At 43.0% G+C, this 144,179-nt stretch overlaps 3 protein-coding genes across 4 annotated transcripts in view; 1 reads left to right on the top strand and 2 right to left on the bottom strand.

Moving 5' to 3' along the window:
* Positions 1–17,532, bottom strand: part of usf3 (upstream transcription factor family member 3) — an 18,016-nt gene extending 484 nt beyond the window's left edge. Inside the window, exons 1-4 of the mRNA XM_080198048.1 lie at positions 17,505–17,532; positions 14,438–14,520; positions 11,766–11,862; positions 1–8,074 (exon numbers count right to left, since the gene is read on the bottom strand). The exon at positions 1–8,074 is cut by the window's left edge and continues 484 nt beyond it. Of these exons, the coding sequence (XP_080054174.1) occupies positions 1,395–8,074; positions 11,766–11,853 (6,768 nt within the window). The 5' untranslated portion in view covers positions 11,854–11,862; positions 14,438–14,520; positions 17,505–17,532 and the 3' untranslated portion in view covers positions 1–1,394. The remainder of the gene's footprint in view (positions 8,075–11,765; positions 11,863–14,437; positions 14,521–17,504) is intronic.
* A 28,451-nt stretch (positions 17,533–45,983) lies between these two features.
* naa50 (N-alpha-acetyltransferase 50, NatE catalytic subunit) lies at positions 45,984–74,567 on the bottom strand. 2 transcript variants are annotated; one of them, XM_080198047.1, is made up of 5 exons: positions 74,391–74,567; positions 58,122–58,255; positions 53,772–53,891; positions 47,952–48,018; positions 45,984–46,644 (listed from the first exon to the last, which is right to left on the bottom strand). In XM_080198047.1, exons 1-5 carry the CDS (start codon positions 74,396–74,398, stop codon positions 46,473–46,475), a joined length of 501 nt encoding a protein of 166 aa, XP_080054173.1. In that variant the 5' UTR covers positions 74,399–74,567; the 3' UTR covers positions 45,984–46,472. The 2 variants fall into 2 exon arrangements, with proteins under 2 accessions (XP_080054173.1, XP_080054172.1); XM_080198046.1 differs by having other exon boundaries at positions 58,122–58,258; positions 74,391–74,565.
* A 1,309-nt stretch (positions 74,568–75,876) lies between these two features.
* Positions 75,877–111,081, top strand: atp6v1ab (ATPase H+ transporting V1 subunit Ab). The gene is made up of 15 exons (XM_080198045.1): positions 75,877–75,949; positions 86,258–86,349; positions 87,722–87,850; positions 89,472–89,686; positions 92,188–92,325; positions 93,875–94,026; positions 95,070–95,232; positions 96,740–96,848; positions 99,154–99,276; positions 100,475–100,589; positions 102,186–102,249; positions 105,078–105,281; positions 107,343–107,437; positions 108,934–109,105; positions 110,554–111,081. The coding sequence occupies exons 2-15, from the start codon at positions 86,268–86,270 to the stop codon at positions 110,644–110,646; spliced, it is 1,854 nt and encodes a 617-aa protein (XP_080054171.1). The 5' UTR covers positions 75,877–75,949; positions 86,258–86,267; the 3' UTR covers positions 110,647–111,081.
* The last annotated feature ends 33,098 nt before the right edge of the window (positions 111,082–144,179 follow it).

Here is a 144,179-nt window from a genome sequence, read left to right as displayed (position 1 = left end):
GATCATCGGAGGTTCCAGCCTGGAAGTGAAAATGCCGTCTTACTACAAGAGTCAGTCCTTGATTAAAATTCAAGGTCAGAGGTGTGCGAGATACCAGAAACACCTGAATAGGAAGGTACAAGTAACCAGCCAGCTGTGGAGGTTAACACTGCCCTCTGCCGGTAATGCAGCATGGTGCAATCCATTTATATCAATCCGTCAAGTGTCACTCAGATAAAAACCAAACCTGTGATGAACTGGAGTCTATGGTCGGATGCTGGTTGCAAAAGTCGTAACTTTATCGCCTGGAGGCAGATTTCAGACAGGTTCCTGCGGCGAGGGGCGAGGGTCACGTCCCATTTAAACACAGAAGGTATTCAAAGCACCTTCACCACACGTAATAACTCAGATTGAAATACATTTATATAGAAATTAACTAGAAGTTTTATTTTAAATATTTTATACAACACATTATTCAGCACCTCATCCACAAAATAAAATTTAAATGCCTCCCTTCTATCTATCTTTTACCTTAAGTTGAGTTAATGGCAGCTGTAATTGGACTGAAGAATCTGGGTGGGGGCATGTGGGGCAGGAGGAGATCGATTGTCAGGTTAACTTAGGCAAATTTGATTGAATGGGCATTATTCATTAAGAGATTTATCCTATCAGGAAAGTGATTGTACTTCAAAAACTAACAACATGACTTAGCTTTAGATCATTCAAATAAAAAGGCCAAAAAGTTCATGTAAATCCCAATTCCTCCTCCTACAGTTTGCTCTGTCACACAGGCAAAGCAACAAGCCAGGCTGCCAGTCACAAAAATAATTATCATAGTACTGTGTGCTCAAAATAATGATTAAAATCAGACCCAACAAATATTTGCCGCGGTGATGGTGTCATTATTTTCCCCACATATTTACATTTTAATGCTTAGTCAATCCTATGAATGTCTTGAATTAATATATTGCAAACCTATATACTAATACACTATATACAAGACATTTAATTCTGCCTGCAGTTTTGGAAAATTGTGTCCTTGCCAACAGCATGTTATGTGGCAGGTGTATAGTTTTTGCATCAATGATGGTGGGTGGCCACGAGGCAACAGTTGTATTCACACACGCCATTGTTCTCCCTAGTGTCCAATTCACTCACCTCAACGACCCCACTGAGATCTCTCTGCAAATGGTACTAAACAGAAAGCATCTTGTACATGTCAAAGTAAAGTCTGTTTAAGGAGATAAACTAAAGATGATTTGTGAGGGTGGGTGGCTAGGAAGGGTAGTGCTGATTTATAGGTGGGCAATTCATATCCAAACAAGAAGCAGATCCATAAATTCACTTTTGACCTTTCACTTCACACATGCAGCTGGAGCAGTCTCTTAGAAATAAAGATCCTGCAGTGTCTAATCCTACACAGTGGAGCTGCCATCATGACCCAGTATGTGGCTTATATTGTGAGCAGATCGGTTTGAGTGTTGCTTGGAGACATCAGAAAGAGCAGGGTTGGTTAAAGGCAACAAAGGTGACATGGGCATGGCAGTAGTCTCGGGGGCCAGGGGAGCAGCAGCAATTTCAGGAAAGAGAGTGGTCAGGTTGAAGTTGGAGAGGTGGGGGGTGATGCTGGAAGTGTTGGCCATGGGTCTGGTTGGCATGTCTGGAAGAAGGGGAAAGTTTGGCTGTGGGAAGCCCACTGGCCGAGGGGGGGACAGAATGGACCCAAATGGGTTGTTGAGTCCCCCAGCATTGGCCTTCTCTGTGCTTGGGCTGCTGAAGATCTGATTGGAAAAGTAGGGGATAGAGAGGTCATTGGAAAGGTTGGGGTGAGCTGGAGAGTACGGAGGGTAAAACGATGACAAAGGATTCTGTGGTTCCACTGGTATGAGAGCCGGGGTACGGTTTGCACCTGGCTGGGTTACAGGAGGGATGAACGAGGGATTAGCATTAATCGGAGGGTTCATGCTACTTTCGGGAATGAAAGGGAATCCAAAGTTCTGAGACAGTGAGTGTTGGTCAGGGGCTAAATTATCATTCGGTAATTGTTGCCCCTCGGTCATGAACCGCACAATGCTTCCTGTCCGAGCACTCACTGGCTGCTGGCGGCCAAGGATCATACTGCTACTGGATGCCAGGGGTAACTGTAGGCCATGCTCAAAAACATTTCCACTTCTGTGGTTCCCGGAGCGAGACCGATCAGTCTGCCGCATCTTAGAAGTTGATCCCTCTTGGGCTGGATGACGCCCTCGCTGGCTAATGCCTGAGGAACTGGGTTGCTGAATAGGATGTCCCTGTTCATTCCCGCTGTGGGAAACTGCAGCATGAGACATCACTGGTCTAACCGCTCCATGCACATTGGGAGAAACCTGTGAGTTTGGGTGGCACTTATTTCCTTGACTTTCATTCATTCTGAGAGAGTTCTTTTGTGCTGACACATTCGGACTGGTGTTTCGGCCCTGGCTATCTGCTACAGAGGAAGGATTGGTGTAGGAGATGTTTAAAGAATTGTTTCTGGAACTGAGTGCACCTAAAGTCATGTCACAACTTTCACGACTTTGCACCTCTCCATCCCTTCTCACGTGAACGCCCTCTCTAACAGACGGACAACTGTATTCAATGCTGGCTGGAGGAACACACTGTGTGTTTCTTGGATGTTCCGACACAGACCTTTGGTTTGCACTGATCTGCTCACTGAGTGAAGGGGCCAGTAAGCTTTGCATAAAGCTCTGATGGCAGGAACCATCATTCTCCCTTAAAGGAACTCCACTTCCTGACGGGATCCCTTGCATCGGCAAATAAGGCAGCCTGGCCTGCCTTTCAGCCCCTGTACCCTGGCCTAGCCTGAAGCCGTGTGACTGCATCCCTCTGTGTGTCGGCATACTGTTGACCATTTCATTGCCTCTCGATGACTGAACTTCAAAAGTGCCAACCCCCTGAGTTGTTACGCTCACTTTAAAAGGGGGACAGTCAGGAAGACCTTGAACATCGGAATTTATGCAATGGTCTAGTGACAACTTAGCCTGCAAACTATGCACAGGCAGGTTTTTGTTCATTGATAGATCAAGGTAAGTTCGCATTTCAGATTGCTCCAGATTATTTCTGGTGCTCTGCATTGCTATCCCCATTCGGGATTCTACATTTGAAGGTGCTTTCCGAATTAAAGCTTCTGCTGAGTAACTGGAAATTCTGTTCCTCTCCTGCCTCTGGGAGGTAAACTGCATGTCTGAAGGCCGTGAAACCGAGTTGGATTTAGAAGCCATTTGCTGATCCAATGACCTTGAGGTCATCAGCCTCTGGATGCGAGACTGGCCAGACTGTTCTGTAGGGACACCAGCTCCTTGTTGCCCACTTCTGGCATTCTCCTGTTGCTGTTGGTGTATGAGATCTTGGCTGTGGAGATTCTGCGTGTGGCTGTTGTGATGGTTTCTGCTGGTCACAGAATTGTCACACCTTTTATCTTGCTGTGAATTTCCAAAGTGCGAGTGTGGCATTTGCTGCTGCTGGAGCTGTTGCTGATGATGGTGATGCTGATGATGATGGTGATGGTGATGGTGATGCCCTTTCTGTCGTCCTTGGCCATTTCCACTTGGGTGCTGCTTTTGCTGCAGTGACAGCTGGGGGGTTTGACTCCCTCGCATCAGCCCTCGTTTCTTCTGCATTTGGATTTCTTGCTGTGCAGCACGGGGCTGCTGGACACCTTGAGCCTGCGCTTGCACTGGACTCTCATTGTGCGGAAGGTGATGCTGAAGGTGATATAAATGCCTCTCTCGCATCTGCCCCTGATGGTGTTTGTAATACATGTGGCTATGGTGGACATTAAGCCCTGCTTGAGAGGAGACAGTCTGCTGGGGCATCACATGCTGCTGCAGTTGCTGGCTGCCTTGCTGTCCTTCTCCCTCTTGGATCTGAGGCTGAGTGTTGCAATGAGCTTCAGCTGGCCTTAGAGTCTCAGCGGAATTAGAAGTCAGGAAGTTTGTTGATGGGAATAAGGTGCTGAGACTATCTGTGTGTCCTGGATTGCTGCCCGAGACTAATAAACTCGAAGAATTTGTTGGCAACTGACCAATAAATGTTTGGCCACATTCAGAAATATGTTCAGGTACAGTACTTATTGTGGACTTCCCTTCAAGCCTCATGGTTGCGTTCTGGCACTGTTTCTGTCGCTTTGCTGTCGAGATTAACTGGTCATCTGGCCCTGTTCGCTTTGTTGCATCTTTTCGGCTCTCGCTGTTTGGCTTCAAATGTGTCTCCAAAACTACGGGAGTCTGTGAGTTACCTTTCCTTGTGTCCAGCTGATCATGAGAAAATTCTGTCAGTAAGGCGGGTTGGGGAGGTGGTTCTGTATATGTAACGGGCCCACCAGATAGATCTGCTGTAGCACAAACTGGAAGTTGCTGCACAAGTTGGGTCTGACCTGGTGAACAGGCGGGTATTTGATTAGCTTCACTATGGCAAGCATGGTTAATTACACTCAGGTTAGCAGAGGCAGAAGATGGGCAAATCAGTGGCAAGTTTGATATTTCTTTTACAACAGAATTTGAAGTTTTATTTACAGACATTCCTATTGAGTTTGTATCCATTGGTAACGAACGCTGCATTTGATCCTCAGCTGCACTAGTCTCCATCAGGTTCGGACTGTTCGCTTTAACACCAAGGTTTTTAACTGATGGTTGGCTTGGACATTCTTCTTTATCTGCAAAAGGAATTTTCTGAGATTTAGATCGAACATCACAGACAGTAACATCCGAGGCTAAACTTTTCCCTGGGCTTCCATGTTCAAATATTGCTCTGGCAGCAAGGGCAACAATGTCATTCTGCTCGGACAAACTGTAGTTATTAAAAGTGCTGGTCATTGTACTGATGCAGGAAGCATCTTCCCGCGTGGTGTCCGGCAGCATGGAGGCAACGGAAAAGCCCCGGCTACTCCCGGAGCTGGAGGACATGGGAGACTCAGTCTGCCGGTGGACAATCAAAGGGCCTCCCATGCTGTCCTGATCTGGGCTGCACAGTTGCTGCTGCACGCCACTTTCGGCCTCTGAGCTCACTAACAAAACGTCTTTCTGAGATTCACCCTTTTCATAAAACAATATGCCAGTCGAGGTCTCTCTGGAACTGCTGACACACAACTCATTATCGGCACAGGAGACCTTCACAAATGACAGCAGGGAGCTCTTCTCGCTTGATGATCCATTCTCACCTTGTGTGATTCCATGCATCACGCTACTGCCATCTTGATTACCAATTTCTTTCGTTGTTGCAAACTTGTCCATTTCTAATTTCCCTTTGTGCCACTCTTGGGTCCTTTCTTTATTGCCTGCACTGCATTGGAGCTGTGCAGCTGCGAGAGATTCCAACTGTGCAGAAACGCTGGTTATCCCAGGGGTGTTGCAAACATTTGCTACAGCTGTTTGCAACTCAACTAAGTCACCGTCCTTGTCAACTGAAAACGTTCCAGAAACTTGAAGAGCTGCGTTCGAACAATACGGTGATGATGGAGGAACTGATGTTGTTACATCTGTGATTACACATGGGGGAGAAGGTACACACAAAACATTCTTCATCAAATCACCCCGACATGATGAGGGTGGCAATGAAGCAACTAAAGCTGATGAGGCTGAAATCACTGCCAGTATGTCGGGCTGCTCTTGGGAGACTGATTCAGCCAGTGCCGGTTCTGTTAAACATGGTGCAAGCATGTGTTGAGACAATCTGGGTGCTGCCTGCTGCCTGTCTGTTCCCTCCTGTGAAGTGACACAAGTGGTCACTGTGGCAGCCGCTAGCGTTGAGATTTGATGTGCTGATGACTGCTGTGATACGGTCAACCCCTGCGATGGTGAAACTTGATCATCACTGGTTAGAGACTGCAATGGATTATCTTTGTTAGATTTGGTATATTCAACACAACTGGCATCCACCTTCGATTTGTTCCCAGTACATGTGGCCTTCCTCAGGGCTCCCTGCTTCATAGAGAGGGGTTTCTTCTGCAGCTTTTTAGTTTTGCAGCTAGAGGGTGGCCCAGGGGGAAGTTTCAGGGAGGCTGAACTGCTTGTGTGCCACACCAATGCCTTTGAAATATCTATGCTTGTGCTGCTCACTGTGGCTTCAGGCGCTGAGACACTGGCTGAAGAACTGGCTGCATGGCCACTGGTCAGCTGTAAGCCCCCCTGCCCTGCCATCTGAGAGATACTTTGGCTGAGGTTCGTCAATGCACCAAAAGTATTAAGGGCCACGTTGGTGTTTGGATCGGCGCTGGTTGTCGGCTGAATGATCTGCATGGTATTCTGGTTGGAAGCCCCCGACTGCTTTACCGGCTGCAGAGCAAACAGCTGGCCATTGACGGAGATGGTCTGCTGCTGTTGACCTGATCCCGCGGCAGTTAAGGACTGGGAGTTTGTGGAAGTGGATGAAGAAACTGGCCTTGGCAATATGTGAACTAGGTGCTTGCCCCCCACTGTTTGTACAGTGGGAGTGCACTGTGAGTTACTGTTGCTGCACACCAACTGATTGGAGTCCAGGGCTGGTAACCTATTACTAGTTTGAGCTGGGACGACAGAGACTGCGTTCTGACTGGCTGCTTGTATGATCACAATTTGTTGACCTGGTGCCTGGCTGTTGATGGCACCTCTCACTACAGCGGGTGAGGTGGGGTTAGCTGGCTGGAGGATGATCAGATTCTGATTGTTAGGAGCGGAGGAGACAGACGATCCCGCAGGGCGGGCCATCTGAATCACTTGCACAGGAGGAAGCAACGAGACCACCTTGGCTGCTGGCTGGGCTGGAACCGTCTGCAAGGGGGACTGCACAGTAACTGCCACCTGCTGCTTGAGTTGCCCATAAGCAGAGCAGAAGGAAACCCCTGGAAACACTGCTGAAGCTGAGGAAACCACAGTCACATTATTAAATGGCTGGCCACTTTCAGAAATGGAGAAAGTATTTCTGGCGCTCAGATTTCCATTTAGTGGCATTGGCAAGCTATTACAGCCCCCCTGACTGACAGGGTGCACGGTGTTGCCCGCGAGCTGTAATGTAGTCCATGTTGTCTGTGTATTACCTGCAGAACTCATGCGTGAAAAAGTACTGACACTGTTTGAGTCTGAAGTGCCCGTGTATGCAGAGGCTGGACAGACTGTCCATGAGCTGGCTATTGGACAGGATGACATCAGACCTCCACCAGACATTGCCCCAAGTTTGAAAGATGGCGATGCAACAACAAGGCCACCAACTGATACAGGAACATTTTGACAGAAGTTTGACGCCAATGTGTTTTGTGAGCATTCAGTAATGGAAAGCCTTGTTGATCTCAACTCAGGCCTCTGGCCACACACAGACGACGATCCCAAAACCAACTGTGCTGTCATCCCACTGGGACTCTCCACACCTGTGCATGGCGTACTAATCTGCTGTGAGTGCACCGGCAAAGCAAAGCAAGTACTCGTAGCAACGTCGAGAACATTCTGTGTCGGACAAGTGCTGGTGGTTTCCGAGATGCTCTGTGCTAATGTGCCCGTGGAACATTCCAGTACAATTTGTGTGGAGGCGCTTGTGGGACAAGGTAAAGTTGATGCACAATTGTTGAGGGGACACTGAAGAACTAGCTGTCCAGAGCTGTTAGCTGAAACATTTAACACACTGTGTACAGCGCTGCTGCTCGTGATACTGGGACAGTGAGCAGCTTTCAGCAATGGTCTGGTTGTAGGAAGACATTCAGGAACTTCCTGCTGAGAGCCCTGTGTCTGAAGTTGAGCACCATTTGCTAACTGGCATATGTCAGGCATTGCAACGGGCACCATTAGATCAAGACACGTTTCTGGTGTATTACTGCTCAGAGTATTCAGGGACTGTTCTGGTGAACTCTGAACTGCAGTCTGCCGGCAATTCCCATTCAATTGGTTTCCATTTGTGTAGACCAGAATATCATCTTGCATTTGGTTGGAAGGAACCACCATTGTAACTTTTGTGCTCTTGAGTTTCCTCTTCCAGTGAACTGTAGGGTCATCATGCAAGCAGATGTCGTTGGCTTTCAGTAATTCCGCAAATCTGTCGTTTTCTTTCTGCAGCTCATTCAATTGCTTCCGTAGTCTTACAATCTCTTCACCTGCCAGACAAAACACATATTTAATCAGAAGTAAATCAGAACTTAAATCTATTAAAGCCTGGTCTCGGATACCTGATGGTATTCAAACTAAAGAACAATTTTGTCCTTTCTTCCAAGGTTACTATTCCTATACCTTAAAACTAAGGATGTGGCATAATCCAAGCATTGGACCTTGACAAAAACCTTCATAACTGACATTCTTATAAAAAGATGTTAGGTGTTAACTTTCGCAATGGTTAATCATGTTTAAATTCTCAATATACCATGGGTGGATTGTACATCCACCACTGTAAAAATAGCACTATGCCTGTCACTGCAAACATTTCCCATTCTTCACAATGGTGCCTTTATTCTTTACCACGTTAACATGGCGCAGCAGGCGGTAAAGAAGGCAAATGGCATGTTGGCCTTCATTGAGAAAGGCTTCAAGTACAGGAACAGGGATGTGTTGTTGCAATTATACAGGATCTTGGTGAGGCCACAGCTGAGATATTGTGTGCAGTTTTGGTTTCCTTTTCTGAGAAAGGATGTGTTTAATCTCGAATTACAGCAATTGATTCCAGGGATGGCGGGACTGATGTATGAGGAGAGATTGACTAGCTTAGGATTGTTTTCACTGGCGTTCAGACGAAAGAGGGGAGGGGGATCTCATAGAGACTTATAAAATTCTAATAGGACTAGGCAGGGTAGATGCAGGGAAGATGTTCCCGATGCTGGGGGAGTCCAGAACCAAGTGTCACAGTTGGAAGTGTCAAGATAGACCATTTAAGATGTAGGTGAGGAGACATTTCTTCACCCAAAGAGTGGTGGGCCTGTGGAATTCATTAGCACAGGAAGTAGTTGATGAAAAAACACTGAATGCAATCAAGAGGCAGCTGGATATAGCACTTGGGGCAAAAGGGATCAAAGGTTATGGGGAAAAAGCAGGATTAGGCTATTGAGTTGGATGACCAGCGATGATTGTGATGAATAGCAGAACAGGCTCAAAAGGCCAAGTAGCCTCCTCCTCCTGTCCCTATCTTCTATGTTTCTGTGACAGATGTTCTCCAACCCCCTATGGCAGTCCTATAGATTTCATAGGTTTAAAGGACCAAGTGTTAACTGCATGTTTTGAATGAAATAGTTAAACAAAATAAAGGTCACTGCTCTGCAAATTAATGAGCTAAAATTCCAGCAGAATAAAAATCCAGTCATACAAAGCTGCCCTTTCCAACATTCCCTGGAACTAAGACATCTCCAGAGAGGACACACACTTCACCATTGCACTGCTTCTTGCCTAATCAGCGGAGAAGTGCACAAGACTGTCTTCATGGCAATGGCATCACAGAGTAACTAGTGTTTATTTAGCATATTTAATATAACTTCCCAAAAGCTCGGCAGAGGATTATAAAACTAAATTTGACACTGAGCCACATAAGGAGATATTAGGGCAGATGGCTTAAAGCTTGGTCAAAGGGGTAGGTTTTAGGCAGCCTCTTACACAGGAGAGAGAGACAGAAGGGTTTAGAGATGGAATTAGGGTATTGGCAGCTGAAGCCGGAGCTACCTTTAGTGCAGCAAAATAGTGGGGTGCTCAAGTTCCAAGAGGCCACACTTAGAGGAACAGGGATCTCAAAGGGTTGTGGGACTGGAGAAGATTGCAGAGATGCAGAGAGGCCAGGTCGCAGAAGGATTTGAAAAGAGGATAAGAACTTTAATATCAAGGTATTGCTAACTGGGGGCCAGCGTAGATTAGCAAGCACAGGGATGATGGGTGAAAGTGATAGTGAGTGATGACAAGGATACTAGAACACAAGTTTATGAAGGGTAGAATGCGGGCAGCCAGTCAAGGGTACGTTGGAATAGTCACGTCTGAAGGTAACAAAGGCACAGATGATAGTTTCAGCAGCAGAACTGAGGCAGCAGCGGAATCTGGTGGTGTTACAGAGTTGAAGCAGATTGTGAGATCAGAAACTCATCTTTGGATCAAATATGACACCAAGGTTGCAAACTGTCTTGTTCAAACTTAGATTGTTGTTTGGAAAAGAGACGGAAGTTTGTGGAAGGAAATGAAAAAAACTGGCTGTAGCAATATGTGAACAAGGTGCTTGCCTCCCACTGCAATGATACCACCTTGGCTGCTGGCTGAGGACAGGAATTTGTAGTGGGGACTGAAGACATCGACTTCAGTCTTCCCAGTATTTAGCTGGAGAATATTTCTGCTCATTCAGTACTGGATATCAGACAAACAGTGGGATAATATAGAGAGAGTGCAGCAGTGAAGGGAGGTAACAGCGCCAGTCACATTGGATATCATTTGTGCAAATGAGCTGCACAGGCAGTGGAATGGCTCACAAAACCCATATTGCGACAATCCAAAAACTATTATTTCTCATCTAGTACCAGGTTCCTCTATCTGTGAGTGACTTCATGTATACGAGAAAACAAAAGGAAAGCCGGTATATTCATGATGACCATGATGTGGAGATGCCACGTTGGACTGGGGTAAGCACATTAAGAAGTCTCACAACACCAGGTTAAAGTCCAATCATTATCTTGCAAATTGAGTTTGTGTCTTCATATGCCCTGTTTGTGAATACAAGTCTTCACTCACCTGAAGAAGGAGCTTGAGGCTCCGAAAACTAGTGCTGTCAAATAAACCTGTTGGACTTTAATATGGTGTTGTGAGACTTCTTACTACATTCATGGTGGAGAGGGGATAATTCTGGTTCTTGTAAAGACTATTGTTACTCTTCTGTGGAGTCAAGATTTGTTCTGTATTTTCTAACAGCCTCGTTGTTTATTCAGTCCTGTTACTAGCAGCTGAGCTTTAGAACTGCCAGTCCATAATACCTGAGATACTGTCAAACCTGACCAGCTTGTCAACTAGCTCACACTGCTTCTGTTGCACACACTGTCCCCAGTCTCTCTCCAATCCAGAGTCCCACTTCCTATTAGTTGTGGTCTCTGTGTCCCACCTATCAAGTCAGATCTCTCACCACTCTGTCCACAGGATTACACTGAATGGAAACAGGCTATTTGGCCCAACTGGTCTATGCTGGTGTTTATGCTCCAAACAAGCCTTCCCCCATCCTACTTCTCATCATGCAATCTACATATCTTTCCTATTCCTTTCACCGTCGTGTGTTTATTTAACCTCCCTTAACTATGTCTACATTAGTCACCTGAATTGCTTCATATGGTCCAAGCTCCAGATTCTCTATATAAGGAAGTTTCTGTTGAATTCCCCATAGGATTTTACTAGCGATTATTTTATACCATGGATCCTTTAAGTAAACAGTATTTTGGAAGCTAATCTCGCAAAACATTTCTGGACAATTCCACTCGTTAAAGACAATCTCAGTTTTTCTTGTGAGAGGCACTCTAATTATGGGGTTGCCTCTGTTGATTGTGTCCTTGCTCTGAGCACAAGGGACTGTGAGGCTCTTGTGATATCAGTAAAGTACAGGACGTAGGCACAGATTCAACTTTGCACCTATGTACTTAACGATGATGATATTCTGTCTAAATGTTCACCATGCTGTTGCATTTAAAGTAAGAAGAACGTAGTAGAATGGAGAGTGATTTGGTGGGAAGGGAAAAAGAAAACAAATTGTTGAAGGTAACTGAAACTTATATTGGGATAAGTTATCATCTCTTATCTTAAAGAAATGGAAGTGATTACACAATGATTGCCTCATCGTACACTTACCTTGCTCTTTGGTTCCTCCATTCAATAGAATTTCATTATTCTGGCTCTTGAGTTCAGAGATGTACTTGTAGGCTTGATCTAGTATCATGTTCTTACTCTGCAGAAAACAGAAATAGTAGGTTAATATAAACTAGTCCAGCATTTTTGAGAGGAGTGTAGGGGAAAACTGGGCTATAGTTCAAAGAAAGGTGCTGTCATGTTGGCACAAGTAAATAGCGAGGATCTAAGAACTATAGTGGAACAAAGCTATGGGAGTCAAAATATAGCAATTATTTGAAGCTGGGTCACAATTAAAAAATCAAAAAGCAATCGGAACGTTGATCTTTATCTCAAGAAAGCTGGAAAACAAAGGCGAGGATGTTATCCTTCAGTTAGAGTGTTTCGGTCAGATGGGAGTACTGTATTATGATTCAGGGCACTTGACCTTGGGAAAGATGTATTGGCCTTGGACAGAGATCAAAAACCAGGCTAATAGATATACAAAGAAAGAAGCACGTGTATTTTTAAACTGCAGGGTAGCAGAAATCAAGAATCCCCTTCCTGAAACGGCGTGGAGCTTTCCAGACTGAGAGTGATAGGTTTTTGTTAAGTAAGGGTAATGAGACGATAAGGAACAAAAGACAGGAGGTACAGACCAATCCTGATCAAACTGAATAGCGAACTTGAGGGATTGAACATCTTTGGCTCTCTTTCTTCATCTACATTTTTCCACAATCCGTCATAAACCTTCTACTGTCTCTCTGCTATCAGGCTTTTTAAAAAATTTATTCCAAGGACGTGGGGATTGTTGACTAGGTCAGCATTTATTGCCCATCCCTAATTGCCCTCGGGAAGGTGCTGGTGAGCTGCCTTCTTGAACCATTGCAGCTCAACCACAGTTCTGTTAGGGAGTTGCAGGATTTTGAGCCAGCGACTGTGAAGAAGCGGCAATATATTTCCACGTCCGAGAGCGAGTGGCTTGGAGGAGAACTTCCGGTTGGTGCTGCTTGTCCAACACCCAGTCCTAGATCAGCCCCAGCTTCCTCTGGTCAAACATGAGGGAAACTGAAGCAACAGCTTTCAGCCCTGACCATGAACTCCATGCCCTAACTACTGATTTCCTGTCCATCATCTCGACTGTCTGCTCATAAGCTCAGTGTACAATTCAAATCACAGTTGGCTTGTTTAGGAACACTTTCACTAGAGGCAGCCCCTGCTTCTGCACTTGGCATTTCAATTTAGCACTGTGGGAAAGTTGCATTGTTAGAGCTACAGCAGCAAAAATATTTTTAAACTAAATTTTAATCATATTACAGTAATGGCCAAATGCTTCATACAACACTGAGAAGCTGAGGAATAAATATCGGTCAAGTTATCAGGAGAACTCTACTGCTCCACACTGGATATTTTAACCTGAACAGACAAAGCCTCAGATTAATAGTTCATTCGGAAGACGACATATAGAAAAATACCTCAATATCGTATAAGCAGAGAAATGTAATGAGTCCCCAACAAAATCTACTGAGAGGAAATGACGTGCAACAGTTAACTTGGACTACTTTGCATCCTGAACTCTTGCTTCCAAGTGGTCAACATAGATACACAAACATGCACACACACAAGAGCGCACACACATGACCAGCACTAGACACCAAGCAGATCAACCACAAATTTATTGGAATGGCAGGAATCATAGAATCCCTACAGGGAAGAAAGAGGCCATTCGGCCCATCAAGTCTGCACCGACCTCAATCCCACCCAGGGCCTATTCCTGCACATATTTACTCTGCTACTAGGTTCAATTTAGCATGGTCAATCAACCTAACCCGCACATCTTTGGACTGTGGGAGGAAACTGGAGCACCCAGAGGAAACCCCTGCAAACACGGGGAGAACGTGTAAACTCCACACAGACAATGGCCCGAGGCCAGCATTGAACCCAGTCCCTGGCACTATGAGGCAGCCGCGCTAACCACCGTGCTACTGTGCCACCAAAGATTCAGAAAGCTGAATGGCTTATTCCAATTCCTTTGTTGCTGCCAACAGTATCGCCAAATTTTGTAACTATGGTAATGAACCACATCTGATAAGAAACCACTAATATTTCCCTTCTCTTAATAAAAGAACTCCTTTCTTTGGAATGTAGTAGATCGGTGGCATTCTGCAATTCAACAGTGATCAGCTAGATTTTCAAGGTGCACAAATTGACAACGAAATACTCCTCAGTTCTGGCTCTGAATACATCCATTCTTAGAAAGCTGAGGTACAGAGCCCTGTGGCTTCAGCTGCACCACTGGATTGCAGCAGTTCAAGTAGGCAATTCACCACCACCATCTCAAGAGCAATTTAGGAATGGACAATAAATACCCGGCCTAGCCAGCAGCACCTACATCCTTAAATGATTTTTTTAAATGATAGCAGGTCAGGGTGTCCAGTTAGTTGTTCCACACCCCAACTTCAATGATTAAGGTCTTTTTTATAGACTGGGAATGAATCACAATAGAAATCTGGGGAATATAACAAAGTATTTCGATTACCCCACAGAGATAAAAAGACACAGAACAGGTCTGCAGCATTTAATGCAACCAGCACTCTTGTTTGTTAACTCTCAGTTAACTATCTTCAGTAGATGCATGTTCTTGTCTGTTTCTCTGTACTAATGATTTTCAAATATAATATTGAAAATAGTTTTACCTGCTTCAAGGCGGGAGAGCATGGAATAAGTTCTCCAATTTTGTTTATTCCAGAGTTAATCTTTTTCTTTCGATGTCTTTCCACTAGGAACAACAGAACTTGTTTTAAAAAAATACCAAGTTAGCACAATTACTTTCTGTTTTTCTTCCCTTTCCCTCAAGGTCTCTTCAGTTGCCCTTGGGACAGCTGGCAATTAGTGTTATCATTATGTAGGGTGAACTGTATTGCTATCATTCTGCATCACAGCCCAAAGAAATTAATTTATGCAGCACATCAACTAGATATTTGAAAACAGGTATATATGCTACTGAATCATAGAATCATACAGTGCAGAAGAGACCCTTCAGCCCATTGAGTCCACAATGACACATTAGAAACACCCGAACTCCCATCTAATCCTATCTTGTTAAATAGATGATAACCACTCACCCACCTTACATAATTATTCAGTCAACATTCCTTCCAACATAAACCTAGCAATCATCAATTTTCAAATTCAGTTTATACCTAATGCTTACCGAATCTCAAATGATCAGATTTCTTGGTTGAATGTCTGCTTCTTTTAGGCACATGCTTTATTATTCCAACCCAACACTGCACCTGTCAGCTTTCCTTCCCACACCAGAATTGCAGGGGAAAGTTATGTTGTAACTCTTGTACTCACTATGAACACCGGACCCCTGCTCTATTTTCTAAAGAGGAGCAGCAGGCACATATTTCTGCATCATTTATTTTTAAAATGTCATTAAAAGATCAAATCACCTGATAATTAAAAAAGTTAATGTGTATTGCTGTATTAAGCATGGCAATTTCTGTAACAATACAATGGACATTGCTGTAACAGTATAACACGTTAAATTTGACCATTACTGAAAAAATACATTAGCCATCACTATTGTTTTAACAGGATGTTAGTGCAACTAGCCACTGCTGTAATTGTAATTTACAGTGGAATTAGAAAATGCTGTAACAGTATAGTAGAGTGGAATTCACCATTGCTGTAATGATACAATACAATTTATTTGCTGATTGTAATACAATGAATACGCCCAAAGCTGTGGACCCATTACTTCAACAGGACAATACAACATATCAGCTTCTCTCCTAGGTTAGCTGTATTAACTCTTCCTATCTGCTGTCTACAAAAAATACATATTCTCTCATGGCCCCGGGAAAAAGAGCGAGAAAGTTGGTGGGAAGGAAACAATCTCAGCTAATGACAGATTAAGTCTTATTGCATCTACTTTCCTTTTCTGTTATAGATAGGAGATAACCTGAGGGACATCATATAGACCAGCAAAGCACTGCCATTTGGCACATGGGCTTTCCCTGAAACAATCTCGAGCTTTGTTAAAAATACTATCTTTTCTTAATTCATTCTGAGGACAAGGCATCATTGCCAAGGTCAACATTTCTGACCCATTTCTACAACCAAGATGCAGCAACTCATAATGGTGTGGGAATGAAGTCACATACTGGGCCCAGACAAGAAGGGGAAGTTTCCTTTCCTAAAGAACACTAGTCAACCTATTGGGGTTTCACAACAATGTGAAAGTAACTTTTACCTGATAAGTTTTTATTTATAGATCTTTTTAAACCGAATTCAAATTCTAATGCTAGGATTTGAACTCTCATTCCTATAATTCATCTCCATGTTCCATGCTCTGAAGAAGAGTTGCACGGACTCCACATGATAATACTGTCTCTCTCATCACAAATGCTGCCACACCGGAGTTTTTCCAGCTTTTTCTGCTAAATTTTATAACTGCCCATGTAAATTAAAATATTGTTGTCGAATAATTGGAAAAGTAGACAAAGTAGAGAAGACATTTTTTGAACTCCAGAACTTGGTTTTTTGTTGATCACCAGCGATTTAACCCAAGATCCTATCAACAACATTCATTTCTTGAAGACAAATTGGTAGTCTGTTATCCCAATTTGATATCACACACATTTAACAACAGTTTATATATAAACAAACACTTTTAAGATATATTGCATATTTCCATTTTCTACTGGTAGCAGTAAACACAATTATTCTATTTCAATAGGCTACTTTAGTGCTTTGAAAGCCCGTTGATGTGGGCCAAATGAAGACTCAAAGTCAGCAGTGAACACCTCTAGAATTCACCACTGATGAGAACTTGCTACCATCACAATGATTCAATGGTTTTGCTGCTTCTTTCTGGAGTTGAATCTTGCTTTCTTTCTCTCCTTCCCCTGGGAGGAAATCATACGAAGATGTACGAGAATAGCCTATGCAAGTCCTTCCACATTTCCATTCCTTTTCTGTGAGACGAGTAGCTTGGTTTCTCCAACTTTACTTCAAGAATTCACCAAGTGCAAAGCCACATGCTGCCCTCTGTACTATCATCCATAACAGCTTCTCTTAAAACAAACCGTTAGACAGAAGTCAAAGCAAAGTTTCTGTATTAGTTATGGGCCAACTGTAGGGTAACACAGGTAACAAATTCTGAGCTGAATACTTTATAAAACCACTGACTATGGCAAAGTGAATAAACAAGTAGCCCTTTTGACTTTCTTCTCTTCTCCCAACACTTCTTTGTCCTTTATTTCTAATAAAGATGTCTTCTTTACTGGTTCCAGATTATTTGGAACTGAACAGTAAGAAGTCTCATAATACCAGGTTAAAGTCCACCAGATTTATTTGGTAGCACAAGCCACAAGCTTTACAAGCGCTCTTCCTTCATCAGGTGAGTGTCTCTCCACATTTGGAACTGGCCCCACCTGGTACTTTAGCTGTCTTACTCTTCCCTTATTTGGATACCAATGAACACTGAATAGGTAGACTTGCGCTTAGAACGATTAGCACTAATGAGATTGGTGGGCCTAGAGCTGAAGTGCAGCATAGAAGCTGGAAATATATTTATCACATGCAAAACAAGGGGAGAGAAACCAACACTGAACATTAGTGGTGACATTAGCTCAGCTTTACCAGAAAATTATGAGTGACATGCTTTCTCACACTCCCATTACATGGTACAAAACTAAAACTAGGATTCTGAAGGATTGCATCATTCAAACAGTAACAGTTGCAAACACTTACCTGCGTTGTGCGTTTCCCGGTTTTTCTTCCTATGTATAAAACAAAACAAATAAGACACTGCACGTCACACACAATTACATAGAATTTACAACAGAATGAGACCATTCAACCCTATTGTCTTATACAGTGTACAATCCCCCTCCCTTCGTACTTCATTCCACCCTATCAGCATACCCTTTTATTCCTTTCTCCCTTGTGTGTTTATCCAGCTTCCTCTTTAACGTATCTATATTATCACCTTCACACATCACTGTAGAATCAAGTTCCACATACTTTTCACTCTCTGGATAAAGAGGTTTCTCCCAAATTCCCTTTGGATTTATTAATGACTATTTGATATTGATAGTCCAGAGTTTTTGACTCTTGTCACATTTGAAAACATTTTCTCAAGTGCACTCTATCAGCATAATTTTAAAGACCCCTATTAGGTCACCCATCAGCTTTCTCTTTTTTTAGAGAACTGATAGTCATCTTATTCAAGCATTCCTGATACAGATAACTTTTATCTGTAACTTTTGCTGCAAATTATAATTTTGAATATTTTGTCATACATGTTTACTGTGATGGCATTTCCCTCTCCTGTGCTCACTGCCAAAAACAGCAAGAGCAGCATCACTGAGGGAACTGCAACTCCTTAAGACTCCCCTCCAAGTCACACTCTACTCTGAATGGCCACTCCTTCACTGTTACTGATGTAATATTCTGGAATGCTCTGTATCCAGTCAATCACCTCTTGGGCCCAGTGGATCAAGGAATCAGCTCATAATCACTTTCTCGACGTAACACTCAGCTATGCCATATATAAAAATTATACTATTAGAAAGAAAGCAATTTGATTAACTCCACACAAGTCACTGGACTATTTCAATATATTTCTAGTATTATAGCATGGTTTGTGCTGAACTTGGCTAAATTTTAAATATATGCTCACTGGGGTACCATATATGCCAGATCTCAGGACATCAGTTTGTGTCAGATAATTCCTGCTTCATATGAAAAATTAGCGATTCCAGGGGATTGGGGTGACCAATGTCAATCAGATTCATTACAAGGTTCCATTCTGGTCTCCGTAAGCCATAATTACGGAATCACAACATCCAAGTAGCTTCCTATCTCGCTGTCCATCACTTCCATAACTTAATAAGCAAGATATATCATCTACATCTTTATCCATACAATAGAGATCATTGAACATAGAACAGTACAGCACAGGAACAGGCTCTTCGCCCCACCATGTTGTGCCAAGCATGACGCCAAATTAAACTAATCCCTTCTGCCTTGATCCATATCCTTCTATTCCTTGCATATTCATGTGCTTATCTAAAAACCCCTTCAACACTTCTATTGTATTTGCCTACATCACCACTCCTGACAGCACGTTCCAAGCACCTAACATTCTCTGTCTAAAAAAACTTGCCCCTCACATCTTTTGTTTGTTCAGTTAGCCAGATGGCTCATTTATAATGCAGAGCAATGCCAACAGTGTGGGTTCAGTTCCCATATTGGATGAGATTATTCATAAAGGCCTGCCTTCTCAACGTTGCCCTTCACTTGAGGTGTGTTGACCTTCAGGTTAAATCACCACCAGTCAGCTCTCCCCTTTGAGGACTATGTTCGTTTGGGTCTGTGGCTATCTTACCTTTACAATATCCATACACCAATACCATTAACATAGTGCAACATATTTACAAGGTGCAAAAAAAAATTTCAGACAGACAAGCATGTTCAAGTGTGAAGTTGTATACAATACCTACATGTATTCTAAAGGCAAATCAGAACCATTTATGAATGGATTGGAAGGTTGGATGTGAGCACACTCTAAATAATTGAAATATGAAACAGGAGAAACCTCTGGGGATCTGGTCATTTTGGCAGAAGGTGATGATAATTGAATGTGGCCCCAAAGAGGTACTTTACCTAGGCCTGTCCAGTGCAAACTGGATTCAGGATATGAAAAGCAGTCCTGTTTATTCTGGATTCTTGGTACATGAAAATGCGCACTTTGTAAAATTGTCAATCACAAATCTGCTTTCGGAAAATTGCTCCACACTTGCCTGTGAGTTCTACGCAAGGGTGTCTGATTCTCTGTCATCTCTGGCATTATGACTGTAGACTCCCCTCCACTGCCTTCTACTGTAATAAATAGATAAACAAAATACATTAATGGCATAAATCTATCAAGGTCAGTCCACTGGAAAGAATGCAAGACAGGATTTGGACATGTTCACAGCTGTTGGCAATATTCCCTGTGGTGAAACAGCTTGCAAACATTCACTATTAAAATTCTCAAATGCAAAACTATATTTGAGTGAGATGCTGGACACTGTTAGGCTTAAGTGAAACTGCTCCCAGACAAGCTGACAATGTTTCCCCACTCAAACCAAGTGTGAACTGAAAGCCTGCAGCCTAAACACTCCTGGCCAGAAACTGCTGATGGAATAACTGTGGGTTAATTGATGTGTAAACTGTCCCTCCAGCAACACGTAGCGATGAAGAGATTACCTGTAAACTGTGAGTTGCCACAAGTTACTGAATGATTTGCTCCTGTCATTAATCTCATCAAAACAGCGATTTACTCTTAACCTCCCCATGAGTTTCAAGGAATTGTTGCATTTGCACATTAATTACTGTAAATTCCAGTGTATTCAAACTGGTGCACTCAGTGCATAGGTTGGTCCCTTTTTCCGTGCAGACATATTAGGAGTTGGCCTCAATTTTTCACCTCACAAATGCAAATGTTTTACACACTTGTAAGTCGGCTCAAGGGATCAAGAGATGGTGCAATCATGATACAAAGATGATGTATGCGAGTTTAAGAAATGCCCACTCAGAAGAGTCCACACATGACAAATAAACAGAAATGGATCCCTGGCAAAAAGAATGAACAGTAAGAAGTCTCACAACACCAGGTTAAAGTCCAACAGGTTTATTTGGCAGCACAAACTTTCGGAGCGCTGCTCCTTCATCAGGTGAGTGAGGACTTGTGTTCACAAACAGGGCACATATAGACACAAACTCAATTTGCAAGATAATGGTTGGAACCATTCCACAAGTGTTGTCCACTTGTGTTTATGGTTCCAACCATTACAAGATAATGGTTGGAACCATAAATACAAGTCCTCATTCACCTGATGAAGGAGCAGTGCTCCGAAAGCTTGTGCTGCCAAATAAACCAGGTGGACTTTAATCTGGTGTTGACAGACTTCTTACTGTGCTTACCCCAGTCCAACACCAGCGTCTCCACATCAAAAAGGATGAAGTCAGAAGCTGGTTTCAAGTTCAAAGTTGTAACTTTTGCTAACTGGAAGTCGGCTGATTTGGCATCAAGCCTCTGAGTGACCTTGGTCTCCTACCACAACACTAGGCATTTTAGTCCCATAAAGTGGCTAAGCCCACTAGCTGGGGTTTACACTTCATTTTTGTTTTTGGAAGGATTTTCCGAGGTTCCAAAGGTCAACTCCTCTGCTATGGTCCTTGGTGCCCATTAAACTTACTGCAGAAAGTTAGAGCCGATATCTTTTTAATGATGAGTTTATGCTCCTAAAATGCCATTTAACCTCTCAAGCCCAGAAATTGAATCACCTCATTCATGCCACCAGCAAATTGTTCTTGGAGTTTTTACATTTTAATTTGTTTTCCCTCATTTTTTCCTCTGGTTCTCCTTTTCTCTCTTGGTTAATTTAATCTCTCTGTTACTTTCTGCATCTGATTTGATTCTATTTCACCAGATTTCCTTCTCTTTCATTCTTGTGTTTTTTCCCCTCAACCCTTAAATCTTAAGGAAGTAGATTGTTGGCCCTGTTGTACGTCGTTCGTTCCAGATTGTGTTTTGTCCTCTCCGCATTGCTAGTAACTCTCACTCCCTGGATGACATGGCTTTGAGCTGAAAGTTGAGGAGTAAAATCTAACTAATGGTACATGCTGTCAGATGACCTACTCCAGTAAATGCTGGAGCACTATTGAGAAAATTAGCTTGGAGGAACTCTTTCAAAACAAGAGGATATTCTTCATTCACTTTCATGTCTTGTTTTTAAAACATAATTCACTGAACAACAGCACACATACACGATGCAAGATACTTACTCTATCTAAAATTAAGATACATCATTGGTGACAAGGAGACTATGCATTTAGAAAGAATTTTGAGAGCTGTACAAAGAGACAGTGATGAAAGTGTGAAAATGTGTTTAAGAATACTCAGAAGCCAGCCCAAAAAACGTGGCAGCTAGTGTGTTTTAAGGACTTGTATAAGGACGCTGTGCATCACAGAGAATGCTATTCTTGTATCCCAGGTTGATTTTTGTGCAGTGCCTATCACAGTGGAGCCCCTGCCTCAGTTCAGCTGCTGAAACCCTCATCCATGTGTTTACCATTAGACTCAACAATTCCAATTCTCTCCTAGACAGCCTCCAACTGTTCATCTTCAGTGAACTCAAACTCATCCAAAACTGCAATCAGCATCCTAACTGCACATACAGCACCCACCCAACACACTGTGTGCACCGACCTGTATTACCTCCCTATTCAGCAACAGCTTAACTTAAAAGTTCTCATCCTAGTTTGCAAAATCCCCATGTCCTTTCCTATTTCTGTAACCTCATCCAGTCCTCAAACTCTCCTGAGAATGCGCTACTCACTCAACTCTAGCTTTGAGCATACAAGATTTCTAATCGTTCCACCATTTAAAGGCATGCCTTCAGCTACCAAGGTCTGAACTTCTCTCTCTCTCTCTGCTCCCTTAAGACGCTCCTATGACCGAGTTTTTGATCACCTGTCCCAATATTTCATGTGGCTCGGCGTCAAATGATCAAACAAAATTTGAAAAGAAACAATGCGCAGGTGTGCAGGAAAAAGGCAGAGAAATGGCACTACGTCATAATGCTTGGTTGGAGAGCCAATGCAAACATAATGGGCCAAATGGCCGCCATCTGCACCCTAACAATTTTGTGAATCACTCCTATAAAGTGCCCAGTGCATTCTGCTACATTAATGGCATTATACAAATAAAAGTTGTTGTTGTTTAGACTATGACTGCTTCACCCTTGTCGGGCAGCTCTCCAGCTATTAACAGAGATTGCCAGAGGGTGCTGAGCACGACAGTGAACAGCTGCATTTTAGGACATGGCATGAACACAGGAGAGAGAACAGGAGATGTAAGAGGCATTTATCGAACGTTACATGAGCAAAACTTAATCATTAACCTTTCTGCTTTCAGCAGATGATGTTGTAATCATTAAAAACACCAATGCTTAAATCATATCCAAGGTTCCCCAACAACTACAAAGTTAAAGAACTGATAGTTCAAAATTATTCATTTTAATCTAATTTTGGGAAAAGTTGTGGATCAGAATGCACAAATCAAGCGTGGAGAGCGTGCAAGTTGTTGACATGCAATTCAGTGCTGCATTTTCAGTAACTTCCGTATCTTCATCACTGTCAACACAAAGTCAAGATCTGACTTTGCACAACCATTTTAATTCATATGATTTACTAAGGAAAGAGAGAGAGTGAGAGAGAGAAAATGTGTAGTTTCTGTGACCCATATGAAAACAATTGTGCAAAAATTAAAAAGAGAGCTCTTACTCTGATGTGCATCACTTGTTGGGTAGAGATGGAACTAAATCTAACCCAGGAGTGTTTATTACTGGTCCTGGGTACAAATGCAATAAATAATTTAATTTGCCTTTCTGGACACACAAATCTGCCTGAAAATCAAAAAGTCAGTTTTCCTGGTTTACTGGGGAATTTCAATCGGCACCTTTGTTCCAGACAACAATAAAGTGCTGGCAACAGTGTGAATTAGAGAGTTGTCCTACTCCAAGTGATGCAGCTGCTATCACACTTGGCGTGAGCCATATTCTCAACAGACACCAATTTGTACGCCAAAAACCACAAATAATAGCGATATCTGGGCTATCTCGAAAATGTGACTGCCAATTAATCACAATGTGTACTGGAAGTGCCATAATGGCCGTGGTCCTGAAGAGGTTCCTAGAGGTCACTTGTTTGAACTCCATCATGTGCAAGGTGTAGAAATGAACTCCCAACTAGCTCCAGAAAATGGCCCCTGTTAGTAGTTGTGTGCGTCACCATATTGTGATAGTTCCAGATTGTTAAGGTATTTATTTAGGAAACAGGTTGATATTTAATCAGTGTAACAAAATAATTCACTGCTAATCTTAGTGATTTTTCAGGAGTTGACAAACTGCAAGCATTTCTGGTCACCTTTCTCTTGCTATCACTTTCTTACCAGCACTCTTGATGTTGGCAATAAATTAAGACTGGGCTAAGAGGGAAATTTTTCTCTCATAGGATCGTTAGTCTTTGGAATTCTCTTCCTCAGAAAGCACAGTAAGGTTACAACACCGGGTTAAAATCCAATAGGTTTATTTTGTAGCACAAGCTTTCAGAGTACTGCTCCTTCATCAGGTGAGTGGGAGTTGGGTTTATAAACAGGGCATATATAGACACAAATTCAATTACAAGATAGTGGCTGGAATGCAATGTGGAAAGAAAGCAATGGAGGCAAAGCATTGAGTATATTCAAGGTTAAGTTAGATTCTTGATCAACAAAATGGTTGTGGGGCACAGACAGGAAAATGGAGTAAAGATCACAATCAGTTCAGCCATGATCTTATCAAATGGCAGAGCAAACTCGAGGGGCTGAATGACATCTTCCTGCTCCTAACTCTCATGTTCTTATTATCAGAGAACATTATTTAATGCATGTGAATTGTTCATTGCTCCTCCGATGCCAATGGAGTTCTCTGCATTACTGTTTCGACTATTATTCCCAAGTCAGTTATCCCAACTGTCCTCCATAGATCAAATTGGTGAGGTAGTCAATATAGCCCCAAAACATTATCTAATTTATTTTGTGGACTAGAATCTACTAGTAAATGGGTTCAGATTATCCAAGTTCAGTCCATGCAGTTTCTGAAAGCTGTGAAGGGAGATTTCCACCCTTCCCCTGCTGTTCTTTGGAAAGTACCATGGCATTTTTTACACATGATTTACTGCCCCATCCAATAAACAATACCTCTGCGCATGTCAGGCTGAATTATGGGCTCATGTTTCCAGAGTAATAGCACCGAATCAAGGCAGACATTGGGGCAACTAAGTAACCTGAACCAGTCACCTTTTACACCATTAATTACACTATAAACACAAGCTAGGATGAAACCACACCACTACATGGATACACATTCACTGCTACAAAACATCATCAATTTAAAACATTAAAAACAGAAAGTGTTGGAAATACACAGTAGGTCTGGTAGCACCAGTGAAGAGAAAGAGAGTTAACATTTTGAAATCAAGATAAGTCTCTTTCTGAATAGTCCCTATTTGACTTGAATCATTAACTCTGTTTCTCTCTCCAGATGCTACTTGACCAGAGTTATTCCAGCACTTTCCAATTCATCTGTAATCTCCAATATTTTGCTGTCAATTTAAGGGGCTGCTTTAATACTCTACAACTATCCTGTCCGAGTCATCATCTGGCATTTGTTCGATGATGTGGCTTCTCACACAATCCAGCCACTTTGTTGATCAAATGGAGCATCAAAGTGACAATCAGAATCACGCGCAGTCTCACAAGAATACCTCTTCCTGCAGCTGCGTGCCATTAAATCTCTGAACTGCAAACAAAAGCATGTTCATATATACTGCTTAGGCAAGCATAAATCATGCCACACAACGAGCATACAATCTATACACTGTGAGAGAGAGAGAGAGCTGGTTTCATGATGCAAATCAAGAGGAAAGCCAGGTCCCATTTCAGTTGAGTTGTTGGGAATGTGTCTGGGACCTAAGTGTTTCTCCGCTGTGAGGAGAGGGAAAATTATACAGCAGAGTGACCTCCAGTGATTTTCAAAAGCTGCAGGATCGACGCTGTCTGAAAGATACTGCAGTAACTTGGGAAAGTAGTAAAGCGCCAAACAAAGTGACATGAAAGAGAGAAAAGTCAGTTTTATGTTGCACTTTCCTAAAGACATACTGGAAAAACAATATCAATATCAAGCTGCATATCCATTCTCTGACTAGGATTGGTGCTTTCTGGCCAACGCATATAATTGCTCATCTGGCATCTGATGTGCCGCAATGCAAAATCATCCAAGCATTAAAATATCCATATATGAACCTAAGCTAAAAAAACTAATTTCCTCACTGCCAGCATTTACAAGACCAATTCTTAGAAAGTTTCTAAAGACTGTACATTTGAATTAGTACACACCCAAAGATCTAATAAGGTGGGATCATTTCATACATTAACCTGTCCTGTCCATCTGTCTTTCGTCCATCCGCACTCTGAGGGGCGGTCACACTTTGAACAATCTTTCTCCACCAACTTAACATAAGAACATAAGAAATAGGAGCAGGAGTAGGCCATCTAGCCCTTCGAGCCTGCCCCGCCATTCAATAAGATCATGGCTGATCTGTCGCTGCTCAGTTCCACTTTCCCGCCCTCTCCCCATAACCCTTAATCCCCTCTCTTATCAAAAACCCATCAACCCGCGTCTTAAAAATATTTAGCGAGGCAGCCTCCACCACTTCAACGGGCAGAGAATTCCAGAGATTCACCACCCTTTGAGTGAAGAAGTTCCTCCTCAACTCCGTTCTAAACCGCCCCCCTTTCATCTTGAGGCTGTGCCCCCTAGTCCTACTGTCTTTCTGTCTTCTACTCTCTCTGCTGCACTCGCTGCTTTTCCTACAGCGAGGCTAGTAAACAACTTTTATTTTTTAAATTAGCTCAGTGAAATTGTGATTCTTTTAAAGCTTACCATTTGTTCCAGGATCATGCTACAGTTTTACCTGAAAAGCCTGAAATGGACCATTCTGTGAGGCTCGAAATGTGTCAAAGCTGCATTAAAATACAATGTGTTAACTGATATCGTCAGGAACACATCACCTCACATCCTTACTCTTGTCCAATATTTATCCAATTTCTGTAACAATAATTTGACCATTTACAGCACCAAATGAAATAGATAATTCAAACAAACTATGTTTATATAATCCTTTTCACACAGTCTGATGTATCAACACAATGATCACAGGAAAAGCTTATGAACATGGATGAATTATTAAAAGTGATAAACTAGAGATTGAATTATAATAATAACTTGTATTAATATAGTGCCTTTAACATAATGAAATGTCTAAAGGTACTTCACAGGAGTGCTATGAATTAGATTTTGACAGCTAGCCACTCTAGGCGATCTGAGGGCAAATGGCCAAAAAACTTGGTCAAAGAGGTAGTTGCAAGGAGGATCTCAAAGGGCAATAGAAAGGTGGGAAGTTTCATAGAAGGGAATTTCAGAGCATAGCCCCCAGGCAACTGGAAGCACAGCCATCGTGGTCTATCAATTAAACTCGGGAATGCTCCAGAGGCTGTAAGTAGAGGAATACAGGGTTGTGGAACTAGAGATTACAGAGGTCAGGTGCAGTGAGAACATGGAGGGATTTACAAACAAGGATGAGAATTCTAAAAGCAAGGCATTGTTTGACTGGGAGCATGTATGGGTCAGCAAGAACAGAATGAAAGTAAAGAGAGGGGCAGCAGAGTCTTGGATGAGTTTAGGTTTACAGAAGATAGAATGTGGAAGGCCAGCCAGGAGTGCATAGTGACAGTCAAATCTAGAGGCAGGATAGGCATGGAAGAGCTGAGGCAGGTGTGCAGATGGACAATGATACAGAGGTAGAAACAGGCAATCTTAGTGATGGCACAGATATGTGTTTGAAAGCTCATTTCAGGGTCAATCATGATTCTGAGATTAAGCCTTAGACTGTTGCCAGGGAGAGGGATGGAGTTGGTAGCTAGGGAATGGAGTTTATAGAGAGAAGATAAAATGACACTTCATTTTCTAGCAGTAACAACAAATTATAACCATAACTCTCAGCTGCTGCACACTGCATACGCTGAGTGAAGGAATATACAACACAGATTGTGCATGCAGTCCCAATTTGCAAGAGGCCAAGGAACACTAGCAGGCCTGAGCTGTTACCAGCCAACGCTCCAACAATGGAAACAATGCTTTGTCACTCTCTATTGTTTGAGAAAACTGCAAGCTACAAGTCCCCTATCAATGGACATAAAACAGTTGAAGTGGGATTCCATGTACACTTACCAGTATTAAAAGCTTTCAATTCTCTGACCACAATTTCACACACTTGCAAGTAAATCCCTCGTGGGATTGACTTAATAAAGATCTGAATTACAAAATTCAGAAAAATAAGTTGTGTGATGAACCTTTCAATAATAATCCTCTCTGAAGGCCCTGAGGGGATACTGAGATGATGATTTCCCCGTGGGAGATATTGGAACTAGGAGACACATTGTAAGAAAAAGGGGTCTCCCATTTAAGATGGTGATGAGGATTATTTCCTCTCTGAGTTTAAGTTTATTTATTTGTGTCACAAATAGGCTTATATTAACACTGCAATTAAGTTACTGTGAAAAATCCCCTAATCGCTACACTCCGGTGCCTGTTCAGGTACACTGAGGGTGAATTTAGCATGGCCAATGCACTAACCAGCATGTCTTTCAGCCTGGGGGAGGAAACTGGAGCACCCGGAGGAAACCCACACAGACATGGGGAGAACGTGAGAAAATGACCTAAGGTGGGAATCGAACTCATGTCCCTGACGCTGTGAGGCAGCAGTGCTAATCACTGTGCGACCTTGCTGTTCAATTAGAGAGCAGTAGGGGGTGGGTCATTGAATATAGTTAAAGCTGAGGTAGACATATTTTTGACAGTCCAATTGTCAAGGATGACAGGACCCAAGGCCAAAAGGTCTACTCCAGCTCCCAAGTCCTCTGTTCCTAAACCAAGAGCGGAAAAGGCTAAGAGGTGATTCAATGGAGGTGTTCAAAATGTCAAGGGGTTAAATACAAGAAGCTGTTTCCACTGCGGGAACGGAGATTTAAGATAACTGGCAAAAGGACCAGCTGAGAGAGTAGACTTGTCCAACACAGCGAGTTGTTGTGATCTGGAAGGCACTGCCTGAAAGGGCGGTGGAAGCAGATTCACAAGGAACTTTCAAAAGGCATTTGGATTTCTACGGTGTGTGCCAAACTTTGACTGCCAATCAAATGCCAGCAAGGAATCTGGAGTCAGACTGTTGACACTGGGAGCTATAAAAAGCATCGGACAAACAGTGTTCAAAGGCAAGCATACAGAGGGAGAGCAGCTCAGATTAATTGAAGCGTTATCTGTGGCCCAAAAATATCCAGCAAATAGTTTATCAAGTTCCTATCTCTATTTCTTGCTGGTGGTTATGACACAGTGGTAATACCAAGAGGCCTATGATTTGCAGGGTTAGCAGCTGAATTAATGCTGTTTCCAGACTAAACCATTTATAGAGAATGCTACTGTGCAGAATTAGCTCATTCGGCCCATTCAGCATGTGCCAGTATTCTGAAAGAGCTAGCAAATTATTCCCACGCCCTACTTCTCCACAGCCCTGCAAACATTCTCCCCTCCTTTTATCCAACTCCTCTGATTCCATCACCTTTCCAGGCAGTGCACATCACATCGCACTCATTTTAAAAATTCTCATCCCTCCTGGATGTAATGATCTGATTACGAAGCCTCCTGCCAATTTCTCCCATTTGCTTGATCAAAACCATTTATAATTTTGACATTGTTTATTCACTCGGTCACCTGAACATAGGATTATTGCAATGAAAACCCATACCCAAAAAGTTAGGGGTCAAGAATTCAATATCTAAAATATTGGAATTATACTTCAGAAAGCATAGAGGAAAACATGCCCTTGTCTACATCAACAGGGGTGAAGTAGAAAGGGTCAAGAGCTTCAAGTTTTTAGGTTTCCAGATCACCAACAACCTGTCCTGGACCTGACTCCCCTGCAATGCCGACACTATAGTTAAGAAAGCACATCAATGCCTCTACTTTGGCACATCAGTTACAGCTCTCGCCAACTTTTACAAATGCACGATAGAAAGCATTCTTTCTGGTTCTTTCGCAGCTTGGTATGGGCTCCTGCTCAGTCCAAGACTGCAAAAAACTACAAAAGATTGTGAATGTCGCCCAATCCATCACACAAACCAGCCTCCCATCCATTGACTCTGTCTGCACTTCCCTGTCTTGGAAAAGCAGCCAGCATAATCAAGGACTCCACACCATGGACATTCTCTCTTCCACCTTCTTCAGTCGGGAAAAAGATACAAAAACCTGAGGTCACATATCAACCAACACAAAAATGACTTCTTCCCTGCTGCCATCAGACATTTGAATAGACCTACACTGCACTACGCTGATCTTTCTCTACACCCTAGCTATGACTGTAACACTACATTCTGCATTTTCTCATTTCCTTCTCTATGAACATAAGAACATAAGAAATAGGAGCAGGAGTAGGCCATATAGCCCTTCGAGCCTGCTCTGCCATTCAATAAGATCATGGCTGACCTGAAGTGGATCAGTTCCACTTTCCCGCTTTCTCCCCATAGCCCTTAATTCCCTTGCCTACCAAAAACCTATTTACCCGTGACTTAAATATATTTAGCGAGGTAGCCTCCACCACTTCAACGGGCAGAGAATTCCAGAGATTCACCACCCTTTGAGTGAAGAAGTTCCTCCTCAACTCCGATATAAACTGCACCCCCCCTTATCTTGAGGCTGTGCCCTCTAGTCCTGCTGTCCTTTCTAAGCGGGAAGAATCTCTCTACCTCTACCCTATCCATCCCCTTCATTATCTTATACGTCTCGATAAGATCCCCCCTCATCCTTCTAAACTCCAACGGGTACAGACCCGTTCTATTTAGTCTCTCGTCATAGTCCAACCGCCTCATCTCCGGTATCAGCCTAGTGAACCTCCTCTGCACTCCCTCCAAGGCCAAAATATCCTTGCGCAAGTGTGGCGACCAAAACTGCACACAGTACTCCAGCTGCGGCCTCACCAGTACCCTGTACAGTTGCAGCAAGACCTCCCTGCTTTTATATTCTATCCCCCTCGCTATAAAGGCCAGCATTCCATCGCCTTCTTGATCACCTGCTGCACCTGCAGACTGGGTTTTTGCGACTCATGCACAAGGACCCCCAGGTCCCTCTGCGCCGTAGCATGCTGCAGCTTTTCGCCCTTTAAATAGTAATCCCTACTACTATTATTTCTGCCAAAGTGGATAACCTCACACTTGCTAACATTATACTCCATCTGCCAGGTCCTTGCCTACTCGCTCAGCCTATCCAGATCTCTCTGCAGACTTTCCACACCCTCCACGCAATTTGCTTTACCACTCATCTTCGTGTCATCAGCAAATTTCGTCACCCTACACTCAGCCCCCTCCAGATCATCTATATAAATGGTAAATAGCTGAGGCCCCAGCACCAATCCCTGCGGCACTCCACTAGTCACCAACCGTCAATCAGAATAGCACCCATTGATACCAACTCTCTACTTCCTATTAGGCAACCAATCCTCTATCCATGCTAACACCTTATCCCCAACTCCATGCACCCTAACCTTCTGTAGCAACCTTTTGTGAGGCACCTTATCAAAAGCCTTTTGAAAATCTAGAAACACCACATCCACCGGTTCCCCTCTGTCTACCGCACTAGTCACATCCTCATAGAAATCTGATAAATTTGTCAAACACGACTTCCCCTTAACGAATCCTGCATCTGCTCTATCAAACCATTCCTTTCTAGGTGTCTCGCTATTTCTTCTAACAATGAACAATGTGCTTTGTCTGTATAGTACGCAAGAAACAATACTTTTAAATGAATGCTAATACATGTGACAATAATAAATCAAATCAAATATTGGGACAAATATAGCAAGCTTCTTTTTAAATCATAGACTCATCCTTGCACAAAGTTACCATGGAAGGAAAAGTCCTTGGAGTGGACTTCCAGCCTGTCATGGGAGCCTAGACTTTCTGCCCACAGCCTGCGCATTTTTCAGGGCTCTGTGGGAGGCAACGTGGAAATAGTGGAGGATCCGTAACATTTCTCTCCAATTTGCCAGTGTGGGGGATCTGAATGCTGAATATGCTGAGAGCAAACACAGACTGCTGTGTTGAAACACAAACTGTATTTCAACATTAAAGAGTCAAGAGAGGGTTGGGAAGAGCAGCAAGGGCATGTGCTGGAGCAATCTTTCAGGTTAATTTTTACTTGCAGCTCGGGAGTTTCCCACACTCTGACTGCTGTTCTCAATTTCCATTCTCATTCTTATGGGATTCTGTTGGGTTACCACTCCCATCAGCAGGAAATTCCTGGCAGTGTCACAGGATTACTGATACCTTACAACAGGATAAATTTCCCCAAGGAGCTGTTGAGGCTGGGGATCAATTGTAAATTTCTAAAATACAGATGGATAGATCCTTTCAGGTCAGATAACTTTTTTGATATTTATGTGGCTGGGGAAGCAGTTATAGTTCAGTGCCAGGGTTAAACAGTCAGTTCAACTGCTTCAGCTGAAGTAGCGTGAATGGTTGTAATGCCACCAGGAATGGATCTCTCAGGGTAGTGGTTCAATGCGGGGCCGACGGTCTGAGCTGGATGGTCAGTGCGGGGCCGACGGTCTGAGCTGGATGGTCAGTGCGGGGCCGACGGTCTGAGCTGGATGGTCAGTGCGGGGCCGACGGTCTGAGCTGGATGGTCAGTGCGGGGCCGACGGTCTGAGCTGGATGGTCAGTGCGGGGCCGACGGTCTGAGCTGGATGGTCAGTGCGGGGCCGACGGTCTGAGCTGGATGGTCAGTGCGGGGCCGACGGTCTGAGCTGGATGGTCAGTGCGGGGCCGACGGTCTGAGCTGGATGGTCAGTGCGGGGCCGACGGTCTGAGCTGGATGGTCAGTGCGGGGCCGACGGTCTGAGCTGGATGGTCAGTGCGGGGCCGACGGTCTGAGCTGGATGGTCAGTGCGGGGCCGACGGTCTGAGCTGGATGGTCAGTTACAATTTGAGCTGCTCCTTATGTGGAACAAGAATCCACATCTTCCCCGGCCTGTCCTCAAGTGTTGATGGTTCCAGAGTTTCTGAGGAAGTTTGGAAGCTGGGAGTTACACCCAGACCAGTTACCGGGCTGTGGTTGGTGATGTTTGCAGTCAACCCAGAAATTCACCATCGACAGATGAAGCTGTCATCAGTTTGTCAGGTGTGGGGTGTCCTCCAATCAGGTCAATGACATTTCAAATGGGTGTGTCAAGTTTTACTTTGAGGTCCTGTTTCAGTAGGAGAGCTTCCTTAGCTGTCAGCTGATGGTGTTCTTTGAAGAGGATGTTATTCTTGTAGACATCAGGGGGTTCAATGTGCGTTAGCACAGGAAGCCACTCGAGCAGTATTATTCTTGACGCCCAAGAAATAATCCTCATGACTTCCCAGAGGTAGATATCTGTCAGGTTTCTGTGGCAGCTCCTGAATCAGTTTCAGCAGCAGCACGGTGCTGTTAGGTGGACCAGGATGCGTGAAGCAGCATACAATGTGTTGACTCTTCTGCCCCAGGCGCAGCCAGTTTCTGTACAGGATCCACTCTCCTTGGGTCCAGTGATCCTGAGGTGTTGCCGGTAGCTCAATGCACAGACGACAAGCGATCCAGAGTATTCTGGCATTGAGCACTGGCTGAGTAGTTGGTCACAGAGCTTAGACATGAAGGTCTTCCCTGGCTTCAGGTTGTTCAGGTCAAAGATTGAAATTACAACTTTGGTCGTGTTTAGCTGAAATTTCCATTTTCTGAAGGAGGCTTCCAGAGACTGTATAATTTTCACTGTGTGTTTTCTCAATATCCTGAAGTTCAGGTGGTTGGAGTTCAAATAGAGATCAGTCACGACCTCAATGAATAACTGCACTGGGGCTAAATAACCTCCTTCTGTTCTTAGATGCAATTCCACAGTGGAAAATCCAGAAAGAAAAATTTAGCAGTTACACCAAGTGTCCATTTCCCAATTGTCTATTTATGATGTACCTGGATCCACCTGCCCAGGCCAGAATCTCCAGAATTCCCACCCTCAACCTCTCCACCTCAGTCTCCTCCTTTATAATGTCCTTAAACTCCTCACCTGTGTGATCAAGCTTTTAGTCACTTATTCTAATATCTCATTGGTTTGTGTCAAGTTTTATTTCATAACATACTTGCACATTGAACCTTTAAATGTAGTAAAATGGCTTGGGACATTTTACTACATTAAAAAACAAAATACGGCAGATACTGGAATCTGAAATAATGGAATATGCTAGAAAATCTCAGCAGGTCTGGCAGCATCTGTGGAAAGAGAACAGACCTAAACATTTCAAGTCAGAGCTCTGATGAAGAGTCATCCAGACTTGAAACGTTACCTCTATTCTTACCACAGATGTGTCAGACCTGCTGTGATTTTCCAGCATTTTCTGTTGTTGCTGTGGGAATGCTGGTGTTTATGTTTCACACAATCCATCTTCTGTCCCTCTGCATCTCACTATCAGTATAACCTGGTTTCTTCCCCCCTACCCCCCCCCCCCCCCCCCCATATCATTTGTCAAGATTGCCATTAAATACCTCAAGTAGATTGGAAGCGTAAAAGCAAGGATCCAGGTGGGGGACGCAACTGGTACATGCCGGGAGAAAGCGGGTGTGTATTGTGTTCCTTGTTGGAACACAATAAAGAGAGCAGCAATAAATAAACTGAAAATCCACGAGCCCATAATTCTGAAGATCAACAGAGCATGCACTTATATCGTACCTGCAACATAGTAAAATGTCCCAGGTTATTTTGTGGGACTTGATTTAACAAAATCTGATACTGAGCATGCAAGATGATATTAGATGACCAAAAGCTTGATCAAACAGTTGGGTTTTAAGAAGTGTCTCACAGGAAGAGAGAGCGACAGAGAAGTTTAGCAAGGAAATTCCCAAGCTCAGGGACCAGGCAGCTGGAGACACGGCTGCCAACCATGAGCCCTGGGAATCAGGTAAATCAAGAGAAAACAGATCGAAAAGAAAAGCTTGCATTTAGACAGAGTGTTTCAGGTTTTCCTAAGTACTTTGCAAACAATTAAGCACTTTTGAAGTATGATCACTAATGCAATAATTCTAGTCCATCACACAAACCAGCCTCCCATCCATTGATTCCTTCAACACTTTCAGCTGCCTTGGAAAGGCAGCCAGCATAATCAAGGATCCCATGCACCCTGGACATAGTCTTCCATCTTCCATTGGGAAAAAGATACAAAAGTTTGCCATCAGACTTTTGAATGGACATACCATATTTTAAGTTGATCTTTCTCTGCACTCTAGCTATGACTGTAACACGATATTCTGCACCCTCTCCTTTTGCTCTGTGTGAACAGTATGCTTTTCTCTGTATAGCACGCAAAAACAATACTTTTCACTGTATCTCAATACATGCGACAATAATAAATCAAATTGTACACAAAGCAGCACCCCAGTCCCACTAACAACAATGTGATAGTAACCAGATAATGTTTGTTACAATGATGTTGAAACACAGATGTTGATCATGGCAATAATCCTCTGCTTTTTGTCCAATTGTGTCATAGGATCTTTTACAGCCACCCAAGAGAGCAGCCAAAGTTCAATTTGATGAATTGGTTGAAAGACAGCTTCTCTGACACTGCAGCACTCCTTCATTATGGCACTGGTAGCACCAATCTGGATTCTGAGCTCACATTTTGAGAGTGGGATCTGAACCCTTGACTTTATAACTCACCCACTGAAACTTGCCTGGCACTTGTTAACATTTCAGGTAGGTAATCGAGAAACAGACGCCAATGCGCCAGTGCCGGCACAGGGAGCCAGGGGAGGGCATCTCGACTTCACAACTGCATAAACTCTCGACAAACACCACCCACGTCACCCAGCCATCCCACCCAAAGGCCCGGCCTTACCTCAGGGTCTGGTCAGGAAGGAATCCACAGCTGTGCCCTCCTGCACAGTGCTGGCAGTCGGTGCCCACATTGCCCACCCCTCTGCATCCCTCACTCACATCCTTTGGGGGAGGGGAAGAGGCTGTGGGGGTGGAGGGATTAGGGCTGGGGTAAAGTGGGGTTTAGTGTGTAGGGGGGGGCTGGGCCAGGATCCTGGGCTCTCAGCTTCCAGCAAACCATCAGCTGGGGGTGAAGAGCAGGCCCAATCCCCCAGTCTCTGCCTCCCTCCACAAAGGCAGTGCAGGCCTCAGGGCCTGGGGGTTAGGCTGAGGAGGGGGTTTGGGGTTAGACCCCTTGCTCTCTCCCCTCAGGCTCCCAAACTGCGGGAACTTTCTCTGTGGGCCTGTCTCAGTCTCGGGGGGGTTCAGGCCTCTCTCTCCCCCCGAACCCCCTGACCCAACCCCCCCCAAGAAACTCAGCTCCCGGTGCAGCCGGACCTGCTGCCCACCGTTGTCATGGCGATCGGCCTGTCGGCGCGCCGGCCGTGACGTCACCGGACCAATGGCTCGGAGCCGGAAGTGTCGACGGGGGCGGGGTCTGCCGCCTGTGACGTAATTGATTGACAGTTGGTCCTGGCGGAGGGGGCGCAGCTTAATGGTCCGTTCCGTCACGATGAAGGGCGGGCTTATTTGCCAGTTACGTCAGCGTGAGGGGCGGGGCTTGCGTGCTCCCATAAGGGGGCGTTTCTCCCGGTCCGACGCCAGTCTGCGTGTTGGGGCGGGGTCTGCTTCGATCTCCCCGCCCCTGTGGCGGATGAGTGACAGCTCAGCTGGGTCCTTCCTTCCCGGCCCCTGGCCCCGCCCGCGACAGGAGTCAGAGTGTGGTGAGTTCGAGTCCCACTTCTGGAAAATTGGACACTCGGTTGATACCAAAGCAAAATACGATGGATGCTTGAAATGTGAAATAAAAACAGATTAAATTGTGCTCCTTGGAACAGAGCAGGCTGAGGGGAGATTTGAATCAGATGTGTAAAACAATGCGGGGCTTGGATAGAGTGGTTAGGAGAGGTCAGTGACTATTGGGTGTAGAGTGACTGGTATAAGAACTAGAGAGAAGATGAGGAAAGTGCAACAAAAATTCACCCGAGAAGCTGTGACGAACAGTCATCTAGACTCTAAATGCTTAGAATCACTACAGTGCAGGAGGAGGTGACTCAGCCCATCTAGCCTGCACCACCAACAACAATCCCACCCAGACTCGATCCCCACATATTTACCCTGCTAGTGCCCTGATACTAAGGGAGAATTTAACATGGCCAATGAACCTAACCTGCACGTCTTTCCGATTGTGGGAGGAAACCAGAGCATCTGGAGAAAACCCACGCAGACATGGGGAGAACACACAGTCACCCAAGGCCAGAATTGAACCCACCTCCCTCAGGCTGTGAGGCAGCTGTGTTAACCAATGTGCCACCATGCCTTAGCTCTGCTCTCACGCCACAGGCGCTGTCAGGTCTGCTGAGATTTTCCAGCATTTTCTGTTTTTGTTACAAAGATTCACCAGACTTGTTCTGGGAATGGCAGAAATATCTTATGAAGAAAGATTGGGCATGCTGTATCTGTATTCTGTAAAGTTTGGAAGAATGCGGTAATCTCATTGAAATCTACAAAACTAAGGAACAGACTCGGTGGATGCGGAAAAGATCTTTCCCCTGGTTGGGGTGTCTAGAACCTAAGGGTGCAATTTTGAAATAAGGGGGACACCCCTTAGGATGGAGATGAGAGAAATATCTTTGCACAGAAGGTTGTGAACCTTTGGAATTCTCATCCCAGAGGGCTGTGGAAGGTCAGTCGTTGAGTATGTTTAAAGCAGAGATTGATAGATTTCTGAATAACTATACTGTAAACAGTTATGGGGATTGGGTAAAAAGCATTGAAGTGTCCAATCAGCCATGATTGTATTAAATGGTGAAGCAGGCTCAACAGGTTGAATGGTCTACTCCTGTTCCTAGATGTCTTCACCCATTGGGTTGTGAGGTTCTGGAATCTACTGCCTGAAAGCCTCAACTCATTTAAAAGGGGTCTGGATATGTATCTCAAGGCTGGGGATCAAATGCTGATAAGTATGATTAGGCTGGGTGGCATTTTTTGGTTTGGCACAGAAACGACGGTTAAGTGGCCTGTTTCTGCGCTGTAAACTTTCTGTGATCCCATTCTCTGATTCTAAAGTATTGGAAATTTCAAGTGTCACCAAGGAAGAAGTACTGCACAGGACTGGTCAGAGTCGCCCCCTGGGAGCGTGCCCTGCCAGAGCGGCAGTAGAATGGACACCACCAGAAAGAAGAATATGGGGCTGGCCTGAAGGAAGAGCTTCATGAGCAGGCTGTCACCTAGGCTGAAGCAAAAGAGATTGTGATTGAGCGGAGCCAGTGATACAGTCTTGCTGCTGGTTGTCCTGCATTGGACTAGACACACAAATATTTAGCAGCGATTTTTTTTATTTATAAGGGAGTTGAGAGTTATGGAGAGACAAGCAGGAAAGCAGCACTCCAAGTCATAATCAGGTCAGCCATGATCTTACTGAATGGCAGAGCAGGCTCAAGGGGGCAAATAACCTACTCCAGCTCCTATATCTTATAGAAACAAAGAAAATAGGAGCCCCTCAAGCATGCTCAGTCATTCAACATGATCATGACTGATTCTCTATTTCAACACCATACTCCTGTGCTTCCCCTTGATGCCTTGAAATCTATTTCTTCTTAAATATGTTCAGTGACTTGGCTTCCACAGCTTTCCTTCGTAGAGAATTCCACAGGTTCACCAGCCTCTGAGTGAAGCCTTTCCTCATCTCAGTCCTAAATGGCTGTCTCCATATCGTGAGACTGTGACCCCTTATTCAAGATGGCACCCCAGCCAGAGAAATCTTCATCCCCATCTGTCCAGCCCTGACAGAACTGTATACATTTCAATAAGATCCCCTCATAATTCTAAATGCCAATCTCTCCTCATACAACAATCCTGCCATCCCTGGAAGTTGATGGCCTAGTGGTATTATCACTCGATTATTAATCCAGAAACTCAGCTAATGTTCTGGGGACCGGGTTCAAATTCCACCACGGCAAACGATGGAACTTGAATTAAAAGCAAAAAATCTGGAATTAAGAATCAACTGCTGATCATGAAACCATTTGTTGATTGTTGGGAAAACCGATCTTGTTCACTAAGGTCCTTTAGGGAAGGAAACTTGCCTTCTTTACTTGGTCTGGCCTACATGTGACACAATAAGAAGACTGGCAACACCAGGTTTAAGTCCAACTGATTTATTTGATAGTAAACTCGCAAGCTTTCAGGGTTTGCCCCTTCGTCAGGCGAATCCCCAGTCCAACGCCGGCATCTCCACATCATGACTACATGTGACACCAGAGCCACAGTAACTTGGTTGACTCTCAACTGCCCTTGAGAACCAAGGATGGGGAGTAAATGCTGGCCAGTCAGCGATGCCCATGTCCCATGTCCCATGAATGAATAAAAAAATCAGTTTGGCGAACTTTCACTGCACTCCGTCTATGGCAGGTATAGGCTCTCTTAGGCAAGACCAAAACTGCACACAAAAGTGCTCTTGTGTGGTTAGACAACACCTGTCATGAGAGAGAGAGAGAGAGAGAGAGAGTGGAAGTTTCTGGCCAATGACCTTGCATCAAAACTGGAAGTTAAAAAGTCTGATAGGTTTTAAGTAAGTGAAGAGGATGGGAAAAAGCAAAGGGGAAGGTCTTCGATAGACTAGAAAACGGGGGAGGCATTATAACACAAAAAATGGTGGTGCTTAACTCAGGATAACTTGGGTAAACACTGAAGTTCATCAGTTCTGGAATTTCTTTTTAAGAAATCCTTAACAATGCACTTAGAAAATCAGAGAAGTCAATATAGTTTTAAAAAAAGGAAGTTGGATTCTGTTTTTTTTGAGGATGTAACTCATAGGGTAAAGAGGAACCTGTAGATGTAGCTACTTGGGATTTCTAAAACACATTCGATAAAGTGCCACACAAAACATTAGTACACAAAATAAGAGGTCTTGGAGCTGAGGGTCATATATCAGCATGGATAGAGGATTGAGTAAATAAGGAGAAGGCATTAATGGGACAAAGTTGGCATGCTGTGACAAGTGGAGTTCCACAAGGACCTCAGTTATTTGCAATCTATTAATGACCTTGAAGAGACAGAGTAATGATTTAATTTTGCTGAATATACAAAGCACACAGGAATGCAAGCTACGGGAAGGACACAAAGAGGCAGCAAAGAGATATACAGGTTAGGTAAGTGGGCAACAAGATGACAGAATGAATATAAATGTAGGGAAGTGAAAGATTATTCACTTTGTTCATAAGAATAGTAAAGATTTTTTTCTAAGTAAGTGAAACTTGTAAATGATAATGTTCAAAGAGACATAGGTATTCTTATAAGGAATGCAGGAATAGTAAACAGTTAAGAAATTGCATGTTAGTCTTTATTGCAAGGGAATTGGAGTACAGGAATAAGAAGGTTTTGCTGCAATTTTATTGGACCTTGGTGAGGCCACACCTGGAATAGTGTGTGCAGTTTTGGTCTCCATATTTAAGGAAGGAGATATTTACATTGGGGGCAGTAAAGCAACAGTTCAAGATTGATTGCTGTAATGAGGGGAATAAACTGGCACTGGAGTTAAAAAGAATGAAAGGTGATGAAAGAATGAAACATACCATATTCTGGAAGGGGTTGGCTGGATAGACCCAAAAAGTTGTTTCCCCTGGCTGGGGAATCTGAAAGTTGGAGACACAGTCTCAGGACAAGGGAACAATCATTTAGGGCTGAGGTAAGGATAGATTTCTTCACTTAAGTGGTTGTGAATCTTTGAAATTTGCTTTGCCAGAGGGAGGTAAATACTCAATCATTGAACATATATTTATAGAGATTTTTGTTCTCTGGGAGAATAAAGGGATATGGGGAGTGGGCAAATAAATAGAGTTGGAGCCCAAGATTATATTGAACTTTGAAGCAGGTTTGACAGGCCATATGATCTACTCCTGCTCCTCTTTCTTATGTACATTCCAAGCTGAAGAACACATCAATACTCACTCAATTTCAACAAGAACTTATCTTTATTCATACACAGATGTGGACATCAGCGGTATGTATTACCCATCCCTAATTGCCCTTGAGAAGTTTGTGTTGAGTTGCCTCGAACTGCTGCAGTCCACCGTGCTATTAGGGAGGGAGTTCCAGAATTTTGACCCAGCAACAGTGAAGGCAACATATTTCCAAGTGTGGCTTGGAGGAGAACTTGCAGGTGATGGTGTTCCCATCTATCTGCTTCCTTTGTCTAGGAACAACCTGCCCTGGTTCCCCCCCCCCCACCCCCCCCCCCCCCCCCGCCCCATAAGAACATAAGAAATAGGAGCAGGAGTAGGCCATCTAGCCCTTCGAGCCTGCCCCGCCATTCAATAAGATCATGGCTGATCTGTCGTGGCTCAGTTCCACATTCCCGCCCTCTCCCCATAACCCTTAATCCCCTCGCTTATCAAAAACCCATCAACCCGCGTCTTAAAAATATTTAGCGAGGCAGCCTCCACCACTTCAACGGGCAGAGAATTCCAGAGATTCACCACCCTTTGAGTGAAGAAGTTCCTCCTCAACTCCGTTCTAAACCGCCCCCCCTTTATCTTGAGGCTGTGCCCCCTAGTCCTACTGTCTTTTTTGAGCGGGAAGAGTCTCTCCACCTCTATCCTATCCATCCCATTCATCATCTTATACGTCTCAATGAGATCTCCCCTCATTCTTCTAAACTCTAACGAGTACAAGCCTAATTTATTCAGCCTCTCCTCATAGCTCAACCCCCTCAACTCCGGCATCAGTCTAGTAAACCTCCTCTGCACTCCCTCCAAGGCCAAAATATCCTTGCGTAAGTACGGCGCCCAAAACTGCACACAGTACTCCAGCTGCGGCCTCACCAATGCCCTATACAGCTGCAGCAAGACCTCCCTACTTTTATATTCAATCCCCCTCGCTATGAAGGCCAGCATCCCATTCGCCTTCCTGACCACCTGCTGCACCTGCAAGCTGGGTTTTTGCGACTCATGCACAAGGACCCCGAGGTCCCTCTGCACCATCGCCTGCTGCAGTTTTTCTCCACGTAAGTAATAATCCTTCCTACCATTATTCCTACCAAAGTGGACCACCTCGCACTTGCCAACATTAAATTCCATTTGCCATTTCCTGGCCCATTCGCCCAGCCTATCTAGATCCTTCTGTAGACTCTCATCACCCTCCGCACAATTTGCCTTTCCACCAATTTTGGTGTCATCAGCAAATTTCGACACCCTACACTCGGTTCCCTCCTCCAGATCATCTACAGAAATGGTAAATAGCTGAGGCCCCATGCTGACACTATAGTTAAGAAAGCCCTCAAATGTCTCTACTTTCTCAGAAGACTAAGGAAATTTGACATGTCATCTACGACTCTCATCAATGTTTACAGATGCATCATGAAAAGCATACTTTTTGGTTGTATCACAGCATGGTATAACCCCTGCTTGGCCCAAGACCGCACAAAACTACAAAGGGTCGTGAATGTAGCCCAATCCATCATGCAAACCAGCTTCCCATCCATCGACTCTGTATACATTTCCCACTGCCTTGGCGAAGCACCAGCATAATTAAGGACCCCACACACCCCAGACATTCTTTCTTCTACCTTCTTCCATCAGGAAAAAGATACAAAAGTCTGAGGTCACACACCAACCAACTCAAGAACAGCTTCTTCCCTGCTGCCATCAGACTTATGAATGGACTTACCTTGCATTAAGTTGATCTTTCTCTCAACTCTATCTACGACTGCAACCACTACATTCTACACTCTCGTTTCTTTCTCTATGAACAGAATACTTTGTCTGTATAGCGTGCAAGAAACAAAACTTTTCACTATATACTAACATATGCGAGAATAATAAATTAAATCGAGGTAGATCACAGGTTGAGGGTGTCAAAGATGTTGAATTTTTTTAATTCATTCGTGGGACATATGCATCACTGGCTGGCCAGCATTTATTACCCATCCCTAGTTGCCCTTGAGGCGGTGGTGGTGGTGGTGAGCTGCCTTCTTGAATCACTGCAGTCCATGTGCTGTGGGTTGACCCACAATGCCGTTATGAAGGGAATTCCAGGATTTTGACTCAGTGACCCTGAAGGAACAGTGATATATTTCCAGGTCAGAATGATGAGATGGAGGGGAACTTGCAGGTGGTGGTGTTCCCATTTATCTGCTACCCTCGTCCTTCTAGATGGAAGCGGTCGTGGGTTTGGAAGATGCTGTCTAAGGACCTTTGATGAATTGCTGCAATACATCTTGTAGATAGTACACACTGCTGCTACTGCATGTCGGTGATGGAGGGATTGAATGTTTGTAGATGTGATGCCAATCAAATGGGCTGCTTTGTCCTGGATCATGTCAAGCTTCTTGAGTGTTGTTGGAGCTGAAAACCATCCAGGCAAGTGGGGAGTATTCCATCACACTCCTGACTTGTGCTTGTAGATGGTGGATTAGCTCTGGGGAGTCAGGAGGTGAGTTACTCGCCACAGTATTCCTAACCTCTGACCTGCTCTTGTAGCCACTGTGTTTATGTGGTGAGTTTCTGTTCGATGTAATTCAAGTGGAGGATTCAGAGATGGTTACACCATTGAATGCCAAGGGGCAGTGGTTAGAGTGTCTCTTATTGGTCTTGGTCATTGCCTGGCATTTGTGTGGCATGAATGTTACTTGCCACAGCCCAAGTCTGGATATTGTCAGATCTTGTTGCATTTGAACATGGACTGCTTCAGTATGAGGAGTAGCAAATGGTGCTGAACATTGCGCAATCATTGGCAAACATCCCCACTTCTGACCTTACAATGGAGGCAAGGTCATGATGAAGCAGCTGAAGATTGTTGGGCCTAGGACACTACCAAGGGACTCCGGCAGAGATGTCCTGGAGCTGAGATGACTGACCCTCCACAGCCATCTTCCTATGTACCAGATATGACTCCAACCAGCAGAGAGTTTGCCCCCTGATACCCATTGATTCCAGTTTCACAAGGGCTCCTTGATACCACACTTGGTCGAATGAGGCCTTGATATTAAGGGCTGTCACTCTCACCTCACATCTGGAATTCAGCTCTTTTGTCCATGTTTGAACCAAGGCTGTAATGAGGTCAGGAGCCAAGTGACCCTGGCAAAACCCAAACTGAGCGTCACTGAGCAGGTTACTGCTGAGCAGGTGTTGCTTGATGGCGCTGTCGATGACCCTTTCCATTACTTTACTGATAATCGAGAGTAGACTGATTGGGTGGTAATTGTACAGGTTGGATTTGTCCTGCATACACAGGCAATTTTCCACATTGTTGGGTAGGTGCCAGTGTTGAAACTCTTCTGAAATATCCCAATCCTGTTTCTTTGGCTGCTCCCTGATGTGCACTGTCCATTTTCTCAGGAGGAAACAGTGGTCATGTCATTGGGCTTGTAATTCAGAGGCAAAAGCTAATACTCTGAGGACACAGGTTCAAACCAAGAGAGATAAAGCTATTAGACTTGATCCTCACCAATCTGTCTGTTCTGGATGCATCTGTCCATGGCATTATAGGTAGCAGTGGTCTTCTGAAGATCAAGTCCCACTTCCCACTGAGCATACACTTATGCTGCTGTGTGGCACCACCATCATAAATTCAGAACAGACCCCAATAGCTCAAAACTGGGCATCCATGAGATGATCAGCAGCAGAATTGTATCCAACCACAATCTGTAACCTCACGGCTTAAAATATCCCTCATTCTATCATAGCACCAAACCAAGGGATCAACCCTGGTTCAAAGAAGAGTGCAGGAGGGCATGCATCAAGCCTACCCAGAAGAAGCATCAACCTGGTGAAGCTACAACACAGGACTATCTGCATGACCACCAGCAGAAGCGGTATGCAATAGACAGAGCTATGGAGCTAAGGATTCCAATATAGCTACAACTTTGACATCCACGCAACAATATAAAAAATTGCCCAGGCATATCCTGTCTGCAAAAAGTGGGACAAATCCAATCCTGCCAGACCTTCTCTCAATCAGTGATGGAAGGTGTCGTCGACAGTGCTGTGAAATGGCACTCACACAGCAATAACCTGCTCACTGATGCTCAGCTCAGGTTCTGCTACAACCACTCAGTTCCAGGCCTTGCCCTGTTCCAAATGTGGACAAAAGGACAGAATTTCAGAGGTGAGGTGAGGATGACTGCCCTTATCATCATATCAGCATTGGACAGTGTGGCATGAAGGAGCTTTGACAAAATTGAAGTCAATGGGAATCGGGGAAAACTCTCCACTAATTAGTCATGCCTAGCACAGAGGAAGATAGTTCAAGTTGTTTGAAGCGAATTATCTCAATCACAGCACTTTGCTTCAAAGTTCCTCACAATAGTGTCCTAGATCCAACCATTTTCAGTTGCTTCATTAATGACCTTCCTACCGCCATAACGGATGATTGCTGATGACTGCAGAATGTTCAGCACCATTCACAACTCCTCAGATACTGAAGCAGTCTGTGTCCATCTGCAGCAAGGCCAGGACAACATTCAGGTTTGGGCTGGCAAGTAACATTGTGTCACACAAATGCTGGGCAATGGCCATCACGAACAAGAGAGAATCTAACCATTTCCCCATGACATTCAATGGTATTATCATCACTGAATCCCCTACCATCAACATCCTGGGGATTGGTATTGACCAGAAACTGAACTGGACCAGTCATATAAATGCTATGGTTACAAGAGCAAAGGCTGGGAACTCTGAAGTAACTCACCTCCCAATTCCCCAAAGCCTGTCCGCAATCTACAAGGGTCAAGTCAGGAGTGTGATGGACGAGAGAACCGTCTATGACAGAGAAACCTCCATGATCAGCACTGCATCAACAAAGCTAAGTATCCACTCTCTCCACCAATGACACATAGTGGTAGCAGTGTATACTACATACAAGATGCACTGTAGAAACTCCCCAAGGCTCCTCTGACAGAACGTTCCAAACCCTCAATCACCACCACCTAGAAGGACAAAGGCAACAGACACATGGGAACGCCACCACTTGCAAGCTCCCTTCTGAGCCACACACAATCTTGAACTGGAAATATAATTGACCTTTCTTCACTGTAGCCAGATCGAAACCCTGCAGCTCTCTCACAGCACAATGGGTGTACCTACACCACATGGACTGCAGAAGTTCAACGCAGTGACTCGCCACCACCTTCTCAAGGGCAACTAATAATGGACAACGAATGTTATGAGAGGAGACGATGCCCACATATCATGAAAGAATTTTTAAAAATACATTAGATTGGTATTAATTTACCCAAGGCCCCATTGCTTCACCTCAAGCCCCAACAGCTGACCCTTTGTGTTCCTGCCACAACCGAGGTTTCATCCAATCCTTGTGACACAGGCTTGGCTTGAGAAACCTGACAACCCAAGGCTGGGCTACACATTAAATAGGAGCAAACACTGGAATTGAGACCACTGTGTGGACACACCAATAGCTCCAGCAGGACAAAGGAAAGGACGTGGTTCCAGCTGGCAAAATGAATCAGTGAGCACACCAGACTATCCAATATCACCTTTAAAATTGAAATATTTATTCCATGAAATGAAAAGTGGGAGATATAACTCCAATAGGCACAAATAAGTTTGTAGGACAATTAGTTCTTGAAAGTACTAATTCAACTTTTATGGAAAAAAATGAACTATGCATGAATAGGTCTGAATTTCTTTTTAAATACAAAATCAGATCACTTCTTTGCACGTTTGAATTGGAAAACAAAAAAAAAAATCCCATTTAGAACTTGGTAAAGTAATAAAAACATGCCTAAACCCCCATGCTTTGATTACAGTTCTGGCAGATGGGTTGTTTGTCTCAGATACATTAATTCTAACTGGTGAAGATACAGAATGCTTTATGCGAGAATAATTTTGAGTGGTTTCAGGTTAATGTGGTAAGAATATTGCCACAACGCGTTGTAGAGAACAGGTTCCTCTCGACGCTCGCCCCCCAACCGTCTGTACAGACTTTTTTGGCAACAAACGTGCACACACAGCCACAATTTCACTTCTGATTTTCCACACTCTGGCATGGAGAAATGTATTTGAGGGTTTTCTGCAAAACATGTGCGTCAGCTGGCTCTATCCTCTTGTAGTAGTTCTTTTTAGTTTCTATTATTCCAAAGCCAAATTTTCTGTAGAATTCAATAGCTGATTCATTGCTGATTTGAACGTGCCTGCAAAGATAAACACAGTGTTAATGTATACAGCACCTTTGGAAATTCACCATTTACCTCAGGATGCATTTACAGTACACCTGCAGCACTGGGGTGAAATGCTTTTGTTACATTAGTAAGTGGGAATTCAATCTGGAACCTGCACTTAACCAGATACCAAAAGGAAATGAAGCAAGGGTTCCCTGGGGAAGGGGATCGTGCTTTGCTTTGGACTCAATTTACAGGTCGAGTTCAGCACGTGATCTTGATTTTGCACCAATGTTAAACTTTGACACACGAACACCCTGCTATTCTGGCACACAATGGCTGAATGTCATTCACTGGTGCCTGCTTTGGATTGGCAGACACAGAATTTGGAGAGCTCAACAGCTTTCATCATCATAAGTTCCCTCAGCGTAGGTTAAAGCCAGCAAAGTTCAACATCCACACTTAGCCAAGAGTATAATTATGTAAGCCCAAAGGGTCAAATTTATAAGAACAGTCTGTGTTTATATTGCTGGCAGCTCCAAAAGCTGTCCAGAATACAACACCATGCACTTCCTAATCAATAACCCACTTGCTGCTGCTTAGGTGGCTTGTTATATGTGAGTTTTTAGAAAGGGCAAGAGTTATTTATGCTTGCTGTGCACGCAGGCGGTTGAAAAGATACATAGACACCTCTGTCAAAGCTCAAAAGGAAAAATCATAGCAGTTTCCCCCGCCCCCACCTCCTCATCATAACTTATCCCCCCAAAGCCAACAATTGCTGCAGTAAGTTCTAAATTTTAAAATGAGATTGAAGCATAAAGCTACTTACCAACACTGTTGTGTTTTAGAACACACAAACCTCAGAACAAAATAGTATGGATGGATATTTAAGCAAGAAATTTGATTATAACGCAGGAAGGTTACATGCTGATGCCGCCACTTTCTCTGTTGCGTTTGTATGATCCCAGAAGCAAGGAGGACCTTTATGAGTAGTTTTGGCAGCTGCATACAGGGCGTTTCACTGCTTTCACCTTTTGCTAGAGTCCACACTACATTGCCATTGTGCCACATCTGCCAAGATTACCAACTACCCCATAACACTTCATGCCACCACCAAACCTTGATGGATACAAGGAGTATCTGAGTGCTAATTGCTGTGATTAAGATTGCTTGCAGACTGTGCAGGCAAAAGCTCCGGTCATTTATACTGAATGTACAGAAATTGTGTTTGCTAAACAAGCAACTTCCCTGTACAATCTTATCCAACAACCATTTCCAAATTTGTGTTTAACAAATCTGTTGAGGGAAGAACTGATTTGAAGAAAGCAGTGCATACTCACAGATAAATATTGTCAAAAGTTCCATCCTTTTCACAAATGTTTAACACATGATTCAGCATTTTAGTTCCTAAATAACAAAAAGAAAAATCATTCAATGCTGGTAGTCAGAGATCATATTCTCTGAAAAAAATTGCCTGTGCATCACAAGTAGGCAGTAACCCAAAATGTTACATACATATTATCCAATATCGGGCATGATGAGGAGCAACGATGGTGTCAGGCTGTGCTCCAGAAAACAGACCATGACCATAAAAGCTCTCAGAATTTTGCCACAGATGTGATGCCTTTATACAACTGTGACAAAACATCAGCTCTGACTACTGAGTTTCTGTTCTGACCTTTAAACTGGGCTTTTACATTGACTTTACTTCATTAATGCATATATTTGGAGCTGGATATTAGTGCAGAGGCCGCCATTTGGCTCATCAAGTCTGCACCGACTCTCTGACAGAGCATCTTACCCAGGCCATCTCCCCACCCTATACCCGTAACCTCACACATTTTCCAGCTAACCTACACATCTTTGGAGTGAGGGAGAGGAACCAGAGCACCTGGAGGAAACTTGTGCAGAGACAGGGAGAACATGCAAGCTCCCAAGACAATCACCCAAGGCCGGAATCGAACCTGGATCCCTGGAGCTGAGGGGCAGCAAATAATGTCAGCCTTCCAGTTTTCCTCAGTTTTAAAGTCACAAAAATGCTTTTCTTGTGAGGTTGCACTTACCAAAAGGTGCTTCTAGTGGTTACATCCAGCAACAAAAAGTCACCAATGGCATTTTGTCCCATGACAACAGCCCAATTTGAAGTGGAGATCCACTGGATCAAGAAGTAAATTACAAGCCCAGATTTTTTTTTTAAATGTAGGCAGCTGATAACAGCACTGACTTTAAAGTACTGCACTTTTATACATAACCTTTAACCGGTCAACTTTTGACTCAAGCTCTCTAGCGCTGGCAAATTGTCAGAGAAGCAAGGATATAAATTCCATCCAGGAGTTACTGTTGTGTCACACATCTAATCAGTCAACTACTGTATTTTTGTCTAGTTGGAGAATGTATGTTGAGCGGTGTGAACTCTTCATCAGCACTTTAAACAGATACATCCCAAAGTCAAATTAGGAACAGGTCTAAAAGGCCTGTTAAATGAAGCAGCTTGGTGGGCTGTCAGTTGGTGTTGCAATCCATTCAACAAGCTCCACTGCCAAGTATTGGACAAGACTTATGGAATTAGATGCCATTAAGCAGAACGAACTGTTCTGAAAGGTCATCAGTTTGAAATGTTAACTCGGTTTCTCATTTCAGAAACGCTGCAAAACCTCCTGAATTTTTCCACCATTTTGTGTTCCTGATTTTGATGTTGCACAGTCTGATCAGACACAGGCCTGTCCAGTTAGCTGTATATATCTGTGTATAATAGATAAAGCAAAAATACTGATCCAAAATGGTGATTTTTTTTAAAAAATGAGTCCAGATATTTTGAATTGCAATCCATGCAAAGTGAGAATCCACTACAGCAGCTTTTGCCTGCTTACCTATCCAGTCTCGTGCAGAAACCTTCTGATATGCTCAGAGTTCATTCCCAATGTTTCAATCACAATTTCATTCCAGCAACAAGCATTTGGCACATTCCCTGCATTCAGCTGTTAAACAGGTTTAACTTTGGGGCAAATTTCATGCCCATTAACCATGAACGGGCAGTAATCGCAAATTGTTAATGCTTGCACTTCATTACTAAACTGCACACTGAAATGGACAGCCTTTACATTTCAATCACAAACGTACAAGAATATGGAACTCGCTACCTCAGGGATTTGATGAGATAAACAGATGGAATGGTCTGCTTCTGCGATGCAGGTGTTATTTAAGGACAGTTTTTTTTTACAGTCCTCTGAATGTCCACTCCACCTTGGAATATCTAGCCCTTCCGTTTCATTTTTAGCCCTACTGGAATTACTATTTTCCTCGTGCATTCAAGTTTTCCTTTTTCCAATATCTATCCACTATCCTTTAAAACCACCAGCCAAGTGTTTGAAAATAGGATTAGGATAGTTGGGTGGTTTGTCTTTGACTGGTACAGAGTCGATGGATTGAAGAGCCTTTTTCTGTGTTGTCGACCTCTATGACTCTACAACCACAGATTTTGCTATCATCACTGTTTCTGGTAGGGCATGCCATGAGTTACAAACAGAGATGAGAATGGAAACTCCTGTCCTCTTCCCTTGCTGTCCTTAATCAGTCTGTCTTTTGAAAAGGAAGATGTGTATGTTTCTTAACTTTTAGCGTATGGTCAATTTGAATAATCAGCAGCAAACTTTCATGAGTTTAAATAACAAGGGTTATTTATTCATGGATTCACCTTGCAAAATCTAATAGTATATCATTCACTAACCGCCTCTCTCACACACACTTGAAAAAAATACGGTTAAAGAGAATAGCGCACTTTTACACGTTATAAACAAAGGGATAGTTCATAAGTCACACAATTAGTTGATCTCAATGTAGGCCTGGTGAAGAATAGGTTCTTTCCAACATTACAAATGTAGCGAGGCGAATCCAATAACTGAAGTCATATATCAAAGTCACTGCACGATTCCCTCAAAGAGATGGATTTTTCTGCAGGTCACAAAGTTAGTTGCTTGTTGTTTATTACTAGGTCAGTTTTCTGTGCCAGTGGATTTGAAAAGAATAAGCTTAGAGACCTTAAGTTGTTGCAGTCTCTAGTTTTAGATGTTGCTTCTGCTGATGTTTTTTGCTGTGCTGTTTGCAGAATAACTGATTTCTTTTGGAGTAAGTAGGACAGTCACGTTCAATACTTCTGTTGTCCACCCAGAATAATTTGGAGTTTGAAGCCATTGTTACACAGTGGGACTGGATGATGGCCATTGACACTTAACTTACGATTTGACTGGTTTCTTTGCAGCTCTCTTTGATAAGTTACAATTTCTGAGATAGGAAGTCTAGGCACACAACCTTATCGGCCGTTCACACCATGTGCCTGCTGCAGTGAGGTCGGAGAATTTGGCACCCAGCCTTATCTCTGTTCACTACAGTGGGACGGGAAAATTCTGCTGCTGTGAATGGCAGTAACAGTCTGGCCTAGGATTCCACAGATGAGAGTTTTGGGTAAGTCCACAGACAATAAGTATGAATTCTACAGGGGGTTTCAACTTAGTACTTCCATTCAAGAAGGGACTTCATCCATGGTCTTTCAATTAGGAAGTCTCCAGAGTTTTGAGATATTTCTGAATCTATGCAGAAATTGTAAAAGTCACCTGACCCTCAGTCAATTTAGCAGCCTTTTAATGTCAATTTTTAAATTAAAAGGCAGTTTCAGAAAATTCTATACTGAATATAGTCCATTTATAATGTTATGACTAAGACATGCCTTTACAGGGCATGACATCCAACTTAACCTCCTTAGATTTCATCTTAATATCTCCCTACTAAAGTTGATGACCTCTACTCACCAACAAGTACAACAAGACTTTCGGAATTTCTCAGATCAAAATCTCAACTTCTGAACACATTCTCACAGTTAGCGAACCAAAATTAAGTGTCAGCATCCTCACCTCAGACTCAGAAGATGGGGATTTGGAGAATCGAAATTTTTGAATGTAGTGGAACAGGTTAACAAAGCAGTCAGTAAAACATATGGGATTCTTGGCTTTGTAGAGGCACAGAGAACAAAAGCAGGAAGTTACATTAAACCTTTCTAGACCCCAGCTGGAGTGTTAAATCCAATTCTGCCCGCTACACTTCAGTGAAGATGTAAAGGATTTGAAGAGATTTACTAGATTGGTTCAAGGGTTGGGGGATTATGGTTCTGTGGAGAAGCTGGGACTGTTCTTCTTGGAGCAGAAAAGGTTAAGAGAAGATTTAACAGCAATGCTCAAAATGTTAAAAAGGTTTAGACAGAGTAAATGAAGGGAAACTGTTTTCAATGGCTGAAGAGTCGAGAGCACAGATCTAAGGTGATTGGACAAAGCAAAAATAGACAACATGAGGAAAAGCTGCTTTACAAACAAGTGGTTATGATTTGAAACGTACTGCCTGATTAGGTGATGTAAACAGATTCAGTAGACAGTTTCAAAAGGGAATCGTAAAACTGCAGGAATATGGGGAAGGAGTTAGTTAGCAAGTGGGACTATCTTCAAAAAAAAAACCACTGTAGGTTCAATAGGCCAAATGGCCATGATCTAAACTGTGCTATTCTATGATTTCACAAACTCAAGCACATAATCCAGTCCGACACACTCTGGGGCACTGAGGGAGTGCTGCATCAGTGGAGGTGCCCTCTTTCATATATGCCACTAAACGAAGCCCTCATCTGTCCCCTCAAATGGACTAAAAAGATACCATTACACTAACTCGAAAAGCAGCACAGGAGTTACGCCCTGATACTTGGCGTGGATATCTATTTCTCAAGCAATATTAAAAAAGATGATAGAACAATTGTCACTTCTACTTGTGGGATCTTGCTGTATGTAAATTGGCTGCTGTGCTTCCTATACCACAGTGACCACACTTCAGAAGTACTTCATTGGCTGTGAAGAACTTTGGTATTACTGGAGGTTGATAAAGGTGGTACAGAAATTCACCTAATTAGTAAGCAGTTTCCCCAACATTCAACCAATCTTATATTTCTCAAAACAGGTCAGGTCTTGCTGGTCAGAGATCCTAAGAGCAAAAAGGAACCATCTTCTGGACAAGGATGGACCATGACAAGTGGCACATTGTGAAGTGAAGTAGGGAATAATTTTCCCAAAAAGAATTTCCACATTTCTGAAAGTGTGACATTATGAAGGTATGTGCCTATATGCCCACTAGGTGGCGGTGGTAGGAGATGTGGTCATTTGACCAAAGCTAAATTCTTCTCTTTTGATCCCAAACGGATTCAATTCGCACAAGGAGCTCATTTCTTCCAGCACTATTCCCCAGGATTGCTTTGAGGTTTCACCAGAGCTTCAAAAATATTACTTCTGCAGTTTGTTTCACAAAGACGATATTTCATTCAAGAGAAAAATTAGATCGAATTGTCTTCAGTGAGCCCTGCCATATAAAGCCACACATCTGTTGCAGATTCTATAAAAGCAACTCAGGCTTCCTATTTGCTCAGCAATATAGTTTATCTAGTATGCTTGGTGTCCAGCCATCCCCATCACAGCCTTAAAACATGGACTTGAGCATCGGGGTTCAAGGAGGGGTGTTGAGCACCAAGTGCAGCTAACTCTATACTCACCAACATCTCGTGTAAAGAACAATTCGAGGCAACGTAGGAAACAAAAACATTTCAGATGGTTTCATATTGGATGGGAGAATTGGAGTTCTACCCAGAGTTCTGCACTAGCCTAGGAGTGTCATCATCACTCCACACAGCAGAGAAGTCATCAATGGTATCCCTGTAAAGCATCTCTGCTTTATTCATGTCCAGTAGGCTTGAGCAAAGCTAACCGGCAAATGATGATCAGAACAATCACTCAATGTTGTATTGCTCATAATAATGCTCAAGGAACATTATTATGAGCAAGGATAAACAGAACCAGACAGTAAAAATCAAAGCCAAAGATGAGAACAGGCTATTTAGTGCCTTGAAGTTCATCACTTGACTATCATTTAGCATAGCATCCAACTCTAGTTTGGATGTTCCACGCTAACTCTGTCTATCTAACATCAACTTGAATCATCTTAAATCCCCTAATAAGATCAGCCTTTAAGCTTCTATGCTCAAAGAAATACAAGGAAAGTTGAAGCGAGAGTAAGAAATTTTAAGTTTATAAAGGCACAGAGGGAACTTAATTTTGTAATCCTCTTATTCAACTTACCTATTCCTAGCCTGCGGTACGGTGCCAGGCATCCCAGGGTCATGATGTACAATCGCTTTTGGTTTTGCGAATGATCCACCCTACAACACACTGCACCCACTGCAATGTCATTGAAATAAGCTGAAAATAAAACAGATAAAACAATTCTTTAATATCACCATTTAGCACTAAACATAAAAACATTTCCAACTAAAACAGAAGCCTAACAAAAATTATTACACAATAAGCTGCATTTCCTCAATGCTACATCATTTTCTGATGATACACCTTTCTTTAAAAAGATTAAACTTTGTGTAAAGTATTTTCCACATCTTTTACAATTAGTCACTTTTTTTGAGAAGTATCCTAAATTTTATAGTTTAATTTGACCCTATTATTCGCCTCACAGCTCTCCCTTCAGCTTCTCCAGTGATGCAGGTTAGGGTGACTGCCACTGGGGATCCCAATCATTTCAAATTTAATCCTCAGAACCGTGCAAAACCTCCTTCCAGGCAATTGATGTTGCTTACTCAGCCTTGCAGGAAGGAACCAGTTGTAAACCAACTCCAAGGCTGGTAAAAATCCACATAAAAAGAGTGAATCAGATGCTGATGAGGCAGTGACATTGCAAAGGGAAGTAATAAGGTGCCAGTATTTCATTGTTAGTCTTGTGAAGGTTATGGTAGCGTTTTGATTGGATAGACAGGGAGAAACCAGCTCAAGAACAGCTTCTTCCCTGTTGCCGTCAGACTTTTGAATGGACCCACCTCACACTAAGTTGATCTTTCTCTACACTCTAGCCATGACCGTAACGCTACATTCTGCACTCTCTCCTTTCCTTCTCTATGAATGGTGTGCTTTGTCTTTATTGTGTGCAAGAAACAATACTTTTCACTGCGTACTAATACATGTGACAATACTAAATCAAATCAAACTGTTTCCATAGGCTGGAGACAAGTAACCAGAGGGTTTTTTATAAATCACAGTGAATTGTTGAGATTTGGAATGCACTGCCAGGAAAGGTGATGGAAGCAGATTCAATAGGAACTTTCAAAAGGGACCTGGAAAAATGCTCAAAGGAAAATAAATCTCACTTTAGGAATGGTTTTAATTAGCTAGCTCTTTTGGAGAGCCAGCACAGACACAATGGGCTGTAAGGCCTCCGGCTATGCTGAATGATTTTATAAAGCTATAAAACACAGGAAATATTAAATATTAGGATGTTTCTTTTTACTTCCAGGCTTTATTTCCCCTTGAACACAATACCAAAAAAACTAACAGAACTGTTCAAATCTCATACCATCCACTGTTGTTAAATGCCAAGAGAAGCTGCTGAAACACAGATGGTCTGTGATCAGTAATGCACGCGTGCTCTTGCAGGTTTGAATGGCCCCTTCTGTTAACATTTCAATATGCAGTGAGGATAGGCTTGCCTTTGGATTCAATTAGTAAAACTGCTACAGATTTCTGTTGTACAGTCATGGGATTCATTCTTGTATATCCCATTTAACTTTTCTATAAAAATTGTACAAGTTCCTTTTAGAACAGTAGCGTAGAAACAGTGACGATCTGTAACCGCGCTTGCATGTAGGGCATTCTTGCTACTTTAACCAGCAGGACAAGGATTTGGTCATTTCAAACCAAAAGTTCAGGGTAGTCAGACATACAAAATGTCAACATTGCCTGTCCGCCTATTCTATCTGCCTGGGATTTTCTTCCTTTAAACTAGACTAAACCAATATGGGTTCATCTCCAGATTGAGGCAGTACCAGAGAGGATAACCATGACCCCATTCCTAATCAGGCTGGGTCCATGTCTTAAAAGATTCAATGAAGAAAGGCGGCTGGCATCTCAGAACCAGAATTCATAACTGATGCCAATGGAGAACTGAAGGAGTGCCGCATTAGCAGGAATGCCTCATATGAAAAAAAAGTACCAGCCACCCGTGGCATGAACACAAAGTCATGGACTTCTCAGGAGATTGAGCTTTCAAGCTTCCCTGACATAAAACGATTTATTGATGTAAGATTTGCACTGAAAAGCTAGGTTCCAATGTGATACAGGATTGCCAACAGCTAGATCAAGGGCAACATCAAACTCACTCCACGACACAAGAACATGTTCCAATCTGCACAAACCTACACACAGACATACACCCCCCAACCCCCTACGCACACACACAAGGAATTAGATAATTTGGTACTGTACAATAGAAACTAGGGCCATTCCAGACCTTTCAACGTATGAGCCTCTAGTACCTGCAATTTTAAATGTGCCCAAGCTCTGGTTACAGATCTTGCTCATGCCTTTAGTTACATAGAATTTGCAGTACAGAAATAGGCCATTCAGCCCAACTGGTCAATGCTGTTCAGGTCTGTGACATGAAGCTTTTTAAAAAAAAGCAGTGAATTATTGTGATCTGGAATGCGCTGTCTGAAAGGATGTTGGAAGCAGATTAAATAGTAATTTTCAAATGGGAAAATAAATTATCGAGCAGTTGAAGAGCAGCAATGTAGTGCGATTAATCAAATAGTCCTATCAAAGGACTGGCACAGGGCCGAATGGCCTCCTCCTGTACTGTATCACTATGATTCAATAAGCCTCCTCCCACACTTTCAGTGTGGGAAAGGAGAAGCTGTTCCCCCTTTAGCTTGCAGCTGTAGTCACATTCCATGGTCACTTGCCATTCTTTGTAACAAGCAATAATTTACCTACCGAAGTAGAAATCTTGACTTTCTGAAAGCATGAGTTAAGTGCCAAGAGAAGCAGAAACCCTGTACCGACCTACACAATCCAATCTGGATTTCATCTGCAGCATATACGTAACAGAACTGCTGGGTGGCATGGCATTCAAAAGCTAAAATTTCAATATTCCCTTTGGGAGAAACTTAGGTAGAAGCTACCCTGCTGCATGGTCTCAACATGCAAGCAGTTAGATTCCAAAAAGCATTCAGGACACACACCAGTCCAAAGCTCGACTGAATGCATGGCAGTAACACTATTATTTTACTTTGGTTATTGGGCTCGAAAGAAAATCAAAAGATATATCACACTTTTGTGAAGCTAGATTCAGATCCCAAGCAGGAAGAGGGATTTTTTTGGTGGTTTCATATACACAAAACCTTTCGATGAATCCGTCTGCTTTGCATCACCTTCAATAAATGGTTGCTTGTCACGGCATGAATGTATGCGTACAAAGTTGCAGGTGATACAAAGTTGGGTGGAAGGGTAAGCTATGAGGAGGATGCAGAGATATTTCAGTGTGATTTGGGCAAGTTGAGTGTGTGCATATCTGCATGGCAGATGCAGTGTAATGTGGATAAATGAGAGGTTATCTACTTTGGTAGCAACAGATTATTACTTGAATGGCTGTCAATTGAGAGATGGATATTCATCGAGACCTTGGAGTCCTTGTGCATCAGTCAATGAAAGTAAGCATGCAGCAGTCACTGAAAATAAGCATGCAGATACAGCAGGCAGTAAAGAAGGCAAATGGTATGCTGGCCTTCATAGCGAAAGGATTGCACGTAGGGATAGAAATGTTTTGTTGCAATTGTTTAGGGCATTGATGAGGCCACATCTGGAATATTGTGCGTAGTTTTGGTGTCCTTATCTGAGGAAGGATGTCCTTGCTATAGAGGGAGTACAGCAAAGGTTTACCAGGCTGATTCCTGGGATGGCAGATCTGTCATGAGGACAGACTAAGTTGATTAGGACTATATTGACTGGAGTTAAGAATAAGAGGGGATCTGATAGAAACTTACAAAATTCAAACAGTTAGACAGGGTAGATTCAGAAAGAAGGTTCCTAATAGTGGGAGTGCCCAGAACTTGGGGTCATAGTCTGATGATAAGGGGTAAGCCTTTTAGAACTGAGGTGAGGAGAAATTTCTTCATCCAGAGGGTGGTGAATGCATGAAATTCACTACCAAAGAATGTAGTCGAGGCCAAAATGTTGTCTGATTTCAAGAAGAAATTAGATATAGTTCTTGGGGCTAAAGGGATCAAAGGATATGGGGATCAGGATATTGAATTTGATGCTCAGCCATGATCAAAATGAATGGTGGAGCAGGATCAAAGGGCCAAATGGCCTATGCCTACTTCTAATTTCTATATTTCAGTGAATGGTGGAGCAGACTCAATGGCTGAAAGGCCTATTCCTGCTCTATGTTCCTAAATGCTGGCCTGATGATGGCCACATCCCATGAATAGTAAAAAAAAATTGGATTCTCATATTAATTTAGCTAAATATTTGATTATGGTGCCAGCACAGTTTCAATCATGGCAAAATACTACCAAACAAAACACTGACAATTTATTTTAAAATCAATTTAAAATTAAATACATGTACATGCAAAAATACAAATTTTACCTAATTTTGCAAGTTCTCCAACCTCCAGCACATCCTTGTAGAATTTGTCGTTGTAACTGACAGGGAAGATGACTTGGTTTAACCGTTTCAGCTGTTTGATGTTATGTGGAGTAACATCTCCAAGCTCAATCCGGCTACTGAAACAAAACAAAGATGTTTCATATAACTGTGCCTAGACAAATACTTCAATTTGAATCACAGAAATTTACGGCAGACGAACATTCAACCTGTCATGCTCATGCGGACTCTCTGAAAGAATCGTCTCCGCCTTTTGTCCACAACCCTGCAAGTTCCTCAACCACAAGCATCTATCAACTTACTTTTATTATTCATGGAATAAGCTTCTGTCACCTTTTCAGGTAGAGTTCCAGCACCTGACAATGCAAAGTGAAAACATTTGCTCTTGCTCTCGATATTTGGCTAATGATTTTAAACCTCTGATCTCTAGTTATTAACCCATTTACCTAATGGAACAGTTTCTTTATTTACTCGGTGAGAACCACCTTAAAAATCGTGATTAGATCATTTTTAGCCTTCCCTACTTTAACCAGAACTCTCCTAACTTTTCCAATCTCTCCTCAGAACAGTGAGATAAACTTCCTCTGTACCCTCTAAGACCTTTACCTTTATCCTATTGTGTCCAGAATTGCCACCATACTCCAGCTGTGATCTAACTAATGACATACAAACAGAATTCCATACCAATGTTTGAATGCAGAAGCCATGCCTGAACTCAGTGATAACATCATTCAGTAATGCAGTTTTGAATAGTACAAATCAGAACATTCAGCCCACTAAGTCTGCCAGTTCTTTAGAAGGGCAATCTAGTTAGCCCCATTCCCCTGTTATTTCTCCAAATCCTGCAATTCTTTCTCCTCCTAGTACTTATCCAATTTCTTTGTGAAGGCTATGATTGAATGTTATCCACTACACTATTCCAAATCCTAACCACTCATCATTTAACAATTCTTGGCTCATGGTGCCTCTGCTTCTTTCACCAATACTCTTAAATCTGTGCCCTCTGCTTGCCAACCCTTCAGGTTTGAAAAATGTTTTTTGTTACTTACTCTAACTAACCTCTTCATACTTATAGAGTCAGAGGTTTACAGCATGGAAACAGGCCCTTCAGCCCAACTTGTCCATGCTGCCTTTTTTGTTAAAAGGCCAAGCTAATCCCAATTGCCCACATTTGGCCCATATCCCTCTATATCCATCTTGCCCTTCTCCCAATTAAGGAGAACATCCCTAACTCTTCCACTCCAACAACTGTAACCCCTCATCCCTGGAACCATTCAAGTAAATCTCCTTTTTACCCTCTCCAAAGCTTTCACCAAAATTCTTAGTTGATCATCCTGCGTTTACTGATATGAAAGTCCATAGCTGGTTATTTAGAATATCGTCTACTTCCTTCAGTTCTTAGGTTTTTCATTTGAATTATCCTTTCAAACAATTTTAAAACCCTGTTTTAATTATAAGAATGGGAAGTTTTTTTATTTCTATAGCATACTTCATAAACTTAGGATATCCCAAGTGCTTTACAGTTAATTTACACACACAAATTCCCACAAACAGAGACATGGTATTGACCCAATAGCCTATTTTACTAACACTGATTGAGAGATAAACACTGGCCACGGTGTTAGGGAAACTCCCTGCTCCTCCTTCAATAGTGGTCATGAGATCTTTTACATCCCCAAGGGCAGCTGCTGCCTCAGTTCATCAGAAAATCAGCACTTCTAACAGTGTAGTACTCCCACAGTGCTGCACTGAAGTTGCAACTCCAGGCTGAGACTTAAGTCTCTGCTGAGGGAATGGAATCAGCAGCCACCTGACTTCAAAGTCTGCATACAGTGCCAAGTGTATCAAAACTCATTAGGTTTCTTGCATGGAGCACTGACTGCAAGGAACTGCAGCTGAATATGTACAAATCATTGACTAGGCCACTGCATTGCATGGCATCCTGGGCATTCTATTATGCATAGGAAGGATATCAGGGCTATGGATTGGATAGTGTAAGTTCAATGGAATGAAAACAAGAAGAGGTTAATAGCGAAATGCTTAAACAAAGGGAAACAAATCAGTAAGAGTATCAAAATAGGATTATGCTATTTAGTTTCAGTTAAAGATCCAGCACTGACACGTTGGGCTGAATGGTCTCTTCAAAGCAATGAAAAAATAGAAAACAACATTTGTTCAGTGAGTATTGGAGTTAACTCACACAAGTAAACAGAGAATGCTAGCACACAGATATAGCAAGCAATTAGGAAGGCAAATGGCAGATATTGGACTTTACCGCAAGAGGATTGAAATACAAGAAGAATGTCTTACTACCATCGGATAGGGTTTTTGTGAAGCCTCATCTGGAACAGTGTGCACAATTTTGGTGTCCGCATTTAAGAACGGATATAGTTACACTACAGGTTCGCTAGATTAGTTCCTTCGATGAGAGGGTGGTCCCATGGCAAAAGGCTCAGCTAACTGGGTCTATGCTCTTTGGATTTCAGCAGACAGGTGATTTCATTAAAACATACAAGATTCTGAAAGGATTGGACAGTGCAATTGTTTCTGTTAGCTAACGAATCTAGAACACAGGGTCACAATCTCAGGATACGGGGCCAATCATTTAGGACTGGGATGAAGAGAAAAGAATTTCACTTAAAGTTTTTAGGTATTCTCTACCACAGAAGGGTGTGGATGGTCTATCATAGAGTATATTTAACATTGATGTGGAGATGCTGGTGTTGGACTGGGGTAGGCACAGTAAGTCTCATAACACCAGGTTCAAGTCCAACAGGTTTATTTGGTAGCACGAGCTTTTGGAGCACTGCTCCTTCATCAGGTGAGTGAGAGTTGGGTTCGCAAACAGGGCATATATAGACAGAGTCAATTACAAGATAATGGTTGGAATGCAAATTTCAACAGGTAATCAAGTCTTTACAGGTGCAGACAATGCAGTTGCCATTGAGATAGACAAATATTTGGCTGTCCAAGGAATTAGGATCCACTTTCCAGGCAGCAGGTGGGAAAGTGGAGTTAAGGCAGAAGATCAGCTGTGATCATACATCTGTCCAATTGTCTCATGTATCTACCACCCATTACTTGCTTCAATCGAGACAGAAATGGCAGTGGAAAATGGACCCTAACACTATCAAAAATCTATCTAACTCTTAAATATATTCAATGACCATTGGCCCCATGGCTCTCTAAAGAGAATTCCAAAGACCAACGACCCTCAGTCAGTAAAAAAAACCTTCTCATCACAATCTCAAATAGAAGACCCCTTATTTTTCCGTTGCCTAGTTCTAGATTCTCCCATGAGGTAAATCATCATCTCCATATGTAATCTGTCAAGCCCCCTCAGAATTGTATGTTTCAATAAGATTGCCTCTCATTCCTCTAAGATCCAAAGAGCAGAGGCCCAACCCGCTCAACCTTTCCTCAAGACAAACCTCTCTATCCTGGAATCAGCCTTGATGACAGTCCACCTTTTATTAACAAATTTTTAGAATCCTATTTTTATACTAAGATAAAAGCAAACTGGAATCTAAAACAAAAGCAGAAAATGCTGGAAAATCTCAACAGGTCTGACAGCATCTGTGGAGAGGGAAAAGAGCCAACGTTTCAAGTCGGGAGCTCTGACAAAGGATCACCCAGACTCGAAACGTTGGCTCTGTTCTCTCCCCACAGATGCTGTCAGACCTACTGAGATTTTCCAGCATTTTCCATTATTGTTTCTATTTTTATACGTTGGTTTATTCAGAATGTGAAAAATCCACTTCTGTACTTTTCCATTTTTTCTGAATTTTTGTATCTACATTTATGAACACTTCTTATTTTGACCTTAAATTGATCAATGCTGAACAGAATACACACATCTAACAGTTCTAAACGTCAGGCTTACGAGCCTACCTAGGACTTTGTAAATAAAATTAGCTGTTATATGTTAGAATGATTTGCTATGCTTGCAGTGACAGCTGTTAAAGGACACTGCTTAGACTGTCTGAACAGGTGTTAGTGTTAAAATAGTATCGTGCTATGGGATTTCAATTTCTTTACTCATCATTGCTGACAGGAATAGGGTTTCCTTATTCTCCATCTGACTGTACTCAAACTTGAAGCAAATGAACAACTAAAGCACCTTGGAATCAATTCAGGACATTAGATGGATTGGTTCCTATGCGGTCATTGTTAATTGATTAACCTCTATGCATGATGGAATCTAGCACCTAAAAAGGAAAACAACTCCACAGGAGTTTGGTACAATACAGAAGCCATTTGTGGCAGGTAATTTTCCCAAAACTCATGGTGTATACTATGTCAGAGGAGTGCAGGGGAGAACAGATACGTCCACTATCAATCCCATCCCACAACTACCTGGAACAGAGCATGAAAGACCCACAACAAAACTGTTCCATACACACCAACGCTGCGATCAGACTAAGAAGTTTCTTAAAAGTTGTTGTTAATGCTCAACAATAGTCTAAAGCAACCTCAGACCCAATGAGTAGCAAGGGATACAACACTACATGTGGCAAACTGCAGATGGTGATGATGCCAAAGGCAAATATCAACACTTCAACTCAATTAAAAATACTGGAAAAATGAGGTAGCAGCAGAACGAACGGACATTATAATGCTCATCAAGGCAAGATGTTAGTTGTGGCTCAGTAGATAACAATCTCCCCTCTATAAGACCATAACATATAGGAGCAGAATTAGGCCATTCAGTCCATCGAGTCTGCTCCACCATTCAATCTGGGAAGATAGGTTTCTCAACCCCATTCTCCCACTTTTTCTTTGCAAGCTTTGATCCCCTTACCAATCAAGAACCTATCTCCTCCGTCTTAAATATACTCAACGACCTAGCCGCCACAGCCCTTTGTGGCAATGAATTCCATAGATTCACCACCCTCTGACTGAAGAAATTCCTCCTCATCTCAGTTCTAAACAGTCGTCCCTTTACTCCTGAGGTTCTGCTCTCGGATCCTAGTCTCTCCCACTAGTAGAAACACCTTTCCCACGTCAGAAGATCATGAGTTCCAAGTCTCACTCCAGTGTCCAGAGCATAATATCCAGACTGGCAATAATGAGAAGTGCAGCACTTTTGGAGGTGTCATCTTTAAACTAAGGCCCTGCCTGCTCCCACACTGAAGTAGAGCCATGGAATCTCATACATCAAAGATGATGCTCTGGGCCAAAATTTATCCAGCAAGCGACATCACTTTCAAGATATCTGGTCATTATCAAATTGGCTGCCATTCTGTCTATCTCGGTGTTTCCATCATAAAACACTGAGATGACCTGTGGGGGCTACATAAATGCACATTCTTTCCCTTTTGACCAAGTCAAGCACTCATTAACCAGATCCACAAGGAAGATCTTTCTGCTCCATATCTTAGCCTTGACTTCAACACAGCATCCCCTTAATGAACAATGTTAAAAAGATCATCATTCTCAGTTGCCACAGTCTGGTATCTGTGTGTTGTTGGCGTGGTACACAGTGATGATTGGGTTTAGTGCTGTTGGTTTGGAAGGTATCTTACTGTTCAGTCTCAACAGCTAAATTGTTTGTGCCCCCAGGTTGGGTCTTTATTTTCCTAATTCACACTGGAGTAAAGAGCAACCTGCCACCATCTGAATGGGCCTGCAATTAGGTGGAAACCAAGAATTTCCAAGGGAACCCTGATGGGCATGGCTCAATCATCTGCTTGGTTAATGTTTTGAAATCCCACAAAATGCTCTCCCACGCAGCCAGGCTGGAATAGGGGTATAGATTTGCGGCTAATGTGGCTTCAGGATGTCCCAAAACTCTTTAAAGCCAGAAGAGAATTTTCTGAACTGCGATCATCACTGTAAAATAGGAAAGAGAGCAGCCACACAACTAGCAGTCACAAACAACAGGGTGGTTATTACTGGACCATCAGTTTTTCACTTGAACACTGCAGTCATTAGGTGTCTGCAGGGTTTCCCGAAGCCCAGAACACACCAGCTTCCTGGAAAGTGCAACCAACGTAGCTCATCTTTAAACTCAAAACAGGAAGCTTGCTCCCTTTCGAATTCCAACACCACGCCAACTGTATTAACTTGTCCTGACTTTTGGTCAGTTTAATCTACATATCTACACAGGAAACAAACTTACGAAAACAGATTCTCATAGCAATGTCTCATCACCAACAGCAACAAGGTCAGCAGCACAGTGATTAGCACTGCTGCTTCACAGCACCAGGGACACAGGTTCGATTCCATCCTTGGATGACTGTCTGTGTGGAGTTTGCACACCCACCCCATGTGGATGTGCAATGGGTTTCCTCGGGTGCTCTGGTTTCCTCCCAGTCTAAAGATGCGAAGCTTAGGTGGATTGGCCATGCTAAATTGCCACTTAGTGTCCAAATATATGTAGGTTAGGTGGATCAGCTATGGTAAATGCGCAGGGTTATGGGGGCAGGGTGGGAGCTGGGTAAGGTACTCTTTTGGAGTTGATGCAGACTTGATGGGCACTGCGGGGATTCTATGAAGGTGAATCATTAATGGCTGCTTTGAAAAGCCTTACCTGAGATTTAATTGTCATGCATTGTTTAGGTAATGAGTGCTTTGGCTGGAGAAGAAAACTAATAAGGAAATATGCATCCTTTCCAAGGACGACACCAGAAAGGAGAGGATATAGCTATCAGGAAGGCTGAATGGGCAGTCATTTTATTCCTCTGGCAAAGAGAACGTGCTATGGGGAGAGCTGCTAAAGATCATTACCATTATCAGGGAGCTCGATATGGCAGTCACAGAGAAAATGCTTCCACTCGTGTGGGAGACCAGAACAAGGAGCCTTAAGTAGACGATAGTCAGTAAGAACTAATACTGGAGAAACCTCTTATCCCAGAGAGCAGTGAGAACAGAGGTTGCAAGAAGGTTCGTGTGGAGCATGAATAACTTCATATTGTGATCCACTGAACAGTTTGTTTCAATGCTTAATACACTATCCAATTCTATGCGATAAAAGAACATACAACAATGTTTAAGTCTGATTAGTCATTTCCTTGGAACTGCTCATGGTAAGAAGCCTTCATAGCAACCCTGAAAACCTTGGAAGGTTGTTCTTTATTGGTAGGAGATGGAAAAATCATGCATTGAGATGGCATACTGCTCTTCAGAGGCAAGAAGTTAAACAAAGTTTCATTGCAGCATTTACAGAACAGATGAAAAACAAATGCATTCTCCAAGGCCGCCTTCATGACACACGACAACACAGAAACGCCGAGCACAGACTGATAGCCAAGTTCCACACACGAAGGCGGTCTCAACCAGGATCTTCGGTTCATGTCACACTATCTGTAACTCCCATGACTTGCCTGGGCTTGCAAAATCTCACTAATTATCCTGGCTGGAGATAATACACACCTCTTTAACCTGTGCTTAACCCCCTCTTCACTCACACTGTCTGTACCTTTAAGACTTGATTACCTGTATTCCTTTCATTATTCCAACCATATCTTGTGAATTGAGTCTGTGTCTACGTATATCCTGTTTGTGAACAGAACTCCCACTTACCTGAAGAAGGAGCAACACTCCGAAAGCTTGTGCTACCAAATAAACCTGTGGGACTTTAACCTGGTGTTGTGAGACTTCTTATAGAACAAATGAGGTTAGGCAATATAACACTGAGCACACTCCAAAAACAAAATCATTGGCTGCAATGTAATTTGGAACAACATAGAATCCCTATAGTGCAGAAGCGACAATTTGGCCCATTGAGCCTTCACCGCCCACCAGTAACCCCACGTATTTACCCTGCTAATCCCCTTCACACTAAGGGGCAATTTGGCATGGCCAATCAACCTAATCAGCACATCTTTGGACTGTGGGAGGAAACTGGAGCACCCAGAGAAACCCAACGCAGACACCGGGAAAACGTGCTAACTTCATATAGACAATCAAAGGCTGGAATTGAACCTAGACCCCTGGTGCTGTGAGGTAGCAGTGCTAACCACTGAAGGATGAGGGGGGAGCTGATAGAGGTTCACATCATTATGACAGGCTTGGATAGAGTGGATAGTCAGACTCTCTTTCCCAAGGTCAAAGGGTCAATTACTCAGGGGTATAGGTTGAAAGTAACTGGGGAGCGGGAGCAGGGGCCGGGGGTGGGGGGGTGGTGGAGTTTGAGAGACGTAAGGGCAGGTTTTTCCACTCAGAGGATGGAAAATACCTGGAAGTGCTGCCAGAGGTGATGGTGGAAGCAGATTTTATAACAACATTCAAGGGGCATCTGGATACATACATGGAGGGAATAGGACCATATAGAGGCAAGAAAATATTAGATCAGAGAGGCATCTGTGTTGGCACACACTTGGTGGGCCGAAGGGCCTGCTCCTGTGCTGTACAGTTCTTTGTTCTCATTATTCTTTGTGCCAAGCACTATGCCACCATGCTGTCCAAAAACATAGAGGATGAGAAAAGTACAAAAACAATTTCATCCTTTCGGTTGCCATTACCTCAGCGGCGACTTGCAAAGATGGCCAGAAAAACTAAGTCCCATCATCACGCAGGTTTTTAAAATTTGCAGTGAATGATGAAAGAGGTATTGCTATCTGCTGTATACCACAGGGTTCATTTATCCAAGTGGCAACAGAAAATTAGGCAATGCTCAGTTAAAGGAATGCTCTAATTGTCCTGCTCTCCAGTGCTGATATATAAAAATATTTTTGTTCCTGTATTAAAAAGTACAGTATTATTTTTAAACAATCACTCAGTTGTAACCAAACAATGCTAGTCAGCTATAACATTGAGATTATCAGTAATGAATTGGAACATGAGGAACAAAGGGCAGCTGCTCACACCCCTCAAGGCTGTTGTGCCATGCAATTAGATCATGACTGGCCCATACCTCAACTCCATTGCTTGCCTTTGATCCATATTCCACATGACCCTTACCCAACCAAATCTAACCTCTTCAGTTCCGAATCTTTTCATTTGACACCCTTCCAACAGTTTTGCTGTGGGATGGGAAGGGAAAGATTTCCATGATCCTTTCTTTTGAAAGATGCTTCCTGACATCAGACCTGAACCTCTTGGTTACAGAATTAAGAGGCATTTTCTTCCCTCAACAAAAACATTTCTCAACCATAACTCACTGGGCAGTAGCCTTGCCTGAATCAGAAGGTTGTGGATTCAAGCTCCAGAGCCAAGCATGCACTGTTGGAGATGCCAGGCTCTGCTGTTTGAATTATACGTCACAGAAAGTGGTCATTTATCCATAGGTCTTGGAATTTCTACAACTAGCCAGCTCAACGTCATAAGTCACACATTGCCTAGGGAACACATGAAATCAATATTTGATCACAGTGGGTTCTCCAAAGTTTTGTAAAAGGAGGGATGTCTTGGGCTTTCCTGCATGGAAATAGTCACCTTCACTGACACGTCTCACTCACAAACATTTTCCAACTATTTTGAGTATCTGGTCAACCCAAATGCAAGATTAAAAGTTACTGTGTTGCCCACAGTGCCAACAAAAAGCACAGAATCAAAGACTGTCATTTTAAACATACAAAACATAATCAAAAAGATCCTGCACAGTTTGAAACCACAGTTTCACATTACCTTCCGCGCAGTTAAGCTCATGTTTCCATTCAACTCAATGACAGAAATGTAGACAGAAATGGAGCATGATAATTTCCATACATTTAATGTCATCACATTATTTGACACATTAAAGTCATGGAAACTTACAGGCCATGTGGTCCATCGTGTCTGTGCTAGCTGAAAAACAACATTCTAGCCTAATTGCACTTTCTAGCACTTGATCCATAGCCCTGTCAGTTATGGCACGTCAGTACACACCCCAATACTTCTATTAAACACTAAGAGGGCCTCTGCCTCTGTCACCCTTTTTGATAATGCGTTCTAGGCAACCATCATCCTACAAGTGAAAACATTTCAAAACTCCTCTCTAATTCTTCTACCAATTATTTTAAATCTGCATCCCTTCGTTATTGACCTCTCTGCTATGGGAAATAGTCTGAATAAGAAGGACCTATCTAAGCCTTTCATAATATCATACACTTCAGTTAAATCTCCCTTCAGCCCCCTCTGTCCCAAGGGGAAAGAACCCAGCCTCTCCTGTCTTTCCTCAGAGTTACACTTCTCCAGCCTACAACAACGTGTCAAAAAAATAAATTGGTTAGACCCACTCTAAGTCATAGAATTCAATCTGAAAATAGTATCTAGCAGGGAAGTCAACAATCACACCTTTGCAACAAAAACCACTGGCGTAAGCTTGGGATATATACACTTGCAAAATTCTCTCTTTCTTGGTCTACGTGGTTCTGCATTATGACACGTGCGTGCATGTGCTGGGGGGAGGGGGGGATTGTTTGACTGCATCAAAATACAACCTCCCCAGTCTCCACGTTACAAAATGGATATAGGCACGAGAGAAAATGCAAAACAGATTCAAAGTTAAAGTTTATTAGTCACAAGCAAGCTTACAGTAACGCTGCAATGAAGTTACTGCAAGGATAGTCTCAGAACTATTACAACTACCAGCTAAGATTGGATAGGCTGTCGGTCTTGAAAAAAAGAGAAAACCTGGTCTTTAAAATTCTCGTTAGGAGTTCATTAGGGTGGACACAGAAGTGTTTTCATTTGCGGGAGAGTAGAATACTAAGGCCATCAATCAAAGATAAACCCAATCAGAAATTCAGGAGAAGTCGCTTTAACTAGAGCGTGCTGAGAATGTGGAACTCACTACCACATGCAGTAGTTCATGCACACGACATAGATACTTTTTTAAATTCATTTGTGGGACATGCCCATCCCTAGTTACTCTCGAGAAGGTGATGGTAAGCAGCCTTCTTGAATTGCTGCAGTCCACATGTTGTGGATTGACCCACAATGCCATTAGGGAGGGAATTCCAGGATTTTGACCCAGCGACTGCAAAGGAATAGTGATATATTTCAAGCCAGGATGGTGAGTTGCTTGGAGGGGAACCTGCAGGTGGTGGTGTTCCTATGTATCTGCTGCCTTTGTTCTTCTAGATGGATGTGGTCATGAGTTTGGAAGGTGCTGTCTAAGGATCTACAGTGAATTTCTGCAGTGCATCTTGTAGATAGTACACACTGCTGCTACTGAGCGTTGGGTGGTAGAGGGAGTGGATGTGGTGCTAATCAAGCAGGCTGCCTTGTCCTGGATGTCAAGCTTCTTGAGTGTTGTTGGAGCTGCACCCATCTAGGCAAGTAGGGAGCATTCCATCACACTCCTGACTTGAGCCTGGTAAATGATGAACAGGCTTTGGGGAGTCAGCAGGTGAATTACTTGCCTCAGTATTCCTTGCCTTTGACCTGCTCTTGTAGCCACTGTGTTTACGTGATGAATCCGGTTGAATTTCTGATCAATGGAAACCCCAAAGATGTTGACAGTGGGGAAATTCAGCGATGGTAACACCTTTGAATGGTGTTTAAAATGTCTCTTTCTGGTGATGGTCATTGCCTGGCATTTGAGTGGTGTGAATGTTATTTTCCACTTGTCAGTCCAAACCTTGATACTGTCCAGATCTTGAAGAATAGAGCTAATGTCAGTTCTGATGAAGAGTCATCCTGAAACTTTGGCTCTATTCTCTCTCCACAGATGCTGTCAGACCTGCTGAGATTTTCCAGCATTTTCTGTTTTTGTTTCAGATTCCAGCATCCGCAGTATTTTGCTTTCATATTATTGCCCTGAGACACGTAGCTTAGAGAGATTAGTGGGTAAAATGTGTAGGGATATGGGGGTAAGGCCTGGGTGGGATTGTGGTCAGTGCAGACTCGATGGGCCTCTTTCTGCACTGTAGGGTTTCTATGATTCTATACTGTCACCCAAGTGGGGAATCAAACCCAGATCCCTAGCGGTGAGGCAGCAGTGCTAACCATAGTGTCACTGTGCTGCCACCCCAGTCCTGTTCCGAGAATGAGCTCATGACACATCAGTACATCACACTGTACCTAGATGTATCAATATTAGGCTGAGACTTGCATGTAAGATGAGAGGCTGCCTGCTGTGACAGTTAGGACATTGTTTACTTTTAAAAATCACAAACAATGCTGGCACAGAACTACATCATGAATGATTTTCAAACCAAATTAACAGGCATATGAGAACAAATCTTCCTTGGGTCTTTATCACTGAGTTGAAAGATCTCCCTCACTCCACAATGCACTGCAGTAAGCGCCGAGCCAATCTCACAAATTTCATTTGTGAAATAAAGAGCTGGGACTAACAAAAGTGACCATAAAGCTGTTGCACTGCTGTAAAATAATCCAATTTGTTCATTCATACTCCTTAAGAAAGAAACTTGTCGTCTTTACCGAGTCTGGGCCTACGAGACTGCAGTGTGGTTGATTCTTAGCTATCCTCTGAAGTGGCTGAGGAAGACACTCAGATGCATCCAGGATAATGAAAGCTAGGCAATAAATGTTGGCCTTGCCAGCGATGTTCTCATCCCAGAGCAAATGTAAGGAATTCATTTTCATACATCTGCAAATAAATAATGGAGACCCCTAAAGTGCCTCACACTGTGGCTCCATTCCACGACAAGTATAACGCCAGTACAATTTGCCCAATCGCCTCAGCGGTTTATAAACTTAAGCAGAAGTTGATGCAAATACTCAGTGTGGCAGGTCTGCTTCCACTGTTAGAATATAAGAAGTTTACCAAATGGGATCAGAGCGTTCTCTGGCCTGGAGGTGTATATCACCACATTGATTTAACTTTACAAAAAGCAGAAAAGAAACAGCTGGAAATGTTTAACAAGTCAAACAACATCCCTAGAGAAGGAGAAGTCAAACACCTCAGCAGGAAGGCTCTTGGACCTGTAAAGTCAACTGACATGACTTGTCTCTCCACAGATGCTGCCCGAATTGCTGACGATTTCCTGGATAATTACATAGAAATAACCACCTGGCAAAAGGGCATTTGGCCAACTAGTCCATGCTAGTATTTATGCACCACCCAGTCTCCTCCTCTTCTTCAAAGAATCATAGAATCAATCCTACAGTGCAGAAGGAGACCATTCGGCCCATTGAGTCTACAACAACCACAATTCCGTCCAGGTCTTATTCCCACAACCCCAAATATTTATCCTGTTAATCCCTTGACACTAGGGGGTCAATTTAGCTTGGCCAATCAACCTAACCCCCATGTCTTAGAATTGCGGAAAGAAACCGGAGCACCCGGAGGAAACGCATGCATTCCTACTCCTCGACCGAACAACATAACCCATTATTCTCTTCTTGCTCACACATATACATGTGCTTCCCTTAAGGTATCTATGCCATTCACTTCAATCACACTGAGATAGCCAGTTCCACATTCTCACCACTCTCTGGGCAAAGGTTTCTCCTGAACGCCATGCTGAATTTATTACTGACCATCTTGTATTTACATTCCAGCCACACTTGGGTAAATTAATTTATTTTCCTTGGCTGCTCTGGGACTACTTGTGGGGATTACCAAAGTGCTTCTAACAGGCTATCCATTTGTCCAAATAGATTTATCTTCCCAGTAGCTCATGTTCCATACATCTGAAATCTATAAAAGTTGTATACGAGGTTTGATTACATTCTGTGCTGTTTCCCAGGTCAAAGCAATGTGATATGGCCTGACAGTTCTACCATTTCTACTTCCTGAATAGTGGCTCTGACACACACAAGAACCACGTCCAGAATGCATAGCTCTAGTGTTCCTTGGTGGCCGAGTCAGGAAGCAACATTATTCTAATCACTTGAGCACAATGGGCTGCCTAAATCAGTCCTGTCCGCTTACACTGTTTACCTTTTATAAAAAAAATGAAGAATTCTCAAATTGACCTTTCAGATTCAAACCATTCCCATTTCTTACTCACACATATCAAGCCAAATAGCTTCACACCCGGCTCACTTATTTCTCAGGTGTCCTATAAATATAGTCGCCATTTACCATGCTTGCCTCTAATACAAGCACTTTTTGCCAAGTGTTTCTTTGTTTACCAGGCAACACGACACACTGCGTAATGCCTGACCCTGAACTGATCATTTCAAATAAACTTCCTCAATCTATCCTGTTTTCCACTTGCTATTTTTTCATCACAGTTTCACTTTAGGGGAGTTTTGAAAACATCAATCAGGGATTTACATACTTACTGTCTCTAAGGTATTTGTGTCTTTTCCAGTAACAGGACACCATCGCTCATTACCAAGAAGCAAGTCTCTGTTAACAACTAGGAAGTACTTAAATTTGGATTCAAGACAGGAAAGTATTCAAGATGCTTCATCAGAGTATAATCAGACAAAAAGTGAACACTTTTTCAGACACCGAATCAAAAGGAGAAGCTTTCAGGATAAGTGACCAAATCTTTAGTCAAAGGGATAAATTTCAAGGAGAATTTTAGAGGAGAAAGACAGATAGGGAGGCAAAGCTGTTGAGGTGGGAGGCTACTCTACAGCTTGAGGCAGAGGCACAACTGCCAATGATAAGAAGGAGGATATACAACAGGCTAAATTGGAGGAACATAGATGTCTCAAAGTTGTAGGTCAGTTGGAGGTTAGAGATGGGGTGTGTCTGTAAGCTATGGTTAAGGTTGAACACATGATGAGAATTTGTAAAATCACATACACTGTTTTTCTCATTTTATAACAAGTCACTCAATTTACTCATTCTCATTTGTTTGAAAACACAGAAGACATCAATGCTGATCATGATTTCCGACATTCACAAAACGACTGGTGTGGATTTCAATTTCCCACTTTATCACATCAATTTTCTCTGAAAACTTTGCTTTCTGCTGGGTACTTTCAAGGATGCTATGTACACTCTGGTAGTTTGGCCTGAACAATCACCCTCCACATGTGAGTAAGCATTGCCAAGTTACTCCACTATAAGGAACTGCACAATCTCAGTTTCTAGCAAGAATTACTGGACAGCAACAAGCAAGAGAAATCCTGGCTGATTTTCCCCTCTCTGATCCAGTGGTGCGACATCTACTGCAACTCTTCGGCAAATATCAATAAACTCAACACAGGCCAGGAATCAAACCCTGCTATTCTGTATGGCCTAGTTATGCACAAGCTTTAATTAGCTGTGCTGCCACTGTGGCTTATTCTAATTCATAAAAATTAAATAAACATGACAAAACATTAATAATTATGTATTCTTTTCAAAAAATGGAAGACTAATAATAGCTATTTTACTAATCCTATTCCTTCCTTTAATTTTTACTCCACAAAAAACAAATTAGAGTGCATGCCCAGACAAACTGTGTAGGACAAACTTTGTATATTCTGTAATACAAAGCTGTTTTGAGATTCATCAAAATCATTAAGTAGAAAAAGACGTTCATAAAATATATTACACAACATCAGAACATCCCAAATTGGTTTAAAGTCAAAGGTCTGTTTCAAATTGTACAACTGCTTTTGCATAACTTAGGCCATACAAAAATATGTTAAAAACATAATAAATGGCAGGAGTCTGACAAAATAGTCAAAGCACCAATGTCAGTATTTTCGTAAGTTTAAGAAACATCAGCATAAAACTTGTCATCATTTTTGTGTGAACAGGTTCCTTTGGAAACTTCGATCCTCACCCTTCCAAATATGTTGGGTGATTGGCATTTCAGTTACTGTTCTAAATGGGAGTCATAAAGTGTTGACACTGGTCTTCCAGCTTCACACAGGAAACGTGCTAAATGATTAAAAAAGGTAAATGATAGAAAAGTTTCGAGAATTTGACTGTGTTGCCCACAGGCCACCAAGGGACAGAAGTTGAAAATTTTACAAACTTAAGATTTTTTTTAAAAAAGATTCCCAGACAATTAGCGTTGAAGAAAAAAGTGACAGAAAGCACCAGGTGAAACATTACAACCAAACTTCCAGACTGTCAGTGTGTAAATATATAGAAATACATCATAAATCAATGGTTGGGAGTGGAATTCAGTGGAGTATTGTAAGGGAGTATCTGGGGGGGGGGGGGGGGGTTGGGTATCTGCTCCAGGCTCTGATCCGGATTGTGAATGCAGCTCCCGGAGTCACAGCAGGAGGGGAAGGTTCCCCTGTATTGGGGAGAGTGGGGCAGTGAGTCAGGCCCCAACTCCGGCAACAACTTCAACTCAGAGCAAAACTCTGGCGGAGCAACTCCCGCCGCTTCCCCGAGGCCGCTGAGGGGGGGAGAGGGAGGGAGGGAAAGGCTGGGGGGTGGGGGGAATAGAGCCCCAGCAGGCCCGGCCTCTCCTTCCCTGCCAGCCCGCCCGCCCGCCAGCCAGCTCTACTCACCCCTTCATGATGGGCGGGCGCTTGTCCGTCTTCACCTGGTGACCGAGCGGCGGGGGACGAGGAGGATGGAGGTAAAAAAAAATCGCCCAAACTCTTCAGCCTCTAACACATGCCACTCGCCGCGCACGCTCCGCTCCGCGCCACCCACTCTCACCTCCGACCTCTGACCCCTCCCCTCCCCCGCCTTCGGGAAGGGGGAGCTCCGAGCCGAGTCTTTCCGAACCCTGCCCGAGTCCAGCCGAGTCCCTCCAGCCCCGGCCCGAATCGAGTCGTGTATCTCCGAGACCTGGCCCGAGTCTATCCGAATACTTCCGAACCCCACAGACCCGAGCCCAGCCGTGTCTCCCCAGCCCCGGCCCGAACCGAGTGCCTCCGAGCCCAACTGAGTCACTCCAGCCCCGGCCCGAGCTCAGCCCAGTCTCTCTGACCGAGTCACTCAGAACCCAGCCCCGGCCTGAGCTCAGCCCAATCTCACCGGCCCCGCCTCCCCCGCCGGTGCCCGAGCTCGACCGAGTCTCCAACGCAGGGCCCGAGCTGAGCCGAGTTTCTCCGACAACTCACGGCCCGAACCCCGGTGAGCCGAGTCTCCCCGAATCACCCCGGCCCGAACCGAATCGGGTCGAGCCGAGCCGAGTCTCTCTGAACCCGGGCCGAGCCGAGCCGAGTATCTCCGAACCAGGGCCGAGCCGAGCCGAGTCTCGCCAAAGCGGGCCGAACCGAACCGATTCCTCCGAACCCTGGCCGAGCCGAGCCGAGTCTCTCCGAAGCTGGGCCGACTCTATCCGAGCGCCGCAGGTCCACCTCCCCTCAGCACCGCCATCTCCGGCCGGAGTCCGTCGGAACTCCAACTATCCCCTCAAAAATAATCAATCGTAACAAATCTCCCCGCATTAATCTTTACTATGTTTAATACTTCACAAAATGTTATTAAATTTTTTTTCAGCCGGAAATATTAAAACCAGCAACAAGATGGGGCGATTGATTTGTGTGACCTTTTTACCCTCCCCTGCTCAACATTTTATATTTATTCAACTTCGCGTCGAAATGAAATTTAGGAGATTTCTAATAAACCCTGTCTGAGATTACAGTGAGGTTTTCTCTTTATTATTCAGAAAATATATATTTTTAAAAACTGATGATCACGTGATTGGAGGATTTTTAAAATTGTAATTTATGAAGAGAAATACAAACAAAATCAATTTTCCAGACGATTTAAAAATAGACATAATGGAATTTAAAATTAATTTGTGTTTAACAAAATTTTTACGAGTTGGAATGGGTGACGTTTTGGTTGCTGACGTCACTGAGCTCCTCCCCGCAGTGATTAAAAGCAGGAATTAGGGTTTAATGTTTTATTTATTCTCGCTCTCTGGATTTTATTTTTTATTTCAATTTTTGTGTTTTAAACCGCCCCGGGGATAATTTTATTAAATTTAAATCTGAATGTTTATTCCCCAATGCTCCGCCTCCTCCAGAGCCCGCGCCGCGCGCATGCGCCAGAGCTAGGGTCATCTGACTGTCAGCGGCGCCGAGCGGAGCGGCGGCAGAAGCAGCACCAGGTAAACCCAGGCGCCCCCCCCCCCCAACATACCCGGCATACCGGCCCACTGGGGAGCCCGGCTGCGGAGGCCCCGGGTCCCCGGTATCGCGGGAACAGATATTGCTGGCGGTGCGCAGCCCGCTCAGCCCAGCGTGGGGTTGGATCCCCGCTAAGCTGCACAGCCCCGGGAGTTGGGGGGGGGGAGAGATGGATGGAGCCCCGGGAGGAGAGCCGCCGCTGCCCCGGGTTTGACAGCTGGCTCCGGGTTTGACAGCTGGCTCCGGGAAGAGTGCAGGGAAGTGAAGCGACTTGTCTTCCCTGTCAAACTGCTGAGAGTGTCGCAGATCGGCCCGATTCCACCCCCCCGCCTCCGGTATCCCCTTTCCCCACACACACACACACCCCTTTCCCCCCACACACACACACCCCTCCCCCACACACACACACCCCTCCCCCACACACACACACCCCTCCCCCACACACACACACCCCTCCCCCACACACACACCCCTCACCTCCCTCACCTCCCTCCACCACACACACCCCTCTCCCCCCCCACACACACACCCCTCACCTCCCCCCCCCCCACACACACACCCCTCACCTCTCCCCCCCCCACACACACACCCCTCACCTCCCCCCCCCCACACACACACCCCTCACCTCCCCCCCCCCACACACACACCCCTCACCTCCCCCCACACACACCCCTCACCTCCCCCCCCCACACACACACACACACACACACACACACCCCTCACCTCCCCCCCACACACACACACACACCCCTCACCTCCCCCCCACACACACACACACACACCCCTCACCTCCCCCCCCCACACACACACACACACACCCCTCACCTCCCCCCCCAAACACACACCCCTCACCTCCCCCCCCCCACACACACACCCCTCACCTCCCCCCCCCCCACACACACACCCCTCACCTCCCCCCCCCCCACACACACACCCCTCACCTCCCCCCCCCACACACACACACCCCTCACCTCCCCCCCCCACACACACACACCCCTCACCTCCCCCACACACACACCCCTCACCTCCCCCCACACACACACACACACCCCTCACCTCCCCCCACACACACCCCTCACCTCCCCCCACACACACACACACACACCCCTCACCTCCCCCCCCCCACACACACACACACACACCCCTCACCTCCCCCCCACACACACACACACCCCTCACCTCCCCCCACACACACACACACCCCTCACCTCCCCCACACACACACACCCCTCACCCCCACACACACACACACACACACACACACCCCTCACCTCCCCCCCACACACACACACACACACCCCTCACCTCCCCCCCACACACACACACACACCCCTCACCTCCCCCCCACACACACACACACCCCTCACCTCCCCCCCACACACACACACACCCCTCACCTCCCCCCCACACACACACACACCCCTCACCTCCCCCACACACACACACACCCCTCACCTCCCCCCCCCCACACACACACACACACCCCTCACCTCCCCCCCACACACACACACACACCCCTCACCTCCCCCCCACACACACACACACCCCTCACCTCCCCCCCACACACACACACACCCCTCACCTCCCCCCCACACACACGCTCCCCCCCCCGACACACGCTCCCCCCACACATACCCCCTCACCCCCTCCACACACATCCCCTTCACACCTCTCCCTAGTATACCCTTTCCACGCCACCCCCTCTTTGCTGGTTCCCCCCCCTTTCTGGTACATCCCTGCCCTTTCACTCCTGCCAAACTTGGTATAGCCCACCCATGTGGGTGCCTTCCCCCACTAAGTGTTCTGCTGCCCCTCCCCGGTATGTCTACAGCTTGCTTCCCTGTTGTACCCTTGCCAGATTTTCAATTTTGCTTTATCTTCAAACAATATTCATACTCTCTCTCTCTCATCTGTCTCCATTTATCTCACTCCATTTATCCCCCCAGCTCCTTTTTACTGAGAGTTCCACCACGCACCCTCCCCCAATCACGAAACTAATAATTTCTATCTCTTGCCCTTAGTGACATATCTTGCTGTGGTTAGTAAGTGAATTAGCTGAAGATCTGCTCTATTATTGCATAACTGCATCAGTCATCCAAAAAGCGTAGGGAGGGTGAGATGGAGGAGTTGGGTAGTGACTTGTACCAATAGTGGGAAGTGAAACAGTAGTTCTGCAATTCATGGAAATGTGATGCTCTATGCACCTCCCCACTGGAGAGAACTTTTAAACAGGCATTCTAAGCTAAAATGACCCCTCATTATAGACGTGCAAAGCGCTGAAATCTGTATAATATTTTCAGTCGTTAATATACAGTTTCTTTGATTTTTTTATCAATGTATAATCCTGGTTTCTACATAATATCAATATGTGAATTGGGTTTGGGTGAACAAATATGTATTGGTGATTGATTTTTTTCTGATGTTTTTGTTGTCTGATCTGCACTTGTGACTTAAAATTGTGAAATTGATCTTCAAAACCGATCACCCAACATAGAATAGAGAATTAACAATTTAAACATTTGTCTGGCTCTACTAGTGTTTAAAAATGCTAAATATTTAAAGCCGAGTAATAAGAATGTCAAGGAGACAGGGGAAGGGTAGTCAAAGTCTGTAATGAAAATAAGATTTTTAGGGGACTTTTGAATGCCAACAGTGAGGAAGCAAGGTAAAATGCCCTAGATGGTATTATGCTTGAAATAATGCACTAATAATTTGCATCGAAATCCTTTGTTAGTATTCTTTCAGAGAATTTTAACTTTAAGAATTTAATTTCCTTCTGGAAAAACTGGTTAAGAAGGATGGTGTACAAATATAGAGTAATTATATTTTGCTCAAATTGTGGATTTTTATTAAATTTTTAACTGTACCTTATAGAAATAGACATGCTGAATATTGAGCCTTTTCCAAGATGTTGGGATGATGTTTGCATACTGGAGGAAGAGAGAAATGTCAGTTTTGGGGACTCTTGGAATGGACGCTAGTGTGTGTCACTAACTGCCTACAAAATTGCTGAAGCAGTTATAGTTTAGTCAAACAGTAGCCTCCACAAAGCCTGCAGCAAGCTTGGTATTAATTGAAAAATGAAGGACAAAGTAAATTGAATGAAATAGTAAGCAAAATCAGAATCTCGTCTGCCATCATGGTACTTAACCATGATCTGAACCATCTGAAGTAAGCAAAGTCTGGAATATTCATCTTTATTTCGGGATCAATTAGCATAGTTTAATTTTAAAATGAAAACCCCAGTATTTTTGCACAATTATTTACAAAATGTACCTGCAGTCAATGTTCAATGAAAATTTGTGTAAAATTACTCAAACTAGGATGATTAACTAGTGTGTACACCAGGTATCATTTGCTAATATCCTATGTATAATACAAGTGCAACTTTGGCTACATTGCACAAAAGTACATTTGGCCCTATACTTTAGGTATGTAAATCATTAGATCGCCTTCACATTCTGCTTTCTCTTCATGCTAAAAGCTCTGATTCAAGCTATTTTGAAATTGTTAATTAATCATAGATACTTTGCCTAATTAGTAATTTATTTAGCTTGCAGAGCAGTGAAAGTCTTGAGTTCAATTCAAAAAGTTATTTTCTGCTGTGGAAGGAGTGGGCTTCTTAAGCTGTTAATCAATTTCTGGAATCTCCCAGAAAAGATACATACTGGAGTGCTAATTAAATCTTAAGACTTCACGTGAGAGTATGAAAGTGAGGTATTAATTTGTGGACTCCAGTCCAGATTGGGGCTTGAAACGAAAACGTTGAGAAAACACAAGGCCCGTCGCTGAGTGTTCAGTGGTCCTCTGGTACAATGGGAACTGTCACCAGTGCCTTGGGTGCAGAAGCTGTTTATTGATTAACTGTGCAAATCACTGGGATCTTTGAGTAGAATTCTTGGTGCTCTGCTGTTTAGTGTGACGCGTCATGAATGTAATCTGGTGTGAGTTAATAAATTTTGAATTCAATTGCTACTCTGAGGTCTTAGAACATTAAAATGTTGTGTGCCTGCAATCATACTGGAATGTGATGCCAATTGTGATTTCTAGCTGATATTAAATTTGCTGGTATATTGCTGCTAACTCAAGGATCTAAACTTCTGCTGTGTGTGAACAGCAGTCCTCGATGCTTATTATGAATGTGCATTCAGTAATGTGGGGTGCTAAGTCTTTGAGCAAAACAAAGACAATTAACTACAAAATAATATTTTGGATTGAATTTAAGTTGAGATGATCCCATTTGCACTGACTCGGTAGCTGTGCGTTGGCTAGTTTGCTCTGACGTGATTCAGTAGCTGTGCGTTGGCTAGTTTACACTGACGTGATTCAGTAGCTGTGCGTTGGCTTGTTTAAGTTCTTAGCTGGCCAGCTGTAGCAGACTTGTTAAATACCACAACAGTACATCAAGTGAAAATGTGCATTCCTGCCCAGTAGCAGGGAGATATTACTTTTTTCTCCTTGAGATTTCCACCACCTGCTGATATCTTCAAGCTATAGGAGCTGCCATTGACATGTGCTTGGAATTTTATGGGGCTATTGTGGATTTCTTTTTCCTTTTCTGCTCACTTTCTTCATTGTACCAGCCATTAATAATTCCAGGATGAGCAATGTAGTGAGTGCACTGGAATGGTTGTCAAGATGTGAATTCAAATCAAACTATAGAAGGTTGCAAATTTAAATTGAAATAATTTGTTGGCTAGGTACCAGAAAAGAAAAACAAGTGTCCCTGCATTGTTGTACAAACCCAATCCCATACCACATGGCAGCCTCAATGCCCTTTGAAGTGCCTTTGCATGCTACCCAATTAAAACAATTCAAGACCACCTTAGGGCAGTCAGAGGTGGGGAAATAAATGTGTTTCTAGATTTCAGAAACAAATGATCACATTGTTAACATAGAACATAGAACACTACAGCACAAACAGGCCCTTCGGCCCACGAGTTGCGCCGATCACATCAACACCTATCTATAACCCCCAATATTCCCCCATAAAACCCCATATACTCATCCAGAAGTCTTTTAAAAGACCCCAGCGAGTTCGCCTCCACCACCACTGATGGCAGCCGATTCCACTCACTCACCACCCTCTGAGTGAAAAACTTACCCCTAACATCACTTCTGTACTTTCCTCCCCGCACCTTAAACCTGTGTCCTCTCGTAGCGACCATTTCAACCCGGGGAAATAGCCTCTGAGAATCCACCCTATCCATTCCTCTCAACATTTTATAAACCTCTATCAGGTCGCCTCTCAACCTTCGTCTCTCCAGGGAAAAGAGACCCAGCTCCCTCAACCTAACTTCATAAGGCATGCCTCCCAGTCCAGGCAACATCCTTGTAAATCTCCTCTGTACCCTTTCAATAGCTTCTACGTCTTTCCTATAGTGAGGCGACCAGAACTGCGCACGGTACTCCAAATGAGGCCTGACAAGGGTCTTATAAAGTTGCAGCATTACCTCCCGACTCCTAAACTCAATCCCTTGATTAATGAAGGCCAGTACACCATACGCCTTCTTGACCACCTCTTCCACCTGCGAGGCCGATTTAAGAGTCCTGTGGACCCGGACCCCAAGATCCTTCTGCTCTTCAACACTACTAAGACTCCTGCCCTTGATAGTGTACTCGTTCATCCCGTTGGTTCTGCCAAAATGGACGTCTACGCATTTATCCGCGTTGAAGTCCATCTGCCACTTCTCCGCCCAGTCCTGCATCCTATTTATGTCCTGCTGCAACTTTTGACATCCTTCCAGACCATCCACAACACCACCGACCTTTGTGTCATCAGCGAACTTACTTACCCATCCCTCCACTTCCTCATCCAGGTCATTTATGAAAATGACAAACAGCAAGGGTCCTAGAACAGATCCCTGGGGCACTCCACTGGTGACTGACCTCCATTCAGAAAAAGACCCATCCACAACCACTCTCTGCCTTCTGCAGGCAAGCCAGTTCTGGATCCACAAGGCCAAAGGCCCTTGGATCCCATGCGCTCTCTCCTTCTCAAGAAGTCTTGCATGGGGGACCTTATCAAACGCCTTGCTGAAGTCCATGTACACCACGTCCACGGCACTTCCTTCGTCAATGTGTTCAGTCACATTATCGAAGAACTCAACTAGGCTTGTAAGGCACGACCTGCCCTTGACAAATCCATGCTGACTATTCCTGATCATGTCAAACCTCTCCAAATGCTCGTAGATCTTGTCCCTCAGAAGCCTCTCCATCAGCTTACCAACCACTGAGGTCAGACTCACTGGTCGGTAATTTCCCGGGCTATCTCTGTTCCCTTTCTTGAAAATAGGGACTACATCCGCAATCCTCCAATCTTCCGGAACCTCTCCCGTCTCCATTGACGACGCAAAGATCATCGCCAGGGGCTCTGCAATCACTTCCCTCGCCTCCCACAGTATCCTGGGGTATATCCCATCTGGTCCCGACGACTTATCTATCTTGATAGAATTCAAAAGTTCTAACACATCCTCCACCTTAATATCCACAAACTCAATCTTTTCCATCTGCTGCAAATCCGTAGCAAAATCTCCCAGATCAGCTTCCACCGTGAATACTGAGGCAAAGTACTCATTGAGCACCTCTGCCATTTCTTCTGGCAGAGGTTCTTGTAAATCTTCCATGGAATGGGATAGACCGTGGTTTTGGAATCCTGTAGAGGTTCACCCATTTGGCAGCTCTTGATGTGAGCCTAAAGTGAAAATTGGTGTTCTATTTGACTGGTGTTACAGTTGAATCGTTCCTGTTGTTGCCCAGAATCCATATATGCACATCTAGTGGGATCACTGGGTAGCATTCAGAAATGAGAGCCTGTGCTGTTTATGATTCTCCCTTAATTTCTGATGTTGCACACCTGCAGTTCCAACTAAGGTGAGCTAGCATCACAGATCAGGAATCGATCCTGGGATCTTTTCTGTCTGAGGCTTGGCTACTCGCAACCATAATCAGCCAACCTATCTGGGGAGCTCTATCATTGTGCGCTTAAACAATTGTCCTGGAGCGTTCTCCATGGGTGCAACCTGGAAATTGCATCTGACATTGCATCCATGTGGAAAAATGCTCAAACGTCATCGCAACCTCACTAGCATGTGCCCACAGTGTTGATGGATTCAAACTAGCATATATCAGCTGAAATAATGGGGCCAGAGGAATGCTGAATCTACATCAGTGTTTCCTCCTTGAATCCTGAAAGTTTTTCAGCTTATTTAGCCAGCATTCAACATACATCAGCCATGCATAGGAACATTTAAACGTGTTCAGTTTTTAATGTGACTTACATTTTCTGCAAAAGTGCAATAAAAGAAACAGATAATGCAGCACAATTCTTTGTGATGTCTGCTAAGAAAGGACCAGAGAAATTACTGTTTTGTGCTGCATCTGAAAATGTGATCACAAGTTTTCCGTCAGGAAAAGCATACAAAAGTCTGAAGTCACGTATCAACAAACTCAATCAGCTTCTTCCCTGCTGCGATCAGACTTTTGAACAGATTTATGTTGCATTAAGTTGATCTTTCGCTCCACCCTAGCTATTACTGTAACTCTACATTCTGCACCCTCCTTTCTTTCTCTGTGTACAGCGTTCTTTGTTTGCATAGCATGCAAGAAACAGTATTTTTCAATGTATACTAATGCATGTGACAATAAATCTAGTCAAAGTATTGGGAGACTTTAGTTAAAGGCTAGGCTGTTGGAGGATCCTCGTGTGTATCAGGGACTAATGGCCGTTTTAATTGATAGAGAATTAAATCCATCACTGAATGATGATTCAGACGAGATTTGATTGACTGATGGAAACTTTCGGGGAGACTCAGATGTATTGTAGTTACATACCAACTCGGGCTCGCAATTCTCTGTTTTTTAAGCCATGTAATCAGCATCCTGTTGTTTCGTATTTATGCATATATGTGGAAGAAGCCCCAGGCTATTGTATCTGGGTCAGTTCAGTTGCAGTAATAATAAATGTGCAGTACTTTAAATATTTTGGTACTTCAAAACAGTGTTAATAAAGATAGGCTGAAGTTTTTGCTTCACAATTATGTGTGTATTCTATAACATTTAGCTTTATAAAAGGATTGGTAAAATTTTTATTAGCACAGGAGTAAGCAGTTCAGGCCTTTGAGTTTGTTCCATCAGTCACCATCATCTTCACTTCTGAAGTAAGTTCACACAAAATATTTCTTGGCTTTTAATTGCCTAAATTTAATCTCTATTTCTGTTGATTTCTTTAGCAATTTCAAGAAAAAATTCCACATATTTAGATTTCAGTCCCATCATAACTCATTGATTGAAGTTACCAGTTTGAGACTGGAATTCTGGGATTGTTCAAACAGCTCTCCATCACCGGCAGGGCAAAGCAAGGCTCTGCTTATGTGCCCAAACATTGACTAATGCCCAGGGATACTTTGGCTGCATCACAGCCTTGCTCCAGTTTGCAACGGGCAGATTATAGGTGATTGATCTTGGCTATACTGTGCCTAACAAGTAGGACTGTTGCGATGAGTAGGTGAAGGCAGAGTGATGTGCTGATTTATTCTTGTACTGGGATACAGGAACTGTCTGTTGGGTCTTGGTGATGAGTGAAAATCCGAGGGGCTGTCACCAGAGACCCCATTAATAAAATGAGTGGTCACACAACATCAGGTTTTTGTCCAACAGGTTTATTCCAAATCACAAACTTTTGGAATATCAGATAAATGAGAGGAAAATGTAAAATCAGTAGTCGGGTTTTGAGACATTGTATTATTAAGTTGGTGCCATTATTAAAGCATTTGTTTAAGTTAAGTTTACAGCATTTCTGTTACTATTGTAGGTAGTAGAAAGCAGAACCTGCTGGTTTTGCAATAATAATGAAACTAATTTAAACATTTTACCAGTCCAGTGTAATCGACTATATTCACCATGAAGAGAATGGCTACAATAATGGCTGCTTTGAAAGGTGAATGTGCAAATCAGCATTTAAACAACAGAGCCCCTATCTTCATTTTCAAACACATATCTACAGCCTCACGTCACTGTCTGTGCAGTCTTTTCAAGATGTGGATATGCCGGCTTTGGACTGGGGTAAACACAGTAAAAAGACTGACAACACCAGGTTTAAGTCCAACCAATTTATTTGATAGTAAACTCACTAGCTTTCGAGGTTACCCCCTTCGTCAGGTGAATCACCTGACGAAGGGGGTAACCGCGAAAGCTAGTGAGTTTACTATCAAATAAATCGGTTGGACTTAAACCTGGTGTTGTCAGTCTTTTCAAACCATGTCTAGCCTGTGCTACATGTTGAGAAAGTACATCAGTTCCTCTGACCCCCACTTGTCTCCCACTCTGCCGCTTTCCAAACCCCCTCCCACTGCACCCCAGTATTCTGTCCAATTGCAATGCTGGTCTCTGTGCCCTGTTTCCCATCACTCTTATTCTTCTCTTCATTGTCCCGATTGGTCTCTCTAGTTAAATCTTCAACAATTCTACATTACAGGAGCTGTACGTGTGGTTTTTATTTCTCTGCTGTAACACTGTTAAATGTCTTGCTGCTCTGTAAGAGGAAGATCTAAAAATGACAATTTTGATATTACAATTAAATCTTGATGAAAAGATTTTCACTCTACAAAAATGTTGATTGCATTGCACAAACCATAGCAAAAACATTTCCAATTAATCACATCATTGACCTGTTCAAGATGGCCGCCACTGTTATTCCTGAGAGTGTTTATAGACTTACCTCAAAGTTAACTACTTCAAGATTTTCATTCAGCTTGGTCTTCCTTTATCAGATGTTGGCTTATTTCCAGAAACTAGCATAGTATAAATTGTCATTAATTAATATACCTATAAAAGAACTCACGTTCAAACTAACTTTGGTTTCACAAAACTTCATATAATATAATTATATAGACATGCTGAAAACCTTGTGTGTTTGATTTTAAAGTTTATAAATATTCAGCACCCAAATCCATCACAAATGTTGTTATTAAGTAACTTTCCATTGGGAATGGACTTTCCATTGGACTTGTGTGTTTTTATATTGGGCACATTTAACTTCTGTTCTTCAATGTGAAGTGCCATGGATCTACATATGGCTTTGTGACCTCAGGATTAATATTTCACTATTTAACTATATTGTTTGGCAGTACGCAGAACATATTTTAAAGTTAACTAGCTTCGAACAGACAGATGCACAGATGTATTTATGTAGAGCCTTAAGGGTCTTGATGTCAAGCCTGAAATTTACAAGTCTTCTAGATGTCCCCAATTTTTCTATTTATACCTGATCTGCTTTGAAATCTTTTCAGATCGATCAAGATGGATTTCAGCAAACTTCCCAAGATACGCGATGAGGACCATGAGACTATGGTTGGTTATGTTCACGGTGTCTCTGGCCCTGGTGAGCATTTTATCCATTTGTCAGCTGCTAAACAACCGGCTTGGTATAGGGGGATGTATAACCTGATTACTGTGTAAAATGCATGCTCCTTTTTGTCTACCACAAATGTTCAGTGATCTGCTGAGATAGTGATGCTGCATGGAAATCAAACTGTTTGATTGTGAGGAGGCATGGGGATTTATTTACCAGGGATTAATATGCAGAGTCTAACTGAGGTACCATGTCATAATTGCCAAGTTTGCAGATGACGCATAGGTGGGAATGTAAGTGATGAGGATGATACAGTCTACAGAAGGGCATAGACAGGTTGAGTAGGCAAAAAAAATGGCAGATGGAATATAATGTAGGAAAATGTGAAGTTATGCATTTTAGTAGGAAGAATAAAGGAGCTGAATATTATTTAAAGGGAGAAAGATTGCAGAAAGCTGCAGCACCGAGGGATTTGGATATGTGCATAAATCACAAAAACCTATCCTGCAAGTTCAGCAGGCAAGGCAAAGGGAATGGAGAATAAAAATAGGGAATTCTTGCTCAAATATACAAGACCACACCTGGGGTACTATGAACAGTTTGAGTCCATTTATCTAAGGAAAGATGTACTGGAATTGGAGGCAGTCCAGAGAAGGTTCATTAGGTTGATCTTGATGTGGAAGGATTTTCTTATGAAGAGAGGTTGAATAGGTTGGACCTGTACTCATTGGAGTTTAGAAAAATGAGAGGCGACCTTATTGAGACACATTGGATTCTTAGGGGGCTTGACAGGATCAATGCTGAGAGGTTGTTTTCCCTCGTTGGGGGGGGGAGTCCAGGACCAGAGGAGATATTCTCAGAGTAAGGGGTTTTCCATTTAAGACAGATTTGGAGGAATTTCTTCTCTGAGAGGATAGTGAATCTGTGGAATTCTTTATCACAGAGGGCTGTAGAGGCTGGTGTTTATTAAGTATGTTTAAGGCTGAGACAGACTTCTAATCTGTAAGGGAATCGAGGGGTATGGGGATAAAGTGGGAGAGTGAAATGGAGGATTATCATCTCAAATCAGTCATGATCTCATAGCAGAGAAGACTCAATGGGCTGAATGTCTTACTTCTGCTCTTATTGTCTGTACTCACTGGATTCCTCACCGTCCTCTTATTTCAAGGTCGAGAATCTAACTTTTAAAGTCTATTTTCTTCTAAAAGTTTCTCCAAATCCTTGCAAATCAGATGTAAATTATTCAGTTCCTTATCTGCAGTAATCTGCAATCCAGAAACCTTATTCATTCAGATTTAAATGCGTAATTTTCCTTGCAAATACAGAGGTATTTTTTAAAGTTTACTTGTTTCCGATGATGCACTAATCTGTTTGCTATTTCTCTGATTTATGTGTCTTCCAGTTGTCACTGCCTCCAATATGGCTGGAGCAGCAATGTATGAACTGGTTCGTGTAGGTCACTCTGAACTGGTTGGTGAGATTATCCGCTTGGAGGGAGATATGGCCACAATTCAAGTCTACGAAGAAACATGTATCCTTTCAGAATTGATTAATTGTATAAACTAGAGCGAGATGCTCGGAGCAGTTTTTGTTGGGATGAGGTGCCTTTGGCAGAAATGGTATTTTTATTGCCTGTTCTGCGTAGGTGATTGACTAGACAGGATGCACCTTGCAGCAAATGATGTAATTGGGGGAGAGGATACAGCAGTGGTGAGTGCACAAATTAGTGGTTGATATGAGACGAACTAGCCTTCACAGATCATGTACATCATCTCCAACTCAGTCCAGTTTATCAGCTGAGGACAGGGCCTACATGTTCTTCCTGTAACTCTGCAGAATAATGCCATCTACCATCAATAATTACATCTGTTTTGGGCAAGGAAAAAGTTTATTTTAAGAATCACTTAAATCCATAGTTTTTATTGTCTCTTGCTCCTAGCCCACTTCCCGTCATCGTCTTCTGAAGCTATGGAATTGACAGGTTGGAAAGGACCAGCTGATTCAGTCTTGCCCCCACACTCATGGCTGAAGCTTTGTGACCAGACACTTAGAACATAGAACACTACAGCACAAACAGGCCCTTCGGCCCACAAGTTGCGCCGATCACATCTATACCTACCAAGCCATAGAACTATCTGTAACTTCCAATGTCATTAGATCCCATGTACTCATCCAGAAGTCTTTTAAAAGACCCCAGTGAGTTCGCCTCTACCACCACCGACGGCAGCTGATTCCACTCACTCACCACCTTCTGAGTGAAAAACTTTCCCCTAACATCTCCTCTGTACTTGCTTCCCAGCATCTTAAACCTGTGTCCTCTCGTAGCGACCATTTCAGCCCTGGGAAATAGCCTCCGAGAATCCACCCTATCTATTCTTCTCAACCTTTTATAAACCTCTATCAGGTCGCCTCTCAGCCTTCGTCTCTCCAGGGAGAAGAGACCTAGCTCCCTCAACCTATCTTCATAAGGCATGCCTCCCAATCCAGGCAACATCCTTGTAAATCTCCTCTGCACCTTCTCAATAGCTTCCACATCCTTCCTGTAGTGAGGCGACCAGAACTGCGCACAGTACTCCAAGTGGGGCCTGACAAGGGTCCTATAAAGTTGCAGCATTACCTCCCTACTCCTAAACTCAATCCCTCGATTAATGAAGGCCAGTACACCACATGCCTCCTTGACCACATCCTCCACCTGCGAGGCCGATTTAAGAGTCCTGTGGACCCGGACCCCAAGATCCTTCTGCTCTTCAACCCAGCTAAGACTCCTACCCTTGATATTGTACTCCTGCATCCCGTTGGTCCTGCCAAAACGGACCACTACACATTTATCCACGTTGAAGTCCATCTTGCCCCCCCATCCCCTAATGTTGCTAACAGCCAACTTGCAAAAAGGCAGAAAAGCATGGGCAAAAAAGAAAAAGTAATCTCCTACTGAAGGCAACAAAACTATGAAGCAATTCTATAGACAGCAGTTCCCCTCCAGTAAATTCAATGAACTGTCTTCTGTGTGTGAGCTTGAATAGTGGGTGATGGGCTGCAAGCACTTATTTATCAGGCTCACCCTGCCGTTTCAGGTTTCTGGAACTTGATAATGCTTAATTTTCTGACCAGGAATGTTGGAAGCAATGTTTTCCTAAATTCCCATCTAATAGCTGGCGTATCTGTCGGTGATCCAGTGCTTCGTACAGGAAAACCCCTTTCTGTGGAGCTGGGACCTGGCATCATGGGAGCCATCTTTGATGGGATCCAGCGACCTCTAAAGGACATCAATGATCTTACGCAGTCTATTTACATCCCCCGTGGTGTCAATGTGAATGCTCTAAGTAGAGACTTGAAGTGGGAATTTACTCCTTCCAAGAATATGCGGGTAAGAACTTTCATTAAATCAGTTTAACTCAATCCTCTCAGAAGGGCTGCATCTTCCTAAATGACTAGCTTAATTATTACCAACATTGCAATGAATTCTAAAGCATGTGTTCAATTGTTATGATTCAATCTCGTCCTCCGTAATTAATAAATAAGTGACTTGAATTTCCCACATATCTACAAAGTATGCTTCAGCTAATGGATTACTTTTTGATATGAAATGTGTTGACATTAAGATAGAACAGGCCACTCAGATCAACCAGTCTGTCTCTACATATAGCCTGGGCTCAAACATATCATTCTAATCATGCTTAGTCACCTCTTCAGTCCCTTCCCCTTTGTCTGTCGCTGTTGAGAGAGCCAATTCAGCTCATCTCAGTTCCCCTTCCATTAGAGGAATGAGCAGTTACTTTGTTTGTGATGGTGTTGCTGGAGAGATGAATTGTTAGCCAGGCACCATGAGTTCTCCCTGCTCCCAATAACTCTCACCCAAGCAGGTAGGATGTTGGTGCATCATCCTGTGCTAAAGAGGTTGTCTTTTGATGATGTAGTGCTTCCTCAGTACTGCCCCAAAGTATCAGCCTAGATTATGTTCTTGTGTCCTGAAATCGTTCTTGCACCCACCTTCTGTCAAATTGAGAAATTTGAGTGAGATAATAAAATAAATTGGACAACATCTTGAGTGATTTGTTGTCTCCCAACATTTCCTTCCTTGAAAACAGTAATCATTTTGAAGTAAGTTTCATTGGTCTGGCAGCCTCTAGTGCTGTACAATAACATAGCTAAAGGTATCAACAGCTTTTGCACCTTGTAATTCTTCCAGTGAAGTTTGTGTGAAACTCTCAGCCAATCCTTATAACCTGAGCCTGCGTTAGGTTTCTCTTTTATGCAGAGCAGTGACTGTGTAACCTGAAGGCAGTTTCCACCATCTGAACAGGTCTGGCAGCATTTGTGAAGGGAGGAATAGTTAATGTTCCAGGTCTGTAACCTTTCATCCTGCTGCCAGACCGGCTGCGTATTCCAGCATTTTGTCATCTTATTTCACAATTGCAGTATTTTGCTTTTGCCTCACAAAATGTGCTGTTTATCCAATCTCCTCATGGAGCTGAACGATGGTTTTTGATAGTGGTGGTGTGAAAGTCTGTTGAAAGTAAATCTAGAGAGAGAATATTAGAAGTTGTTTGAGGTGAAATTTAAATTTGTTTTCAAAATAAATAGCCTGTAGTTAACTCAAGTGTTCAGTTGATGGGTTGAAACTGTAACTTCCTCAACTCTGAGTTAGAGAAATAGGCACAGAGCCACATATCCAAGAGTCATGCAAGTGGGATGCTATGGGTCTGCACTACTGGTTGGTGGGCTAATGTGGGATGAAGCTGCTTGGGGGCAGGGTGTCTGCTACAATTCTGGAATAGGCCTGAACTTCCTGCCTGTGACTGCTGTGAGCCAGACCCCTGTTGCCTTCCATGTTCAATTAAAGTAGAATTTGGCTGGTTCAGTCTCTGTAAATCAGTAGCACTGGATATCCCCAAGGGCAGCAACACCCTGAAACTGAACTGTGGCTTGGTTTAAAAATATTTGTTTCATTGCTTCCCATCTGCCACTCGTGGAACATGTGCAGGTAGAGATGGAATATTGCTTACAGAAAAGGGGCTACATTTATGCCAGCCACCTACAGTTTTGTTAAACTAGATTTCTGTCCCCCTTCCAACCCTCACCAGTGAAACCAGCAGTTAGCACTGCTGCCTCTCAGCACCAAGGACAGTGTTTGATTCTTGGCTTGGGTCACTCTGTGGAGTTTGCACGTTCTCCTCATGTCTGTGTGGGTTTCCTCCCACAGTCCAAAGATGTGCAGGTTAGGTTGACCATGCTAAACTGATCTGAGTTTCAAGGAGATTAGCAGGGTAAAATGAGGGGTTATGGAAGTAGGACATTGTGGTCGGTGCAGACTCGATGGGCCGAATGGGCTCCTCCTTCACTGTAGGGATTCTATGATTCTAAATTCTCCCTCAGTGTACCCGAACAGGAGCCGGAGTGTGGCAATTAGGAGATTTTCACAGTAACTTCATTGCAGTGTTAATGTAAACCTTGTGACTAATAAATTAACTTTGCTTTGAAACTAAATTAGCTTGACAGTGCAAGTGGGGCTGAAGTACCACGAAGTCGCTCATTGAAGCATTGAGAACAGGAAGGAAGCAGCTAAGAAAGGCTGTTCCAGCAAATGGAACCAGTATGCTAATTGGAGGCAGGGGTAATGAAAATCGAGTTGATAAAAATTGTGACATTATCTTTTGGTCAGTAAATTGTTTATCTGTACCTGCTGCATGGTGATTGACTTCTAATCATTTTGTATCAACTCGTCTGTCTATAGTTAATGACTGTATACGATGGTAACAAGAACTTGCTCGTGTAATTTTCTAAGTGATAAGTAATAGTGGAAGCTGGAGTTTATTCATTATTTTATAAATATTTTAGGCCATTGAGCTGTAAATTGTATGTTTTCAGGTTGGCAGTCACATCACTGGTGGCGATATATATGGTCTTGTGTTTGAGAATTCTCTTATTAAGCACAAGATCATGCTTCCTCCAAAAAGCAGGGGAACTGTCACGTATGTTGCTCCACCAGGAAACTATGATGTCTCTGTAAGTATCTGAAGATTACATTCATTTCAAATCTGAACCAAGTGTGTTCAAGGATTTATCAGTTGCGGATGTGTTTCACAAGACTGAATGGTGTACAGATCTCACTTGTACTTTGGTGAATGAACTATGATATGGCCTAGTGAATTTCACAGTAACTTCATTGCAGTGTTAATGCAAGCCTACTTGTGACTAATAAATGAACTTTACTTAAATCACTCCATTGTCTTGGGCCAATTAGGGATTTGCAGTAGAGCTGGCCTTGCCAGCCAGACTGCAACACAAGAATGAATTGGAATGACTATTTGCATCTAACATTAAAAAAAATGGAGAGATTGAACAATTTAGGCCTATACTCTCTGGAACTCAGAAAAATGACAGGAGATCAAATTGAGGTTTTCAAGATGATAAAATGTATGGATAAAGTCGACGTGGACCGTATACTTCCACTGGTGGGTCGTTCTAGGATGAGAGATTGTAGTCTTAGGATAAGGGGTAGAAAATTTAAAACAGAGTTGAGGAGAAACTTCCTCTCCCAAAGGGTTATGAATCTGTGGAATTCGCTACCCCAAAGTGCGGTGGATGCTGGGACAATGAGTAAATTTAAGGAGGTGTTAGATTTTTAATTGGTAATGATTGAAGGGTTATGGGGAGAAGGCAGGAAAATGGGGATGAAGAGCATAGCAGCCATGATCGAATGGCAGAGTGGACTTGATGGGCCGAATAGCCAAATTCTGCATCTGTATCTTATGAATTCTTGAAATCCGATGTGTTATGCAAAGGTAAAAGCAAAAAGTCTAAAATACTATTAAAGGAACCAAAAGGTAAATTTTAAGCAGAATCTTACAGATTCTGGAGAGATGGAAAAACTTGGGTAGAAAATTCTAGAGCGTGGGGCCTGAGTGAGGCCTGGCTGTGTGAGGGAGGGGATACACAAGAGCCCAAAATCAGAGGTGTGGAGATGTTGAACGAGGAAAGGGATGATGTAGAACTGAAGAAGATTTTAACAGCATGTTAGCCATTTCAAAATCCAAAACTACATTTTCTTTGTTCTAGCTGTTTGTGGGATTAGGCATCCCTGATTGCCCCTAAAATATTAGAGAGCTACCTTCTACAGTCCAAAGGGTGTAGGTACACCCACTGTTCTGTTTGGAAGTGATTTTCAGGATTTTGTCCTAGCTACTTTGAAGAAATAGTGATATAGTTCCAAGCCAGGATGTGAGAGACTTGGAGAGGAACACGCAGGTGGTGGTGTTCTCATGCACTTGCTACCCTTGTCCTTCGAGTTGGTTGTGATTGCAGGTTTGGAAGATGCTGTTGAAGGAGCCTTGGCGTGTTGCTGCAGTGCATTGTGTGTATGGTACACACTGCTGTTGGGGGGATGAATGTTTAATATGGTGAGAGGGTGTCTTGGCAATTGAATTAGATTTAAAATCTGAGTTCATTTAGGTAACAACAAAGTTGTTTAAGCAGCAGCCCTTTATGGAGGTGGCAATAGTAGATTGTAACAGTCAATTATTTTCTTTCTCTTTTCTGTTTTTTCTTTTTAAAGGATGTGGTTCTAGAACTTGAATTTGAAGGCATCAAAGAGAAGTTCACCATGGTTCAGGTATGGCCTGTTCGTCAGGTGAGACCAGTTACCGAGAAGCTCCCAGCTAATCACCCTCTACTGACAGGACAGCGCGTGTTGGATGCACTTTTCCCGTGAGTCAAATACACTTTAATTTGATTTGTTGGGAAGTCCAAACCCAGATGTTTGGATTTCTCACCTGCAGCCTCTTCAGGTGGTATACAATGCAGTGTTCCCTTAAATCCCAGTCAAGCACTCTGAGGCTGATTTCAGGGACCATTTTATCCCTTGTAAGATATGTGCACAAATCATTGAAGGTGTCAGGGCAAGTTGAGGAAATGCTTCAAAAGGCAGGCGGGATCCTGGTCTTTATATATAGAGGCACAGCGTGAAAAAACAAGGAAGGTATGATGAACCTCTATAAAACACCATTCTGACCTCAATTGGACTTGCTAAGTTACTCGTTCAGGTAACCAACACAGACTGGATGGGCTGAATGGCATCTTTTAATGCTGTACTATTCTGATACAATGCCAAGATAGCTACTGGGCCAAGGAGGATGGAATTCCACGAGAGAGAGAGACAAAAACATTACATTTGGGTTGGCACCAAAGGTTAAGGTTTGAATTTGGAAATTTTCCAACTGTCTGACCCAGAGCTACGTGTGTTTTACCTCCTGCAGGAAATACTGTGGACCCCGATAATGTGTGGGCTTGGTGCAGGTAATACAATTGATGTCTGCACTTAAGCCGTTCCTCTTGCCTCCTCACCCACCTTCCCTTCCTCATTCTTCATTTGAAGAATGGCCTTCACTCATGAGCGCTGTCCCTTCAGACCTTTCTTGAAGTGAAAATGAGGAATCCATGTTTGAATAGGTTTGAACGTAGGAACCATGTATGTTAGGATGTGTTCTCTTGTTGTGGCTTTTGCTCTTTTTCCAATACGTTATAATCTGGTGATGACCTACTGGAGCAAATTGCAGAGCGAGCAGCTTGACAGAACTAATGGGCCTTAAACAATGAGTTATATTGTTCCATCCACTTCTATAAATCTTGAATAGTTTGCTTAACCTGGGGATTAATGATGGGAAAGAATAAATTTCTGTCTATGTTGACAGGAGAGTCAGATTATAGCAGATTCATTGTGATATTTTGTTTGTTTTGTTCTTGTGTTTAAGGTGTGTGCAAGGTGGAACCACTGCTATCCCAGGTGCCTTTGGGTGTGGGAAGACTGTGATTTCTCAATCACTCTCAAAGTATTCCAATAGTGATGTGATCATCTACGTCGGATGTGGGGAACGTGGCAATGAGATGTCTGAAGTTCTGAGAGATTTCCCTGAGGTTAGTTTAGAGTTATCTTCAAAAACAAAACACAGCGTGCTTGCAAATGTGTTTAAGAAAATGTTGCAAAGTAATGATAACACACATACCTTCATCCTGGGGGTTACCATTGACCAGAAACTGAACTGGACTAACCGTGTAAATACTGTGGCTACAAGAGCAGGTTAGAGGCAGGGAATTCTGTCGTGAATAACTCACCTCCTGACTTCCCAAAGCCTATCCACCATCTACAAAGCTCAGGTCAGGACTCAGTTTCTCTGGATGAGTGCAGTGCCAACAAAACCCACGAAGCTTTACACCATCCAGGACCAATTGGCACTCCATCCACCCCCTTAAACATTCACTCCCTTCACCATTGACACACTGGCAGCCGTGTGTACCATCTACAAAATGCACTGCAGTAACTCACCAAAAGTCCTCCGACAGCACCCTCCAAATCTACAACCTCTACCATCTAGAAGGACTTGGATGGTGAGCTCATGAGAACACCTGCAGGTTCTCCTCCTAGGCCTAACCATCTTCAGCTGCTGCATCGATGACCTTCCTTGCGTCATAAGATCTGAAGTGGGGATGTTTACTGATGGTGACTGCACTCTGTTCAGTGCCATTTGTGACACCTTGGGTACTGAAGAAGCCCATATTGAAATGCAGCAAGAACTGGACAATATTCAAATTTGGTCTAACAAGTGTCAAGTAACATTCTTGCCACGCAAGTACCAGACAGTGACCATCTCCAATAAGAAGTGATCCGGTCATCACCTCGTGACATTTAATTACATTACCCTTGCTGAATCCTCCACCATAAATATCTTGAAGGGTACCATTAAAAACTGGCTGGACTAATCGTATAAATACTGACAGGCATGCCTGGGTGCAATGGAGTGATGTCATTGGGATTTTGTGCCAGCACAGATGGGTATTGGTGGCCGTCTTGTGTTGGCAAGACATAGTGGCCAAACCAGTAATTTCCACACCTTGTAAAAAGAAAAAAAGATTCTGAAAATTCAATTTGGATTCCTTGGCTAGTTAAGTGTGCGGCCCACTGAAATGCAGGACTATTGAGAGAACCTAATTCACCAGGAACTTCCTCCCTGCAAATGCCCCTCCTCCCAAATCCTTTTCCCAGTGGCTCAGCCCAGAGGTGAAAAGATGTACACAAGCTGGTGAAATCCTTCCCTTGCTGTGATATGAAGTGACTTCCCTCGGATGTTGCTGTCTTGTGTCCAGTCCTTTAGCATTTATAATTTCTCATTGGTGTTGTGGCATCCGATTGTTCTGCTCATTATTTCACCCTCCCCAGCTGGATAAATGTGGCAGGACCAAATCACTGAGTGACAGGTTTTACTGATACGCTGTTTAAATAAATAAACAATATCACAGGATCATGTCTACATTGCCTAAACCTGTTAATGCTGGAATAATTGTGCTGAATGGCCACCCCTCTCCAGATTTATTCTTTGGAATTATCCTAGATGCTAACATGCCCTATTTCTCTCGTCCCTTGTAGTTAACGATGGAAGTTGATGGGAAAGTAGAAAGCATTATGAAGAGAACATCCTTGGTGGCCAATACCTCAAACATGCCGGTGGCTGCTAGGGAAGCCTCCATCTACACTGGTACGGATACCTCTTTTCATTTTGCACTTTAATCTGTTGGTTGCTACACAAAATTGTGAATTGGTTCTATTGGCTTTTACTGGTAACAAAATGTAATTGTGGTGGGTTGTAAATAGATGTTGCCTGAAAAAAAGGCATTTACTTGCCAGGATGGTAAGGAGATGTTGTAAGATATCCCCTAGATTTCCGAAGGATAAATTAATGCTTAAACCTGGCTGTTTTTAAAGACAACATGTTAATTTCTGATTGTCTAATCTCCCTTCCTGACTTTCAATTTTAAATAGTTTCCACTCTTCAAGCATTCTGTCCCCACCTTATCAAACTCCTATGATCACCCTATGTTGATGTGTTGTGATTTTCCACATCAGTGCCCCTTTAATTTTGTTTGTAACTCATTTTGCGGGATCTGGGTGTTGCTGGCGAGACCAGCATTTTTATTGCCCATCCCTAATTGCCACCTTGAACTGCTGCAGTCTGTGGTGTAGGTACATCCACTATTCTCTTAGGGTGGAGGTTCCAAAGTTTTGACCCAGTGGCAGTGAAGGAACAACCAATATAATTCCAAGCCAGGATGATGAGTGGCTTGGAGGGGAACCCCCAGCTGGTGGTGTTCCCATGTATCTGCTGCTCTTATCCATCTAGATGTTAGTGGTCATGGGTTTAGAAGGTGTTGCCTAAGAAACCTTGAAGAGTTCCTGCAGTGCATCTTGTAGATGGTATACACAGTTGTGACTGTGCATTGGTGGTGGAGAGAGTGAATGCTTGTGGAAAGGACAGCAATCAAGTGAGCTGCTTTGTTCTAGATGGTATCAAGCTTGAGTATTGGTGCCCCAGGGGTTGGTGCTGGGGCCTCAGCTATTTACCATTTATATAGATGATCTGGAGGAGGGAACCGAGTGCAGGGTGTCGAAATTTGCTGATGACACCAAGATTGGGGGAAAGGCAAATTGTGCGGAGGGTGTGGAGAGTCTGCAGAAGGATCTAGATAGGCTGGGCGAATGGGCCAGGAAATGGCAAATGGAATTTACTGTTGGCAAGTGTGAGGTGGTCCACTTTGGTAGGAAGAATGGTAGGAAGGACTATTACTTACGTGGCGAAAAACTGCAGCAGGCGACGGTGCAGAGGGACCTCGGGGTCCTTGTGCATGAGTCGCAAAAACCCAGCTTGCAGGTGCAGCAGGTGGTCAGGAAGGCGAATGGGATGCTGGCCTTCATAGCGAGGGGGATTGAATATAAAAGTAGGGAGGTCTTGCTGCAGCTGTATAGGGCATTGGTGAGGCCGCAGCTGGAGTACTGTGTGCAGTTTTGGGCGCCGCACCTGCGCAAGGATATTTTGGCCCTGGAGGGAGTGCAGAGGAGGTTTACTAGGCTGATACCGGAGTTGAGGGGATTGAGCTATGAGGAGAGGCTGAATAAACTAGGCTTGTACTCGTTAGAGTTTAGAAGAATGAGGGGAGATCTCATTGAGCCGTATAAGATGATGAATGGGATGGATAGGATAGAGGTGGAGAGACTCTTCCCGCTCAAAAAAGACAGTAGGACTAGGGGGCACAGCCTCAAGATAAAGGGGAGGCGGTTTAGAACGGAGTTGAGGAGGAACTTCTTCACTCAAAGGGTGGTGAATCTCTGGAATTCTCTGCCTGTTGAAGTGGTGGAGGCTGCCTCGCTAAATATTTTTAAGAAGCGGGTTGATGGGTTCTTGATAAGAGAGGGGATTAAGGGTTATGGGGAGAGGGCGGGAAAGTGGAACTGAGCCACAACAGATCAGCCATGATCTTATTGAATGGCGGGGCAGGCTCGAAGGGCTAGATGGCCTACTCCTGCTCCTATTTCTTATGTTCTTATGTTCTTATCCACGCAAGTGGAGAGTATGCCATCATACTCCTGGCTTGTGCCTTGTGCTGACAGGCTTTGAGGAGACAGGAGGTGAGTTACTCTCTGCAGGATTCCTAGCCTCTTGACCTGCTGTGGTAGCCACAGTATCTATGTGGCGAATCCAGTTCAGTTTCTATTCAATGGTAACCCCCAGGATGTGAATCTGGTCCTTACCTCCCTCATGTCAGTCACAAGCAACTTCCTCGTGAGCTGGCTGTTGAGATCTTTCTCTACAAACTGCGCTTTGGTTATATTATCTGAAGCAGTGGACTGGTGACACACCCAATTCTTACCTTTCTATCCGCTCACTTCACTGTCGAATGCATGGCTGCTGATCTGCTCATCATAACGTAATGAAATGATACAGGCTTCTAAATGTTTATATCAGAAAATGGCTTAAATCATTTCTTCTTGTCTGACATCTTTTTAAGGTATTACCCTTTCTGAATACTTCCGGGATATGGGTTACCACGTCAGTATGATGGCAGACTCCACGTCTCGATGGGCTGAGGCGCTAAGGGAAATCTCTGGGCGGCTGGCAGAAATGCCCGCTGGTAGGTTTTTATTGTTAACACTGTTGCTAACAGCTTAAATTAGAATCTCACTCTGCATTTTAGAAATTAAACACTGGGAAGTTTAGCTCATGCTGCAGGTCTCACCCTTGGGTTGATTGGCTCCTGCTAAAGATCTTTAGTTCATGGTGTTGACTTGCAATGCCCTTTAATTGGCGATTGGGATAGCTGGTAAACAATGTGTAATTAAGGGCAGACATTGAGCCAAAATGAACTGAGGCCGGTATTAAATTATGAGGACTCCTTTGCTCCTCAAATGAAATGCGTGCTGTAAAGACTGAAGAACCCTGTGTGTAAAAGAAACTGCATCCTTTGCGATTGCCAAAGGCATGAGGGACAGATTGGCTGAGGTGGATTGAGGGAAATGATTAAAAGGTGTAACTGTGCATTGGCAATGGATTGTCCTCAAAGAACTATTGCATAGGGTGTAGCACCTACACTTTACCTCAAGATGCAAAAACTCCAACAAAGCCTGTCAGAGGGCACTATTTCAAAATACTTGCCACTTAGGACCAAGATAAAGAGGAATATCTTTGCACAGAGGGCTGTGGAAGCTCAGTCATTGTGTGTAGATTCTTCACTCAGAGTGGTTGGGGTGTGGAATACACTGCCTGATGTGATAGTGGAGTCGGACACTTTAGGAATTTTCAAGCGGTTATGGGATAGGCACATGGAGCACACCAGAATGATAGGGAGTGGGATAGCTTGATCTTGAGTTCGGACAAAGCTCAGCACAACATTGAGGGCCGAAGGGCCTGTACTGTTCTATGTTTAAGGTAGAGATTAATAGATTTTCAATTAACAATAAAGGACTATGAGGGTAGTACCTATTAAAAGACATTGAAATGTCCAAACAGCCTCGATTGTATTAAATGACTCGATGGGCTGAATGGCCTACTCCTGTTCCTTTGAACCCTGAATTACAGTATCCTATGCTTGGATATTGGGCAGTGAGATACTGCTGAAGATAGGGTGTTTGGACAGTTTACTGAAGTGACCGCCATCTCTTAACTAAGAGGATGATCTCAAGGCATATCTAAAACTTGTAGCCATGATTTGATTTTATATGAGAACAATTGGAGCTCATTTAACCTGGAGCTGGACTTTCAGGTGACTGATCTTTTGCAAATAATGTGATTTGTTATTGAGAATATGATTGAAACGAACTTTGTTTTTCTAGACAGTGGATATCCTGCTTACCTTGGTGCCCGTTTGGCCTCGTTTTATGAGCGTGCAGGTCGGGTCAAGTGCTTGGGAAACCCAGAGCGAGAGGGTAGTGTCAGCATTGTTGGAGCGTAAGTGTTTAATTGGGAGCAAATATCAGCCCTGTGTATAAGGGAATTTGTTCCAGTGAGAAGCTCCTTGATGGCTTATTTTTAATTGAATAAAAATGAGGTGTACTTCATGCTGTCCGTTAACTGCGTTGAGATGAAATACAATCAGTAATGTACCAATTAATGCACATAGTGATTTTTCTTTAATCCTTCTGGAACTTTACAAGCAGTACAGTGGTTAGCACTGTTGCCTCTCAGTGCCAGCGACCTGGGTTTGATTCCTGGCTTGGGCCACTGTGTGGAGTCTGCACATTCTCCCCATGTTTGTGTGGGTTTCCTCCGGGTGCTCCAGTCTCTTCCTGCAGTCCAAAGATGTACAGGTTAGGCCCATTGGCCATACTAAATTGTCCCTTAGTGTCCGGGATGTGTAGGTTAGAGGGATTAGCGGGTAAATATGTGGGGATAGAGCCTGGGTGGGATTGTTGTTAGTGCAGATTCGATGGACTGAATGGCTTCCTTCTGCACTGTAGGGATTCTATGATTCACTGAGCTCGGAGTTTAAATCACAATGTTAACCTTTTTGCCTATTGCACCCACTTCTCGGGACAATTTTTAAACACCTCTCCATTGAAAACTTCATGATGTGTATAATCTAGCATCCTCGATCTGTACTTCCAATTCAGTAAGAAAAGCACGGAGAAATTGGGGGTTTTTACAAATCTAAGTTACTTTAATCAGGGTCTTGATCTGCTACTGAAGTTGACATCTGTTAAACACAAGATAAGCTCTTCCTTCGGCTGGTTAGGAGTGGATCAAGCTGTCGGGAGTCTGACATGCTGCTTGATAATTCAGTGGTTACTCTCTTTTTTCTGAGGCATGTCCCACATTTCTGGTGCTGCAGGGTGAGAGCATCCTTCAGGTTGCTCTGGATCTTTTCAAATCCCATTAAATAAAATGAGGATTGTTGCACTCTTTCAAATCACTGAAGGTGTTAGATGCTCTACTACAATAGATTGTGTGATAAAGATGTGACATTAGAGAACAAGAGATTTTATTCTGTCATACTGCTCAAATCTTCTAAACTTTGCTGTTTGCAAACTATTCTCAAAATCTGAGAAGGTTCTAAATCTCAGGTCTTACACAATCTCATTCTAAAACATTTCTCTATTTTGGAACACTAAATAATTGTCCATATGTGTCCGTATCTTTGTTTTTTAGCTTTTGTCTTTCTCATTTATTAATCCTATCAGTCTTCTCCCTCTTCCACTTGTCTCGATCTTTTGTTCTGGTGTGCACTCTGCCTTTTTTTTACATGTGTTCCTTCAGCACCTAATTGGAGCTGACCTAGATCAGCTGACTGCTATAAATTAAAGAAGCTTACTTCAACTCCAGTTTCCTTCCACAGTCCAAAAATGTGTTGGTTGGGTTGATTGGCCATGCTTCCTAGTGTCAGGGGGATTAATTAGTAGATTAAATATGTGGGGTAATGGGGCTAGGGCCAGGGTGGGATTGTTATCGGTGCAGACTCGATGGACCGTATGGCCTCCTGCACTGTAGGGATTCTGTGATCTTTCAATGATTCTAACTCCCTGAACTGATTTTAATCTTTGATTTCAGTGTTTCTCCCCCTGGTGGTGATTTCTCTGATCCCGTGACGTCAGCTACTCTTGGTATTGTACAGGTAAACTGAAACAAACTTGACACTTCTCCAGGCTTTTCAAATGTACATGTTGGCAACAGTCAACAAATTGGAGCATGATTGATTTACTTTTATCTACTAAATCAAATATTAATCACACTCATTGCAAATCATCATGACCCAATGTACACAATTTTATCAGTGATGGGAACTAATTGGAAGTTTATTCGTTTTTGCAATCATTCATGTTTTCATTTTGCTGATTAGTGTGTTGAGGAAGTAGGTGAATTATATAAGCACTGACACTTGTGCATTTACCTGTCTTGTCCTTCATGCAGCTTCTGAAGTCCATCCACTCAAACAAATATCTAACTGTCATTATCCTCGCAGCCGTGCCCAGAGTGGGGTCTGAATTCAGAATGATGCCATGTCTGCAATTTGTCTGGAATTGTTTAGGAACACAAGAATTCTCAAGGAATCAACGGGCACGAGGAGTGGCTGGAGAAGCAGATTTGAAGCCCAAGATCAGCCATGAAGGGACAGAGTGGGCTCATTGGGCCGAATGGTCTGCTCCTGCTCCTATTTTCTCCTCCTCTTGTGTTTCTAAACAATCCCAGAAACTACACAATTCTCTGAATTCAGAGCCCTCTCTAAGCACTGCTCTGGGGGTAATGCTTCATATCCTCAGCGACAGAGCATTTACAACCCTCTTCTGTAGAGAATATCAAAGATTCTCAATCCTTTGAGTGAGAGACGTTCTCCTCATCTCAGTCCCAAATGATCAGCCTCTCTTCCTGAGACTGTGCCCCTGTGTTTTAGATTCCCCAGCCAGGGGAAACAGTCCCAACCCTGTCAAGCCCCTTCAGGTTCTTGTATGTTTTGATGAAATTACTTCCCTTAAACCCCAAAGAATTTGGGTCTAATTGAACTTTTGATGTACTGTCTGCAATGCAAGTATATCTTTCCCTGAATTTGGAGAACAAAACTGCACAGACTACTCTTCGTTGTCTCACCAAAGCCCTGTATGATTGTAGCAAGACTTCTTCATTCCTGTTCCTGAGAATGCTCAAACTGAAGGCCAACATGCCATTCGCCTGAGATGAGGGGAGATCTCATTGAGACGTATAAGATGATGAATGGGATGGATAGGATAGAGGTGGAGAGACTCTTCCCGCTCAAAAAAGACAGTAGGACTAGGGGGCACAGCCTCAAGATAAAGGGGAGGTGGTTTAGAACGGAGTTGAGGAGGAACTTCTTCACTCAAAGGGTGGTGAATCTCTGGAATTCTCTGCCCGTTGAAGTGGTGGAGGCTGCCTCGCTAAATATTTTTAAGAAGCGGGTTGATGGGTTCTTGATAAGAGAGGGGATTAAGGGTTATGGGGAGAGGGCGGGAAAGTGGAACTGAGCCACGACAGATCAGCCATGATCTTATTGAATGGCGGGGCAGGCTCGAAGGGCTAGATGGCCTACTCCTGCTCCTATTTCTTATGTTCTTATGTTCTTATGCCTTCCTAATTGCTTGCTGTACCTGCATGCTCACTTCTGAGTTCCTTGTACAAGGCATCTGAGTATCTCTGAGCACAAACATCTACAAAGTTCATGTCTTGTTTAAACAAAAATCTATTGCAACCATAGTGAATAACCTCACATTTTCCCACATTATACTCCATCTGCCATCATCTTACTCATATATTTACCTTTACCTATCTACATCTCTTCGCAGCCTCTGTCTTCCTCACAATTTACATTCCTGCAAACTTCAGTTAATATAGATTGTAAATAGGCTGCAGCACTGAGCTTTAAATCATAGTCTACAAAACGCCAAATTTAAACATTTCTGAAGTCCTCCAATTGTTTGGGTATCACTTTTATGGTGAAATTACACAGAGGTTTAGTCATATCCGTCCTTAGTTATTTATTTCGCTTTAGTCCATTTCTACATCTATGGAAAATACATTAAAAAATGGTCTGTACCAGAATAAATTGGACTATGAAGCAATACACAACTCAGGGAAAAATCCAACGGTATATTTGCTATCACGCGCTTTTGGAGCATTGCTCCTTCATCGGCCTACACCCAAAGAATATGAAAGGAAAGCTTCTCTAAGCAATGGCGTGAGAATGAGCACCACAGCCTCTGCTATGTACATGGATGAAGCAAAGCTTCACTTCAGCCATTTGCAGGCAGTGTATTTGTCAATGTTGTCATTGAGAACCCAGTGATGCTCCACTTCCTTAACTCCTCTGCCAGGAAGCATCTTCAGGCTGGCATCTGGCCTCCTGTTCTCATGCCCTTGTTCAGTTGTAGACCTCAAACCAGAATAATGGCCTGAAACAGGGAAATTGAATGTAAGAGTGACCATGGCAATGAGCCACAGCATTTTTCCCTGTTGATATTCAGCATCAGTTTATATGTTTGCCACCAGATGGCGATGAGGAGCAGTAGAGAATTGAAAAAAGCTTCAGTTTCACACACCAAGCTTTTATTCTTCCTCTTATTTCTCTCATTCTCACTATCTCACCCTCTTTCCTGCACACAGTTCCTGCTCACATCGTCTCTGCTCTCCCCACTGCTCGCTCTCTGCAGCCCACCTTCCCTCTCTATTGGCTTCCCTATCTCTCTCTCTCACTGAACCTGCCCGATGATCACTCGCTCACTCCCCAACCCCAGTGCTTTTTCTCCCCCACCATACCCACACTCCGGAGGAGTGAAGAGTTGGGGAGGGGGTGACTATTGCTAGAGGAAGTTGAAGGGAGGGCAAGAGTGAAACAGTAAAAGATGATTTAAATTTTGAGTTGGGAAGGAAGCGTCAGCAAGTTTTTCCATACAGGAATTGAGAATATTGAAAATTGACTTTTCTCTCATCCAGGTATTTTGGGGGTTGGATAAGAAGTTGGCGCAACGCAAGCACTTCCCTTCGGTGAACTGGCTGATCAGCTACAGCAAGTACACCCGTGCTCTGGATGAGTACTATGACAAGCACTTCACTGAGTTTGTACCACTGAGGACCAAAGCTAAGGAGATTCTGCAGGAAGAGGAGGACCTGGCAGAGATTGTCCAACTTGTTGGAAAGGTGAGTGTGTTTCTTCAACATTGTTTTGAGAGTCTCGGTGTTGTTAGTGGGAAGCATCACATTGCTTAAATCCATTCCACCTAAAAGCTGACCACAATGCAACGGGCACAGTCCAGATGCCTACATCTGTGTTAAATAAAGTTTTTAAACACAGGCTGCTGTTGATGTGCCTGAACAAAATTGTTCATGTCGCTGAGTGAGCTACCTAGGCCACAAGTCTCATTCCCTCCCCAAATCTCTCTCATTCTCTCTCTTCCCTACTTTAAAATACTCCTTAGGTAAGGCAACAACACATCCTCAACACTGATGCCCCACAAGCTTATGTCCTCGACCCCCTACTATACTCCTTACACACTAATGACTGTGTAGGAAAAGGTTACAAAAGTCTGAGGTCACGTACCAACTGACTCAAGAACAGCTTCTTCCCTGCTGCCATCTGACTTTTGAATGGACCTACCTGCGCAAGGATATTTTGGCCCTGGAGGGAATGCAGAGGAGGTTTACTAGGCTGATACCGGAGTTGAGGGGATTGAGCTATGAGGAGAGGCTGAATAAACTAGGCTTGTACTCGTTAGAGTTTAGAAGAATGAGGGGAGATCTCATTGAGACGTATAAGATGATGAATGGGATGGATAGGATAGAGGTGGAGAGACTCTTCCCGCTCAAAAAAGACAGTAGGACTAGGGGGCACAGCCTCAAGATAAAGGGGAGGCGGTTTAGAACGGAGTTGAGGAGGAACTTCTTCACTCAAAGGGTGGTGAATCTCTGGAATTCTCTGCCCGTTGAAGTGGTGGAGGCTGCCTCGCTAAATATTTTTAAGAAGCGGGTTGATGGGTTTTTGATAAGAGAAGGGATTAAGGGTTATGGGGAGAGGGCGGGAAAGTGGAACTGAGCCACGACAGATCAGCCATGATCTTATTGAATGGCGGGGCAGGCTCGAAGGGCTAGATGGCCTACTCCTGCTCCTATTTCTTATGTTCTTATGTTCTTATTTACCTCGCACCAAGTTGATCTTTTTCTACACCCTAGCTATGAGTGTAACACTACATTCTGCACTCTCTCCCCTTTCCTTCTCTATGAATGGTATGCTTTGCACAAGAAACAATACTTTTCACTGCATGCTAATACATGTGACAATAATAAATTAAAAACCTACCAAGCTTTTGGTCACCTGTTCTAGCTCCCCTGTGAAGCTCTTTGAGATATTTGCTAGTTAACGCTGTTATATAAATACAAAATGTGGTGAGGTGTATTGACTTGTCATTCTTTGTTTGTAGTTCCTCCTGTCGCCTTGAGGTTAGGCTGTTAGCTTTCAAGTCTGTAGCTTTGCTGAGACCAGCACAGTCGACTGTGCCAGTTTGTTCAACAGCTAATATGTCCCACAGGGTCATTTAATTAGCCCCTCACCTCTATCTCACTCCAGATCCTGAGCGTACAATCTAGACTAACAATTTGTTGCTGTTGTGAGGCACTTCAAGCTGAGGCACTGTCTGCACTCAGATGAACGTGAGATCCTGTGGGACTATTCAGAAAAGCCCAACAAGTTTTCTAATACCTTGGCCGATATTTTGCCCTCATCCAATGCTATATTAAAAAAAACTTGTCATTGGCTGAATGCTGCATGTGAGATCGTTAATACAGGAGCTGCAAACAGTCAGGAAATGTGTCAAAGAACAAAAAAAAATAGAAAATTACAACACAGGAACAGGTCCTTCAGCCCTCCAAGCCTGCACCGACCATGTCGCCTGACTTAACTAAAACCCCCTACCCTTCCAGGATCATATCCCTCTATTCCCATTCTACTCATGTATTTGTCAAGATGTCCCTTAAAAGGCACTTCTGTATCGGCTTCCACTACCTCCCCCAGCAGCGAGTTCCAGGCACCCACTTAAAAAAAAGTAATGAGCGTGGGTTCTGGGGGAGGGTTTGTTACTTTCCTTTCACTTTGTTCTACAAGGTATGTTGTACTTGAAAATAAAATCAGGGACTGTGAAGAAAGGGGGAGATAGCAAACTTTCCTCAGTTTTGCTGCTCATTTCAAATGTCTCATTCCATGCACAGGCATCCCTGGCGGAGACCGACAAAATAACTTTGGAGGTGGCGAAGTTGATAAAGGATGATTTCCTGCAACAGAATGGATACACTCCCTATGACCGGTGAATGTTCTCCCATGTTTTTCCTCTCCCAACAAATACATGCATGTACTCAGTTGGAGTATTTTTTAATAGTTAATCACGTACAGCTGCTCCTGCACAGTTATGAAAGATTTTGATAGGGTAAACACATTGTATTTCCACTTGTGAAGAAGCAAAATCAGAGACCAGCGCAGTAAGATAATTGCCAAGATAGCAAATGGACAATTCAGAAGAAATTTATTTACACCATCTCTATAATCCTTTACCCAGAGAGTGGGGAGAATGTGGGACTCACTGCCACAGGGAGTGGTTGAGATGAATAGTATACACACATTTAAGGGGAAGCTGGATTTTAAGTTTATTTATTGGTCATATGTAGGCTCACATTAACACTGCAATGAAGTTACTGTGAAAACCCCCAATAAACACATGAGGGAGAAAGGGATTGTAAAATATATTGCTAGGGTGAGATAAGGGATGGGGGGTTTGTGTGAGTGCAAACACCAACATAGACTGAGCTGAATGGCCTGTTTCTGTGCTGCATATTCTGTGTTAAGGGATTAGTGGTGATGAGATGTGGGTTTGTGACAGCATTTGTCCCCACATTGTGTATTCCAGTTCCTATAGAACTGATGAAGGCACGTGTTTTACAGCCAGAAAAGCCAAATAATTATCTAATTGTAGTCTCAGAAAAGGTCTTGACAAATGATGGTAGTCCACTGAGTCGACCTCACAATACTATAGGTGGAGGTGAACTACCTTTTGAGAAACCTTTTTGGAAGATGGGTGTTGGTAGTGTGGACATGACCAGCTCACCAGTTAGTCTGCATTATTAACAGAGGCAGACGTTCTGAACATTGACTCGATGTATTTTGGTGGTTTGGAAGGTTTGTAGTCCAAGGGGCCTGAAGTTGCCATGTGTACCCGCACATTACAGGAGAAAGACTGGAGTGAGTGCACAGACTCTGCCCAGTGCTTGCTTTACTTTTTAAGATTAATATCCAGGAGAATGAGTATGGCAAGTCAAATGGTGGAGGGTATGATTACCTTTTTAAAAGGTGATGGGGGGCAGGTTTATATCAGTGAGCAAGGATCTGAGGAACGAAATTGGGTGAATAGGGGCTTGGTTGAGATGGGGTTGAGAAATTTGGTTGTGGATTTTGTGACATGGTTTTGAAGGCAGTGTTTGGGGGATTGTTGAGTGTGAGGGAAAAGGTTTGAGTGGTGGAGGAGTGTGGAAGGTTAAAGGTTGAAGTCTTGAAATTGGATAATAAAGTACACGATTCCTTGTCCTCGAATGTCTGACCTAAGACGGTTGATCTGGTAGAACCATACAAGGAGTTGACTTGTACTAGGGGGAGGTTAGGAGTTCCTGCTCTCCACAGTGATGCCTGTAGATTTGGTGAGCTTTGACCGAGTTTTCATTGCATGACACCGTCATGATTATGAAGAAGCTGTCAATATTGTATTGCCTGCTACATTCTGACAAAGCTGTTCTGATTTCCCCCTACCCTCAGCTTCTGCCCATTTTACAAAACTGTTGGTATGCTGTCAAATATGATTGGCTTCTACGATATGGCTCGTCATGCTGTTGAGTCAACTGCACAAAGTGATAACAAAATCACATGGTCAATTATCCGTGAACACATGGGCGAGATACTCTACAAGCTGAGCTCCATGAAATTCAAGGTAACTGTTTAGAATAAGCATGGTTTCTACCAAACTGTCCCGACTGCTGCTCTCTGTTAATTACACAGCTGACCATTGAACTACTGAATGCAGGATGGTGGGAACAAGACATGGGGGGAACAAAAAAGTGTTATCATTTCACCACATTGTGACTATTCTGTTTTGATTACAAACTGGCTTTGCCAGTTGAGCTAATCCAACATGCTAAGATACATGTGGAAACTGTTGCTGTATCAAAAGTTTCTGCTGTGTAACTGAATCCAAGTCTTCATTTGGGCCTGTTCTTATTCAACATTGTTCTGAGATGGCCTTTTTTTTTGCAAGGTGCTGCATCCCAGAGATGCAAAAGTTCTTTTCTTCCATCAGTACAGGCTGGAATTGAACCCATGCTCTGGAGATGTTTAACCAGTGGTGATACCTGGTACTTTGTTTGATCCTTCAGTGGATGTTTTTCAATATGATCCTAGTGCCATCTGTAATAGAAACTTTGTACAAACCTGATGTACTGTAAAAATTATAATCCATTTTAATATCAAAAGGCAAGTGGAGAATTAACCCCCTTCCCACTTGCTACCTGCAGATAGAGTTGGTTCTGCATTCCCAGCAAGGAGCATGACTCAGAGACTAATGTGAGTGCTGACTTAAGTGGAATAGATCTCAGTCAAACAATCAATAAAGTAGTCCTCACCGGATTGATTGTGCAATCTAATATCACTCGATGGGAAAACTGGTGAGATTAAACAGTGATAAAATCAAGGTCTGCGCACTTGGCAGTTACTTGGAGTAATAGGGCGGGATTTTCCAGTCCCGCCGTGAGATCAGAAATTCCCGTCCAATTGTCCATCCTGTCCTGATGATTTCTGCAGCAGGCGGGACCTGACATTTACCCCATAGTGTAAGCCTACATATTTTACTAATTACACTCTAGTTTCTCATCAGATTCTAACTGGTGTGAGCTACAGTTGCTTTTGCATAAATTGGGCTGCCCATTCAGTTGTCTGAAGTCCCCTATTATTGTGCAACAGTATGGGGGGGGACAGCAGAGGTTGTGATAGCATCTGCACGCAAAGGCAAAAAGAGCAGCACTTGCTGTTTCAGTTCCGTTTAACGAGCTGTCTGTGGCAATGTTTCTGGGAGCAGCTAAATGTGGCATACTTACAGTAATTGAGGACAAGTAGGTTAGACTAGAGCATGACCATACAATGCAGAGCTAAAGTGTATTCTTAACCAGGGATTTTGGGTTCTTTGTTCATTTTAATGCTTACCAATTCTCAAAACTAATGTAGAGTTACATAGCTCTGTTCATAACCAGAGGACGTCCCAAAGGTACTCACAGCTGAATGCTCAGTGAATGTGATATCAAACTTCACTTCTTGCAGTGTTTTGCCACTTGGTGCAAAGGGTCAGGCTGAATGCTACAGATTGATATGAGTGTACTCTCTTTTCAGGACCCAGTGAAGGATGGAGAAGCAAAAATCAAAGCAGACTATGCTCAACTTTTTGAAGACATGCAAACTGCATTCCGTAGTCTAGAAGACTAAAAGCGGTTGTTCCTGAGAATACTTTAAACAAAATCCGGATTGCCCAGTATTTATAGCTGTGTTGTTTCTTGTTTTTGGTTTCCTTGCATTCCTTTTCTACATTTAACATCTTAAATGTTTTGATGTATTCAACGTTCACCAATCAGACGGAGTTTGATAGGGATAGTTTATTCTGAATGTCTTTGTAGAAGGGTGGGATCTACTTGCCAATAGTGAAAACAAATGTCAGTATTGTGTCTCTGCCATAACTGGTATTGTACACCTTTGGTTTCCTGTAACCAACAGATCCTGTTCACTCTTTTAAACCATTGCAGAAACAAGTGTGACCACCTCACTTTATTTTTTAAATGTAAATCAATGGCAAATGTGTGTCATAAGGTGTCCATGTATACATAAGTGTCTGTACATATATAATAAAAATAGGTATCTACACTATTGTAATCATTAAGTTCTAGCTTTACTTTTGGATTCTCATCAACTGAATCCAAAACATCCAGAAGTAATCCTGTTTTGGCATGAAATACAACATCAACTTTGAAACTATTCTTGATGTGTAAAACACTTGACTCATTGCCAGAGCACAACTACCATGAAGAATTCAGGAATACCAGCTCCAACCTGAGAATCAGCAGCAGCTGGTGCTGTTGGACACTGATGACATGCGTGCAAAATTTAGCCTGAAAGAATTGTTAATTTCCTTAGATTTTCCGTTAATGTAAAAGATAACTGAGCCACTCCACACAACACCAATTTCAAACATTACAACAGAGCCAGACATATCTTGTCCTACAGTTTAAACAAAATAACTAAAGGCTAGGTACTCAGGCTTGGGTTATGCAAGCTTTGTATCCCTCTTAACCTTGATCTACGTTGGAATTGTACTCTAAGCTCTTGATTTGACTTTGTCAGAGCGCTGGCCTCTTCTGTGTTGAGCTTTTGGAATCGCTACTTTGATTTGTGTTTGAAATTCATACCAACTGGTTTCTAAGTTAAGTTGAAAATGCTCTTAACCTGAATCTTTTGGAGGGTTTACAAAAGAAAGCTTCCTTATGAAGCTTACGAGCCAGACACTTGGCCGTCAAGGTAGGGAAAAGCCAACCTGTGATTTGAAAGGGTCAGTACACAACGATTTGTACTAAACTTGCTTTACTAGATGATGAAACTTGATGTGTTCTCAGGGATTGTGAAAGCCATCTATATTGAGTACTGCACCAGGTTAAGATGATAATGGATGGAGTCAGGCCTATGGAAAGTACAGTTGATCAGAAATATGCTCAACATCCAATTTTATTTTCCTGCTGAAAAGTAATTGAGTGGAAGGCTATGTAGTGGTTAATGTTAGCCAGCAAACAGAATCAGTAAAGGTGAGGGAAATTGTCATGGCTGGAAGAGTGTAATGAAACTAGGGTTATGTAAGTAAGGAAAGCATTTGTAAATTTTATAAACTCAAAAGATGAGCTTGGGTGAGGGATTATGAAATAATTAAAGCTTTACACAGCACATTGTACCTGCCAACGTTACCAGTTCAAACACTGGATTAGTGGTGGTATTGCTATTAATGTGTTTTTCCACTTTTGTCCTCTGTTATACTTCCCAAGAGTATGGCCCTGATCTTAGCCCAGAATGTTCCTAAGTGTGGAGAACATTGATTTTCCAGGACAATTCTTGATCTGTGGGGTGTGACTGGACTCTGCCTGAAACACTGCACTGTGGGGTAAACTAATTTATCAATGACGTAGTCAATCTGTTAATATTGTTAAGGATCTCCAGTCCTATGATAGGATGTTTTATTTTGGAAATAACTGGTGCAAAATTGACTTCCAGAAGTTGAGATTATCCAGTTTACACTGTTAGCTTGTCTATTAGATAGAAGATGAGTTCACTGAAGAGCTAGTATCAGATGTGTAAAATGTTAGAATTTTATTGCACTACTGTTTTAGTTAGGAATGGTTAACATATTGGAATTACATTTTTTGGCTCTCATAGGGATGCAACTGGTGCACTTCCCTAATAATGGATTGCTTTGGCTTTATAAATGATTTCATATTCCATCTGCTTTGTGTTTGATTTTTGTCACTGTTCATTACGCTGTTGATAATCTAGTTGTGCTTGGTGATGAGAATATACTGGAGGGGACTGAGTGATATTTGTAAATGTAAATAAGTATTGGGTGGGGAAAACACACTATGAAAGCCAAGCCAGAGCATAATTCATGGAGTCAGGAATGTGCAGCTTAGCAGTAGTTTGGAAAATTATTCTCTGCTGTTTAATATATTGTGAATATTTTAGTGCATGTTAGAAAATAAAGCTTAATGTTTTTGAAATCTTGTCTTCCACATGTAGCTTACTAGAAGGTTCACTATCATTAATTTGCAATTATTATTGATTCTTCTAATTTAAGGCCATTGCAATGCATTAAAACTTGTGCTAGTTAGATAAATTATCAAAAAAACTCAATTTGGGTTGTAAATTGATTTGAATCGTCACTATTTGAGATTTCTAGATACAGTTACATTGTCTATTTATGGCCACTTTTGAGCTTGCAAAGATAGGTGAAAGCAAGCTAGTTCCCTTTGAGCCAACTTTTAAAATAATAAACTGTGCGGTACTTGTGGAAATTTCCATGTTATTTTTGTTTAAACTTGGTTAGAGGAGTCTGGCTCTGATTGGTTTATCAGTCAGGTGCAGTAATTCATTGATTTAACTTTAAACAACCTGTAATTGTTAATCCATTCTGTCCTAGAAAAAGGGAAGGAAATGTTTAAGTCCATTCTGTAAATAATTTTGAATTTGGTTCTTTCAAACAATGTTTCTATCTAAAAATATATTTGAAAAGGTGTCAATATAATGGCTCCTTTTGATTATTATTTGAATACTTTCAAACAACGTTAGAAAAAATAATCGAAGGAAGCAAGGCAATGCAAATCCGTCTGGTCTCTGCTTACCAGTGCCTAGAATGTTAGAGCTTTAGCAAGAAAGGATGAGCATCTCCAGTGATGGTCTGCAGCAAATGAAGGACATTCTACACATCTGGAATAGGCAGTTCTTCAACTAACATCATTTTCATAACCAGTAAATGCATGTAATTCTGCTTCCAGTTGTGTGAAAATGGGCATTCCCTCTGATCAAATTAATGTTAAAACCCTTTAATGCAGCAAATAGCAATGAAAGGTGGGTGTAATTAATCTTGCTGTAAAAGGTATGAGAATATATTGGGAATTAAAACAGTGAAGCAACTGTACATTGTGATTAATGTAAGGCAATAATTCAAGTTGTATTTTTTCCAGGGTTTGATAGTAAATTTCACTGTTAGGTAAATTATCTTTGTGTGCACAGGATGGTTACATTTTTCATATTTGTTTGGTCATTGTGCAAAATTACAAAAAAAATAAAAGTTGCAACGGTGTGCAGTGATCAATAATGCTTCCAGTGTCTGAGAAATTGCTGAGGGTCTCTACTATTTATCATATGTCTGAATTAGCTCAAAGATGAAGTTAAAGATGTCTGATTCCAGTAATTTTCAAAGTAAAGGCTATTCAAAGATCTACAGGTTGATCACAATTCCTTTAAGGAGCTGATGCTAAGGGCTGGGGCTTGCTCCAATGAATCGGTTATTAGGGTGGAACTTCCTGCTTGCACATGTAACTGAGGTTTTCTGCAGTGCCGTCTTATGCATATGGAGCTGGTTCACTGCAGTAAAACTGGACATTGCTGGAACAGGTAAATTGAGTTGTCTCTCAATGTTTTAAACACCTTCAACTAATTGAAGAGTTACAAGTATTTGTCCATTCTGGCACACACCACAGGAAGTTACAAGGTGAAAGGAATGGCCTTGAGCAGTAAGAAAGAGGTCAGCAGTCGTGAGGAATCTAGATTTTCTGATGCATAATATTCTACTGACCAAAGCCGGTCTAGAAAGAATGGAAGTCTAGGGTTGGAAGCAGGAAATCCCACAAGTACGTTATAATCACTTGCCTGAAGGAGTGTAATTGGTACACGCATTCTTTCATTATTCATCTCTTGCTATGTATATGGTCATGTACAACAAGAGTTAAAGCAACTGGAGGAAGAACAGACAACTTCCAAAATTTGACTGCAAATGATGAAACTTTGCAGTTTGCTAAATAGAACAGTGATGATTGAGGGATTATCTACAACAATAAAACCACCCCATTAATGTCTTTAGTGGTGAGTTCAGACTGGCAGTTACCAATGTCTTTTAGATGCCTTGAAGGAATATGAAACTTCCACAGGATTACAAAATTTAGAACATTGTCTGTTTTCTCTTACCTAGCACTAGCAGTGGTAAAAGATGTGGTTACTCCCTTGTAAAATAATGAGCCACCTCCCCAGGGCATCCTCCAGTGTAGCACAGATTGTTTCTACATAATTCTTACCAAAGGATTCAATGAGCATGATTAAACAAAGGTCACATTTATTCACATCCCTTATTATTGATCCTTGGATATAAAATAAAAATTAATTTCTTCTGACAAGCAATCAGTGGCACTTAATCATACAACTGATCAGGCGCTTTACTAGGTCTTGGAGCTCTCAACCTGCTATTAAACAGAGACTTGTCTGTAGAAACCTGTCAAGAAGAGAACTGACATTTGCCAATATGATTGAGAGATCAATAGTAAGTTCAACAAAGAAAGATGAAACAAAATGAATTTGGAAAGATATTTAATGTAAGAAGGTATGAATGCAAAATATCCCATGGTTTACAGGTGTATGAATGGTATCTGGAACTCTTGTCATGCATGAACTTTGTACAAACACATGTATATTCCTATCTGCAGCTGCATACTCTATAGCATCCCATTCTGGTGTCAGACTTTGGTCATCTCAGAATTGCTCTTCTGCTAGTAAACCAGGAAAATATTCTTCACTGTCCAATTTGGTTGTTCTTTGGTTAAATCAGTGGTATATTCTATAATGGGGCAATAGCGGCATGTTAGTAATTCAGAGGCCAGGACTAATCATCGAATCCCTACAATGCAGAAGGAGGCCATTTGGCCTGTCAGGTCTGCACTATGACAGCATTTTACCCAGGCCCTATCCCCATAACCCCACATTTATCTTCCTAACTCGACATCTTAGGACACTAATGGGCAATTTAACATAGCCAATCCACCTAACTCCCTCATATTGGACTGTGGGAGGAAACAGGAGCACGCAGGGGAGAACGTGCAAACTCCACAGAGTCATCCAAGGCTGGAATCAAACCCAGGTCCCTGGCACTGTGAGGAAGAAGTGCTAACTACTGTGCCCACCCTTAATGATCCATTAGCAAGAGTTTAAATCCCAGCATAGCAGCTGGGAAACTTTAAATTTTGTTAATTAGATAAATCTGGACTAAAAGGCGATATAATAATGATGACTTGTAATAACTAGATTGTTGTAAAAACCCACCTGCTTCATTGAAGTCTTTGAGGGAAGGAATCTGCAGTTCTTACCCTATCTGACCTGTCAATGAGAGCAATAGGGTTGACACCCATCTTCCCTCTGAAATGCCCAGCAAGACAGGGAAAGCTGTGGCGTAGTGGTATTATCACTGGATTAGTAATCCAGTCAGGTTCAAATCCACCACGCAGATGGTGAAATGAATTCAATGAAAATTTGGAATTAAAAGTCTAATGCTAACCATGAAATCACTGTTGATTGTTGCAAAGACCCACCCAGTTCACTAATGTCCTTTCGGGAAGAAAATCCATCATCCTTACCCAGTCTGCCCTACATGTGACTCCAGATCTACAACAACGTGGTTGACACTTAAATGCCCTCTGAAAGCCATTCAGTTCAGGGTAACTAGCAATGGGCAGTAAAAGCTGGGTTTGCAGTGACACATGCATCCTGTGAATGAATTTTAAAAACATTCCTAGCCAAGCAATCTTCTGTGGGGTATTTTTGAGCAAAAATGGAAAATTTGTAATGAAAGTTAAAAGCTTCATTGGTAACTGTGCTTTTTGCAAGACTAACTGCTTACAACATATAGCCTAAAATTATGTATGCACCATACTATTTATACCTAACGCTTCCAGATATGAGTAGTTCCAAGCTGACCAATGTAACAAAATGTTCATTAGACACCAACCAGTGGCATTCAGACCTTATCGACTGAATGTTTCTATCTTTCTCCCTCTCTGTATTGCTTGTCCCGGTGTTTAGGGCTGTAGCTAATTTCATGTTGATCTTGTGCCAAGGAGTGACTACAGCGAGAAAGTGTGTTTCTATGTGTCCCTCTACACTTACTCCACTAGTGTAATCACCATGAATGCAATACCATCAGCGTCAACTTCATTAGCTTAGAATGCAATCATATCTATAGATTCCCATGACGTGGCTCAATTCCGATACATCTTTTTTTCAATGAAAAGTTACACTTTATTTTTTATTTTTGCTCAAAAGGAGATGCATTTGTTGAGCTCATGGGTCCAATGTTGCTACATATATTTAATATGTTAACATATCCCCCTTGCTGTTGGAGGGGCCACCATTTCATCAAGCTTTTTATAATGTCTGCTTTTTTATGAGGACATAAAAAAAAATTTCAAATGGATGTGAGTTTCAGTAATAGTAGCACTGGCATTAGAGTGATTATATTCCTTGAGAAAGTTACTGGATAAAAGATTTAGATAACATTAAAGCTCAGTAATGAGAATGGATCGACTGCGATCCACAGACTTGTGAATCCAACAGTCACTCCAAATTGTGACCCTCAAAGTCAGCTAATATTAAAGTTAAACCTTTCACATCACTGAAGAAATCTCACATTTAGGATGAAGGGGAGAATAGAGGAGGAAAGCTAAATGTAGGAACATCCATCTTATCAACTAACTCACAGTGGATTAATGTTGTCAATTTCTGAACTAAGCTGGTACAACTTGAGCTGTAAGAAAAGACAAAAGAAATCATTAGCACTGGACACTAGGTGGGAAGAGTTCTGCAGAACACAAATATAGCAGGCTTGGCTTGTATAGTCACTATAGGAGGAACTTGAATAAGATTGTATTTTACTACATCATTGATATTTTGGCCTACGTACAAACCTGTATTGTGGGGAGTCAAAAAAAACCTGAGTGATAAAAATATATCTTTTTATTTGTCTACTTCTGTTTAAATGCTGAACACTACCAGGTCCAACAAATTGAACATAGAACATAGAACATTACAGCGCAGAACAGGCCCTTCGGCCCACGATGTTGCGCCGACCAGTTTTTTTTAAAAAAAACACTGACCCACTAATCTAAACCAATCCCTTTTCGTCCATAAACCTATCCACAAATCTCTTAAATGCCCCCAAACTAGGCGCATTTACAACTGCAGCAGGCAGGGCATTCCAATCCCTCACCACCCTCTGGGTAAAGAACCTACCCCTGACATCCGTCCTATAACTACCACCCCTTAATTTAAAGCCATGCCCCCTCGTGCTAGCATTCTCCATCCGAGGAAAAAGGCTATCACTATCCACCCTATCTAAACCGCTAATCATCTTATATGTTTCAATAAGATCCCCTCTTAGCCTCCTTCTTTCCAGCGAAAACAACCCCAAATCCCTCAGTCTCTCCTCATATGACCTCCCCTCCATACCAGGCAACATCCTGGTAAACCTCCTCTGCACCCTCTCCAAAGCCTCCACGTCCTTCCTGTAATGTGGGGACCAGAACTGCACACAGTACTCCAAGTGCGGCCGCACCAGAGTTGTGTACAGTTGCAACATGACGCTGCGACTCCTAAATTCAATCCCCCTACCAATAAACGCCAAGACACCGTATGCCTTCTTAACTACCTTATCTACTTGATTCCCAACTTTCAGGGATCTATGTACACATACACCTAGATCCCTCTGCTCCTCCACACTATTCAAAGTCCTCCCGTTAGCCCTATACTGAACACATCTGTTACTCCTACCGAAATGAATTACCTCACACTTCTCCGTATTAAACTCCATCCGCCACCTCGCGGCCCAGCTCTGCAACCTGTCTAAGTCACCCTGCAAACTATGACACCCTTCCTCACAATCTACCACACCACCGACTTTGGTGTCATCAGCAAACTTGCTAATCCACCCAACTATACCCTCATCCAGATCATTAATAAAAATTACAAACAGCAGTGGCCCCAAAACAGATCCCTGAGGCACACCGCTTGTAACCGAACTCCATGACGAATATTCACCATCAACCACCACCCTCTGTCTCCTATCTGCCAGCCAATTCCTGATCCAAGTACCTAGATTACCCCCAATCCCATACATCTGCATTTTCTGCAGAAGCCCACCATGGTGAACCTTATCAAACGCCTTACTAAAATCCATATATACCACGTCAACTGCCTCACCCCTATCCACCTCTTTGGTCACTTTCTCAAAGAACTCAATAAGATTAGTAAGGCACGACCTACCTGCTACAAAACCATGCTGACTGTCTCTAATCAATTCATTACTCTCCAAATAACTATAAATCCTATCCCTAATAATTCTTTCTAAAACCTTGCCCACAACAGAAGTAAGACTCACCGGTCTATAATTCCTGGGGAAGTCTCTGTTCCCCTTCTTAAACAATGGGACAACATTCGCTGTCCTCCAATCTTCCGGTACTATACCAGAGACCAACGATGACCTGAAGATCAGAGCCAGAGGCTCTGCAATCACCTCTCTAGCCTCCCAGAGAATCCTAGGGTAAATCCCATCCGGACCAGGGGACTTATCTATTTTCAAGCCCTCTAGAATATCCAGCACATCCCTGGTTTCAACTGCAATACTTTCTATTTTACACCCCTGCACCCCAGTGTCCTCCACAGCTACATTCATGTCCCCCTGCGTGAACACCGAAGAGAAATATTGGTTCAATGCCTCTCCAATCTCTTTCGGTTCCACACACAACTTCCCTCTACTGTCTATAACTGGCCCTAATCTTGCCCTAACCAACCTTTTGTTCTTGACATACCTTTGAGACAGTTAAATGAACAGTACTGATGAGTTAAGCATTTCTGTAATTTCTGGAAATGGAGAACTGCCATTTGTTTCGTGATTAGAGTTTATTCATTTGTGTCACAAGTAGGTTACATTAACACTGCAATGAAGTTACTGTGAAAATCCCCTAGTCGCCACACTCAGGCACCTGTTCAGGTACACAGAGGGAGAATTTAGCATGGCCAATGCATCTAACCAGCATGTCTTTTGGACTGTAGAAGGAAACCAGAGCACCCGGAGGAAATCCACACGAACATAGGAAGAACGTACAGATTCTGCACAAATAGTGACCCAAGCTGGGAATTGAACCTGGATCCCTGGCACTATGAGGCAGTGGTGCTAACCACTGTGCCACTGTGCTGCCCTTTCTTATAGCAGGAGTCCTTTTCAATCTGGGTAAGAAGTCACACAACACCAGCTTAAGGTCCAACAGGTTAGCGAGGCATCTTGAGGGGAATTGCTTGATAGAGCAGACACAGCACGGTTAAGGGGAAGTCGTGTCTGACAAATTTATTGGAGTTCTATGAGGATGTGTCTAGGGCGGTGGATAGAGGAGAGCCGGTGGATGTGGTCTTTCTTGATTTTCAGAAGGCGTTTGACAAGGTACCTCACAAGAGGTTATTGCAGAAGGTAAGGGGGCATGGAGTTGGGGGCAGGGTGTTAGTGTGGATAGAGGATTGGTTGTCAAATAGGAGGCAGAGAGTGGGGGTTAATGGGTGCTATTCGGATTGGCGGTTGGTGACTAGCGGAGTGCCCCAGGGGTTGGTGCTGGGACCTCAGCTATTTACCATTTATATAGATGATCTGGAGGAGGGAACTGAGTGTATGGTGTCGAAATTTGCTGATGACACCAAGATTGGTGCAACGGCAAATTGCGCGGAGGGTGTGGAGAGTCTGCAGAAGGATCTAGATAGGCTGGGCGAATGGGCCAGGAAATGGCAAATGGAATTTAATGTTGGCAAGTGTGAGGCGGTCCACTTTGGTAGGAAGAATGGTAGGAAGGACTATTACTTACGTGGCGAAAAACTGCAGCAGGCGACGGTGCAGAGGGACCTCGGGGTCCTTGTGCATGAGTCGCAAAAACCCAGCCTGCAGGTGCAGCAGGTGGTCAGGAAGGCTAATGGGATGTTGGCCTTCATAGCGAGAGGGATTGAATATAAAAGTAGGGAGGTCTTGCTGCAGCTGTATAGGGCATTGGTGAGGCCGCAGCTGGAGTACTGTGTGCAGTTTTGGTCGCCGCACTTACGCAAGGATATTTTGGCCTTGGAGGGAGTGCAGAGGAGATTTACTAGACTGATGCCGGAGTTGAGGGGGTTGAGCTATGAGGAGAGGCTGAATAAACTAGGCTTGTACTCGTTAGAGTTTAGAAGAATGAGGGGAGATCTCATTGAGACATATAAATTGATGAATGGGATGGATAGGATAGAGGTGGAGAGACTCTTCCTGCTCAGAAAGGACAGTAGGACTAGAGGGCACAGCCTCAAGATAAAGGGGGGGCGGTTTAGAACGGAGTTGAGGAGGAACTTCTTCACTCAAAGGGTGGTGAATCTCTGGAATTCTCTGCCCGTTGAAATGGTGGAGGCTGCCTCGCTAAATATATTTAAGACGCAGGTTGATGGGTTTTTGATAAGCGAGGGGATTAAGGGTTATGGGGAGAGGGCGGGAATGTGAAACTGAGCCACGACAGATCAGCCATGATCTTGTTGAATGGCGGGGCAGGCTCGAAGGGCTAGATGGCCTACTCCTGTCCTATTTCTTATGTTTATTTGGTAGCACAAGCCACTAGCTTTCAGAGCACTGCTCCTTCATCAGGTGAGTGGGAGTTCTGTTCATAAATAGGACATACATAGACACAGACTCAATTTACAAAATAATGGTTGGAACGCGAGTCTTTATAGCTAACCAAGTCTTAAACGTACAGACAATGTGAGTGGAGAGAGGGTTAAGCACGAGTTAATGAGATGTGTATTATCTCCAGCCAGGACAGTTAGTGAGATTTTGCAAGCCCAGGCAAGTCATGGGGATTACAGATAATGTGACATGAACCCAAGATTGCAGTTGAGGCCATCCTCATGTGTGCGGAACTTGGCTATCAGTCTCTGCTCAGCGACTCTGCACTGTCGTGTGTTGTGAAGGCTTGGAAAACGCTTACCCGAAGATCAAGGGCCGAATGCCCATGACCGCTGAAGTGTTCCCCAACAGGAAGAGAACAGTCTTGACTGGTGATTGTCGAGTGGTGTTCGTTCATCCATTGTCGTAGTGTTTGCATGTTTTCCCCAATGTACCATGCCTTGCGACATCCTTTCCTGCAGTGCATCAGATAGACAATGTTGGCCGAGTTGCAAGTGTATGTACCGTGTACCTGATGGATGGTGTCCTCACGTGAGGTGACGGCATCTGTGTCAATGATCAGCCAAGTCTTACAGAGGTTGCTGTGGCAGGGTTGTGTGGTGTCGTGGTCACTGTTCTCCTGAAGACTGGGTAGTTTGCTGCAGACAATGGTCTGTTTGAGGTTGTGCAGTTGTTTGAAGGCAAGAAGTGGGGGTGTGGGAATGGCCTTGGCAAGATGTTCGTCTTCATCAATGATATGTTGAAGGCTCCGGAGAAGATGCCGTAACATCTGCACTCCCGGGAAATACTGGACAACGAAGAGTTCTTTGTCTGCTGTGTCCCATGTTTGTCTTCTGAGGAGGTCAGTGTGGTTTTTCGCTGTGGCGCATCAGAACTGTGATCGATGAGACAAATACCGTATCCTGTTCTTATGACAACATCCTTCAGTGTCTGGAGGTGTCTGTTGCGATCCTCCTTATCTGAGCAGATCTGTGTATACGGAGGGGATAGCTTCTTTAACGTGTTTAGGGTGGAAGCTGGAGAAGTGTAGATCATAAGGTTATCCGTGGGCTGGCAGTACAGTGAAGTGCTGAGGTGACCGTCCTTGATGGAAATGTGTGTGTCCAAGAATACAACTGATTCTGGAGAGTAGTCCATGGTAAGTATGATGGTGGGATGGAACTTGTGATGTTTTCATATAATTGTTTCAGTGATTGTTCACTATGAGTCCAAAGGAAGAAAATGTCATCGATGTATAGCATCGGTTGAAGGTCCTGTGCGGTCATGAGGTCTTGTTCAACCTGTGCATGAAGGTGTTGGCATATTGAGGTGGGAATTTGGTCTCCATGCTGTTCCATGTGTCTGGATGAAGAATTGGTTGTTGAAGGTAAAGACATTATGGTCTAGGATGAAGCGGATGAGTTGTAAAATTGCATCTGGAGATTGGCAGTTGTCGGTGTTGAGTACTGAGGCAGTTGCAGCAATGCCATCATTGTGGGGAATGCTGGTGTAGAGCGCCGAGACATCCATTGTGACGAGGAGTGTTCCTGGTTCAACTGCTCCATGTGTGCTGAGTTTCTGTAGAAGTCTGTAGTGTCGTGACAAAAGCTGGGGGTTCTTTGTACAATGGGTTTCAGGGTGCCCTCCACGTAGCCGGAGAGGTTCTCACACAGGGTCCTATTGCCCAATACGACAGGATGGCTGGGTGTGTTTGCTTTGTGTATCTTTGGGAGCAGTACAGATCTCCAATGCGGGAATACATGGGACGAGAGCACGGAGGGCGCTCTGAATGTTCAGATTAAATGTCTGATCAGTCTGAGTTGACAGGTGCGTTCTTTGGTCGGATCTGCGGGTAACTGTCTGTGGTGTTCCTCATTGTTTAGTTGTCGGTACGCTTCTTTGCAGTAATCTGTTCTGTTCAGTATGACAATGGCCCTACCTTTGTCTGCTGGTTTGATGACGATGTTGCAGTTGGTCTTGAGAGCGTGGATGGCATTGCATTGTGCTTGGGTCATGTTCGGGGCTGTCTTGTGAGTGTGACTGAAGAATGTGGCACTGACACATCTCCTGACATCTTGGGCATGCACGTCAAGTCAAGCACAGCGGCCTTCTGGAGCAGTCCAATTGGACTCTTTCCTCTTCGGTTGCTGCACCGTGGATCTCTCTGTCGACTGTTCTGGTTCATTGGCTGTCTCATTGTGTTTACTGTTGGCCTCTTGGGGTTTGTGGAAGAATTCCCACAGCCTCATTTGCCTGATGAATTCCCCTGTATCTGCTGTGAGACTGATGGGGTCTATTTTGTTGATGGGGCAGAAATTGAGCCCTTGGCTGAGAACTTCGATTTCATCTGGTTGATGTGTGTAGTCCGACAAGGTGACAATGGACTTCCCCGCAGTGGTACTGTTTCCTACTGTGGTCCCGGGGCAGGCCTGGTTGCTGCTGGTGATCATGCCGAGTTTCTCAAGTTTCCTTGGTGTGCATGTGGATGGCATAGTTTCTTTGTCTCATCTGCTTGGCAGAGTTTCGCAGTTGGTCTGCGTCCTGAGCGCAAGTTGAGAATATGGACTCTATCTTGGTTTCTACGTTGCAGCATTTGCTGTAGAGCTGGTGTTCGAGGTAGTTAAGGAGTGTGAAAAAGGTGCGACAACAAAGTCTCTCAGCATAGTCTGTGTTATAGGTTGACCTGAGTGGGTTCGTGATCTGTAGTCTTCGGTATCTTTGTATCTTTATAGAAACTTGATGTCTGTGTCGATATGTGTGATCTTCTTGGAGATCCTCTCCACTTGGACCCTGCAGTTTGCAGAGTTGATGGTGGCCATGATGTGGAGATGCCAGCGTTGGACTGGGGTAAACAAAGTAAGAAGTCTCAGAACACAATGTTAAAGTCCAACAGATTTATTTGGTAGCACAAACCACTAGCTTTCGGAGCGCTGCTCCTTCATCAGGTGAGTAGGATTTCAGATCACAAACAGGGCCTATAAGGACACAAACTCAATTTACAAAATAATGGTTGGAATGTGAGCCTTTACAGGTAATCAAGTCTTAAAGATACAGACAATGTGAGTGAAGAGAGGGTTAAGCACAGGTTAAAGAGATGTGTATTGTCTCCAGCCAGGACAGTTAGTGAGATTTTGCAACCTCAGGCAAGTCATGGGGATTACAGATAGTGTGACATGAACCCAAGATCCCGGTTGAGGCCATCCTCATGTGTGCAGAACTTGGCTATCAGTCTCTGCTCAGCGACTCTGTGCTGTTGAGTGTCGAGAACGCTTACCCGAAGATCAGAGACCAAATGCCCGTGACTGCTGAAGTGTTCCTCAACAGGAAGAGAACACTCTTGCCTGGTGATTGTCGAGCGGTGTTCATTCATCCATTGTCGTAGTGTCTGCATGGTGTCCCCAATGTACCATGCCTTGGGACATCCTTTCCTGCAGTGTATCAGGCAGACAACATTGGCCAATTAGCAAGTGTACATACCATGTACCTGGTAGATGGTGTTCTCACATGAGATGATGGCATCTGTGTTAGTGATCGGCATATCTTGCAGAGCTTGCCGTGGTAGGGTTGTGTGGTGTCGTTGTCACTGTTCTCCTGAAAACTGGGTAGTTTGCTGCAGACAATGGTCTGTTTGAGGCTGGAGACAATATACATCTCTTTAACGTGTGCTTAACCCTCTCTTCATTCACACTGTCACTTGATTACCTGTAAAGACTTGTTTGTGTCTTTATATGCCCTGTTTGTGAACTAAAATCCCACTCACCTGATGAAGGAGCAGCACTCCGAAAGCTAGTGGCTTGTGCTACCAAATAAACCTGTTGGACTTTAACCTGGTGTTGTGAGACTTCTTACTGTGTTTACTCCAGTCCAACACCGGCATCTCCATATCATGGTTTTTCAATCTGAGCATTTGTCCAACATTGTCACGAATAAGTCACAACTTCTAGTTGACCATTAAGATTGAAGCCGTTGTTCTTAGCACCTGCCATTTGTTCCCATTACACAGTTGACAATTTTATTTTTGAACAACAGGGAGCACTTTTAACCCAGTTCACTCGATGGGAATCACCATGAGTCAGGTGGAAAGCTGAATTTACATCTCATTCAATGGGAAAGATTTCATAACTAGTTGGGAAACTGACAGAATTGAGTGCAATGTTGGTTTCTGTCCTCCATCATGCAGCGTGTTCGGTTAAACTTGTCCCTGTCCAAAAATCTTCTCTGATTTAACCAGCCCTCTCTCCTCAGTAAAGTGAGCCTCTGCCAAATAGTTAAATATTTGGAGCACAATAAATGCTCTTCATTCCTCACCTTCTCTATCAAGAAGACAGATATTTTCCATGCCTAAATCTGCAAAGGGCCAGCTGGAGAAAAACTCTGAAAACATTGTGGTAAACATGCTCTGTGGCCTTTTTCAAAGGCCTTTTACATCTTTCCTGTCCGTGTTGTGCCCAGAATCATCTACAATACTCTAGCTGAGAAGCATATGTTTCAAAATCTACAAAATCCCAGAGAGAATCATTGGCTGTTTTCTTTAGCTAACCTCTGAAAAGCTTTCTGAAAATCCTAGTACTATTCTGTGCTATTTAATGCCTTTACTCTTCTTCTCTGAGATTATCTAACCAATTCTATTTGTAAATTAATCCCAATGTTAGATTGGCCTTTTGAAATAGAAATTTAGATTGACATTGTTAATTGCCATGTCACAATGGAGTTAAAATTGACTCCTCTAATTATACACCAGTCTTTTAAGTTAAAATTTTAGATGTCACCTTCACTGGATGCTTAATGAATTTGGTACAGCACAAAGTTAGCTCACCTAATCGTGTGTCTAATTTTTGACATGGTATCTTTTCTCTCAAGCGTGGCACAAGAATTGTCACAACTCCAACAAAGATAATCACACTTGCTGCAGCAATTCCAATGGTGTCCCCTAAGGTTTCTTTAAGACTAAAAATCCCTACAAGAGAACAAGAGTAAAAATACACATCTTAAATCAGAGAAATAGCATATTGCTCATTAAGCACATATTAACTTACCCCAGCTTTTTTGTACATCTCCTATCCCCTTTGATTCACCACTGGCCTAAGACTTGTAATTTAACCTCTCTGTCCCTCTAGCTATTTTTCCTATTTTAAGACCATTTTAAAACAAACCACTGACCCTTCTAGTATACCTCATTTGTTCATGTTGGGCTCTTTCCCTTTATTATTTGCATTACATAAATGTAAATTACTATCATAATCTTTATTGCTGAATGAAGGTCTCCATAATTGACTAATTTACCTTGAAGACAGCTCTTGCAATGTAAGAAACGAAATTCTTATCTCCTTAACCGGATTGGATATTTATAATACTATGTTTCATCTCTATCAACATAATCTGTTGAATATCAATTTTACTCAGCAAAAGTTGTGTACTTAAATTATAATGTAAGACTAAACAATTGTGAGCTAAAAATTAGGATAATTTACTTTTTTAAACCCAATCCCTATGTTGTAATTGAGTACAAACATTTGAATTTGGAGCAGGAGTCCAGTCTCTTGAATTCAGCCTCTTGAACCTACTCTGATATTCAATAAGATCATGGCTGATCAAATTGTAACCTTCCGCCACCCCCCATAACTTTTCACTCCCTTGTTTATCAAGAATCTATCTACCTCTGCCCTAAAAATATTCAAAGAAAACTTCTTTTCTTTCTGAGGAAGAGAGTTCCAAAAACTCAGAACCCCCAAATAAAAAAATCTCAACTCTGTCTTAAATGGGCAATCCATATTTTTACATAGTGACCCTCCAGTACTAAACTGTCCCACAGGAGACTGTCTCCAAGTCCATGCAGTTAGGACCACTCAAGTTCTTAAACGTTTTAATCAACAAAATAAGGGCCCAAGTCCATGCAGGAGGAGATTCAATTACATAAAAGCACAATATTAATTCATATAGTAATTTGTTGCCTTTGAAGGAACTTTTCAGAGTTGCTTAACTGTGAGGGAATACAATGGGCCAAATCTTGTGGGGAATGGCATCACAATCAACTTGCCATTCTGCTCCTTTGTTTATACAAAATTGGTGCTCCACACTTCTGGCATGGACTTCTGGACAGTAAGAAGTTTCACAACACCAGGTTATCATGGACTTCTGGACCAGGCTTCTTCAGAACTGCAATGCGTACCTGTTCTTAGAGTCCTTCCTCATAAGGGAGGATCAGAAGCCAAGCCATGCTTTCATTTTACAGCACTAGGTGCCATATTTTGTTAAATCTTCATTTACTAACACAGTGATATTTCAATAGCTTTTCAGTGTGTTAGTGAATGGGTGTGAACAAGCTAAATTGGTAGGGTGGCAGGGTGGATAGATTTGCAGAACGGGTAAAGTGGCAGGAAACACATTGTTGAAAAATGGTAGATGGGAGGATGGGTAGGTGCCAGCTGGGTATGGCGGGATAGTGATAGTGGCAAAGTGGCAGTATGGTAAGGTTGGTCAGGTCAGGGGCAGGAGTCAGAGGGCCAGGTGGTGCCAGAGCGTCGGAATGGCAAGTCAGAGGATCAGAAGTAGATAGCCAGAGGGTCAAGGGATAGTTTTGGAGTCTCAAGATGTGGTTGGAGAATTGGGAGGAGTCTTAGGGTCAGGGAGCAGTCTGAGGGTCAGTGAAGAGTTGGAGGGTCAGGAAGGGAAATGGAGGGGTGTCAATGGTCAGTTGGAGGGGAGGGGAGTTGGGGCAGGTCAGTTGTTTAATTACCAGGAATTAGACTGTTTTTTCCCTGTCTAATATTTCCCAGGTAACCTCCAAAGTCTCAGGTTTGGAGACTTGTTGGAAGGGTTCCAGAAGCAGGGGAATCGCCAATTGAAGTTGAAACTTCGCAGGCAGTTCCCATGGAGTGCTAAAACTTAAGAGGCATCCCATTGTGCATCTTGCAAGGTATGTCCAGTCTCCAACTACTTAGGAACTGGAAGATCTGGGCCAATACTGCATCAGGCGACGGTGCAGAGGGACCTCGGGGTCCTTGTGCATGAGTCGCAAAAACCCAGCCTGCAGGTGCAGCAGGTGGTCAGGAAGGCGAATGGGATGCTGGCCTTCATCGCGAAGGGGATTGAATATAAAAGTAGGGAGGTCTTGCTGCGGCTGTATAGGGCATTGGTGAGGCCGCAGCTGGAGTACTGTGTGCAGTTTTGGGCACCGTACTTACGCAAGGATATTTTGGCCTTGGAGGGAGTGCAGAGGAGGTTTACTAGGCTGATGCCGGAGTTGAGGGGGTTGAGCTATGAGGAGAGGCTGAATAAATTAGGCTTGTACTCGTTAGAGTTTAGAAGAATGAGGGGAGATCTCATTGAGACGTATAAGATGATGAATGGGATGGATAGGATAGAGGTGGAGAGACTCTTCCCACTCAGAAAGGATAGTAGGACTAGAGGGCACAGCCTCAAGATAAAGGGGGGGGCGGTTTAGAACGGAATTGAGGAGGAACTTCTTCACTCAAAGGGTGGTGAATCCCTGGAATTCTCTGCCCGTTGAAGTGGTGGAGGCTACCTCGCTAAATATTTTTAAGACGCGGGTTGATGGGTTTTTGATAAGCGAGGGGATTAAGGGTTATGGGGAGAGGGCGGGAATGTGGAGCTGAGCCAAGACAGATCAGCCATGATCTTATTGAATGGCGGGGCAGGCTCGAAGGGCTAGTTGGCCTACTCCTGCTCCTATTTCTTATGTTCTTATTTTCTTAATGTAAAGTTACCTGATCTTGATTTCACCATAAGATATGTGCCACGACCAGTTAGAGCAGTCCCATTAGCAAGTTTTATTGTACAGAAATAAGTGCCACTATCACTCTTGATCACATTTCGAATTGTCACGGAAGCATCTCCATTTAATAGCAGTCCACTTAGAAGTACTCGACCAGCATAGTGACCAGATGCAGTTGTGTTGTCGCTTACAATAGGTAACTTCCCAGTGAGGTCATCCCTGTACCACAATACAGAGGGTTTGTCGAAGTAAGCATGACCATTATGATACCAGCATGGCAAAATCACCGACTTTCCCTCCTCAACTTTCAGTTTGGTGATACCCTGTTTCACAGATGGTCGTTGGGCAAATACCTCCTCTGTGATTATTCTTCCAGCAATGTTGCTTGCAAATGACCTCACACCGCTTTCAGTACCCAATAATTTATTCCCAATAGGCCGAAGGGTGGTTGTTACTGTTTTCAAAACCAGAGTTGTGTTCATAGTCACATAGTCTCTTCCAGTAGCCATAGTTTCAATATGATGGGTTTCCAGATGAGAAAAGAGAGAGGCGGTTCCATTTATAGCCACATGATCAGCTTTGATAGATGTAGCTGTTTATATAATAATGAAGAAATAATCAGAATGTTTATGGGCTGTAACTCACAAAAATCAGGCAAGATTTCCTCTGTGTTATGAACTGGGAAAACCCATTATAAAGGAATGCATATATGATTTTTCTATATGGCACAGAGAGTTTACCTCCAATCTTTATGTTCATTGGGTAGACATGGAAAAGACCATACATAAGATGGTCAATAATAAATCCAATAGGAAATGATGGAGTAGGGTGAGAAGGGGGTGGGGGTGATGGGCCTGGGTAAGATGTTCTTTCAGACAGGTGGCGCTGACTTCATGAACCGAATGACCTCCTTTTGCACTGTGGGGATTCTATAGTTCTATGGATTGTATGAGTGCTCGATCCAACTCAAGTTAAGGGGAGAGATTCTAATGAAATTGAATGGCTAATTTACCAACCGTGCAGTTCTATCTGCCATTTGCGACTGCTCATACTAGAACATAAAATTTGCAGAAAGGTTGCACACAGTTTTCCATTTGTTGACACTGAATTTACTGGAGTGGCACTTTTTGCAGCATGCCCCATTAGTTAGACTTGCTCCTGTAGCCTTCACCTCAAAAAATAGCTTTTCCCACAAAGTGTTGAAAATGGGGGTAAAAATGGCACAACAGAGGCAGGGCAACCTCAGTAAACCATTGGAACAGCTGTTTATCTACTTAGTAACAAGATTTAAAGACTGAGAAAAAAATGGAGCAACAACAGAGAAAGAAATCAGATGAATCAGAGTCAAATCAAATCCAGAAAAAGAAATAAAAAGGGGGAAGATTGGATTCGGTGAGGTGAAAGAAAGGGAGAAAAAAAGAGTCAGAAATATTTTTAAATTCTCCAAACATTTGCAACCTGAAGGAATGAGACTCCAAGAGGAATGAGACTCGAAATTTTTAATTATTCACTTTCTGGATAAGAGAGGTTGGCATTTATTGTAACTGTCATTCAGTTAAAGGTTGCTAATTACTGGACTTAACAATTATGCAGTGAGTTTAATTGGTAATTAATGCACAACTTCAGCATCTTAAAATTCACAAGAAGGTTGCAGGCAAGCTGTCATTTTTACTAAGCTAACAGCAGCTAACTGTCTAGCAATTTGTAGCAATTCACGGTTCATTGTGAATCTCTTTCTTATCACAAGTGGCTGGCTGACTCTCACATTATAAGCCAGCATCATTCCTAGACAGTTATATTTTCAACAAAATATGACCCATTAAATTTCCAATATGTTCAAATGGGTAAAATACCCCATCTAACAGTTGTTATGATATGGCAGGTGGTAATTCCTGAGCTGTCAAAATCCCAAGGGAAAGTTAAGCAAGCTATAACAATAATTTGCAATTTGTATTTTATTACGAGCAAATATGTACACTGACATCAGAAGGAAGAATTTCAATACCAGTTTTGGAGATTTTAAACATTAAATTAAAACATTTATTAACAAAAAAATGAAACTCAAATGCACTTTACACAGTTAAAAGTAGTGCTACAAAGAGATCCCAAAAGATATCTAGTTAAATTTTCAGCTAAACACCCCTTTTCAGGCAACAGTCCCTATAAAGTTTTAATCTACAAAAATCCCAGTAAGATTACCACAAGACATCCACTAATGCGAAAAGGGAAGTATTTTACAGGGCTTCTCTCTCACGCACGATATTGAAAATCCAAAACCTGTATGAAAACCTTGCAGGTAAACACTTTTCTCTGTAAGGGTTGCTAGGGTTCACTCTGCATCTTCCACAGCTTTCCATAAGCATAGCACATTTGTTAGGACATCATAGCGACTCCTATCCATACAGCTTCCAATCTCACTCTGAATATACTTCTTCTCTTTCATGTTTTTAAATTTCCTTTGAAGTCCTTTTTACAAAATAGTAAAAGAACTCTTTGTTTTTATGGCTAAAAGTAGACTTGATAGATAAAAATAAACTTGATACTTTGCTTCACTCATTTATGATCTTTGTCAGTTGTAAATTTGCCTTTTAAAATACAACAGCTAAATTTCAATTCACTCCCTTATCTCCTAATACAAATTTCTACTCATTCTGCTCATTGGTATCCCATCTTAACTTTGGTCATCTGCCCTTCAACGTGCTTGCTTTCACACCTACCCATTTTTGACCTTGCAGTCCAACTGTCTTCAATTAGTCACACACACCTACACAAACATACACACACACACGCACACACACACACGGAGATATGATATTTCCTTTCACATTGCATACATAGAAACTGTGCAATGATGCTTTCTCAGAATATTAAACGAGTCCACAATAGCCTGACTTAAGTGATAAATTTAAAGATTAAAGGTTCCTTTTGACACAGCTAATAGAGATCGATAAAATGAAACCCATAATGGAGGCAGTGCACAAATTATGATCCCTTATCTCTTCTTGAAATAAATTCCTAACATAAAACTGCACTGGTGCAAAATAAGGTTTCAGCAATTGTAAAATTTTTGAAAGTGCAGATTTTGTTCTCTATCATGGTCAGGCTTTCAGTGCGTAGGCCTCAATTACACTGTGTGCTGAAGATGTTGGTTTTGATTTGGTCTTGGGAAATGTAACAAGTGGCACCCTGACTAAATACTAAATCAAGTCCTGCATCTAATATTCTGCAAGGTCTATGTTTATATCTCTATCTCTTCTGTCATTAACCTCTATAACTATCCTATCCTCTTGTTTTTTTTTCCCAGTTATCAAGAGGACGGGCTTCTCCTTACACTCAAACAATTTACCTCCTCTCCTCCTCACTTCTGCCCACTGATCTAATAGGTATATTTACAGGTATATGTTCTTCACAAATAAGGCAAAATGGTTTTCCAAAAAAGTTTCATCTTCCGATTTTCGTCAGTAACTGAAATTTTGTTTTATTTAAATGTTAGTTTTGCTTTCACACCTACTCACTTTTGACGTTTTTGACCTGGCAGTCTAACTGTCTTCAATTAGTCACACACACCTACACAAACACAAACACACACACACACACACACACACACACACACACAGGCACACACACACAGGGAGATATATTTCCTTACACGTTGCATACTTAGAAACTGTGCAATGATGCTTGAAGATTGTAGGGAAAACCAGCCCTCTGTGGTTCCCTTCTGAATCCCTCCTCCAATCACTAATGAGTTCCCTCACCCCCTTGCTTCCATAATGCTGCAGCCTTGTTCACATTCCCACTATGCATTCCCTTTCCAATACCTTGTCACATATCTACCACTACTGCATCCCTGCTAAATTAATACGCTTAATGTCTGTAATATATCTCTTCTGTCCCTCTATACACTTCATTACCCTCTAGACACTTCCCTGTCCTTTTTTTTAAACCCCTGACGCCAAGAGAGCAAGGATTTCCTTACACAGACAATTTACCTCCTCTCTTCTCCACTCCTGTCCACTGATTTATTTGGTTACAAAATAGTGTAGTGTGTGCACTCGAATTTCTAATATGTACTACTATTGCATAAGATTGCTTTTTGGGATCACAAAGTCAGAAAATTTCCCCTCTTAAGTGGTACTAAATGGGAGTGATTTTATTATTTCTGAATGTGAATCATACCTTGCTAAACACAAGTGACTCAGTATTTATTGCTGTCAGTGTAAGTATACAAATACTGCTGGTAATTGCTATCCTTTGTAGAACAAATTAGACAAATGTTCAGGTAGTGGAAGGTACCAGAATTATTGTGCATTTATGACCCTCTGCTCAATGTCATTTACAAGATCTAGTCTATATTGAAAGTAAAATATCTCATTCCTCTATTCTAATATTAGACACCAGATAAATAATTTCAGATCATTGGACCTCTTTAAAGTATTGGCCTTGCCAGTGTAATCTTATCTGCCAGAAGAAAATGAGAGGGAGGGAGAGAGAGAGAGAGAGAGAGAGAGAGAGAGAATATGGCTGAACAGTCATTACTGGGAAGCAGGCTGATGGAATCAATGGATGGAAGGTAATAAAGAATGAAATTGAAAATATCTGTTCCAGTACACGCAGAAACACACTCACATCCAAATGTTATAAGGAAGTGTATAGAATGAATGGAAAACAGGGACGAATTCCACAACTCAGCACAGTGTTCACAGGGACGTCATTGTCTGCTTCCTGTGATTACAGCTAACTGCTGGCTGCAATGGATCAGAGTAGACATTTGAATTCTGGGCACCAAACTTTGGAAGGATGTGAAAGTTCTGGAGATGGTACAGAAGAAATTTACTAGAATGTTTCCAGTGATGAGGATTAAGGATACATGAAATGACTGGAGATGCTGGGGCTAAGATAGTACAAGGCACTAGTTAGATCACACCTTGAATACAGTAAACAGTTTTATTCCCCGTATCTAAGTAAAGATATATTGGCATTGGAGGCAGTCCAGGGAAAGTTCACTAGGTTGATCCTGGGTCAGGAGGGATTATCTTATGAGGAGAGGTTGAGTAGGTTGGGTCTGTACTCATTGGAGTTTAGAAGAATGAGGGGTGACCTTATTGAGGCATATAGTGCAGAATTTTCCAGTCCTACCCACTAGGGGAATCATAGTGGGCAGGACATGGGCCATGCAAAGGTTTTCCAGTCTTGAGGTGAGCGTGACCAGAAAATCCCACCCATTTGATTCTCAGAGGATTTGACAGGGCAGATGCTGAGAGGTTGTTTCATTTTCTGGGAGGGTTTAGAATCAGAGGGCATAAAGTCAGAATAAGGCGTCACCCATTTAAGACAGAGATGAGGAGGGGAGTGAACCTGTAGAATTCTTTACCACAGAGGGTTGTTGAGTCTGAGTCGTAAAATATGTTCAAGGCTGAGATAGACAGACTTTAAATCAGTAAGATAAGGGTACCAAGAATTATGGGGATAAGATATGAAAGTTGAGTTGAGGATTATATCAGATGAGTCATGATCTTATTAAATGGCAGAGCAGACTTGCTGGAGCAAAAGACCTACTTCTGCTCCCACTTCTTATGTGTTCGCCTTAAATAGAAAAAAGCTGAGGGGAGATTTAATAGAGATGTTTAAAATGATGATGAGTTCAGACAGTGTAACTGTCAATTATAAATCGAGTAAATTGTTTCCACTGGTTGTTAAAGGTCGACGTCAGAGTGCACAGATTTAGTGATTAGCAAAAGATGCTGAGGATTATGAGAAAAATCCTTTCACATGGGTGGTTCGGATTTGCAAAACAGATTCAATATTAGCTTTCACAAGGGGATGGGATAAAAATTTGAAGGAATAAAAATACAGAAATATGGAGAAATGTGGATTAACTGGTTTCCTCTGGAAGAACTGAAACAGACTCACTGGATTGAACGATTATTTTTAAAAATTTTTATAAATCTATAAATTTAAACTGAGCAGTGAGAAAAACAAAACAGCGTAATTGTGATCAGAGTGATACAACAATATACAAACAAAATAAAAAAGACAATTATTTTTGGCAATATCCTATGTCATCAAGTGGCTAAAAATCATAGCAATGTACATGTATCTGGGGAGGAGGAAAGAAATCTTAATGTGTGTCAAAGCTTTATACTTTATAAAATTTTCAGCTACAAATAACATTGAGGGCTGTACTATTCTATAATTCTCTGTGTAAACATTTCTTCCATGTTCAGGATAGTTGTTAATACACACAATTGAACATATGGAAAATTAAACTATCTAATATTGAATCCAAATAATACTAATTTATCACTTTGTACCTGGGTAAAATGCTGGAGAATTCAAAACCTATCTGGTAAATAAGCTTTTGCAGATCAATCCAAGTTATTATATGAATGAGTAGCCTTAGTGAAGCCAGGAGAAATGATAACAGGACTGGCTCCATTGCCCAGGAATTTTAAGCAGTTCGGTAATTGCGTAATCGCCATTTTAATCAAGGGATAGATCTTTTAAACAGTGTCCTATCTTTCAAATCTGAAGACAAACACTAGTTTATCAAGATCAATTTGAGTAATAAATGCTGACCTTGAGAGCAACGCCTATATACCGGCAGTGAATAACAAAAAAATTATCATAATCAATGTTGATTTTATCATCAAATGAAAGTTTTGTCCTTACTCACCAATAATAAGTACAAGCTGCAAAATTGCTTGAATGAAGACTGCAGAGCCAAAGGATTTCATGTTTTCAAAGCTTTCACTGCTAAAGAAACGGCAGGCAGAGGCTGGAGAGTATTAGTCACGGTATAATATTGACATTTGCACTTTGAAACAGTCCATATAGAAATATTACCGCAGGTGGAGAAAATATTTTTCAGACATTGAAAAGAGATTACAAAGTGAAAATCTAGGCAAAAATTATAAACAATATTTACTGAAATTAATTAATAATAATAATTAATTAATAATTTAATGGGGTAAAATTGCAAGTTAAAGAAAAAATTAAGTTTTTTTTAAACATTGATTAAATTATTCCAGTAATCACATAAACAATGGCATATATTAAAAGAATGATAAAGTGTTCCTGGTAAGAGAGGGCACTTGAAGAGAATTGACTGGCCAAAGTACATGATTTTCCAATGATTGAAGGGCAGGAATTTTGCCAGCACTCTGGAATAATGAGTGAAGAGAGGTGATTTTTGTAGTGACGTAAAGAGTAAACAATCAGAATCAAGTCATACACAGAAAATTTATAAAAATACTCAATAAAGCCAGATTCAAAAATTCAAATTCCTGCCATTATTTCCAATAGCTTCGGCGATGGCCGAGTGGTATTATTGCTTGACTATTAATCCAGAAACTCAGCTAAAGTTCTGAGGATTGGGATTCGAATCCTGCCATGACAGACGTTGGAGTTTGAATTCAATAAAAAATATCTGGAATCAAGTTGGCAGTTGGTTGTTGGCAGTTCCGGGGTATAGATGTTTCAGTAAGAGTAGGGAAGGCGGTAAAAGAGGTGGAGGAGTAGCATTGTTAATCAAGGATAGTTTAGCGGGTGCTGAAAGGCATTTTGAGGGCGATCTACCTACTGAAGTTAGAAATAGGAAAGGATCAGTCATGTTGTTAGGAGTTTTCTATAGGCCCCCAAATAGTAATAGAGATGTGGAGGAGGGAACGTCAAAGCAGATTATGGATAGGTGTGGAGGTCACAGCGTAGTTATCATGGGCGACTTTAATTTTCCAAATATTGACTGGAACCTTTATAGGTCGAATAGTTCGGATGGGACACTTTTTGTACAGTGTGTGCAGGAGAGTTTCCTGACACAATATGTGGATGAGCCGACAAGAGGTGGGGCCACACTGGACTTGGTCCTGGGGAATGAACCGGGCCAAGTGTTAGATTTGGTTGTGGGAGAGCACTTTGGAGATAGTGACCACAATTCGGTGTCCTTCATTATTGCAATGGAGAGGGATAGGGTCACACAACAGGGCAAGATTTATAATTGGGGCAGGGGTAATTATGATGCGATTAGGCAAGAATTAGGGAGCATAAGATGGGAGCAGAAACTGTCAGATATGGGCACAAACGAAAAGTGAAGCTTTTTCAAGGAACAAATACTGCGTGTCCTTGATAGGTATGTCCCTGTCAGGCAGGGAGGAAATGGCCGAGTGAGGGAACCGTGGTTCACAAATGAGGTTGAATGTCTTGTCAAGAGGAAAAAGGATGAAAAAACAAGGTTCAGTTGGGTCGCTTGAGTGTTACAAGGTAGCTAGGAATGAGTTAAAGAAAGGGCTTAGGAGAGCTAGGAGGGGCCATGAGAAGTCCTTGGCGGGTCGAAAAAAAGAAAACCCCAAGGCTTTTTACTCTGATGTGAGAAGTAAAAGAATGACCAGGGTGGGGTTAGGGACAGTCAAGGATAGTAGTGGGAACTTATGCATGGAGTCAGAAGAGATAGGTGAGGCGTTGAATGAATACTTTTCTTTAGTGTTTACTAAGGAGAGGGGCCATGTTTTTGAGGAGGAGTGCGTGATACAGGCTGATAGGATGGAGGAGGTAGATGTTCTGAGGGAAGATGTATCAGCAATTCTGAAAAACCTGAGGGTGGATAAGCCCCTGGGCCAGATGGGATACATCCTAGGATACTTTGGGAGGCAAGGGATGAGATTGCAGGGCCTTTACCTTTGATCTGTGGGTCCTCACTGTCCACAGGGATAGCGCCAGGGAACTGGAGAGTGGCAAATGTTGATCCTCTTTTCAAGAAAGGAAATAGAAATGATCCTGGTAATTATAGGCCAGTTAGTCTTACTTCGGTGGTTGGTAAGTTAATGGAAAGGGTCCTGAGAGATAGGATTTATGACCATTTGGGAAGATTCAGTTTAATCCGGGATAGTCAGCACGGTTTTGTGAGGGTTAAGTCCTGCCTCACAAAGTTGATTGAATTCTTTGAGGAGGTAACTAAGTGTGTGGACGAAGGTCGAGCTGTTGATGTTGATACATGGATTTTAGTAAGGCGTTTGATAAGGTTCCCCATGGAAGGCTCATGAAGAAGATAAAGAGGTGTGGGATAGAAGGAAATTTGGCCGATTGGATAAGTAACTGGTTGTATCATAGAAGACAGAGGGTGGTGGTGAAGGGAAAATTTTCAGACTGGAGGCCAGTTACCAGCAGTGTACCAAAGGGGTCAGTGCTGGGTCCTCTGCTTTTTGTGATTTTTATCAATGACTTGGAAGAAGGGGCTGAAGGGTGGGTTAGTAAATTTGCTGACAATGCCAAGATTGGTGGAGTAGTGGATGAGGTGGAGGGCTCTTGCAGGCTGCAAAGAGACCTTGATAGGATGCAGAGCTGAGCCGAAAAGTGGCAGATGGAGTTTAACCCTGAAAAGTGTGAGGTGATTCATTTTGGTAGGACAAACTTGAATGCAGATTACAGGGTCAACAGCAGGGTTCTAAGGAATGTGGAGGAACAGAGAGATCTTGAGGTTCATATCCACAGATCTCTGAAGGTTGCCACTCAAGTGGATAGAGCCGTGAAGAGGGCTTATACTGTGTTAGCGTTTATTAACAGGGCCTTTGAGTTTAAGAGCCATGGGGTTATACTGCAACTATACCAGGCGTAGTGAGACCACATTTGGAATATTGTGTTCAGTTCTGGTCATCTCATTATAAGAAGGATGTGGAAGCATTGGAGAGAGTGCAGAGGAGATTTACCAGGATGCTGCCTGGTTTGGAGGGTAGGTCTTATGAGGAAAGGTTGAGGGAGGTGGGACTTTTCTCTTTGGAGTGGAGGAAGATGAGAGACAACTTAATAGAGGTTTATAAGATGATGAGAGGGATTGATAGAGTGGACGTATAGAGACTATTTCCTTGGGTGGACGTAGCTGTTATGAGGGGGCATAACTATAAGGTTCATGGTGAGAGATACAGGAGGGATGACCGAGGTAGATTCTTTACTCAAAGAGTGGTTGGGGTGTGGAATAGACTGCCTGCTGTGATAGTGGAGCTGGACACTTTAGGAACTTTCAAGCGGTTATTGTATAGGCACATGGAACACTCCAGAATTATAGGGAGGAGATAGATTGATCTTGGGATTGGATATAGCTTGGCACAACATTGAGGGCCGAAGGGCCTGTATTGTGCTGTAATGTTCTATGTTTCTATGTTATGAAGCTGCTGATGACCGTGAAATCATTGCTGATTGTCATAAAAGCCCGTCTGGTTGACTAATGTTCATTCAGGAAGGAAATCTGCCGTCCTTACCCAGTCTGGCCTACATGTGACTCCAGAGCCACAGCAATGTGATTGACTCTCAACTGCACTGCAAAGGCAACTAGGGATGGGCAATAAATGCTGGCATGCCACCGACCCCCATGTCCCCAAATCAATAAATAAAACTAGCCACAGGTTTTACAATACAGGAGTAGGCCTCTCAAAGAAAAGGTTCTCCAACATCATACAGTACTGTGATGTTACTTTATTAGGAAAGATAAACATTGTAGGATAAACATGTTCTGCCCCCTTCCCTGCAGAAAGCTGCAGTTTTGAAGTCCAATTAGGTGTTAAGCACTTCAGTTCAGTACTGAGGGAGTGCCGCACTGTCAGCGGGTCAGTCCTGAAGGAGTGCCGCACTGCCAGACGGTCAGTACTGAGGGAGTGCCGCACTGTCAGAGGGTCAGTCCTGAGGGAGTGCCGCACTGTCAGAGGGTCAGTGCTGAGGGAGTGCCGCACTGTCAGAGGGTCAGTGCTGAGGGAGTGCCGCACTGTCAGAGGGTCAGTACTGAGGGAGTGCCGCACTGTCAGAGGGTCAGTGCTGAGGGAGTGCCGCACTGTCAGGGGGTCAGTGCTGAGGAAGTGCCGCACTGTCAGAGGGTCAGTGCTGAGGGAGTGCCGCACTGTCAGAGGGTCAGTGCTGAGGGAGAACTACAGTGTCAGAGAGGCCATGTTGAGGGAGCCATATAGAAAAGCACAATTTTTCTTTAACAAAGCGTTGCGCATAAAATTATTTCTTGAAATCACATGACAGAAAGGAAATAAGCAACAAAGATACATATTTTTAAATTCTTTGATGTTCGTACCTGAATAAAGTCAGTCCCTTTGTGTTTTAGTGTCCTATCATTTCATAAAAAGTGCGCGTTTGGAAATTGGAGTCCGTTTTGGGAAGCGAGAAAAGCCATTGATTGCTCCGAGTAGCCGAGGCCATTCGTTCCGTTTCAACTAAAGGGGCTAGTATGGCGACTGACCAAATCGCTTGGCAGCCTTGCATAAAATTTGCATGAATTATCCAGCCCTGGCCAATCGGCTTTGTGCTTGGTGCGGGGCGGCGGGGCAGTGCGCCTGCGCGGGCAGACGGCGCGGCAAATTCAAACCGGGCGGGAGGCCGCGTGCAGCCAACGGCCGCGCTAACCACGTGACCCTCGCAACAACAACAGGCCAGAGCGGCATGAATGGACGATGAGGAGCCCAAGTGGCAGAGGTGAACTGTAGGTCCTAAATCTTCCCCCATGGCCAGCAACCTTCAGCAATGGCAAGGGTCAAACGAACTAGCCATCCCACCTCCATGCTCAGCAAGAAGCAAAAAAGAAAAAGAGGGAAGGTCATCAACCAAAGCGGAGCCCAACTCCCATTGCTGCCAGTATAATCAGAATTGGCAGACTTCAATAGCAAAGAAAGATAGATGGTATGTGGACAGGGAAGGGAGTACTGACTGGTGGAAAAATAGAGGTGTGTGGAATAAGCAGAAAGGATTAGAGAAAGTCAAGAAGGAATACAGAATGGAAAGAGTTAGAAAGACAAGAAGACGAGGGGCGATGGGGAAATTGACACATGGAAAGGAAGGTGGATGAAAGAAAGAGCAATGATTGGAGTTGAAAGGTTTCTTTTGGTAGCCTTGCCAATGTCAAAACTATATTTTTGACTGGACAATAATGTGAGGCCCAGAATGTTTGATGGAGTTTGAATAAAGGCATGGCATTCTTTCATTTTGGACCCAGGCAACTCATTTTGTTGCCCTGAAAATTAAAGGGGAAGTTATTTCTACCAGCCTTCCGGATCTGAATAAAAGTAGCCCAACTTCCAAACATGCTTACTTGCCTGCCCATGAAGCAGCTTTAAATATGTTTGAATGAGGGTCAGTGATATTGACGTGAACACATTCCAGAAGTTACAGCTGTGCTTCGCAAAGCGAGTGCTCACTTTCACCTCAACCTCCTCTGGCGTTGTGAAGATGTTGAACAAGTCAGGGAAACCTCACGTGTTCAGAGATAACAATGATGACACATGGAATTGAGAACTTATTCTGACTGTTCTGGTGAGGTGATTGCCTGTCTTACTGTAAAGCAACGGAACCCTGGTTTTCAAGAAAGAGGCATGCCCTGCCATTGGCACCTCCCTGCACAAAGTGCAGACCGTGGTCTTAGAGGATTTTTCGCCCTTGACTTCAAATAAGCTTTCTCATCTGCTCTGTTTCTCCATTTTGAATATTGCAGGCTTGGAACCCTGAAGTTTCCCACTGGATTCTTTGATCTAGCTGTCTTCCTTACAGGTCAGGTTGCTATGCCTCCTTCAATTGCCCCTTCAAAGTGACAACAGTGCCATTTTTTATATGCTACTAAAATTGAGGTAATAGCAGCGCTAAACTTTCCTCCAAAAAATTTTGAGGCGAATGTTCACACTGGAAAATAAGCAGAGGTAAAAATTAAATGCCAGTTAAAAGCTCAACATTTTCAATTTTAATGGTGTCATGATTCAAGCAAGTTAAGGATAGATATTGAAAAATAATTGATTGTGATATCTCCCCCCAGAAAAGAGAAGGCTGAGGATGAATGACAACATTGAGGTTATGAAAGGGCTTGGCAGGATAGATATAGAAAAAAACGTTTCCACTTGTGGAGTGGCCCAAAACTAGGGTCACAAATATAAGATAGTCACTAATACCAAAAAGGAATTCAAGGTAAATTTCTTTATCCATAGGTTGTAGAACTTCTGACCACTTGGTGTAGCTGACATTACCAGCAAAGATATATTTAGAGGGAGCCAGATAGGTACTTGAGGGAGAAAGGAATTGTTTATACATGTATTTAGTGAAGTATTGTGCGAGATGAACCACAAAGTAGGCCTCGTTAACTTAAACAATGGGAAACGATTTATTGCAAGTGTATAATAATCAAATTCTAGATTGCTTAACTGGGTTTCATGCTGAAAAGAGCTAAAAATATTTGGATATTTTGACAGGGTGAGATGAAATAGGTGGGAGAAGGTTGTGTGGTTATAAGATTTTGGTTTGGGAGTCACAGATTGCCCAAAAAGGCCAAGGCTAATTTTAAAGCAGTTTATGAAGAAGCAACAGTTTAGAACATGAACTAAATAGGCAGAAAAGGCATTCAACCCATAACAGTTGATAATGTTTTACTGGTCCTTGATTGGAGGAATAGACAGATGAAGCTGAGTTCTGAGGTGGAAGTGGAAGTCTCTTCTGTTGTCGGTCTTATTGAGCTAGCTAGTTTTAGGCTGAAGCAAGCATGGATCACATTAAAAAGCTCGCTTCTCTCTGAATTCTTCTTGAGCTAACTGTTAAAGATAGGGGGGGTGGTTAATTTAAACAATGCTATTTTCCCCTCTCGCCACCCATCCGTAAACAGAAAGTAGTGGCATATTTCCCATCCCTTGGTTTTTGTGCGATCCAATTTTGATTAATGATCCCACACTAAATATGAGATAGGATGAACTCAAAGGGTTAATTTATTTGCACACACTCAGATGCACAACGGGATCACAATGTTGCTTTCTTTGCAGTCATACAGTAAAAGAGGGATAGAGAAAATATTACAGTGCAGAGACAACAGAGAAAAGGGTTCCAGAGTCCCGAATCAAAGTTCAATGAGGCATTCTTCACAGAGGTCTGTGAGCTGACAATTCTTGGTTTTCCTGTGGTGTTGACTTCACACAATGAGATAGGCATGCAGAACAGGATCAGTCTTTTAGGTGATGGTACACACTTGTAGTAGCAGTAGGATCAGTTATTCATGTTGGCCAATGCCCCTTTTCTGTGATGTTGCTAGTTAGATTGAAAAATGGCGAACCTAGATTATGCATCACAGCAAGGCACTATTACTGGTTACACAAGCTAGAGATCCATGTTAAATTACCCCTACCACTTTACATTGTTTTTACAAAGAGTGTAAACACCTGTTTAAGTCCCCAAGATAGTTAAGTGTCCCAGTCATTAAGGATTGAAAGGAAAATTGGGGGGGGGCCTTTTTCCTAGCACACGAGTAGTTTTCATTCGACTAACTTGGGTTTTGAAATACAGGTGGCCTTTGTATAACTCTGAATTTGGTCTTTGAAGGCTACAGGGGTTCATAAGTGTTTCTTCAGAGATAATGATATTCAAATGTCTTTGATGCTGCCACATTTTGTTCAAGGGTTAGCAGACAACTAGCAAGGGTCACAGACAGACATAGCTTCAGCCATTTTAAAAGATCTTTGTCCAGTTTGTAAAGTTTGAGAATAGCAAAACCATCACAAAACTGTGTTCTGGCCAACCCAATAGTTTTAACATTGTTTTCTGCTCATCACGGCATGACCTGAATTACACATAGGCATCCATCTGCTCTGGCATACTGCGGCTACAACACGTCACTGAACCTCCCAATTTTTATAAACGTCATATGGATTTTAATCCAGATTTATAATGTGTAACTTTGTGGCCACAGACAATGCAGGAGTGACATCACAGGGAAGGTTGGTGGGAAGCTGCTGTTAGGGAATGTGTTTAAATAGCTTCAACTAGAAAAAAAATGTCATTTTTAAGAAAGTAGCTTCTTGAGTTTTAGTGTTGAACAGCAGTAGTAGAGGAACCTCAGTGCTTCCTGCCTGCATTGGTGTGCTCTGGAGTTGTGTGAAACAAGGAGTTCAAGAGGACAGTTGTTAGGGTAAGTTGAGAAACTGAGTGCAGAACTCAAGAGTTTAGTGAGAGGGGAGACTAGTCAAAAATTAAAAACAA

This window comes from Carcharhinus amblyrhynchos, chromosome 10 (assembly GCF_965287045.1).
Source record: "Carcharhinus amblyrhynchos chromosome 10, sCarAmb.v2.hapA, whole genome shotgun sequence".
Taxonomy (NCBI): domain Eukaryota; kingdom Metazoa; phylum Chordata; class Chondrichthyes; order Carcharhiniformes; family Carcharhinidae; genus Carcharhinus; species Carcharhinus amblyrhynchos.
Note: the sequence above shows the minus strand (reverse complement) of the source record. Positions and strands in the feature narration are given on the sequence as shown.

What these genes read in the sequence shown, in the direction of transcription:
- naa50 (XM_080198046.1), bottom strand. An exon ending in TGGAGAACTTGCAAAATTAG is followed by an intron (nt 53,892 to 58,121) that starts GTAAAATTTGTA and finishes TTTTATTTTCAG; the next exon opens with CTTATTTCAATGACATTGCA. An exon ending in ACTTTTGACAATATTTATCT is followed by an intron (nt 46,645 to 47,951) that starts GTGAGTATGCAC and finishes TTATCTTTGCAG; the next exon opens with GCACGTTCAAATCAGCAATG.
- atp6v1ab (XM_080198045.1), top strand. Translation starts at nt 86,268, where the DNA reads ATGGATTTCAGCAAACTTCCCAAGATACGCGATGAGGACCATGAGACT. An exon ending in AGTGTCAGCATTGTTGGAGC is followed by an intron (nt 100,590 to 102,185) that starts GTAAGTGTTTAA and finishes CTTTGATTTCAG; the next exon opens with TGTTTCTCCCCCTGGTGGTG. An exon ending in GGATACACTCCCTATGACCG is followed by an intron (nt 107,438 to 108,933) that starts GTGAATGTTCTC and finishes CCCTACCCTCAG; the next exon opens with CTTCTGCCCATTTTACAAAA.